Genomic DNA, 115,638 nt, shown 5'->3' on the forward strand with positions numbered 1-115,638 from the left:
CTTGACATTAGTAAATGGGTCAATTTCCATGTGGATATCACAACTACTAGCCACTGAAATAGGAGAAATGGATGTTGGATAAAACACCATTTCTATCAGTTCAAATATAGAATATCCACAAGAGGCAGCTGCATCTCCACTTTTGTGGGGCCTGGAGAATTCCTATGCGGACTGACTAACCTAGGTATATTATGTGAGGTACGACATAGTAATTTACGAAAGGGGGGCTTAAGAATACACTTTAAGACATAGTTCAAAAAAGATTTGATTATAAACGAGAGTGCTAACTTTTTGAGGGACTACAATAATTCAATCGCAAATCTATCAATTTGGACAGGCAAGTGATTGAGTGGAAAACAGAGAGTAAATATATGAGACATATACTATATAGTACACTCCTTTAAAACAAACACAAAAAGGAGTAGTAAAGCTAGAAAAGCCCTGATGGTGTGCAGGAACTTCACAGGTAAGAATTGGGTTTATATTCATCACGTAAAGAACAGTGATCTTGAGCATTTGAATGGGTCTGCACACTAGAATTATTGAGATATAAAGACTGGTATATTTATGATGGGGGACATGAAAATATACCAAGTTGACGCACTAGAAAGTAAAAAACTTTGCTCATAATGTTTATAGACGGAGTCACTAGGGATAAGCCGAAATCTCTCCTAGAAAGAGATCAAAGAGGAAGAGTTATGCATTGCATAAAAGTGACTAGTAAGAAAATACCAAATATAAAATGAAAAGACATGTTATCTGATGGTTCCAATACCATAGACAGAGCAGAAATAGATGTGTAAGTACCCAGAATCAAACAGTAGGTATATCGCAATTAGAAATATATGCAATCAATTTGGAGAAAAATGAATCCGAACAGGAGATTATCATCTTGTCTGATAGCCGAGAAGCTCCGCGTTCCAATGTTATAAGATCCAACCTAGTTTGATAATGTCTGAACAAATTAAATGAGCTGCACAAGAAGAGTAAAGAGGCAAATGAAAAAGCAGATAGATTTGTTAAAGTAGGAACGGACCTTTTAACTCTTCTCTGGAATCGCCTACAGTACATAACACACTGAAAAGGATGTACGTGAAAAAATTAACTCAGTTACTTGAGTAATCTACAGGGGCTAAGAAGATCTACTGAATGTAACAACATCAGTAAAAACAATCTATGTCCTTCGTATGCGACCGTGAAAAATTAGACTGCAAGCTTCAAAAGAGGTAAATTTTTCATTGAAGATGATGACCGACCGGGAAGGCGGCCAGTTTCTGTGTCAGTCCCCGAAAATATGGATGCATATTTGATCAGACCGTCGAATTGGGCTAAAACGGATATCTGAAGCACTGAATATTTCATACGAACGCGTTCATCATATAGTTCACGTCAATTTGGACATGAGAAAAATTGCTGCAAAATGGATCCCCAAATGTTTGAATGTTGATCAAAAACGTGCAAGGGTTACTATCGATGACACTTGGATACATTTCTACGATCTAGAAACAAAGCAACAATCTATGGAATGGCGACACTCTGGTTCTCCAAGACCTAAGAAGTTTCGTGTCCAAAAATCTGTTGGAAAAGTTCTTGCTTCAGTTTTTTTGGATTGCCATGGAGTAATCATGACAGATTTTTTGGATAAGGGTAGAACAATTATTAGAGATGACTATTCGATATTACTGACCACTCTACGGGAAAAAATTGAAGAGAAAAAATGCGAAAAGCTATCCAAAGGTGTTTTGTTTTTGTAGGACAATGCCCCTGCACACAAATCTCATGTTAACATGCAAAAAAATTCGTGATTTAGGATTTGAATTGCTAGAACACCCCCCTTATTCGCCAGATTTGGCTCATTAATCTCTTTCATCAACTGAAAAAAGTTTGAAAGGTCGTAAATTTTCTTCCAAGGAGGTAATAAAAGCTGTGGAGGTCTGGTTTGGAGAGCAAGAAGAAACATTTTTTTAAAGGTCTAGAGACGTTGCAGGTTCGCTGTAATAAATGTATCCAATTAAGAGGAAAATATGTTAAGTAATAAAGTATTTCGACATTAAAATTTTGTTTGATTCTATAGTAGGCTAATAATTTTTCAATATATCCTCTACAGGAGAACGTTAGCTGTCATTTCTGCGATAGTTATAACACTTCTTGCCTTGTTTCTAGACGCCAGCAATCCTAATATACCAGATGATAGTATTTAATTGCAAGAAGGTGATGCACCCAACTTTGTGTACGCGATGTTCTCGAATTTTTAAAGCAATGTTTCTCTGCGAGGAGTATTTATAGGAGATCAACAGAGTGGATCCCAAGATCTCTACAACTTACACCTCCATATTTTTCCAATAAAGTACTTCAAAATCAAAAGGCTATGTAGATGAGAAAATCTAGAGAAAATACAAGACACAATCAGAGACTGCAGGAAGGAATATGGATTCGATTTAGCTGAAAAGTATTGTGAATTGAATAATTGTTGCAGTTCGTTTGTTATAAAATTATTTTCTGTATCAAAGATTACAACAACATTTGAAAATTAAGAATGTTTTCACGCTATTTATGAAATTGGCATTTGAAATTAAAAATTGGCCTATTCCAGGATTCTCAATATCAAATTAATTGTTGGCCAAATTGGAAATTTCATAACTAATGATTTAGATCGTCAGGTTAAGAGCTTTCGAGAAAAGTGAAAAAGACAAGAAACTATGACTATGTGGGCAAATTCTTCTTACTACATAAATTATTTCCCCTGAAAAAACTTATTAACATTAACAACTATAATCGTTGGTGAATAATGAAGAAAGCAATTGTTTCTTTTTGTTATCAAATATTCAGTTTTAAACAAACAGAATTTATCAATGAACACCATCAACAACCATAATATATCTCAACCTTACTGATAAACCTAACGCCTGTATTTGGCACGCCCGGTAATACAGAATTATCAAGAACCAAAAGAATCTGGTATTGGTTTCTGGTGTCGGCGCGTTAGACCTAAGAGCAGAGCGTGTCTGTTGAATTTTAAACTTGTTGTAGAGAGGTTCGTTATTTGTGTTGGACTGAAATGGTGTGAGATCGATGGTGTGGTTTACTGAGGATATATTATAATTTAAAAATTCATATTGAGAAGTAAGTTTCTTGCATAAATATTTGTCTATAATTTAATTCATAATTTCAATAAATTAAAAGTTATTCAGTGAATTTTGTTGTGTGATTAGGGCTGTTTTGTAAATAAAAATTTATAACTAAAAATTTCCTATCTCAACTTAAATACCGTCAATTTGATACAAAATATCAATTTTTCCTGCAGTACATACAAGTCAAGAAATTTGCATCTATTATAATCATTGTCGAAATATTTATTTTAAAGTAATATCTATTGAAAGTCAGCATAGATTTCAAACAATTACAAAATATCTTTTTTTGTTTCCTAAACGATTCAGATCTTTTTGTCCGATAATATTTATACATTATTGAATAAATATTCATTATATTTTAATATGCTGAAGAAAAGAGAATAGAAAAATATTGAGGTATATAAATAATAGTAATTTTGAATATACCACGAAAAGTGATATATTCAAAATAGTAATTTTGAATATACCACGAAAAGTGTTATATGGTAAAATATATGAGGTGGATGCTATAATAAAGTAAAGAAAAAAATACCTGCAACATCATCAGTTTATTATTTAATAAAAATGAAAAGCATAACGTAGGAAATTTATTTTCCCCCCTATTGATTCTGGAAATATTCTCATGAAAACAGGCAATTCAAGTTATATTCTCATTACATAACATAGCATCTTAAAGCAAAGATATTTCAATAAATAAGGTAAGGGTAGCGATTTCACTCCCTTACAATGAGAAGAAATGTTGAAAAAAAAGTTTTCGATTACTGAAAATTCACAATAAAACATGAAAACTATTTTATTCACCACCTTGTAGGGGTGATATTTCTGAACAAGTTGAGCTGAATAAATTTTATCGTAGAAAATATAAGATCACAATTTGACGCGGTCAATCACCTGTTGTCGCAGTAACTACTGGTAATATTTTCTCGAAAATTTAAATACCGAATTTTTATTTCAGTTAAAATATTTTGAGTGGTCTAAGACATTGAGTCTTCACTAATTTCAATTGTTTTGAAATTGTCAACAGTTACAGTATAAAAAAATGTATTTGATACAAAAAAAGTTATGTCAAAAATTACCATAATTTGTTTGAAAAAATTCGGAGGCCTTCTAAATTTTTGAAAATTCACGTGAGGTGCTTGAAAACTGGCGTCGAATTTCGGCCATCTCGACCATTGTAAGACTACTACCACAAACCACCTATTTTATAGACGTTTCACACAGACGATTCAAGGTTGAATCTTCATCAAAGTTTGACACAAAACGGGATAATTTAATGTTGGTATAGATTGTACAATTTCTCTTGATGATTCATTATCGTTTTTTGTGTCCCGTGTATGGTGTTAGTTGTTAATTACAATGTGTGTAATGTGTTTGTTCATAAGGACTTTTTAATAGATCGCTGCTGGCTATAAACAATACTAAATTAAAGCCAAGGGATTTATTATGAAGTTCAAGTAATGAAATTTAATAAAATTAGGTCTAATAAGTCAATAAATAACATTTAATTAGCTTTTTTGTAAGCAATATTATATTTATTTTTTATTATATTTTCTTGCAAGTTTCATTTTCAACTTATTAATACCACGTTTTGTTCAAGTTATTAGTATAATCAAAGGATTTTATATAATTATATAAATCCGATTTGTCTACTTACCATTTGAGGAAGTGCTCTTACAATAACTTCAATATTTTCATCTGATGAACTTCGAAATTCATTTTATTTATAATATTTACTAAAATTTTCATCTCTTGTATCACTGAATCTTGAAAATATACCATTTTGCGAAATATTATAAACAAAACCATGAATTGAAAAGTTCATTATTTCTGAGCTAGCAGTATTTAAATTTCTCGCCATTAATAGAATTTAAATTTGCCAGTCTTCTATAAAAGATGTCATACTTGTAGTTAATGGTCTGACCCTCAGTCGACGCCAATTTTGCTGAAACAAATCTTACCTTATCATGATTCATCTCAATAGAAGTAATCTGTATATAGTACTCGTGACAGATAAAGAAGAAATGCCCGTAAACCAGAAATATAGAGGTTTAGAATAAGCGTCAACATGCGTAAACATACTAATGCCATAAGCTGCCATTTGGATCTTACTTGCGGCGGAAAATTTGTAAATACGGTGATATATAGGCTTTAAACATTACTTTTAAACTTAAGTATTCTATATTTAACATTCAACCATCAAAAATTTCTTGACTCACTTTTGTTTCGGTCACCTTATTAGATCTTGATGAGACGGATGCTTGTTACAATAACAAGAATCGTATTTGGAATCGATTCCATTTTTATTTTGTTCCCTATCTCATAATTTGGTTATGTTAGGTTAGGCTGTTATGGCAGCTTTTGATATTTCGTAGAACATACTCTTATTCAATTACCCAATGGATAATCTATTCAAACAGAATTTAGGTGCTTATTAAGTACAAGATATTCCTGTCAAGAAGAATTTTATATTTCAATTTTCAAAAATTTCTTGAATGGCTTTTGTTTCGATCACTTTACTAGCAGTGGTGGATCTTGATGAGACGGGTGCTTGTTCCAATAACAATAATCTTATTTAAAATCGATTCCATTTTTATTTTGTTTCTTAACTCATAATTTGGTTAGGTTGATTTGCCAGCTTCAGATATTCAAACAGGATTTAAGTGTTTATTAAGTGCAAGAGATAAGATTTGACCTTAAAACAAAGTACCACTCTCATCAAGATCCACCACTTTAAGTAAGGTGATCGAAACGTTATACAAGTAATGTTCCATTTCATATGAGTTTTTCTTAGTTTTAATCCGAAATGGAGACCCCCTACTTCTTGAAAGTAATCGAGTTGTTCAATATATGCCCAGGGTAATAGATGGCCTTCCAGATCCTGGAAAAATTCAAAACTCACAATACAATTTCTGAGAATTTTAATCTTACGGCATGGATTTAATATTGCAAATACTTTTTGAATCGAATCGTAGGGTGGTTCTTTTAACATCCCAAAATGTGTTGAAGGTCCATCATAGAAGAAACAGTAACTGACACGTTGTACGTAATGTTGGCTTTTTCTTTTGCATTGAATGATTGTATAAAATGATAAGCTATTGAACCTTTTAATGCTATTACACGTTTTCACTGCATATGACAACGTTTTCACTGAGAAAAAAATGACAACTACAGTGTTCTTTAACTGACACTTATAAACTTAAACTGCGTAATCTGTTAAGTTGGAATTTCTGGAACCGTTGGCGATATTCATACTGAATATACTGTTTACACCACCACTACACCAACATTATCGATTACACTGGCCCGTTTCGATAACCAAAGTTATCGTCTTCAGAGACTGAACAACACAAGTGTGTTGTAATTAGAGTCTTCAGAGTCTATAAGTTTTACAGAGTGTAATCCTACCTCTCCCATGCCCATTATTTAAGATTTATCTTTATCACCAGATATTTGTCATCAACAGCTTCGTTTATGAATTTATTGAGTTGTTCTGGCGTAAAATATTCTGCTTTTTATCCTTTTAAGTTAACTCTTAATTGTTCCAAAAATAATTTTCGCATCATCTAAATATATATATATATATTTAATAATATAAGTAAGTAAATAGTGTAATTATATTAATAGATTACAGTTTAAATTGATAATAATTTCCGAGTAATTGATTTAGAAAGCTCTAGAGATTATTAAAATGAGCGAAAATTATATGGTAGATGATTGATTTACTAGAAAACTGCAATTCAAACATTAACCATTGAAAATATTAATTTTGTAGGTAATATTACGTTATTATGAATAAGATGATAAATTGAGTAAAAGATAAATATTAATAAAAATACAGATAAAAAGAAATAAACATTCGCAAATGCCATGAAATGAAAAATCATTAATGATTCTTTGAGAAGTATTGACAATCAAAAAAGTGAAAAAAATATTATCAATAACAATTCATTGTTATCACTTTCATAATCAAATATCTTCATCATCGGTATCGTCAGTGCTAAGGTTTATAATTATTTGATCCATAATTACATCTATTTCATATTTTAGAGAATTGAGTTTTCCATTTTAGTGTTGAAAAAGTGCTTTTTTGTAGCGCAAGGGGACAAAAGCTTGATTTTCAAGGAAAGTGTTGTTATGTTTATGTTTAATGAACATAAAATTGAACGACATTACGGTATTAAACATAAACAGACATGAAACCAATACGTCGGTGTGTGCCGCGAGAAAACAGTAGCTAAATTACAAGGTGAAATTGACGGACTATTTAACAAAACAAAAAATGTTAATGATTCTATTGTGCGAACTAGATATAGTTCAACCATTTTATAATGGAGACTTTGTTAACAAGTGAAAGAATTGGGCCTGGAAATGAAAAGTATATATGAATCTGTGAGTTTATCAAGTATGACAACGATACGAAGAGTAGATTTAGGAAACGATCTTATGAAGCAAGTAAAATCGACAGCTGGTCACTTTGGAATATTTTTCATTGCCACATATGAAAATAAAGACGTAGTTGATACTGTGCTATTGCTATTATTGAGCCGTGGTATAAATAATAGTTTTGAAATAACGGAAGAACTTGTTACAATGAATAGTATTGAAACCGCTACTACGGGTGCAGATTTATTAGAAAAATATCCGAGATTTTTGATCCGTACTTTGACTGGAATAAATTAATGGTCATAACTACATAATGGATTAGAATTCAGATTTAGGCAAAAAGTACTAGAATCTAATTAATCATTGCCGTTGAATATACTCGTACATTGCATCATTCATCAATCACAGAACATTCAAAGAACTTCTTATAGAAATAGAACAGTTGACGCACTTTTCGACGATCATTTTCCTAAAGAAAAAAAATTCCAGGACGCTGCAATTACTCAGCAAAAAATTTCAAAGACAGATTTACAGAATTTCACCGTAATAAAAATGAAATCTGCTTGTTCTAAAATCGTTTGTCAGTGGACGTTTCTACGGCACCAGAGATTTACAGCTAGAATTAATAAAATTACAATACCAAACGCAGATCTCTTTCGCAGGAAATCTTTACTAGATTATTATGCAGTGCTAGACTAGACTAGAATTTGAGGAAATAGAATAAAAATGACGACGGCATTTATAAGTACACATATTTGCGAACAAACATTTTCTACTTTAAAAACAGCTCAACCAGCAGCATTCCATGTTAAGGATAAACGTTACCTAAACAAATATAAAAAAATTATTTTCTAAAAAGCAGCATCAGATTCCACATTAATAAATCATGAGTATAGATTTTGTTTTTTTCTTTCAATTTTAACCCAAATTTATTATTTCGTTTATTTGAAGTATCAAAAATCTTTTGATTGTATTCAATTTAAAAGTTGATTAAAAATAACTAGATATTTTAAGGATCCCATAATAAATATTAAAACTTTACAAAAAACTTACAAATATTTTGAAAGAAAAACAGAATAAGCAAGAAATATTCATGAATTCATTGAAAATGTTGCGTTTATCAAATTGAAGATGCCCATAAAATAATATAAAGAATCCGGCCCGCGAGATGATATGTAATGTTGAATACGGCCCGCTCACAAAGAAAGGTTGGGCACCACTGGTATAGAGTTAGTTGTGAATAATGTCTTCAGTATGAATATTACCAATAGTTCCAGAAATTCCCACTTAAATCGAATTTCATGACATTATACATAATAAATATCATTTCAACTTTCGGTCTACTAGCATAAAGTTAATATTTAAAATAGAGGGAGGGAGCTATAGAAGCTTTTTCTAGTAGCATCCAACTGTTGATAGAGAGAAAGAGCATAAACAGGAAATGAAAAAGTTACCGATATGATCTGAGAAAACTTTACATGAGGAGAAGAAAAACTAAACTAGCAACAGTTGGTAACAATAAAAAAGTGCAGTGTTCTGGTCCTGGAAATATTTTAATGGATAAATATTGCGTGCTAATCGTCGGCGTTGCGTCCTCAACATGGATAACGTGTCGTTTCTATTTGACTTGTAACAATTTATTGTTGTCTTGTTTCATCATGATAACAGTGAAAAATTATGTTTCTCTGGCTTAAACATATGAAAGCTATGAGAAGAAAAACAATTTAGAGTATCCATAGAAAAACACAATTTTTCTTACAATGCTTCTACACACGGATGAAATTGTTACTATTTTCACGAAAATCAAGAATTTTAACTGCTTACAACCAACTTTATTATTATTATTATCATATATTATTACAATATTAATATATTATATATCTTATATATTAAAAAAATTGATGATTTCCATTCCGAGTCCGTTCAGGCGTTCTACCCAACCGATTTGCTTAATTTTTTTTTCAATGAAAGGTATTGATGCACAAATTAGCCATGAACCATCGGATTTGATCTAATTTTCACCATTCTCAAGTTATACTCAAATGCGATTTCCCCCTGTACATTACTTATGGGAGTTTTTCACATACACACGTTCTATCCTCAATATCTCAGGTTCTATTCAAGATAGAGACTTCGTTTTAATTTAAGAACACTCGCTGAAACACCTTCTTTCTTTTGAGTTTTTGAACACTTAAATCGGTTGAGTTGGAGAGGAGCTAGGCGCGGACATTCAATGTGCAGTTATGGATTTTTGTAGGTTTTTGGCAATTTTTCTACATTCAAAGATCTATATCTCAGGTTCTAATATACCTACAGAGTTCGTTCTTTTCTATTATAATGATTTCTGATACTTATTTAATGGATTTGATGCGAGCGAAGCCGCGGGTAAAAGCTAGTATTATTATAATAAATAAAAAAATAAACATTAAAACTACCAATAATCCACATGCTTTCATTGTATTGCTTTCATGGTTCTATTTTATGTTATACATACACTTTTAAACTATTTTTTTAAATTTTCTCAATACTTTCATCGCTTCCCACTCTCATATCAAATCAATTTTTGATTAAAATTTGCTATATTTTAAAAAAGTAATATTTGATGCAGGGCGACTCATATTTGAGTTGAGTTGACACTGTACTTATCTTTTTCTCATTTTCAAGTGACGCTTTTAACTCAATTATAGTGTAAAGGCACACGATAGAAGAATATATAAACAAATTAACCCAGTTTTTCATCAGATTCGTCTCCGCTGTTCTACTTTGGAAAATAACAAAGATAAACAATTTTGTATTGATATGAATAATGTATGTTGAAATTTAGAATGTATCTTTCGTTTAGCTTTAACATGGCACGGCTAAAACATTTGTGATAACTAGTACGCGTTTTCTTTTCAATTTCATTTGTATTTATCATACGTGCTTCTGTTGCAGGAAATAAATTTATGTAATGAGGTGGTGAACATTTAAAGGTAATATACTTCTAAATAAACTAAAGAATGTCGTATCGAAATACCTTGCAACCTCTATACTAGTTCCTTGGAATTTTCCCGTGATTAACAGAATGACATAAATCTTGTTCAGCCTGACCAAATTTACATATAATCAGATTATCTGCCATTTCTGTAGATATTGTAATTGTGACAGAAAATTTAATTTTTTCTCAAACAATTAAAGGGTACAATAATCAAAAGCAGTATCTATTTTTTAAAACTATGTATTTGTTAATTTGAGAAATATTTAAAAAGTAGCCAAATCTCTCTAAAAATTGAAAAAATAAGAACAAAAAATTATTTATCAACAAATTATAAACCTCCCTAAAGTATCAATAGACTGCACAGATTTCGGTTTTTTTTTGTTGAATAGGTGCTCATATGATAAAAAAGCTTTGTTTCAATTTCTACTATGGAACGTTAATTAGTCACGAAATATTTCCATGTTATACTTTCCAAGAGCTGTACACATTCAAATTAAGATTAAGGCTGATGGAACTGTTTTGATCCTGCAATATGTGATTCAAGTCATGACTCACCATTTTGTTATACCCTGATAGTTGAGGTTTGTCTCTTCCCTAAATTTGAAGGAAACTTGTTTTGATTGGAAAAAATAACTACATTAATAATGAATTATTTTGTATTACTTACGATAGGTACTTTCGCAATTTTTAAATTAATTGAACAAGGAATTTTGCCTTGCTTATGTACAATAGTTTATACATGATGTGTCATATCATTAAATACAAACTAAATAAATAAATAAAAGCAATTAAGTACTTACTCCTAAACTTATGTAAGTTAACTATAACAAATAAGAAATAAAACAAAAACGTTAGAAAGTTAATAAATACAATCTTTATTGTATAAATATGGCTTCATGATTAATGTACATTTACAGTTCCTTTTATATCAAGAGCTGTCAATTAATTCATGTATCTTGGTCTATTCCATATATAACTTTTTAGATCAGTCTTGAATCTTTTTTATATATTTTTTCATATTATCGGGTAAGTTTTTATATAAAATGGTGCCTGAGTACAAATAACTTCTCGTTCCATGTTTGTGTTGTATGTGTGTAATGGGTGTAACATACTTTTATTTTTTTCTAGTTTCATAGCTATGTGTTCGACCCTGTAATTTACCTCTATTTGAGTAATATCTTAAGTTGATGTGTATAATAAATTTGTCAGATATCTAATACTAACGCTTCGGTGAAAAGTTTATCAATGGGATACCTATGATGCTTGTTCAGAAGTAATTATAGTGTTTTGAAACACCTCCCGAGCCTATGATTCCATAACTTGCATGTGATTGCACTAAACTCCGATAAACCATAAATTCCTTTTTTTTATTCAAGAACTCAACAATTTTATAATTTCATAGGATGCTTCTAAATTTTTTTGTTACGTAGTCCTCATCAGATTTTCATCTGAAAGAACGATTTAACATTATTCCCAAATATCTAATTGTTTTTTTGAAATTCAACGAGAATAATCTGTTTTCTAATAATCTCGATTTTCCAGATAATTTTCGAAAAATCTATAGGCTGAACACGATTTCCTAAGGTTTCTTGTGGAATGGAAGATTTACGGTGTCGAATGCCTCTTCCAAATCAAGAAATATCCCTATTACCTATTTATGCATTCGTAAATAGTGTAGTGCATGTTGAGTTGACTTATGATTTCTAAATGCAAATTGAGAGTTTGAAAGTAAATTACGTTTTTCCAAGAATTTGTTCACACGTTCACATGTAATCTCCTTCAAGAACAATACAATCATTCCAACGCTTCTCTAACTTCTCGATGCCATGTTTGTAGAAGGATTAGTCTTTTGCCTAAGAATTGGCTTCAGTTTCAACAATTACTTTTACATTTGAGCTCAATTTCGTACCGGCGAATTTTTTTTTAAATCAGCCAATAGCCAGTATTCATTGGGAGCCAGATCTGGACTATACGGTTGATAAGGATGCCAGTCGAATACTGACACCATAACCTTCCCTTCAGATGAGGATCGCTTTGATTTGATTCCTTATTGAAGTGATGGATCCATGTTTCCTCTATTGTTACATATCGACACAAAAAATCTGATTTATTACGTGTAATTACGGCCATACACTGCTCTGAATAATGAACACGTTGTTGTTTTTGATCGACTGTAAATAATCGTGGCACCCACTTGGAAAAACGCTTTTTTCTCATAGTCGAATGTTCATGTATAATTGTGAAAACACTGACTTGGGATATCTTTATGGCCTCAGCTATCCCACACAATTTCAATTACGATCAGATATAACTCATTTGTGGACTTTTCTGATGTTTTCTGGAGTAACCACCTCATTTGAACGACCAAAGCGTCCACCATGATCGGTGTCTGTACGACTACGTTTAAATGCATCAAATGGTTCTTTCCAATGGATCAGAGTCCATATAAAACTTTTGAAGCCATTCCTGAGCTTGTACAGTATTTTTTTTCCATCATGAACCAATAAAAAATTAACAGACGAAATTGTTTTGAATACATTGTTTTAAAATAACAAAAGTAGCTTCACTTAAATGGCAATCACTGACTTATAGAAATTTCATGAAATTTTACACATAGTCTTTTGAAAGTTGGTACGTAATAAATGTCATATGGATTGGACAAAGGAAGCGCCATCTGTGTGTCAGTCACACGACTTATTGAGTGATATACTACGTAGTCGAATAATAGTATGGTGTATAATAATCTTAGGGTAGGTACGAAGTTTGTTCTGAATCATTGCCAACATCTTTGATTGCATCGTAAACTTATATCAATTTTCAGTTAACTTTCCTTTGTTTTAGTGTAAGGTTTCTTCACATCCTCGCATTGTAGGATGCGATACATGTTAAAACATTGAATTAAAGTTATGTTAAATTCCTATAATAATAGCATTTTCTCGTTGATTTTCATGCTCTCGTCTTGGGCATTCAAACATATCAAAAATAACCCTTCGACATTGGATACGTACACGTCAACACCAAGTCAAGTCTAGTTGGAAACTGTCACATACGAAGCAGTTTCTAAGATTATTCTTCTACCTTCCCTGTTTCATAAGCTTGATATCTCAAGTAATCAACTACTATATGATTTGTAATGTAAAAGTTTGCATGTATATAATTCCTTCATTCAATAAACATAACAGGTACTCAAGCTTCTGGTAAATATGCAAGATGATCTGATATAGAATTCATGGACCTGGTTCATGTACTTAGTGTGATTCGTTCCAGTAAAATTAAATATGGTGAAATGTAGCGTATACACTAGATTGCGATTTAAACTCATTCACGAAAAGATTCTGTTGAATCAGGCTGTTGTATCGTAACATTTTCAAAAGAATAATTTTTAGTATTATCAAACGATCTTAATAATATTTATAATTTTATAGCAGTAAATATATAATTACGTTTTGCAATTCTAATTATTTTTGACATTTTTGCATGGATAATCGCTTTCTGAATAAATAATTACCATAAAAAATACTCGAGGATATCACGATATGCTAATTTATATAATATTTTTCGCCATATTGTCTAAATATTATTAAGTGTATAATTAATTTGATTGAAGCATTCCAAATATAATTCACAAACGACAATTAAAAAATGCGACTCAAAACCACTTACTATTTGTAAATTTCTGTTGAAACGAAACAAATTTTTGAAAAAAATTATTACGTGCAATAAGAGGTGGATGACGTAATACATTACTGTAGGAAAGAGATTCTTACTAAAGAAGCTTCACAAATAGTTGCAAAGCCCGTGTTGACGTTTAGGGTATGGAAATGGTGGGAGAATACTGTTTTCCATGAGCTGTTCAAACTATTTTTCTTGATATGTTGAATTGTCCAAAAAAGGAGGGTAAAGTTTGTAACATTTCCACGGTAATTGAACTGCAAAAATCGAAAATTGTATGTCATGTTTATATTGTTGACAAAACTTTGAGGTGGGATGTTATTGTTGCCAAACATGAAAAAATATCATATTTTAATAATTAATGGCATGTTATTGAGTAAGAGTAGACAAAAAATGTTAGTCTCAAAAAAACATTTCAGGCTTCACGTTAAACAAGCCGTGGGAACAAAGACTTTCTTGCAATTTTTGCTTACGAGCAACCAATGAAAATTTGCAAAAAAAGTTACTGGAAAACAACAATTCATCAAACTAAGATAGATGAAAATCATTATATGCTTTTGATTGAAAACGGTGGAACAATGATCGATGATAAAACCCCTATAAGCTCTGATTTGTTAACTGCATTAATCACCATTTGTATGACCTCAAAATACAATAATTGAGCTATTTATTGTAATTCTTCTTCTAATCCTGTACTATTCCAATTTAATATACTGGATTCGAGTTCTCAATTAATCCAGGAAATATTATTTTTTCTACGATGTTAAGATTATGTCCATTGCTCCAGGTATGGTTTGAAAGACAGTTGGAATGAACAGTAATCTGGATAACTTCTCGTAAGTTGGCTTCAGATTTTGTCAAATTGGTGATATTTAGCTTCTTGTTATCAATCTCAATATTCTGCGAAGCTAAACGTATCCATTTACTGAAATGGTTAATACCTATTAGACAATTATCTGTCTCCTTACTTCACGTCTTCTTTAGAAGACACGCTGAACGCTTATATTGTTATTCCTTGTTCAATGTTGACCATTTAGATGCAATACCCTATACAGCTTTAGTGAAAATTATAGATATTTGGTAGAGCCAGAGATTAATTGCCATTATTACTATTGTAACAAATACTGTTGGAACTTTCGAAAAACTGAAAACCGAAATATTTATATAACGTCGTCTGGGCAAATCAACTAAATTACAATTGTTAATCAAAATATTGGCTTTCATTCAACAATTGCAATTGTTTTTTCCTGTGGAATTGTGCTTTTTACCTAAAATGTGGAAAACAGAATCCATGCAATTATTAAAAAACATATTAAATATATGGTTCCGATGCATTTGTGCCCCCCCCCCCAACTGTATTTTCTCAACAACTGATGCGATTGAAGTAGACGATTAGAAAAAAATGATTAGAATTGATTGAGGCATTTTCATTTATCACGATAGAATTTATCTAATTAATAGAATATGTTATTGATAACCGTTCAAAATTTATCATGTCTTGAACATATTAGTAAACATTTACTTTAGTAAGCTGCAATATCAGCTATGTATTTGTATTAATAATAAAAAACAAAATATGACTCCCATTGATAATAGCTATTACACTATATGAATGTTTTTGAGAATGAATTATATTATATTATATTAGTTATAAGGATATTAAGGATTCTTAGAGATAAAAATGGATAGAATTTTTAATTGTTGAAGTTGAGTCATTTTCACTTTAAAAACCCATTTATTGGGACGAATCGGTCTCCGGTTCAACATCCTTTTTCTTTCATTATATTGTAATACCTGTCCTGTGTAAATTTTCCACTATCTCCAACCTTTTTTCCTTCTTGATGCCATTGCAACATAGCTTTTGTTACTACTACTAATTCTTGCGTCTGTACAAGTCGCAGTTCAGTTTATTTTTTTCAGGTATTCTTTTATTCTTAACATTTCTTCATACATTTTCATGATCGTGATTGTTTCTATAGCATACGAGGATGTATTTATATCTAATAAGCCTAGACCAGTTCCATGCATAAACAAAATATTGCGTTACCATAGCAACGAACAATAACTTATTAGAAGTGTCAGTGTAAAGTTTGCATTAAAAAAGTAAACCAGAGTTACGCAATAAATTAAAAAAAGGATGTTCACCGAAATTGTGAAAGTCGAAAAATTGGAGTATCGAGTCATCATCAAGTAACCTGTATTTAAAAGGGTTAAGAGGGAAGCAGATTTACGAAAATATGCTTAATACCATTGGTTAGGTTAGGTCCTTCGTATACGACCGTGAAAAATTGAACTGCAAGCTTCAAAAGAGATAAATTTTCCATTGAAGATGATGACCGATCGGGAAGGCCAGTTTCTGTGTCAGGCTCCGCAAATATCGATGCAGTTCATGACATGATTTTATCAGTACGTCAAATTGGGCTACAACGGATATATGAAGCACTGAATATTTCATACGAACGCGTTCATCATATAGTGCATGTCAATTTGGCATGAGAAAAATTGCTGCAAATTGGATCCCCAAATGTTTGAATGTTGATCAAAACCGTACAAGGATAGAAGCATCGCGTTCGATCTGTGCTCGATTTGAAAACGATCTAGACTTTTTAAACCGAATTCTTACTATGGATGAGACTTGAGTACATTTCTACGATCCAGAAACAAAGCAACAATCGATGGAATGGCGACACCCTGGTTCTCTAAGACCTAAGAAGTTTCGTGTCCAAAAATCTGCTGGAAAAGTTATTGCTTCAGTTTTTTGGGATTACCATGGAGTAATCATGATTGATTTTTTAAATAAAGGCAAAACAATAACTGGAGATTACTATTCGACCTTACCGACCACTCTACGGGAAAAAATTGAAGATAAAAGACGCGAAAAGCTATCCAAAGGTGTTTTGTTATTGCAGGACATCGCCCCTGCACACAAATCTCATGTTACCATGCAAAAAATTCGTGATTTAGGATTTGAATTACTAGAACACCCCCTTATTCACTAGATTTGGCTCCGTCCGACTATCATCTATTTCCTCAACTGAAAAAAAAGTTAATAGGTCGTAAACTTTCTTCCAAGGAGGAGGTAATAAAAGCTGTGGAGGTCTGGTTTGCAGAGCAAGCTGCAATAAATGGATCCAATTAAGAGGAGAATATGTTGAGTAGTAAAATATTTTGACATGGAAATTTTTTTTTGGTTCTGTAGTAGGCTAAGAATTTTTCAATATATCCTCGTACACTCCAAATATAGAATCACCCCTATTAGTGAAAATTTATTCGTCCCAATCGTCACAGTTCTGCAACAACCTCTTACAAACATTGATAACTGAAATCTACGGGTCGTGTTAATGTTAAGCACTTTATTTATGGAATTCTCCGTCACCAATTCATGATTTCATATTGGGATTTAACTTCTGCATCATAGGAATGCTGATATTCATTTTCAAATAAACTATACTAAGAGCCTAAGAGACTTTGCGTTGGCTAGGCGTTGGAACGCGAGCACGGACGTTTGAGTTTATAAATCACAGTTCGTAATCTGTTTAATTTATGTTGAATGCGAATAAGGGCGCCAACGTGGGCGCCAGCTTAAAAGTTTATAAATTGACCTTTAAGATGGGTTTATAAACTTTTACGTTCGCATTAGCGCTGACGTCTCGCTGGCGTTGGCTAGGCGTTGGTACGCGAGCGGGGGCGCTTCTGTTGATAACGGTCGTCAATTTATAAACTTTTAGGCTCGCGTTCGCGCTGGAGCCCTCGTTCGCGTTCAATATAAATTAAACAGATTACGAACTGTGATTTATAAACTCAAACGCCTGCACTTGCGTTTCAACGCCTAGTCAATGTAGACATAACGCCAACGAGAGTTCAGCGCAAGTACGAACGTAGAGTTTATAAATCCAACTTAAATCACACACAAAATTATGAATTGACCTTTGGAATTAGCTTGCTGTTCCACTCAAGCCGAAAACAAATATTTTGAAATTAAGAGAATTGAAAATTAAAAATCCCTCGGTGTATGATGAATATTCCTAAGCCAGTATAAGTAAAAATAATAACCTGGCCTGTATATAATCCTGAAAAAATTCCTATTTAATGCTTCATCTACAAGATAAGAAAAATAATTCTCACAAACTCTTCTTTTAATACATCGTTGTAAATGATTAAGAAAACTCCTGACTTAATTAGTCATTTTTTATATTGAACAATTACACAAGTTTTTTTGATTTGATTTGATTACTTATCATTATTTAGTTGTGTTGATATTGCAGTGTCTTAGACAACATAATATTTGGGTTGTAATAAAGACATGAATCACATATGTTGCCCGTTTCATTACTACATTACTATTACACACATTGTATAAGTGGTTGGGGGCATTATCATCATCAATTAGTAATTTTCGTAAAGATCGTAAAAAATTGTTTTATTTTTTATGTAGTTTTAAAATAATTCTATTTGTTCCAGATCTACAAAAATTGAATTATGAATCTTATATCTGTGATATTCACCATATTTGTTCAATTCTGTGTATGCGAAATCCATAGAGGAGGTATACTTTATCCCAAAAACACCGAAACTAGACAAGTCGTTCCTTTAGATGGTTTATGGTATTTCATAGCACCCAATACTACAAATCCGTTTATAGGATTTGAAAATCATTGGTACAAAAGAAGTCTTAAAGAGGTAAAAATAAATACTAAAATTAATATAACAACCCAAAATTTTTACTTGTAATAAATAAAACAGAAAAATATTATACTCTATTATCTTGAAGGAAGATCAAATTCATTGTAATTCGTCATTATCATGACAAGAAGATTTTTATTAAATTAAATCTGGATTAATTTTAACTTAACAATCTTTGAAAACACTAATGACAGAAGATGTTGCATACTTTTTTCAAACATACAACGTGGGTTAATGCCTTGTCAATTTAATACATTTAATTTGTTTAACATTGTAAAAACATGTTAATAACAAGAATTACAATCCATCTCACAATTTCGCCGCTTTTTCAGCCCAATTGCTATGACTTAATGGTCCAACTGTTTACCGACCACAATATTTTTCCATATTCAAAGTATAAAATACTTTTTGTTCAATATTGTGTCTTTTTGACATAGATGATAATATTTTCTACAGTTTATAACAAATAAGCTGAGTAGGTCCCTTACAACTGCAAGTAATCACTTCCACTTATTTTAGCTTCAAATTGAAGTCACTCTTTTAGGAATCTAAGATTTTCATGACTTCCTTTGAATATTCAAAAAACATCGGATCCAGAACTGCTATCATTTCAGCTCACTCAGTTTGCTGGCAATATGTCTGCATCGAGAATTTGTCTCGGAGATTACATATTCATTCATGTAAGTGAATCCAAAATACAGAAAAGAATCTATTTCCAACTTTGCATTTCTTGCGTTTTCTGTTACTGCTACCGGTAATTTTATGAAAATATTATGTGAGCGAGTTTTACACTGTTTAGGAGGAATTGTTTCCACAGTATATCTCTACTAATTATTGGTATTTCAGTCTTAACAATCTGATCCATTTAGCCCATATTGAAAACAGGAAACCCAAAAAATGAGCTGTGATTACAGTCATCCTACTAAATACGGTCCACAAGATTTTTACTTCCATCGTTAATACGAGATTAAAAAGTATACGGAATCATTTTGGAGAATGACAATATGGATTTAGGCCCGGAAGATCAGCAATAAATGCTATTTATATTTTAAATCAAATTATAGAAAAAATGTCACATTCTATTGAAAGACATACTACTAAAAGATATGTAAAAATTGCAGGTCCCAAAAAAATTAATAGCGGTCACCAGAATGATGACCACAAAGTATAAATTACATGTAATTACGAGGGAAGCCGAAACTGAGGGATACTTTCTTGAAGATTGTGCAGGAAGTTAGTAAAAAGGGACTAGAACTAAATGGAGGGAAGACCAAGTATATGGACTTGAAAATAAAAGAAAACATAAGGTGCCATACAAAAGGTTATAGCGATAGGATATTTTAAATCCTTTAGAGTAAACAACCATAATGAATGAGGAGAGTAAATTATTCAAAGAAACCAAGCAGGCTACCGAGCATATCAAAAATTCCGGCATCTAATGCTATGCAAAAAATCAGTAAACGTACTGAAATGAAAATATACAGAACAGCAATAAGGTCAACAGTAACCTATGGAAACGATAAATCTAACAAAAGCTGATGAAGAAAAATTTCGAAAAAAAAGTGATAAGAAGAATATATGGGCCAAAAAAGTTAGATGAAGGACAATATAGAATCCTTATGAACGTTTAAACTACAGAAATAGTAAATTAAGAGATATACGATGGTTGGGATACATAAAACGAGTGGAAAATGTAAAAAAAGTAACAGAATGAAAGCTGTTAGGACACCGGCTTAAAGAAAGACCCAAAAGCCAATAGAAAAGTCAAGTATCAATTGATCTGAACAAAGTGAAAGTCTGCATATGGTGGAGTAATACCCTGGATACGAAAACATGATAAACATAGCGGAAAAAGTGAAAACATGCAATGAAGCTCGGTATAAAAATATTAAAATGGTTAGAACGTGGATTCATTCACCACAAGAAATGGAGAGCTTTTGATTGAGCGGTTACGATTTCTATTGGAATATACAACCAATTATATATTATAAGTAATCAGTTTTGAGTTCAATTTTTCATCTCAGCTGTTTTCATTTTTATAATAATAATAGTGATAATATATAATTAGAACAAACTGATTAATTAGGTACTTACCAAGGTAGTCATATCCCCTTGTCTTAATATCACCTTATTCCACGTATTTCTTGATCAATTTCGGGATCGCATGGTCTTGTTTCAACATAGTTCTCTGCACCAGATTTTTCTGATTTTTCAAAATCATCATTCCAATTCGTTTTCGAATACAATCTATTGGAAATAAGAATTGCTAGTAGTATTCTTCCTGTTTCCAATCTGTGTGATGAGTTTCCTGTTGCATCAGCTACTGTATTTAATAAATACCATCTTAAAATAGCAACAATACATACCAAGATACCTCAAGAAAATCGTTATCTTCGCAAGGAGTCTGCGTAAACAACTGTTCTAATTGCAGTGTTAATATTACTATATACAAATAAGACAATGTTAGTTATATTATTAAAACTTGGTGAATAAAGCAAGTTAATGTTTAATATGCAGAATTTTATAATAAGACTGTGTGTTTTTATTCTGCACACAGTCCGATGATTACCGATGTCTATCTACATTTCCACGGAATGGCTAATTATTTTATCCGCAGTTAGATTGCTTTGCCAAATGACATTTTAAATTTGACTTTTGATCTGTTGTGCGAGTGGCTTTTTCTGTAAACTGAAAAATAAATACTAACTGAGTTTTACCGTGGTTGTCGGAAAAATAGCGTATACGAGTACATTTGTTGAAAATTCGATTTCACACTTGTTTGCTTAAACAACTCGTCAACGGCTTGTGACTAAATTTTGTGTGAAATCTTCTGTTTTCAAAACTTGTTATACAATATTCTATTATACGCATGCTCTGTTATTAATTCAATTTTTATTCATGTGAACTTGAATTAAAAATATCACTTTTAATGTTAGTCATAAAACGCCTTCAACAAATAATGTTTCGTTTTTTGCTTGTAGCTGGTGTAGTGTATTTTTAAATTTGAAAAAAAAAGATCCTCAAAGAAAAGTGAATTTACTAAAAACTATTTGAATTCCCGGGATTGAACCACCATTATTTATAGTTTAAATTTAATGCTGAAAATAAGCTCATGCGCGTTATTGTTGAAAAATGATTGTTAATTAAAAACTATCGTGGAACTATATTAAAAATTAAATTAATATGAATAATTTGTTCACAATTACTTTTTTTCGAAATCGGTAGTCAAACATGATTTTATTGCCGATTGATTATCGATAGTAATCGGCATTGAAATCTCTTTTTAGTGCTTAGACACTGAACTGTCATCCGATTCCTGTTCGATAGCAGTCAACTAGCTTAACATTACGAATAATTCAATATTAAGAATAACAAGAAATAAGATTTGTATGCTAATTTTTAAAAAATAATCATATTATTCAGCTGTGTAACTCGGCACTCATAACCTATTCTGCTCGCCTCAATTCCAAATATTTTACGTTTCCTATGAAATTTTATAAATAATGAAATATTCCAACTGTTTATAAATAATCAATAAACAGATCGACGAAAAACAATTTTCAATAAATGCCTTTTATTGACATAAGGTGATTTATCGAGGAGAAAATTATTTATTGTGATTTTTCTTATTAACTATAAGCAAAGTATTTATACTTTTGAAACTTTTACGACACAATCTTGTTTTATATGTAAATAACAAGGGGTTCTCGTAGCAAACCACAATTATTTAAATAATCTTTTAGTTTAGAATCTTCTTCTTCTTCTTGTAGTAGGACGAGGTCCTGTCAGGTCTGTCATCTGCCCTCTTGTGACGCCGATGTTCAGCTATCGTACCAGCGTTTTGGGGGCTACCGTCTTGTGTCTGGTTTCTGTGTACTCCCAGTTCTCTTAAGGTATCTGTGTTGGGTATTCTATCGTGGAGTGTGGTACCCTTTATTGTTCGTAATATCTTCATCTCTGCTGTTCTCATTTTTCTCATTGTTTGTGTTGTGTCTGCCCTTGTTTCTGCGGCATAGGTTAGTATGGGTCTGATACAGGTCTTGTAGATTCGCGTCTTACTTTCTAAGCTCATATATTTATTTCTCCATATAATGTCCTGTAAATATCCCGATATTCTAGTTGCTTTCTTGATCTGCTTATCTACCTCGTCCGTTATGTTTCTGCTGCTCGTTGTTTCTACGCCCAAGTAGTTGAAAGTCATTACTTGCTCTATAATGCGCTCATTTACTACCAACTTGCATCTTATTGGGTCTTTGGATATTACCATGCTTTGTGTTTTCTCGCATAAGATTTGCATGTTAAGTCTCTGTGCCGTCAGGTTAAATTTATGAAGGAGGCGTAGTAGATCGTCTTCATTTTCAGCTATAAGTATAGCGTCATCTGCGTAGCAAAGGATTCTCAGGCGACGGTTATTCATTTCGAATCCTGAATTAACTTCGTTAGTTTAGAATGATGAAGAAAAAGAAAAGTTTACTAATTAACAATCGTCAAGTTTGTTTATAAATTCAAGAAAAACTTCAACGGGAATAGATTCTCTAAAGTTTATATCAAACGATAATTTTTGAAAAAAATTTATTTAAAGTACATTAACTTTGGCAAATTTAGATTGAGACAAGGTAGCCTGGTCTGGTCTTCTGGTATCTGGTATCTGGTCTTCACCACATTTGTTAACTACGGCATCATGTATTTGTTTCCAATAAATAGTACATTTCCCATCATCCTTTCTAACCGCCAGTACTTATTATTGGAAATCTTTTGGAAGTTCAGATTCTACTTCAGATTGTATACAACATGTAGATATTTTTATCGAGAGTTTCCTTATTGGTGCTAACTATAGCGTATTCTATAGGGCATCGAATCTCCCTCATTTTGACCTTGATATAGCTGACAAAATCTCAAGGATATAGAGTGCAATTATTTTGGTCTTCAAAACCAACAGAATGTAGTTATGAGCAAGGAGTAATTTCACACTTACCATGACTACTGATACCTTTGTGTCTTATGAAATAGTGGACGTTGTTTTGCTTTTAGGAAAATTTGCTTTTATTAATGAAAGTTATTTATAGATACTATTAATTGCCCAAAATCAATCGATTCATTAATAAATAAATTAATAGGAGTGAATAAAATTGTTTCGCCAAGTTATTTATATTAGTGATGGTCTTTATAACGTTTTATGTTTTAGGTTGATTATTTTGAACTACATTTAATGCCAGTACCTGCTAGCTATAATGATATAACGACTGATAAAAAAATTAGAGATCACGTAGGGTTAGTATGGTACGATAGATCCTTTTTTGTTCCTACAAGTTGGCAATCTGAACGAGTGTGGCTAAGATTTGGTTCAATATCATATGCTGCGCAAGTGGTAAGTACAATTTTTTTGTTTGAAATATTAAAGTTTCCGGGAAAACTATACGAGGTGTAGCAATTGAGTTTCGAAATTTACAAATAAAAACAAGCAAATACTCATAATTCTATTATCACAATGATCTCAATGTTGCTCCAACGAGTCGAAGTATCATTAGTTATCGTCTGTGGTTAATCCGAGTATAATCATAGTTATGGCTCCTTTGACCTCCTTCACGCTCCAATGATGAGCTATTTTTAGGTGTTATTTCCTGTTATGAAATAAAAAAAATCGTTAGAGGCAATATCAGGACTATGGGGTGGGTGTGGTATTGATGAAATGCCTTTTTTTGCAAAACAACTCTTGCAAAATCAATGCGGAATGAGCCGGTGTGTTAAAGAGTGCACTACTCCCTGAAAGCGGATCAGTGCGGTATTGGTAAGATTTAGCACATATATCATACAATATTCCGGCTGATGTTCGATCCTTAGTTAAACTCGTCGCAAATATATTGCCAGTCTAACAATATTGTGCTTGAACGAAAATGTTTGAAACAGTTTGTAATTGCACTGTGTTTGGAAGAAAGAGATGATCAAATCGTAGAACTTGAATGGACTATACCAGAAAACGGAGATTTTGGGTAAAATCAGTTTAGAAAACAAGATCTGCGGTCTTACCGTATTTACTAGACGACAAGATAACATTTTTTCAGTAAGACGGTTTGGAGACTACTAGAAAATGAAAACGCCGCTTCAAACTAACTACAATCTACTCCTCAGACACTCGACCGACTTTATGATCGGAGTCGGGTGGGAAGCATGTATGATATTTGGCTACTAGGGCTCTGTTACACTACGATGGCTATTGACGACGAAAATGAGCCATTCGAGTAACAAAAAACAGCCACAACCACAGAGGCTGTTCTCAACTATACGGTAGCTGGCCACCTGCGCCGTGACTGCTCCGCGCTGTGGAAGTCTACTGTTTAAAATTTGGTTAGATCACAACCACGTCACCAGAGACGTAGCTAGTGCCAGCGTAGTGTAACAGGACCTCCACCTTCCATCTAGCCTTTAGCACAAAGAAAACTTGAGTTTTCGGCCGCTGCAAGATACTACCATAGATTTGTCCAAACACTGTGTGGTCGGCAGGATTATATTGACGACAAATGCCGTCGTGGATAGTGAGGAAGACGATCAACATGGTCTTCATTCGTGATTTAAAAATCTTCGCTTTTTGAACGTTCCTCTACGATTTCCACCATCTACTGACGGTTTTTGTGTTGATATTCAATTCAGCGGACATCGCATCGTTAATCGACGGTCAAACTTCTCCACGTAGATCGTTTTCAAATGATTAATCCTTTTATGAACCGCTTGGCTTATTGTAACTCGTGTGTTTTTGATCGTACACTTATCTTTATAAACCAATTGAATTTTGCAATGGAAGTTTTTATGAAAAAATGCAGGCGTGTGGTTAGTTTTATCTCGCGAGGACTTGATTTTTGGTTTTAATTGACACACTTCATAGAGTGTTATAATATATTAGGGTGTCAACAATAGTTTACTTATGCGAGATTTAGTACAATCAAAAGCAAATATGCAGCACCACTAAATGCGAGAAGGGCTACAAATTATATAACATATGTAAGAAAATGATTTGGAATGTGATTTGGTCCATCTCAGTTTCCTTCCAGAAATATAATCAAAATATAATAAAAAAATGAGTTATTAATAAAAACATTACTTTCTATAACCTTTGGCTTTAATATAATGGCTGTATTTACATTATTGTTTTCATTTCAATAATTAGCTTTATTTATTTATTTCTTTTACATCAAATTTGTGCTTGACAACACCATTTTCTTAGAGGTTTTGCTTCGAGGTTTTCCCTCCTATCTCTTCTAAAAATAAATAGATAGCCTAGAGTTTATAGGATATTACGCCCTCGAATGCAAAAGATAAAATAATTTGCTCGGATGTAATATTTATCTATTGATAACATAGACGAAGGCAATAACAGATTTCGTACTGCGTTGCTACACGTTTAAAAATTGGAACATCTAATTTAAAATAAACAGAAAGTTATGTATGTTATTGATATAATTCTTAAATAATATTATGCTATATCGTATAACCTATAACGGAGCTTTTGTAATGTATTTTCGGGCTAATCAATGATGGTTGACAATATTCTTTGTATTAAAACATCCAAACTACTTTGAAGTGAACTTGAACTTGAATACTGAAAAATCCTATTGTAAGAAAGTTTATAATTTTCTATAAGTATGGTCACATCGAAAAAAGCAAAGTACGTGATTTGATACCTTAATAGAACTCAAATTTCCAAGGGAATCAATCATGTATGATATGGGTCCCTATTAGGATACAATAAACCTTGAATTTAAGTAGCTAAAATTATGATTCTTCACAGTCACATTAATATAAGACAAAAATCTGGTAATTCGAGAGGATATGTTAATGAAGGAGAAAAATAAGGAAGACTTTTGTGTCCTTCTACTATATGACTAATAATGGTTCCCACCAGAGGTGCGTTTTACATTCCAGAGATTGTATCTCTGGGTTACATTCGGGCAATGCTTTTAAATTTCAATAATTATTATGTCAAAACAGTTTTGTCGCCCTGGATATAAACATGAAAGTACTTAATGTGCTTTAGGTGATATTTGCACAAGGAAGATCATATCTTTCTCTTATCTTCATTCAATTTCGAAAAATAAAACGCGAATGTTTTTGAATGCGTAAAATTCATTTCTTGAACAAATTGCTATTTCAGTTATGCAACAAAGGTAGCTCATAAATAAACTAAGTGTATCATTTTCCTACCTCAGACTTCTTTATTTTCTTATTCTCTTCTTATTTTATAATATTCCTTGTTTTCTTTCCAATATTATTCACTAAGTTTGTATTTAATTATAAACAAATATCCTCCAATGCATCGGCTTTGTTGAAACAATTTTTATAATTCTATCAATTTCCACTTTTTCTTCCCAACACTACATGTGGTATATTGTAGACATGGGGTTGGATGTTTAAGACACTATATCATTTGTCAAGGTGATGAAAAAGGCGACAATTCCTGTCTGACCTACGTAGATAACGCATGGTGTACTTATTTGTGTTAATAATAAATTCATTATTGAGTATATTTTTATCATTATTCAAGTGTACCTTCGAATCACAGTGGAAACATTACCCAGAAGCCAGTGTAAAAGTACAGTGAAAATTTATCTATATTGAGGCTAGAATAAATAAATTATGTATTTAATTGGGGCAATAGAAAGCTTCAATCCTAAAAGCGACATCTGGACACTCTACCAAGACCAACTAGAAGAATTCTTCCTAATAAATGACATTGCTGGTGGTACAGAAGGCGCACCGGACAAAAAAGTAGCAGCATTTCTTAGACTTATTAGGAAAGATACCCCTTCAAAACCCAACCAGAAGACGTATGACCAATTATGTGCACTCTTGAAAATGCAATTCTCACCTACAACGTGTATTTTTAAAGAAAGAATAGACTACTACGAAGCAAAACAGGACCAACATAAAACAGTTAATGCAAGATAAAAGATATGTTGTGTGAAGAAAAACAGGATGTTAAATTGGACTATTACAGTTGACATTTAGCAATGAAACAGCACTACAGAACGATGTTAAGGAAGATAATGAAATGAACAGTAAATCCAATATTTATGTCAAACTGCAGAAGACAAAATTCACAAAAGACATATTGACTTGTTATCTAGGAAGGGAGAAAATGTGGTGTGCTATAGACATGAAGTTGGGTGTTTTAGATACAATATGTCATTTGTCAGGATGTTGAAAAAGGCGACAATTACTGTTCGACCTACGGAGATTACGTATGGTGTACTTACTTGTCTTAGTAATTAATTAATTCATTATTAAGTATATTTTGATCATTATTCAAGTGTAGAACATAATAACTGTTGGTCAGTGCAGATCGTTCACACTAGGCCGATAATTTTTAAAATTTGCATACAAAGCTGACTCGAGAGAGGACTCGAAAGTATCCCGATTTTGAAACAAAACAAAAATAAGGTGTTGCCTCAATGTATCTGATTTGTCACCACTTTATCCTGAAAAATTAATATCACAAATCACTCATTTTTTGATACAATTTTCTGAAAAATTAGTTTAAGTCCTCCATTTTCGCTTGAACAATGACAGGACTAGTAGTTGTTAATTTTTATATCCTCCCATTTGTCCATTTAGGTTGTTCCAGTGAATTTATAAAAGCTTATCAATCAACTAATGGTGAAAGCGTTCAATACTTTTTTTCTATCTATAATGAAATCTGTATTTAGCTCTAGTATAAAACTAAAATAAAATGAATGTTACTTTTTGGGGCCATGTTATATTAATACCGTACTAACAACGTGTCAGTAGTAAGTACACTCAATTTTTAGGGACAAAGACCTAAAAAATTTGGTTTTTGGTGCATAAAAATTATCAATAATTATTGATTAAAATATATTTTATAAAATTGCAAAAGTTTCACGAAAATATCTAAACAAACGATTAGTTTGGACTTTTGTATTTTATCTCTGATTGTTTCATCTTGTTATTTTTAATTATTTTTAGTGGGTAAACGGACAACTAGTGATGAGTCATGAAATAGGTCATCTTCCTTTCGTTGCCGAAATAACTGATGTCGTCAAATTCGGAAAAGAAAACTTAGTTACTGTGGCATGCGATAACACTTTGTTATCTGATACTGTACCTCAAGGAAAAGTTGAAGAACTGATTAGGTAGAGTCTAGATTTTCTTACTACTTATATATTTTCCACATTTTATGAAACCTGAAATATAATCATTTGGTAGAGAATAATTTGTGAGACGTTTAGAACAATGAAGTGCTCTGAATAAAATATAAATTTATTTAGGTGCAGTACTCAATAATTCAATGGAAAAACAATAATGCAGTAAATATGATTTCTAGTTATGTCGGCAAGTAAAATTACTGCAGGTAAAAGATTGTGTAATTCCAAAAAAATGTATCTTTGTCGGTAGATCGGAAGTTATGAAGCTCTAGAATTGATCAATCGTTGGTGTGGATAAAAGAGACCTCCTTCTTGAGTTATATCGTTATGAACTTTGCGCGTTATTTTCCATTTTGTGTCATTGGCTATCAGAAACAGTTGCTTGGAGTAATAAGTGTTAGCAAAACAGAAGAATGTCTCAAAGAAAGATGTCATGGATCTCCGTTAATTCACTATTAGTAAATCATTAGTTTAAAGTGGACCACTACAACCTAAAAAACGAAAAACCAAGTTTGGAAAATATACCTCTCGCATACAAGAAGAGACTTCATCCAGATATTCGTTTTGATGGAATAAATCATTGACCTGTGAGGAACAAATCATCACAAAGATGTAAATAAGAGTTTTGTTCGTCTAGATCTAGAATTTTTTGTTAAAATTGTAATGTCCATCTTTGTCGATCGTCAGCAAATATATCAAATTTTGTCACGTAAAATAAATTTATTATCATCCTACTATCGATTTTACTTTTAAACCCTTGTTGTTCACATTTGTCGACCTGACATTTACAAAAAAACCAATTAATTTTTGCAAAACCCTTATGCTTATGTTTAATTACCCTAATAAAAGTACACTATACCAGAAAAACTCTTGTTCTCACAATTTCTTAAGGGATAATAGCCATTCTATCGATTGTGGCTTTGTTTCTCATCTCATCCATAGTAACAATTCGGTTTAAGAAGTCTACATCGTTTTCAAATCGAGCACACATCGAACGCGATGCCTCTACCCTTGAACGCTTTTGGTCAACATTGAAACATTTGGGGATCCATTTTGCAACAACTTTTTCATGTCCAAATTGACGTCAACTGTATGATGAACGCGTTCGTATGAAATAATCAGTGCTTCAAATATCCGTTTTAGCCCAATTCGACGGTCTGATAAAATCATGTCATGTCGCATACGAAGGACATTGATCACCAAGGGTATTAAGCATATCTTCGTAAAGCTGCTTACTTCTTAACCCTTTTAAATACAGGTACTTGATGACATCTTTTTTCTTTTAATTTATTGCGTAACTCTGGTTTACTTTTTTGACGTCAAACTTTACACTGACACCTCTAATAAGTTATTGTTCGTTGCTATGGTAACGCAATATTTTGTTTATGCAACGAAATGGCCTAGGCTAACTAGATATTTATATATCCTCGTATATGTGTTTCTGGGGTATAATACGAGGATTGGGCCAAAGATTTCAGTTCGGTTAGAAAATGTTACATTACAGACGAAATAACTGAATGTATTGACAATAAATAGCACTAAAATATCGTAACATACTAATTTATCACGATTGTGTACAATATGGCCTTCACGGTGCAAAAGAATGACAACACAACATAGTTGACAATATTACACTAGATCACAGACTGATCGCGTAAACTTAAATAGTTTAGGTGTATCAAGTATTACGATAATATTCTGATCATATTATTCAGTTATGAAATTTGTTCAAATGTGAATCAGTTTATGATCCGTTTTTGCAATCATTTGAGCAAGGGAATACTACTAACTGTAAAGACAAACTACGTCTAACGCCATTACTCATAAACTACCTACTTTATATCGATTATTTTATCTCATTGTTTATTAAGCTTATAATGGCTTATAATAAAGTTATGTATTATTCTATGAATACTCTATGTCAAAATAATTGATTTTTTCACAATTATTTTTTAGTGGTCGACTAGATCAAACATACACCTTCGACTTTTTTAATTACGCTGGAATAGATAGACCCGTTTATTTATATACAACTCCCAAGATTTACATCGACGACATCACTGTAGCAACTGTCGCTATCACCGAAACGGAAGGTATGTTTTTCACTCAAATGTTGAAGATAGTACTAAACAATTCCATATGTCACATCGACAAATTAGTTGATTTCTATACTATATAATATAAGATAAAAATATAATAACAATAAGGAGAATTTTCGCTCAGCAAATTGAGATTGACTTTAATTTTCTTTGTCTGTGATATCTTCTAGATGGTTGAAAATGACAGCTGTAGGAATTAAAATACATCTTTATAAATAGAGCGTTATTTTGTGTTTGTCGATTAAGCTACAATGCTATCACCATACAGAAAGCTTACGATCATATCTGGCACACCGAACTTGTTATAAAGCTTCTGAGTATCCGCCTACCATATCCAATAATAAAACTAATATATTCATATCTTACTGACTGACTATAAGTATCAGAATCATTTACTACTTATCTCAACCATCTACCTCCCTGATTCTTCTCTCTCTCTCTCTCTCTTCCTAATTCTGGAACATTTATACTTTTTCTGGTATAAAGTATGTTGGAGTTTTGTCATTATGTCAGTTCCTTCTTTCACAGCAGTTTCCATTCTCTTCTATCTTATGTGTTGTTCAATTTTATGTTATCTAATTCCTCGATTTTCCCTTGCTATTTTAATTTTTTCTGTCCACTTCCTCCTCGGTCTTTCTTTCTTTTTTCTGTTCGTGCTTCATATATCATTCTTAGTAATTTTTTTCGTTTACCTTGTGTTAGTGTCGTGCCAAGGTATTTGAGGCTTTTGACTTGGTCTTATTTTATCCTATGTGTCTTCTCCATTCAGCTTATTATCGTCGACATCCAGTTCTTTTTTCGTTATTTTCATATTCATTATCATTGTATAATTTTCAGTTAGAGTTCAGGGTTTTCTCATCTTCTGCCATTATTATCATGTCATCTGCATATAATATTGCCAACTCTGACATAGTTTTTCGTCTGTTTGTATAAAGCCTTCACTCTGTTCACTAGTTTTTCTTCTATACCTATGTTTTCTAGGCGTTCCCATATGTCATCCCTAAATACTCTCTCGAATGCTTTTTCAATATCTATAAAACAAAGGTGTATCTCTCGTTCTCCTTTTATTTCTTTTTCAGTTATTTGTGTGATTATGTTTTGTTCTAAATCCTTGTTGTGAGTCTTCTTTGGTTCTTTCTAGATCGTCTCCCAGTCTTTTTTCTATTATTCTCTTATATATCTTGCTGACTGTATTTCGTAATGTGATTCCTCTATAATTGTTACAGATTCTTGTATATTGCTCCAATTATACCCATTTTCCAATCTTTTGGCGCTTCTCCTGTTTCTTATATTTTCTTCAGTATTATTTTTAGTGTCTTTATTTTTTTTCTGTTTGTCTTTGGATCATGTCTGTCTGTTTGGTCTACTCCTGGCACCTTCTCTAGCTTCAGTTTCTGTATTACCTGTTGTATTTCTTTTGAACTTATTTCATATTTTTTTGTTTGTGTTTATGTTAATCCTACTTGTCCTGTGGTCATTTTTTTGTCTCATTCTTTTCCATTACTTCTCAAAGAACTGTCTTCACCTTTCCATGATATCATCTTCGTTTGTTATTATATCCCCTTTTTTATCTTGTTGTTGTTGATGAGTGAGTTCTTATTATGCTATGAAACCAAAGAATACATTTTGATTTTCCTTGTAGGCGTTAGTCATCTTCCCTCCAAATTCTCACCTTGGCTTCTGTTTTTGTTCTTTAACTAATCTCTTAACTTCTATCCTACGCTATAGCAGGGAGACGCGCACGCATCAAGCGAGTGTCATATGAAAAGTCACCATTCCAAAAATCACTTTAATCCAAGGAATGCAGAGGAAAATTTTTGCCTGTATCAGGGCTCTTTAAATATACCATCTCCCACTTAAAAATGACCTTATTTCTAACATTTAGACAACACGTTTCTTTCTCTATTTCTATCAATATAAAAAACCTAGAGACAAATATCGGTAGGGTAAGTACGTTTACTCAGATTGACTTGCAATTTCATTGTTTTTGGTAGACTGAATATCTATAAAATAACTTGATCAATGAGTTATTTCATACCCCAAAGTCTTACAAGTTTTCCCATAGCTTATGAAGGAAGTTGTCTCCATCATTATCAGTTTTATGATTAAGGAATTCTAAACCCAGTAAATATTAATTTTTTGATTAATTTTTCTAATTTCGAATGGTGTTTCGGGTTGAGGACTGAAAACAAAATTGTGCAAGAGTTTTTTTTAAAATTTCAACGTTTCGATCTTTTATTTGATCTTTATCAAGGCTAAAAATACGAGTATATGATACATTATAACTCAACCATAGATGAAGATAATTTTTATATTAAAGATTGTAATAAAAACATTTTTTATAGCATTGTTGGAATACAATATCAGCATTCTAGGCAACTCATCACAAAGTTGTCGCGTTACTGTTTTGGATAAAAATAAGAAACAAGTAGCATCTAGTCAAGACCTTAACGCTAATGGGGTGATAAAAGTTGACAATCCGATATTATGGTGGCCATATTTGATGGACAGTAACCCTGGATATCAGTATACGTTTCAGGTGAGTGATAGCAATAATTGTCTCATGATAAAAATGGTATCAAACAGATTACAACATTCGTAATCATGTCAACCTTTGGTATAACTTTCTAGAAAAGTTATAGTATAAAGTCGCCACCAAACGTGAATAATTGAGGTTCCCATAAAACGCTATCTATCTATATATGTAGCAGTTTTATAAATGACTAATTATGTTGTTCATCTATCTTCCATATGTGCCTGTTGTATATCTGAACGTCCCCAATCCTCTTTCTTTGAAAAAGTGTTTCTCATATCTTAGATCTGTTCTTTTTTTATTTCGTCCATCATATAATTTGTCGTCTTTTAACGAAGAAAATTTAGATCTATTTATTTTAGTTGCAACGTTTTTAAAATACTTTCAGCTAGAATATGTCAAAGGTTGCTTGTTTCATTTATTTATGTTTCGACCGTATGTTTTAGATAGAAATATTTGACGAAAATTCCAAGTTAATAGATCATTATCCCATCACAATAGGGATTAGAACACTAACTTGGACCAATACATCTTTATTGATTAACAACAAACCATTATATCTACATGGTTTTGGAAGACATGAGGATTCTGATATTCGTGGCAAAGGATTAGATCTTCCATTAGTTATAAGAGATCATAATCTAATTAAATGGGTTGGAGCTAATGTATACAGGACTTCCCATTATCCTTATGCAGAAGAGATAATGGATGTTGCTGATGAACTAGGGATCATGATCATAGATGAATGTCCTAGTGTCAATACCGAGTGAGTTATATTTCAAAGGATATTTTAGTTTTACTTTGAAACAATGGTTGAAATTCTTTATTAAGATTTTAACTTATATATTTAGTACACACATTATCATATTTTCAAATGTTCAATTGAAAAATAATATGGCTACCAAATTACAAAACTCTTTTCGTTCCTTTTGAAAATACATATCAGTAATATTTAATGCGCTGGGAATCATTTTTAAATTGTTTTTAAAATTAATTTATACAAGAAATCGATAGAATATCAGTATTTACTAGTGCGATCCATGAATTCTCCACCTAGGATAGAAAGAAAAGTGATAAATGAAAAAAGCTGTGCTTACTTCTCAATATATTTCACCTTTGTTTTCATATACTTCCATTTACATCTAACTCAAGCTCCTATGCCATTATAAAAATATGATGCGTATTTAGAATTAAGATGTTCGTACACCATCTGTTTAATTGCATCTCGTCGCTGAAAACTGGTAAAAATGCATTCAGCATGTTATCAAAGAGGAAGAAAAAATGTGGGAATTAGACAACATTTTTGATCAAACTGTAGAACCGTTCATGATTAAATTATAGATTTCATCCACTAGTTCCTCGGAATAAAATACATATATTGCAAATATGTACATACCTATATACATATATGTTACAGAAAATATTTGTAGCCTGTTGTATATAGTATAGTAATGTGTAGTTTAGTATATTTTGTATGTTTATTTTTCATACTTACATATACTCGTATTCGTAAACAATTAAATAAAAATAACTGCATATATTAAAAAGCAATAATAATATTTTATTACTTACGAAAAACCCATTGCAACGGCTATGATGGTAAGGGTCTTCTTACTTTTGGGGAGATTCAGAGGTTTGTGTGAGAGTATTAAAATAGAGAGAGAAATAAATATTTTGGAAAGAGAACCATTCGGATTAACTAGGTAACCGCTTACATTTTAGTACGGTCAATTATGGGAAAAATATATCTCTGTTCAGTTACTTCTTTAAATATTCCAAATTTTGGACGTAAAGTTCTCCTGTGTCTTTGGGTATCACAAATAACACAAATACTAAACCTCGTTACATATACCGATTGTCAGAAGGTTCAATGCAAAATATTTAATAGGCATGATTTTCATTTTTTAATATTCTCTATTCATTTTATTGATATATGTATTTCTCCTAAAACAAGTTTCAGCGATTTACATAACTTTTGTGTATCCTAAACATTTATATTTCTCATTCTGTTAATTTGCATAAAAAATAAATAAATATTTTTTTTTTTAGAATATTTACAGATACATTATTAGCCAAACATAAAATTTCTTTAACAGAATTAATTAAAAGAGACAAAAATCGCCCGAGTGTTATTATTTGGAGTGCTGCCAATGAGCCAAGGACTGCACAACCAGCGGCAAAAAATTATTTTAAGTGAGTGATAATTTAACTAGAAAAACCGTTACTTAATCTCTGTTCTTTCCTCTACTGATACAATTAATTATTATTATAAATCATAGGAGGGAATCCAGCATTATGTACATTTCTAAAGCTAAAATATATTAAGAAATAATATCCTAAAAGGCATGAATTGTGAACTTGAGTATTCCAAACATGATATAAACGGTTTCGATTGCAGATATACTGTAAACGATTACAGAGTAATTTTGGAGGGCAAGTGAAAATTAATACGTCCAATTTTTTCAATTTTCCTTAGTACAAAAAAGTGTTCTTATTATTATTCGGTTCAACTGAATCCATTTAATTGTACATAATGCAATATGAAACAAAATATTGTGCGATAAATACCAATTATTCTCCAAAACTACCCTATTCAATTTACCGAAAAATTTATCTTCCCTTATTATTAAGTGGAAAAAAGTGTCTTTTAATGAGCTTGTCAATATTCATCTCATGTGCAATTCGATTTTTCTATCGCTATATTATGAGTCTCGACAAGTGTTCTGAATTTCTCGATCAATGTTTGGATTAAATGCTTTCATCTGTTGTATCAAGTTTTTCACTTTGAATTGCTTCGTCTTGGTTAATAATATGCTGTTTTAAAGACAATTTAACATGGTTTACTGTGTGTATGAATTTATCAGCAAAGTTTATCGTTTATATACGTAGTAACTGTTTATATTCTCGATAGTATTCAAGTGTGTTAGTTTAAAGCAAACTACATCACAAAAAGCCGCCCAAGTTATTGCTTCAATCGAAAATGGACGGGATCCTTTCATAGGTAACCTGGAACAGACAGATGCAGATTTACAGCTTTACCGCTTTATTGTGTCAACAACAAGAAATCTTCACCTTAATGTCGTTAAAATGCAAAGACAGCTCCGTGAGGTACTTTTCACTGACTATTAGTCAGTGGAAAGCAACGAAGATTTTAGGAAAATAACCTGATCCTTAAAACATCTGCGATTGGTCTAAAACTTACTCCAACTTATGGGTAAGCACGCTTGTGTTTCGCATAGGTTCATCTGAATTAGACGTGGGAGTTATGGGAATCTCTCAAATGAGACCAGAATATGCCTACGGTAGTGACCGAAGAAGGAAAGTGCACGGAAGACTAAGAGAGTGATTTGCTGATTGCTGCTTTGGAGAGCGGAGTGCTTACGGAGGAGGTTCCTGCATGATCTGGGGTGCAGTTTCTATAGAAGCACGAACCGACCCTGTGTTCATTCGTAGCGGCGACCGTGTTCACGGCTTAGGTAACGGCTGATAGATATATCGAGGAGATTTTAGCAATTCATGTGGTACTTTACGTCGATTACATTGGAGACGAATTTACCTTTATCCATGATAATGTAAGGCCGCACACTGCCAGAATCATGCAAGATTACATTGCAGAAGTCGGTTTTCGGGTTATAGAGCAAGTAGCAAGTATACAGTCCTGACTTAAATCTGATAGAAAACATTTATCGAATTAGCTGAAAAGAAGATTCAATCTAGATTTCCTATCCCAAACCCAATCCCAGAATTTATTGTCGCAGTAGAAGAAGAGTGGCTTAACATCCCATAAGAAACAATAGCTAACTTGATTAAATCTATGCCTAATAGTATGAGAGCATTATTAGGGCAAGAGGAGGTCATACCTATTATTAAGAAATCAAGTGTCAAGTTATAAATTGTCATTAATCCTATTTATGTTAATAATAAGAAAACTTAATTTGCTTAATGCATTAATTTCACTATGTTAAACATAGGAAGTCGAAAACATTTTTCATAATGGTAATAATATAATATATCATTGGAAAGATCAAGTTAAATAAGTACTGTTACCAAATGCCCATACGAAGAAGTCAGTATTGATGAAAGTTCTGCGACTACTCCTGATGTCTTTTTCTTTCCCATGTTCAACTTGTGTTTTTGTTCCCACACTTTCGACCATAATACATTTTTTTGAGATACCCATTTGATTGCAACTTAGAGCTTTTTAAATGTAACATCTTGAAGGATTAGATGAAGGCTTATTCCAACCTGCTAATATGGACCGTTCTTGGAAGAGTTTAAATGATATTTTCTGAGCAATCTCCCGCTATGCACGGTTCTGGTAACAGTACTTGCTATCAACCAAGTATTGAAAAGACCATCCCGGAGACGATACCTAACAGAATCGTCACCGTACCAAGAACGGTTTTTTGATGGATTGGAACAAACCTATATAAATAAATTTTTGTTTTGATTTAAGTTATTGCAGAATGTATTATCATAACAATAGTTGTGTACTTTTACCGCTGCTTTGTATAAAGTGTGAACAGTATTTCTTCTATTGTTTTAGACAAATAATAGAGCACATCAAAACATTGGATAATTCTAGGCCGACTACAATTGTTGAATCACAAAGTGCAGGTGTGGTTGAGTCGGTAAGTATTATTTTACATGTTTCATACTAGCTTGATATGTGTCTATGTTATTCTGTCTTTATAATAATTTACATGATTCACTTTTTTCCGCGATGCTCTAACCTTTTTAACTTAAATAGGCCTTTACGTATGCGATAACGTGCTCGTCAGATGACAATCTGATCCTGTAAAGAGGAAACAGGACAAGGTCGCTGATGATATAAATGAACTTTATTTCTTTTCACATGCAATCACTTATTGGCAATTTCTCGCTTTACCTTTTCAAATCTCTTGTTATTGTTTCATCCTTTTGATGGTAGTCGATAAACGCAATCCTAAGACTGGTGTATTTGCATTTTGTACCGTTAGCAATCTGAAAGTATGATTCATAAATATAAAATGCATTTTGTAGCTTCTCTTGGAGATACTAAATCGATGTTATATGTTGTTTTTAAAAAATTTCAAAATTCGGTAGTGGTTGAGAGAATTTGATCAAAATCACAAGGTATGACATTATAGTGATTTAACTAATCTTTGCATTGATCTATACCTATATACAAGTTTAAATGAAATTTTGTATGGGAAAAATTACATTTTGATCAATTTAATTAATGCCCAAAATTTATTTCGTTTCCGCACATCTACAGCTACTCAGAGATCAAATGTAAAAACCCAAGCTCACTACACGCTTCCTGTGAGGATATATCGCTGCTACAGACAGATGGACTAATACGGTCGATATCACTTCCTGGATGGATAATTTGTAAAGCCTAATAAATGTTTTAGGGAACTGGCGCAATGATTATTCATAGGATCGGTATAAAATTTTGTGTCATCTGGAAAGAAAATTATTTTGAACCAAACACTGGGTCACACCGCTTTATATATTATGTCAATTTTTAATATACCATTGACTTGGATTTCATAGGTTCGACTTTCTAAAAATTATTCCTAGGTTAATCCAAACACTTCGGTGTTCTAATTTGTTGAGAAGCGTATTATGACAGATTTTATTAAACGTCTTCTCAAAATTCAGATAATCTGGTTCGTTTAACAGAAATATCTCTTTGATTATGAACATACCTTAGTTTCTAATTTACTTTGTGTAGAATTGAATGAATTATTGCAAAACAAAAATTGTGTATGATATGACATTGGAAAATTAGCTAAACTAATATATTTCGTTTAAAAATATAGGTTTAAATATAGTCCTCCAAATTTTATAAATATATTGAAAAATTATTACAACCATTGTTATAATAGCTTAACACCCCTAATGGGGCTGCGCTGCAAACATGCTTTATAGATCCTCTTGTTGGGGTGGATCAGTCTACACCTTGTCGCTTATTTCCCGTCACAACTTTTTTGTTCCTGTCTTTTCCTACCAGTTATAACTCCCACTCTGTATCCTGATCTCCCATCCCTTTTAATAATTTGGTGTAGGCCTGTCGCATCTTTTCCTACCACTGGGATCCTATTACATCAACCAGTTTTGAGATTTTAGATATAAATTTTTCTGGTTAGAGATCAAAATTTTATTAAAGCAATTATTTTTTAATTTTTTTAATGAAATGTTATAAACTTGATAGGGAGTAATAAAGATTTCTTTTCTAGTCACGTTATGTGGATATTATAAGTTTCAACAGATACAACGGTTGGTACCATTACGAAGGTGACTTGGACGTGATTACTTACTATGTGATAAAAGAAGCTCAGGCTTGGCACGATAGATTCCAAAAACCAGTTATTATGCAAGAATACGGTGCAGATACTCTAGAAGGCTTACATTTTGTGAGTAGATTATTTTTTAAAAAACAGAAGTATACATTTTTTCAGATTTTTAAGTATTTAAAACATCGGCATAAACCAGCAATGTAGCTGAAGCTGTTCCTAAGCAATATCCTGTGAGTTTATTTGCATCCACTAGTTTTATAAGTAGCAGTTTCTCTAGGTACATTGTTTATTCAGTAGACTGCCAGTATCATACCAAGTAGTAGAGCATACTGTGAGCTCTGCTGAACCTTCAGATTAATCACAAAAGTATTAGTATTTATACTAATAAAACAATACCCAGTTAAATACAGTTCATATGCCATATGCATCATGCATACTCTGATTAGTACTTTACGCCAAGAATGAAAGGGTTACTGGTTGAAAAGTGAGAAATAATAAAACGGGTAGTCAAAAAACTGCCTTTACAGCAGACATACAACCGTTAACTGAAATTTCAGTATCGTTTCTACACATTAAAAATTTTAGTAGAACCATCACTAAGGGTGTGCTTATAAAATTTTTGGTGGTATACGAAGGAAAAGTTTTTTTATGTCCTTTTTTTTTGTTATTAAATGGAAGAGGGGTATTATATTTTGAAATTATTTGTTGATTTCGTATCAGTTAGTCACAACTAAGTTTTCTCTTGCAACTTCTCCGTTTCTTTTGTGCTTTGATTGCTGAAAATACATAAATATTTTGCTTATCGTATGTTTCCAAGTCCCAAACAGAGTTAACATCTTAAATTTCTACGTGCTATTGCTTTGGTTTTAAATCTAGTCTCAAAGTTTACTTTTCCCCATCTGCTAAATGTTGGATTTTCGGTAGACACAATGGGACCTCTTATATTTTTCTTTTATGCTATTGTCTAGAGGAAATCTATTTTCTGTTATCTCATTCTTTTTAATAGTTTGACCTTGTTGAATCTTCCAAAAAGAATAAACCACAATGAAGAGAAAAGGCTCATTGCGAAATAAAGCTGTTAATCTCTCAATATACTTCAAACTTTCAAAATACTAATATCGAAATAACGTACATACCAAATACACCTTCCACAATATTTCACAATAAGTCGCTGATTTGGTTAATTTTTGCACAAAATAATCTTTAAAAGATCTACCGCGAATAAAAATTTCAACGAAACAGGTTTGAGTAACATAACTTTACCTTTCTCTGTTTTGGCTAAAATGAACCAGTTTCACTTAAAAGGTAATATTTATCCCTTAATAAATCATATGTTTATGTGTCACGTCTGCCTGTCGAGTAGGTCTTACAAAAAGTGCTCTAGGTTGGGTTATGCTGGACAGTTCGGAAGAGTACTTGCCATGGTAGCATAGATCAGATCAGTGACCTTTCTTCTATTCTGCAAAATGTCCCAAGTTTCTGGTCAACTCTGGATCGTCTACAAGTCGATTTGCTTTTTTCTGTATTGAGTCGAGCATTCTCAGAGTATGTTTGGAAGCCAAGCTTCAAATAATTATGCCAGGACACGTTGTTCTCAACCTCAACACCCAACAAGTGAATTTGCGGTGATGGAGATATTTTATGTCCAGACAGGATCAAATCTTGAGCGCAGTTCCGGCCTTTTTGTAAAAACAGCAGCCTGTCTCTTTGCTGTATTACCTTCACAATCAGCTATCCTACATGTTTTCAGGATCGATATAGATGGTGGCGATCTGTTGATGCCTTAGATGTTAACCAAGATTATTGGAGCGGCTGATTTGAACGACGACACCATTGTGCCATCGTTGGCGAAGCTATAAATGGGGTTTGAAGTTGTCTCTAGTATATCGTTGATGTACAGAACGAAAGAAGGTGACATGATGCGTCCCTGGGGAGTGCCAGCGTTGACCTTAAACCGTTTTGAGTGTGTCCATCGACAGTGACCTTGAAAAATCGGTCTTTGAGAAAGCTTCTAAGCCAGTAAATAAATGTTATAAGAGACATTTGCTGGTTAATAACTTTCTCCATGACTCACAATGTCTGGGTCTAAAGCAGCTGAGAAATTTTCTAATCTGCAGACACTTCTTTTATATTATGGAATAAAAAGAGTTTGCATAGTTGATTTTTTAGTTCAGTTGCGTATTTCTTCAATATGATTTGTGGTATTTCATCGGGGCCAGTCGCTTTATAAATGTAGTCTATTCTATTTCTGGCATCGATGTACCAACAAGCAAACATGCGACCCAATAAATAATCTATTTTGCGGTCATTGCGATTGACCCATATTCTCCAGTCAACCGTGGAATTTTTGACTTACAAAAGCCTTCGCTGATCGCTTTTATTACAGACCAGAGAGATGTTGATCCATTTGGGTAATTGAGAAGTTTGTTTTTCACTCTCTCATTATATCGTTCTATCTTCTATCGTATCTATGGACTGCTTGCAGCTATTTCCCCGGACAACAAAGTTTTACCGATTTTCAGCACTAAGATATCATTTGCGATAAGCAGCATTTTTGTTTTTGACTGCTCTAGTAAAGTTTTTAACAAACCATGGATTGTTGTCTGCAAATCCCTTGAAGGAGTAGGGAATATAGGCTTCCATACCTACTAAACCTACTAAGATTACTTCCGAAATCCTTCAGATGCTTCCATTTGGCCGATCCATAATGCCAAACTTTACATGGGAACTTCAGGTGGATCTTGAGTTTGAATTTTCAATTCATACGTTGCTGTAAGTAGTTTGTGATCTGATGTGATCTCATGTTGAGTTAGTCCGTGATTGTTGACAAAATCTACAGGCTCCCGCCCCGAACCGTAAGTTTTTTTGAAAAAATTCAACTAGCTAACGTGATGACTATTAAAGTCACCAGCGATAACAATATCTATGTTTGGATGCAGTTTGATTGCAGGTAATCGATTTTATCGACAGTAGTATTGCTTGGAGGTCTATATAAAAAAAAACAGAAGAATTTTGTTGTTTTTCGAGTTATTCTTTTAAACCACATAACATCGATTTCTGAAGAGTCAATATTCTCTTCCGCTAGCATGAATATTCAAGCTGAACCTTGAATGTTGTTGAGTTCACCTTTGTTTCTGCTAGAGCTTTCTTCGACTTGAGATGTTGGTGTACAGTTTATATTCGTCTTTAGACTTCGTATAATGCAGAAAGCTACCTTGAAATTTTTTGTGCCTGATAGATTCTAAAGTTCAACCCTTACCCATAGATACGAACGGAAGACTATTTTAACGGAATATTTTGTTTTAGACAGTGCCATAATGATATTTTTATTTTTTTCTGTTTTATCCACCCTGGTAGCCAGTCACATGGGCAGTAAACTTGAAACACCAAAATCACGTCATCTAGATCCGATGCGTTGGTATCTTACCAGATATAATCTGATATATGTAATATTTGGTTGCTACGTAAATGCCACAAATTGTGGCTTATGTCCCATATTGCCCCGAGCTATCCAATTGAAGGAAAAATCGTAGTTATATATACAAGGGGCTGTGTCGGGGATAATTCAATAATAAAAGCATTTATTATACTCCAGGATGAATTATTAATATGATATTAAATAATTTTGAATAATTAGAAACAAAATTTACTTGGGGTTTTTTAAAATGAATGTTGATATAGTGAGACCCTTTTTTTAATAACAACAAACATTACTCTGAAATGATATAGTTTCCCGTTCTATCATCGGAAGTAGAAGCAGTTAAATTGATCAAAGGAAATTGTAATTTTGATGTTATTTCAGTTGCCCACTTTTATATGGTCAGAAGAATATCAGGTGAAGTTAATGTCCGAGCATTTTAAAGCGTTCGACTATTTGAGAAAGCAGAGTTTTTTTATTGGAGAATTCCTCTGGAATTTTGCCGACTTTAAAACTGCACAGAGTAAGTAAAGTAGAAGCCAAAGTGAAGTTTATATCATGATTGTAAATATTTGCAGCTTTGTCAGTTTTTTTTGCATAATGTGCCTATTATAATAATTTTTCGTCGGTAGTTCAATAGGCTCAAATATGCAATAGTATAGTAGAATATGAATAACATTATGTCTATATTACTTTGTCATATTATAAACAAATAATTTTTGGTTGGTTCATTTCCAAAATCCACCAAAAAAAACTTGTGGTTTTATTTTTGTGTTTGTTTTTTTTTGCCAACTTCTATTTTTTAGCACTTTTTGATCAACCTGTATTCGAATGGTTTTATAAAATAACATGCTGGGCTACATCTTTAGATACAATTGAAGACTGAGAAACAACATGCAACAGTTCATTTTGAACAACACATGACTATCATGTAATCGGAACTTTACGTAGTGACTTATTGTGATATCAAGTCCAGTTAGAAAATTATTTTCTAATTTTTGCACCAACTAATATTTAAATCGTTTGTACAAATTTGCTTCTTTCATTAGCCTAAAATAATTATCAAAATGAACTCGAAGGAGAGATAAGAAAGTTGACTTCTTGATCTTCTTCTATTTTTAGACTTCGTGTTCTTAGTTGCCTCGAGATTGAGCTTTGTGCTTATTTGATACTCTAAAATCTAAGTCTCTATGCCTTCAGGTGTTCGGACAACAAAAGATCTTGGAAAAGGGCCTACTTTAATAACTGAAGAAGAAGAATTGAATTAGTAGTCTTTTTATAAAGAACATTATCACTAACAGCTATGTTAAGAAATGACATGTTATCATGATAATCTTTCATTTTACTCACTTTTTCCTTTTGGACATTCAAATATTTGACAAAGTCAATGATTTCTGGTTCCAAAACTGACTCAGAGATTGGTTCGTTAGGTTAGGTAATTTCATTCTTCATTCTCGTGACATGAGCAATTGTAAAGGAGAACAGCATAATATAAGCTTTGTTAAGTACATTTTTCACTGTGGCAACATTCTTTCAACAAGACCATTACTACTAGGATAATTTGAGTTGAATAATTTGACTAATGTCCCATGACTGCATAAAACTCTTGAAATGCCTTCTACTAAACGGCGGACGTTCCATGACGAGCAACTATGGATTTGAGACTTGTGATGACTTCACTAGCGTTGGTAGAACGAATTAGAATTATTTCGAAATTGTGTGAAACATAATCTTCAAACAGCAAATATGTAAATTTATTTTAATATAAAAAATCTATTCCAAGCTTGTTCCATGATAACAAGACTATCTCATGAGAAATTATTGGTTCTTGTGAATTATTTGATTTAAATTTAAGACAAGTAACACACTGTTAAACTTTATTTTTAATATCATCACTAATATTTGGCCAAAACACAATAACGCGTGTCTCCCTGTCAACGCTTAAATGACCTTCGTGGACTAAATCTAAAATGTGACTACGCATACTATTATTAGGAATAACCATTGTTTTCAAAAACTAAACCATAAATCGAATTGCAAATAATGTCGGAAATTATAAAGAGGTTTAACCCTTTAATAAGAGGAATAGTGTCTGAGCTGGTTTGAAGGAAGTCATATAACAATTTTTTACAAGTCGATATCGACTAAGTTGGAATTTCTGGAACCGTTGGCGATATCCATACTGAATATACTGTTTACATTACCACTACACCAACACTAATAATTACACTGTCTGACTTTCAATCCTCTTTACACGAGAGGATTGGAAGGAATATTTAGCTTAGTGGGCTTAATATTGGTTTATAAATCCAACAACGTATTAAAACAATTGTTGGTCAATCCTAAGGATAAAATACCAAATTTGGACCCAACAGCTAATAGAAACGTTTTTAGAGAGAAAGAGATGCGAAAATATTAGAAAATGTAGAACAGCTCGGGAATAGTGAACTAGAATTATCATCTTTGAAGGTCATTTGTTTCTGAAATTATTTTTAGTCAATATGACAAGCATATGGGATATTAAATAATAATAATAATAATGAGTAGATAATTAATCTCGATATTCATCTTCATTTCATGAAATGTTATCAATACGCATATAGGTACTTGTTATTTTGTTGTCAAATCATACTTATGTTTCAAGATTTATAGTCTTAAACTTTTCAAAATTGCAAACCAAAATTATCAATACTATTTTCAGTAAAGCAGACGGCCATTTTCAAATTTTTTTCTTTTTTTAGCTTACACCAGAGTTGGTGGTAATAAAAAAGGTATTTTCACCAGAAATAGACAGCCAAAGCTGAGTGCTTATCATTTAAGAAGAAGATATTGGCAATTAGCGAGCGAATATAATTCGAATGTGACGTTACCAGAAGATCTACAACAACCTTACGTTTTCCAATCATCTACTAGCCATATTGAACTGTGATTGTAAATTTAATTGTAGAGATATTGTAAATTAAAGATATGCTAGAGTAATATAGAATTATTAATGCCAAAAGCAGAGCTTGGACCTATAGCAAAGAAGATTATCATGTATAAACACATTTAAAGAACTCGCCAAGACTGGTAAGGAGTTCTGTTCTAGGATACCTACTGCGAATAGAAGTCTATGGCCATATTCTCATGGGCAACTTTTTGAAGACAAAGTTTGTAGTTAATGTGTCACTGTCGTTATCAGTCGCCGAAAACAAAATAAAATATGGAAATTTCGCATCTGTGTCATTTGTTTCGTTCAATATTTAATTATATTCAATTTTTTATTGGTAATAATTCAAAGTACCCTGTTAAAACTATTTAATATGCTTCTGTTGACAAGAAACTGTTCCTATTGTTTCTTCTATTATGAGTCTAACGACGTTTTTTTTATTGTGATTTGTACCATTTGCTAATGCAAATAGCGTAACATTTTTCACAGAACGAAACAAATGCTGCATTTTACAATTTTGAATTTTATATTGTGTTACACAAAGTAACTCTTTATCTGTGCTCAAATAAATTTTATAGGATTAACAAACCAACATTTTAGCTGTACTTGAAATAAGTTCACCAGTTTCCAAAGATGTCATTATGGCAGAATAAACACTGTGACTCAATAATTGGGCAGCTAATTTAACCTTCATTTTTTCGAAAGAATTCGGATTGATGTGCTTATCAGTCAGTTTCAATAAGGCCTTTCCTGTTTTGCTCCTTTTATCAAGATCATAAACTTTTCGAATGTCAGAAAAACATATGAACTGCCCATTAAATATGAAACTATTGTTCAAGAAATTGTTTCTAACGCATTTCAACAGATGGGGAGCATAAAAAATAGCATAATATTTTTTCTCATTATGAAAAAAATAAGGTTAGCTTTTGTTAACCCCCAAATACTTTATGAGTTTCTGATTGGTAGCTGATAAATCACATACTACGCCTATAGTGTCTAGTTTTGTCTCACTAAATTTTTCCAATGCCTTGATAAGTATTCACCATAAAGAATCATATGACACCCCAACATTCGATACAAGGTAGACAATAGGAACTTTCCAATTGCTATAGATTCCTCTGATCATGTGAACTAGAGCTTCACTGGCAGGGAAAGGCTTTCTTCCAAACTCGCCCAGATCTTCGAAACCCTCAATTAAATCTGTTTTCATGTTGTACTCAAGATTTCTCTTAATAGACATTTCGTCGAACATCAAAATACATTTCTTCTCGTAAGGTACCATTGTATCCGCCTTTAAAGTAAGGTGCATAAAATTTTTTTTATTGAATCCAGGTTTGCAACGGAAATTGGCAACCCATGATTTCACCGTTGATATTGCTGGCAAAATAAAACCTTTTTGTCGTAATTATCTGTAGGTCATTTATAAAATAATGTCAGGGCAGTTTTCTTTTCAGATAGTAACCATGAGGATTTCATCTTATGTCGTAATTGCATAATCACAAGAGATTTTGTAAAATTCGTGAGAGTTCCTTCTGCATACAAAACGTTCGCAGAGAGTTGCGTTTTCATAATGCTTTTTTTTTGTAGCTCTCAATTGAGTATTCAGGTTATTGCCTTTTTCCTAGCATTGGTTAGTTCCTTTCTGAACCGTTCATTTTCTTCTTGCAATGACAGCCTCCTACCTCCAATTCCCATAGAACAAGATAGAAGGTTCTGTAACTCTTTCAACCACTCTTTATCTTCATGGTTACTGATAGAACTATCTGTTATGTCAATGTTTCTGGAATGAATCGGGGCAATAAAATCACTATTTGAATATGTTTGTGCATGTGAGGAAACATTCAATTGGATTATTTGTTCATACAAATTTTCCCTATCCGATTCACTTTCTGAACCTTCATAATTTTTGTAGCGGAATGGTACAACAGTAGTAGGCAATCTTTTAGATTGACTAATATTTTCACTGGAATGTTTGCTGCAGATCAGCTTATTTCTTAGTGATTTCTGGCTTAGGTTTGCCAAAACAGCATTATCTGAAATAAGGAACATCAATGTTAACATACATATTTATTGTAATGGTTATGGTAAAGTATTTTTTTATGTTTAAAAACTTGAATTTATTTCATTTCAATAACGGGCATAAATGGAATAACGACTAGTAGAACCCTTATTTGGAATTTCCCTAATTGTATCTTATATCATCGTCGGAATGACAGCTTCTGCATTGAGCCAGTCTTTTTTCATAATAACTTTCATAACTTATTATATAATATAAGCGATATAAGCAATATTAATAACTATCTCATTGCGATTCACATTCACGCCAATACACAGGCGCATCCCAAGACTGAATGCAAACAGCACTGAATTAACTGAAACGGATCGTGTGAAAACATCAGCAAAACGGACAATTTGACTGAGACTGAAATTGAACTGAGAAGTGTTATGACCGTGTAAAAGGATTTTCATTAATGATTGTTTTATTTGAAAAAAAGTGAAAGAGAAGTGATCGTTTGCCATTTGTCCATAATTAACTCAATGTTTTCAAATTTTTTTTTAATTTGAATTTTTGAAAGATAGATAAAATTGACGTGTAGACTTTTCTTTATCAAAATATGATACTGACACTGACAATTTGCTTATTTATATTGATCTATAGATCACCTTCATCATGAATATCAAAATAATAATAAAATCAAACTAGAACTATGTTTTAATAAGAAAAATTAATTTTTCCTTAGTCCTTACGTCTCAAATCTATAGCAATAGTCAATTAAATTATTTGTAGTTTTATTAGAATTTACAAAATTATATAACTAGTGCCTTGTCATAATTGTGACGCAGTCCACATAGGGCAGACATCGTATTATATAGAAAATAGACTAAGAGGTCATCAAGATTTAGAAACATAAACATATCAAAAGGACTAAGATATAAGAAATTAAAGAAATATAAATTTATTTACCTTGGATCTTGCAGATACTCTTGTATGTTTGTAATTTATTGTTTTAGCTGCCAAATTATTTGTGGTCGGAAGAATTTCAAGTTAAATTGATGTCTGAATTTTTTAAAACATTTGATCAATTGAGGAAAGAGGATTGGTTCATATGGAATTTTTCAGATTTTAAAACAGAAAATGGTATGTGAATATATTCTTATATTATAATTGGGTGGTTCACATTACACTTTTGCTACTATGGTTATATTGTTAGTTTTCACCACATCCTGGAAGTGCCTCTTACATTAAATGATTTGTTAATGGTTATCTGATCTCAAGCGAGGGCTTGTGGATATCCTCACACGTCTCACATTTCTATCGATATGGTACAATTGAAGGAATTAGTCTACATCATTATACCCCAGATATAGTCGTAACAATTCATCTAAGGAACGTGATCTCAACAAAGCAAAAACCTATTTTTGACCCACGGTCATATGTACAACAATTTGGGATTATGAAAGGTGTACGTTTTATAAATTTCGCGCATTACTTTCTTATATTTACTTTATGTCAACCATGTATCCTTCTCTTTTTAGAAAAATTTACATCTCCCATTTCAGTAATTGTGACCCAGTATATGCTACTTGATATAGAGCAAGATTTGTTGGGCTATATGATTGAAGCACTATTGTAAATGTAACTTTTTTGTCTTCTATGGTAAATCAAACCTTCTTGTTGGTGATTTTTGTTTTTTTATTTTTAATTTTGATGCTCTGCCATTCACACGAGACAGCAAACGATTTGTCTTACTTTTGACAGACTTGATGCAACGCCAAGAGCCTTGGATAATGTAAAATAAAATATGCAACCTTTTGTCCCTGCAAGATATTATATGCTTCATATCTAGCTACTTTATTGAATTTTTAAATTTTATCTACGTAGGAAATTCACTGATGATGGGTCATATTTTCCTTCAATTTATAAATAAGACCTTTCGTGTAAACTAATATTTTTTATTCAAAAGTCTTAATACTGTTAATTTCATTTAGTTATTAATTCTGAATTCATTTTGCTTTTTTAGATATAAGAAGAGTGGGAGGAAACAAAAAAGGAATTTTCACAAGACAGCGTCAACCTAAAAATAGTGCACATTTCTTGAGGAAAAGGTATTGGTCCCTTGCCAACAAATTAAATAATGTTGACCTGCCGACAGATCTTGATGATTATGTTATTGCTTACAACTGAATAAATACTACTGCTTCTAGATTTTTGTTATGTGTTTCATTTTTTCCAGATTTTTTGTTTTCATCTTTTTAAAAATAAACTAAACTTACATAAAATTGAAATCACAAAAAATCAATCCTGGTAATAGTAAAATACGAAAATACCTGGTTATTTCAATATTTTCATACTGTAAATTGTTAGGTTTTTTTCACATAGTAAATAATAATGATAAAATATATTCCATACATATGGACCGCATTTAAATTTATCCTGTTATATACAAATAGTAATAAACTTTTTTGAACTGAAGTAACATTTCAATACCAACGATAGTTGAAATCTATTCGCTCGAAATTATTCCTCGGCAGTTGCATCTAAAACTTTTTTTACTGTTTTTTTTTTAAATTTTTGCATTTTCAAGGAAAAGTCGAATAACCAAAGACATCTTTTCAACAATAAAAAGTTACAAGAAATCAAGAGTTGGCTATGAACTCTAACCATGAAATTTGTAAATGGACAATTCAGTTCTTCTAGTAATTGAAATGTTATAATTTTTTTAAATTAGTGGTAAATTTTCTTCTAAGTAACAAGTTGGTACGTTATTGGTGTAAGGTTTGTGGAAGAAAACTCTAGAAGAAGAGTGAAAGAATATAGGAGATAATTCCTTAGTCACATGTAATTTACTTCATCCATATCATGCTCAAAAAGTACTAAAGTTGTTACCTCAAGACTTGGTTCAGCGAGTGAATTTTCGTCCATTTATTTTCACTGTATATAATTTTGCAAATCAAACTTTGATACTCAAATAATTTTGATTTAGTGTTTAATATAAAAGCAGAACAAAGTGCGTAATATCATAACTAGTGTTAGTGTTAATTGTAATAATTGTAATTCAACTCAGTAAAACTGTTAGTGTTGAGACATTCATAGTAATTAAGAGTAGAATTAAATTATTATTCTTGTGTATACGCAATAGATATTTCGTATTCCAAAGTTTACTTGGTAGACTCTCTCTATTTCACGTAGAAATTGGTCGTGCGTTTCTTTTGTGATTTTTTTTTAAATTATTCTTATGCATGTTTGTTATTATTATCATTAAAACAGTCATTTGAGGTCTCTGTATCAGATTTAATTTTCTCTAAACTTCATTTTACAAAGCAACATACTTTATAGAAATTCTATTATGCAACAAATTTACATAAGAATGTTTTTGGAGGAATGTTTGATATCAATTTTCAAAAAATATTGATATCATCGACAAATTGATTTCCGACGCCCGTAATTTTCCTACAAGATATACAGCGATATCGCGCTGTCACGTGCCAGTATTTGAAAAGCAGTGATAATATTTATTGATCCTCATTTTAAATATAGGAAGATTAGATTGGATGTTTCAATTTTTTTGTATTGGTATGAGAAAATTCATAAACACAATCATTTTAATTTATGTATTGTTTAATAATCTCTACCTTATTCCAAATAAACAGCTCATATCAAGTGAATATGTTACCTTATTTTTATGAGGTTTTATGAGAGCGATCACCACAATATAACATCATATATCAGTGAGAGAACATTTCAACATAACAACAAAATCGGTTTTCTTCCTAAAATTGGTTGAAACATAAATTTATTGCAACTCTTGCACTACATTTATTTTGACATTTCCATGAACAAAAATGATGTAAGCATATATTACGAGGACTCAATAATAACCGGAATAGCATTGACGTGGGTGAAATTTTTTAATACGCATTTCTTCCGCGAGACGAAAGATAGCGCAATTAATTACTAATTCAATACGTCTGTGATGACAACGTGGATTGTTCTGTTATTCTATAGAGATTCGCAAGAGTTACTTAGTTTTTTTTCCTATTTTATGGTGTTAAGTTTAAGTGAACAACGTGCAGCTATGAAATTTTGTTTTATACTTTGTAAAACTCAAATGTGCGAGTGATTTGCGCTGATTAAAAGAGAAGATTGATGAGAAACCTTCTTGTGAACGCCTATCGTCAATCCGAATCTACCTAGACATTCAAGAAATTTGAGTGTTGTGCTCGCAATAACGTCGAGTAACAATTGATAAACTGTCAACGGATAGTGAGTTATATTGGAGCTCTAAGCATAGAGATTGAGAGATTGGGTTAACACATGTCTCACTTTGAAACAAATAGCTTGTAACTGATCATCAGTATAAGCCTAAATCAAAGCAACAGTCAAGTCGGAAGATGCAATCGTTGAAAATATGTCGTCAAGTCTAATCCAAGCAATTCGCTTTTTATGCCAAGGGTGTAGTTCATGCAGTTTGTTTTCCAAGTTCAAAGCATCAATCAAACCTTTCGTATGGAAATGTTAATATAACATAACTCAATAAGTCGTGTAACTAACACACAGATGGCGCTACCTTTGTCGGAATCGATGTTTATGAAGTACAAGCTTTCAAAAGACTATGTGTAAAATCTCGATCAGTAAGAAAAAAATTACAGCCATTTGAGTGGAGCTATATTTGTCATTTTCAAAACAATTTCGTGTGTTTACAATTTATAATTGTTTCTTGATTAAAAAAAATAGAGTACAAGCTCAGCAATGGCTTAAAAGTATTATCCGGACTCTGATCCATCGAAACGAACCATTGGTTTGCTGAACTTGGTTGTACAGGCACTCCAGAAAACATCGTAAAAGTCGACAGCTTGGTTATATCTAATCGTAAATGGAAATTGCGTGAGATAGCTAATGCCTTAAAGATATCAGAAGGGAGTGTGTTTATGCATGAACATTTGACCATGATAAAGCTTTTTTCAAAATGGGTGTCGCGTTTACTCACAGTCGATCAACAACAACAAAGCATTTGATGATTCAAAGCGCTGTTTGACCACGAATTAAATCAGATTTTTTCGTCGATTTTTGACAATGGATGAAACATGGATCCATCACTTCTGTCCGTAATCAAAACTATCATCACCTGAGTGCATTGCAGCCGGTGAACTGGTGAACCACAATTAAAGCATCCAAAGGCACAACAGTCAACTGGGACTTCAGTACTTTGGGATGCAAATGGAATATTATTCATCGATTATATCCAAAAAAGAGAGACAATTACTAGCGAATACTACGTAGGTTGGTGGATTGTTTGAATCCAAAAATCAAGGAGAAACGGCCTCATCTGTCCAGAAAAATCCACTGTTTCACCAAAACAATACATAAGACAATGCACTCATTCACGATTAAATGGCTACCAGTAAGAAATTCAGTTTAAATGAAGAAGCAATTGCTGAAACTGTTGCCTATTCTGAGGCAAAAGACAAATCTTTCTACAAGCACGGCATCGAGAAGTTATAATGATTCCTCTTGAAGGATATTAGATATATTAATAAAATCGATTTTAAGCAAAAAAATGTTTTTTTCTTTGTTACTCGCACAATATATTGAGTTATATGTTATATGAAAATTGTGCAACAGTGTTCGTCAAAAAATACCTAATACCTAAACTGCTTTTTCTTCATGACTATTATTATTAATTAGTAGGATATAGAAGTATTATTAAGTGATAAGGTTACTACCTTATCTCTGTGAACTTAACTACATTCAACTAATTTAAGATTAAATTGTTGATGTTGCGAGAAACAATACAATATTGAAACTTGAAGAAGTTAATTATTATGAGAATGTTTTTGGAAGTTGCCCTCTGACTGCCATTCCCCCATCTTATCTTATTTTACTTACGGATAAAACTCCATTTTTTTAGTGTATATACATATATATTTATATCAAATTTGATTTTATATGACACTTGTTCCCAAAATACAAAGATTATTAATTATTTCATGTACACTACCGTTTTAAAAGATTTTGCCTACCCCAATATCCATTCATTAAATTTTAAAATAATACACAGCGTCTTGCAAACTAAAAATACTAGTGTCCGTTATTTGTTCACTTTATACGCGTGCATGTTTATATTTTGTCGGTGAGTGTGACAAGATGAAACTTGCAAGTAGCCCTGTGGAACGCAAGAACTTTCTGTGATTTATACTTTTTGTACCAAGACATCTTTTTTTAAAGTTCGCATACGAATTGTATGGTGTATGGTGTAAGTTTAAAATTGATAAAACCAGGAAATTATCTGTTGAAACTCGTGCATTAGTCTTCACAGTCTAGGCAAAAGTAACCTCATCATTGCCGCCGAGATACAAGTACCTCGACGTACCGTGAAAAAATATGCATCTACTAGGAGCTTTGACGATAGAAAACGTTCATGACGGCCCCGAAAAACGACAACCGCTAAAGATAAATGTATTGTATTGATCAGTAAACGTGATCGACAATTCACGGGCCCAGATCAATTAATCAAAGGATCTGCCTTTGTAAACTTCTACAGTGAAAAGGAGATTGGGAGAAATTGACCTTTTTGAAAGGATGGCAGTGAAGAAACCTCTTTTAAGACATCAAAATAAAGTTGTGAGGTTACAGTGGGCTAAAAAACATATATCGGACGCAAGAAAAGTGAAAGTAAGTTTTATGGAGTAGGTCTGAGCTTAGATTTTTTAGTACTTAGAGAACAGTGTTTGGTCAGTGATCGTTTGAGGATGCTCTGGAGGAGGAACGACTGGTTTAAGTTAAGTTAAGAGATTTTGATACAAAAAAGCTATAAAAATATTAAATGAACATGTAGTGCAATCTGGTAGCGCCTGATCGGCAGAAAATGTATCTTCCATTATGACAATGATCCGAAGCTTTCCTCGAAGCTGTATCTGAGAGAAATGGAAAGGAAAAATGTACTGAAAGGAATATCACAGTCTTCCCAGCTCAACTCGATTGAGTTGTGGGACAAATTAGACAGGGAAGTCAGAGAGCAGTGTCCTACTTCCACTTCACATATTTGGAATAATCGAAAGGAACCAAATAGACGACGATTATTTGTCGTTAAAATTGTTACAGAGAATGCTAAAATTGTGCACTGATGGCAAGAGCAAAAGGAGGTTACATCGATGATCGAAAATTCAAATATGTAACAGTTACAGATTGTAGTTTTAGTGTATTATAAGCGATTGTATTTGTTTTTATTTGTTGTCTATCAGGCAAAATATAGGGCGGGCAAAAACATTTGACCGGTAGTGTATATATAAGTAAGATCCGAACGCAATTAATATGTACAATACTAATTTTATGTAAATTAATAAGATTGACAGTTTACTATTTTTTCCCTTGAGTAATTTTTTGTTTCCCGCCACAAAGGTATGAAATTGTTGGTTAATTACTTACGATTTGCTCCTTCACATTCAATGATTCCAGACTTTTTTAGGTGATTCTTCTAAAATCTAGTGAAAAATCTGATAGAAAACTATCATTACCTACTTTTTTGCATTACAGACTTGTTTATAAATCTTGCCATGAAAATTGTCAATCATACATTTAAAAAAAAAACGACTTTGCTTAGACTACCGGCAACATTGTAATGAAATTTTTCCACGTGAATAAGATCCCAACGATGGAATGGATAGATGTTAAAAATTAACCAGTATATCTTGATTTTCTCCATGTGTGCCATAGAAAGCTGTCATTTATTGCCGTATAACTCAACAATATTCAATATTTTGAAACCTTTTTATTTGTGAAATTAACTACTGTTGATCAAAATGTACTTAAATGTTGAATATTCATGTTCTCAATCTTACCAAGTAAAGATACTTTGAAGCCATTTTTAAGATACTGAAAATGTATGACCAAAAATATTATTGCTAGAAGGCAAATAACAACAAGAATCATTAATAAAGAGAATACTACATATAAAAATAATTGTAATAGTAATACGTACGTGGTATTCGACGGATATAAGATTCTTTTTCTTTATGTTATTTCCTAAACAAATTTTTTTTCACTCACTGTAACAATAGTCCAGGGTTTGTATGATTTTGAAGCTTCCGGCGCTCCACTATATGTTTACTCCCATAATGCACATTAGTGATGTATTGAGAAGTCACAAGTCAAAGGGTATTACATTAATAAAAAATTGTTGACGTGTACGTGGAGATAATAGAAGATTTATTTCTAAACGAACTAATTCTTTATTTTTTAGGATCGATAGAGCTCCATCGCACTTCGAAAGGTCTCGTAATTGGTTGAGATGCAGAAGCTGCTTGGTCATGCAATTTGAGTCCTTTGAACTACACAGTTTGGTCATATCTGAAGAAAAAATCAATGCTACAGAGGTAGATTCATATCAAAAATGGGAAGACAGAATTTAACTTTTATGACCACATAGTTAATATCCAACCGGGTAAAAGATTAATGGATTTTCTTTTCTAGAAAAATGATAGATTTTGTATTCGTGAAAATATTTCGAAATCTACCTCTAATTGAATTTTATTTCATGTTGTTAGTTTTAGTTTATTTTTTTGTAGTTGATAACTTTCTCATCACTTTATAGCACCATCGGTTTTTTACTTCATCATTTTCAAATCAAAATATGCCCAAAATGGTATTCAATTTTACCACGAGGGCCTTTTTATTGTAGAATTGAAGGATGTTTGAATTCTCTTGAAATTTAAATCGATAAATCTAGCACTCTATAAGTATAAATATATAAATACATAAAAAATATCCATGGGATGTAATAGCTTCCAAGACATTTTCGTATATAATTTCATTACAGTGTTGCCAGGAGCCTCAGCGAAATTGTAAAAAATGTGTAAAAATTCTTTTTCTTCCACGCCTTTTTTAATATTTCACTAAGCAAACCCCAATTATTTCTCAATTTTCCACCAAAATGATTACAAACTAACAAGTGGGATACATTTTCAATGACATACATACATTTTGCAGATAGTTTGTGAATTTCTTACAGTTATGGAATTTGATATAAGTGTTTTGTTGATTTCGATGAATAAGTTTATTATTGTTGATTAAAGATAATGAGCATTAGATTTGTTGCTATATTACGTGATAAAGATACTTAATAACGAGGCTATAATAGGGTACAAGTCAGGGTACAATTTTTGTAAGTATTTTTCTGAACACTTAGTTAATTTATCAACATCATCAATTTCATTTAATTACATATTCAGTTATACGAGTACTAATTCACATAATATGATAATTATGTTCATAAGAAAGGTAACTGGAGATATACATTTCTAAAAAAGTAATAAAATACAATTTGTTTCATTTCCCTTTAATTTTAAGATGCGCAAGCAAATTCAATATTTTTAATATAATATCTGAGAATAATGTAAATATATCTATTTTTTAATCATTCTTTCAAAACTTGATAACAAAGTTATGATGTATTAGGCAAATGGATATTAAAATTATTTTTCTTTAATGAAAATACTAATTTGCACATGCTAATTATTTTATAATCTGTAGAAGGATGAAACAAAATTTATTTGTATCTCAAAACGGCTCGAGAAAAGCCGCGAATCACAGCTTTTGGTTTCTATAAAAGTACTAGATAAAAAGATCAAGTTTTTGATATTTTTGAAAAAGTAGTTAAACCAATTTTGAAAGTATCCCTCTATCTCAAGTGCCTAGCACTCTTAAAGGGTTGACGTACTTAATAGAAAGTCAGTCTACTGACTGTGACCTTAAAGACTTGTATGAAGCGATTTTAGATATGGTTGGAATCTATAGATCTATAAAAAGTTGTACGTTTTAAACTTGACAATTGAGTTTATTAGTTACTCAAAAACAAACATGAGCAATGAAATCTTTTCATAATATTACTACAGAATGGATTTAGCGAACATAAAATAAAATAAGTTGTTTTGATATTTTGATATTTTCACTTATAAATTTACTCCGAAAATTGAATGCGACACTAAGAAAAAGATTTAAATCTCGTTGGGGTTTAAGATCCTCAAGAACTGATTAGTGATCTACCTGACCTCGGATTATAGTTTTCAAAAAGCCTTTCATGTAGTTTTCTATGTCCCCTGTGAAGTATTTCTAATATACATTTAATTTGTATAAATTATTTTTTCAACTAAAAAGTAGATAAACATTCAAAAGATCTTATCTTATCAAACAAAAATCTATATAAATCTGAAATGTGAGAGAGCGGTGCACTCATTATTAATCTGAAAGATGAAATCGATTGTGTCGATAGTACCAATATTTATTCTAATATTTCTATCATATGTTAATGGTGGAATTCTTTATCCAAAAGTATCGAAAACAAGGGAGCTGCAATCTTTGGATGGACTCTGGTTATTTTCTTTAAATACCAATGGAAGTTTTAGTGAAAGTACTGGATTATCGGTAAGTAATCAATATTTTGCTTTTTAACATAAAAACCCAAGCGTTAAAGTAAGAGGGAAATAAGTAAATGAAGAAAAGATAAATGAAAAATAAAACTCTTTCCACCATTCCATTCCACGCTATAAACTTAAAATATATTTCAAAGAATAAGAAATAAAAATGATATTAATCAGCTACATCATGGTCGGTATAAAAGCATTAGTTTTCAGCGTCATCAGCGAAGATCTCAACTATTAGTGTGTATTATGAGTTTTGACAAATGCCTACAACTATTTTATCAATGAAAATATCCTTAGAAGTAATCAACAAAAATGCCACGACATGCTACTTATCTGAAAAATATGCCAATATGTACAGTGTAGCTCCAAGCTGCATAACAAAGCAAACATAAGTTTCTTTTTAATGCGACACCTTGTATATTTCCTTATTTGTAAAAGATTTTTCCTATAAGGTTTTATCAAATGAAACATGACATTTGAAAAGATATAAGTTTTTTATATCGAAATCCTAATGAAATAATGTGATAGATTCCTGGATCACTTCGAACGAGACAAGGGATACATATAAACACTAAATAACTTTTACCACCAAAGGAAAGTAATATGATGACCTGCTTACATTTAATGAAATAACTATCATACCCACACGACATCAGTCAAAACTGAGTACCATACTTAATTACATCATAAATTTACTCAGTTGAGATATTTGATTCAGTACTTTGAGCGTTGAGCATTAATAAAATGCATCACACATAGTTTAAATTTCCTACTAAATTAGCTGACATGCCCAATTTATAATAGAAGCTAGAAAGTTAATTTATTTTTGAGACAGTCGTTCTAAAAACATTTTTTTTTTCAATTCCCATGACACGACTCCTATTATCACAAAGCATATAAGGATGGTCCCATAAGTACTTGGCCCAATAAAAAAAAAAACACAAAAATTTTATAGATAATACATTTTTTAACGTAATCTTCTTCTAGTTCCATAAAATTTTCCCTGCGATATTCAATAAGTTTATAATAAGAATCGTCAAGCTCCTAAAAATAGCCATTAACTGCCGACATCACCTCTTCATTGTTAGAAAATCTTTGATCGCCAAGCCTGGAAACAGAAAATAATCAGGCAAATAAGGCAAATTAATTCATCATCATCCCAAAAAACCTGACGCCATGACCTTGCCTGCAGATGGAACGATCATTGCTTTCTTTGGATCTGGTTCTCCCTTTTCAGTCTATTGTTTTGATTGTTCTTTTGTTTCGGGTGTGAGGTGATGGACCCACATGTCATCCATGGTTATGAAACGGCGCCAAATGTCGGCTTTATTTCTGTGAAACATTGCCAAACACTTGATGGAAACATCTTCACGAGTGAACGCAGCACCCATCTTGCACACAGCTATCTCAAGTTCGAATTTTCGATGTACCGCACTTTTTGAAATGCCTACTATATCTACTAACTCGCGCACTTTCAGTCAACGATCATCCAGTACTAATTTGTGGATTTTCTTCAACATTTCTGGAGTCATCACCTCATATGGTCGACCACTGCGATGCTGGTGTTTACAGACGCTACCCAATATTTTACTGTTGATAACGAAGGAGCAGTCTCACCCAGAGTAGAATCTAGTGCAACTTTTATATTGGTTCGACTAACGCTTTTGAAATAAAAGTATTGTATCACATAAGGATGACCAATTTTTTCCACAAATTCACCAAATAAATGGCTGCCAAATAAATATTAAACAACGTGGTGTCTTCAAATTTGAAACATTTGTTGTAAGGGTTGTGTACTTTCTAATACAGTGGTATTTTTCAAGCTACTACTGCCATGTCTAGGTCAGGCCAGGTAATTCAGGGGCTAGGGGCCATCCTCGTACTTCAAATCTCAATCAATCTAAATAATGGAATTCCATTGGTTCGGAGACCATAATTTTTATTCATTCCTCATCTCAGTATATTTTATTTCTGAATCTTTGTCACATTCTTTTTTGCCTATAATCACCTCTCTTATTTCTTCAGATACAGCTTTACCACGTTTCATTTTAATATGAGTGACTAGCAACATCAATGTATCGTAATCAAATTGAAATAGTCTTCTTAGTAACATCAGATGTTATTTGTTTTACAAATCCTATGTTCACAATCTCCCACAAGCCGATAAACAAATAATTCAAATTAAGTTGCCTCATCTATTTTATTTTGATAAATATTAACCAATTTGTCAATAAGACGGTTGGAACAAAGAAAAAAAATAAAAAAAGTCGTGGCAGTCTCGATGCACGAGACTATAGCGCATTTTTTATCGTTGGCAATCAGTAAATATTGGCAAAAATCTCAATTTATAAAAAAAATGTTCCAGGAAAAAAGAAATAAGTAATATATCAACTATTTCATGTATTTAAGAATTTTGTTCTCATTATTTCTTAACAATTCCTATAGTAATTGGCATATGAAAAAAAAATGATTCATTAATAAAAATTTCGTAAGCACTCAATTTTGCAAAGGCTTTGTTATAACTTCTCATAAAATACTAAATCGATGTTATATATTGCTTCCAAAAAATTGTCAAATTCGGTGGTTGTTGAGAGATCTACATTAAAATTTCCACAAAATATGATATAATCGTGATTTAACAAATTTTCATGTTGATCTATAGCAAGTTTAAATGGAATTTTATATGGAAAAAATCACATTTCAGTGAATAATAATGCCTGAAATTTCTTTCGTTTCGGCCCATCTACAGTTATATAGGAATTGAATGCAAAGAACCCGAGCTGGCTACATGCTTCCTATAAGACGATATAGCTGCTACAGACGGAGGGACAAAAATCACCAGTAATAGAGAATTTTTCAAAAAATTCGCTTTGAAATGAACTTACAAGTATCATGTTTTGGAGAGTTGTCCAAATTGACCAAGGCGTAACCTGTAAGTGTATTGGTTACGGTATGAGTCTTATCCCAAATACTCTTTTGTGCATAGTTTCAGTACAAAATATGAGCTTTTAGTTATTATCACAATAAACTAAGTGATCTATTGAATATATGGAGCTGTTCACAACTGTCGATCTCCACATTATTCTTCTCTTTTACTTGTGTTGCGGACTATAAGAACCACTGGAAAAATGTGCGAAAATTCCTTTCAATTTAAAAGATCTTCGTTGTGACCGATCATTAGTTGTCAACTGAAGCAGCATTTATTTATGAGACAAGCTATAATAAAAGATATGCAAATCCCTCCAATGAATAGCAGAAAAATCGGAAAATTCCGATCGTATTGAACCGTAAGGTTACCCCATGAAATGACCGGCATGCAATGAGATGCATTTGTAATTGGGTGCAAATAACTGTTTATAGAGTTTCAATAGGGAGATCACAGTGCTATCAAGCACATCATTAAAAGTGACAATAGGTTATTACATTTTTTTTATTTGCCAACTAAATCACGTAACAAAGAGTGATTTGAAGATGAAGATCAGGTTATACAAGTGAAACAATCACGTTAATCGGAAAAAACATGATCATGTCTTCTTTCCAAACAGCAGGTTTGTTGGCCATTGTTATGCTATTTGAATGAAAAACAGTTCGCTGTCATTCTAAAGTATGTTTTCCAACGTTATTTATAGCATTGAAAAATCTGAGACCAAGATCCCCTATGCGTTTGTGGTATCTTCATATCGACAATCCTCTAACGTATCGTGTCTATCTAACGCAACAGACTTTTCGAGAATCTGAGTATTGGACCTTCTATCTATTAGTCCTAACTTGTCACTATGGGATTTTATATTTTTTTGTTTGTATAATCAATTTTGAAGGTTGAGGTATTAAAACCATCCTTAGTGTTCACATTTCAAAATCATTCACAATCTTATAAGGTGCTACAGAATGGTGTGCATCATCAAAGTTTCATTTTTTAAATATAATTTATTGCATATTTGCAATCAGCTGACTCCCGCATTACAATAATATAGGGTTGTGATACGAGGATGTATCGATATTTAGTTAACCTAGACCAGTTCCAAGCCTAAACAAAATATTGCGTAACCATAGCAACGAACAATAACTTATTAGAAGTGTCAGTGTAAAGTTTGACGTCAAAAAAGTAAACCAGAGTTACGAAATAAATTAAAAGAAATAAGACGTCCACCGAAATTGTGAAAATCGAAAAATTGGAATATGGAGCCATCATCAACAAGTACCTGTATTTAAAAGGGTTAAGAGGTAAGAAGATATGCTTTATACCCTTGGTGATCAATGTCATTCGTAAGCGACATGACATGATTTTATCAGACCGTCGAAATGGGCTAAAACGGATATCTGAAGCACTGAATATTTCATACGAACGCGTTCATTATATAGCTCACGTTAATTTAGAAATGAAAAAGTTGTGGCAAAATGGATCCCCAAATGTTTGAATGTTGACCAAAAGCGTTCAAGGGTAGAAGCATCGCGTTCAATCTATGCTCGGTTTTAAAATGATGTAGACTTCTTAAACCGAATTGTTACTATGGATGAGACTTGGGTACATTTCTACGATCCAGAAACAAGGCAACAATCGATGTAATGGCGACACAGTTTTTTGGGTTTGCCATGGAGTAATCATGATTGATTTTTTGTATAAGGGAAAAACAGTAACTGAAGATTACTATTCTGACCACTCTACAGGAAAAAATTAAAGAGAAAAGACGCGGAAAACTATCTAAAGGTGTTTTGTTTTTGCAGGACAACGCCTCTGCAGACAAATCTCATGCAAAACATTCGTGATTTAGGGTTTGAATTACTAGATTTGGCTTCGTCCGACTATCATCTCTTCTCTCAACTGAAAAAAAGTTTAATAGGTCGTAAACTTTCCTCCAACGAGGAGGTAATACAAGCTGTGGAGGTCTGGTTTGCAGAGCAAGAAGAAACATCTAGAGACGTTACAGGTTGGCTGTAATAAATGTATACAATTGAGAGGAGTATATGTTGAGTATTAAAATATTTTGACATTGAAATTTTGTTTGGTTCTATGGTGGGCTAAGAATTTTTCAATATATCCCCGTATGTTCTACGAGATATATAAAAATTTTTAACCAATTTTCTACAAGAAATCGTTCAATACAATGTAAAAAAATTCAAGAATGAAGATCTGTTGCGGCCAAAGTATTCGAATAGTAGTATAATTTCTAGAAAATTATTTATTTCATTGATATTCCTTGAATCTGATACAGAGTGATTCAAAACACTAAAACCTTATTTTCTCGGTTTTTTTTAAATTTTTAAATATGAGTATCAAAAAGTAGATACTACCAAGTACCAACATACTTCTTTCCTAACGAGCATTCTCTATATCGAAAATTATTAATTCTTCAGATATTTTGATTTTTCTGTGTAAAACAATGATTTTATATCTATATGTAATCATTTAACAATTAATTGGAAGTTGACAATGGTAATTGAAAGAGTTCCTCACTTTACTTCTATAGAAACATTCCGAAATTCATTACGTATTCTCTTCATCATGTTATCCCTTGTTGTTGGAGGTATTTTGTACTTTTCATTCCGAATGTGATCCCAGAAAAATGATTTCATTTTATTGAAATCTGGTGACCTAGGTGGCAGCTGTACTGTACCATTTCTTCCGATTCATCTTCCAGGAAATAGTTCATTCAGTTCACCATCAATTAATCGATTAGCGTGAGCAGGCGTACTACCATGCAAAAACCGCATCCTATGACGTGTACAAACTGGGACTTCTTCCAATCAAAGAGGTAATTGGTTTACTAAAATCTAAATACTTCTCAGCATTTAAATGTTACTCAAAAAATATGATCCTCCTACTTATTCACCAAAAATACTAATGAATTGTGAAATGATTAGATATTTAGGGTGATTCATTCGAAAAAACCGAGAAAATAATTTATCAATATTTTGATTCAATCAATATTTAGAAAATAAATAATTTTGTAGAATTTTTACTTCTATTCAAAGGCTTTGGCCCCAACAGATCGTCATTCTTGAATTTCTCTTATATTCTACTTGGTTTATTGGTTATTAGTTTTTAAATACCCTGTAGAATCCAACCCAACCCAATAGTATTGTAATGAGGAAATCAAGCTTATTCCAAATATGCAATAAAATACATAAATTCATTTTAAAAAATGTAACTTTCATATAGCGCAGCATTCGAAAACGCCCTGTAATATTGTGATTAATTGATATATCAAATGACTGAGAAGGTACTGAACTTTATCACACTAATCAATCGCTCTATATAGAAATATATATATTTTTTAATAAAATCGAGTTGTTTATTGATATAAGTCTAAAATCAAAATCGTTTATTGAAAGAAATAAATATAGATAAAAAACAGTAAATAACTACACAGTTATCGTCTTGTTTATTATGAATGAATTCAATAGAAATATTGAGAGTTTTGTTCAAAAATTTGGATTATTTTTCACAGGGAACGAAGACTGATAAAGACATTCATTTAATGCCAGTGCCAGCAAGCTTTAACGATATCCCAACTACTTTAGAGGTGCGTGATCATTTGGGACCAGTTGTCTATGAAAGAGAATTTCTAGTACCTGCTAATTGGAAAGAAAATAAAAGAGTTTGGTTACGATTTGGATCGGTTTGCTACTCAGCACAAGTTGTGAGTATAAATATACGACCAATAGACTAGTAAAAATATTTTGTCGCTTAAAACTCGTATCTACTAGCTCCCATTTACACGACGACCTTATGCTTAAGTAGATACAAAGCTTAATTTGTAAAATGAGGTACTTAATTTCAAACTGTTGCAATTTGTCTAATTTCACTTTGATTGTCAGACGTGCAAATCGAGAACGGAGACCGCATTATAAGTGGATGAGATAAGTAGAATGGTATGTAAATTCATTCCGAGCGGAAAGTCGTTATTGTCAGTGAAAAATACTATATATAACATTTTTAAAATTCATAACGAAAAGTTGGGATGGATTAGTTTTCCTTTGCTCTACAGGGTGTTTCAACAAAAGGTGATCCCTTCTTGAGGATAAAATATTTGGGGTTTGATGGGTAAAAAATTTTCATAACGCCATCCATCAAGATAAAGGGTGTTGAAGAAAAAAAATACACATAACTACGTACATACATACATAACTTTTTCAATATTATATTTATTAAGCAGAATTTCAAATGAACTTAAATATCATTTAATTTTACACCAAAAAGGTACTCTTGATATAACTCGATACTGTGTACAGATTTAGACATTTCGAAATACTTTGATTTGAAAATTATGAAGTAATAACCAATGCTTGTATAAAGTACATATTGATAAAGTTATCGATTATGTGTCACGTAAATGAGACCCCATCGATAAAACGGATGTATTTAAAAAAATTGGGTTTGATGGTTTCCGTTTCTTATAACGTTTCACAAAAATCCAGTTTAAGCAGTATAAAAACTTGTTTTTCCAAGTTAAAAAAGTATGGGTACTGAGCTATAAGAGGCCTTAGTATGAAACAAACTACAATTTGATGATTATGTACTGCGGTTCTGGGACTTAAACTCTTGTTTGTTTTATAATAAAGCCTCCAATTGCTCAGAGCTCATACTTATTTAACTTTGAAAAAAGATCCTATACTGATTAGACTGGATTATTGTGAAACCTTACAAGAAACGAAAGCCATCAGTCCCATTTTTTAAAATGTATCCGTTTTATCGATGGCGTCTCAGTAACACGCCAAAAAATAATAATAATAATTAATAACTTTATTAATACTTATCAACATCAGTTATTACTTTATAATTTTCAAATCAAAATATTCCGAAAACGGTACATATTAACGAGTTTTAACAAAAGTACCTTTTTGGAGTAAAATGAAATGATGTTTAAGTTGACTTGAAATTTTGCTTAATCTATGTAATATTGAAAAAGTTTTTATCTATCCTAGAAGCAGGATAACTTTTTTGGAAACACTCTGTGTAAGTGTACAGATATCAAAGTTTTTTGGATCGATATTAATTTACATATAATTATAATTTTATGAAATCTAGAAAGTTATAGCTGAAGTTATAATTGAAGGAGCAAAAATACTGTGAAACTGAAAAATAACAAAAGATTTTGTCGCCTTCAGGAAAGTCCTATTGTTATAACAATTGATTTTTATTGTAATAGAGTATAATGTTGAAGATTCTTTATTGCTTTGCCCACAACTCGCTAATTGATATTTATATTCCATTTAACGATAACATCCAACAAATAAAGCAACTGTAGATTATAAAATACTCATTTTCTTTCTTTGTGACTTGTTCAATAGAATTTTTCCATACAATATTTTCAAATTCCGATAACATGAAGTATGTTTTCACTATTACACTTAACGCGAGTTAACAATTATATTACTTAATTCTGTTTTCCAAATATTTACGAGGATGTATTGATATCTAGTTAGCCTAAAACAGTTCCATGTATAAACAAAATATTTCGTTACCATAGCAACGAACAATAACTTATTAGAAGTGTCAGTGTAAAGTTTTGACGTCGAAAAAATAAAAGAAAAAAGATGTCCACCTAAATTGTGAAAATTTTTTTCCTTTTTTTGTGAGAATCTTTTTTGTTCTTAATTTTCATAAATGTTACTAACATATCTTTTTTAAAACTGCTATAGAGAATTCTATTTAATATTATGGAATCATCCGATGTTTTATCTAAAACTTATATTTGATAATTTCTAGTTTATTCATACAAAATCATATTCCTTGCTTTTGGTCTGTATTTATCTCGACATTTCCGACAAATCGTGAATTTCAAATTGCAACAACTACACTGATCCCGAATTTTATTTTAATATTTCAATACTATTCAGTACATTAATGGTGAACTGGTGACAACTCATTCAATTGGTCATTTACCATTCGCTATTGAAATAACATCGTACCTTAATGATGAAGAGAATGTTTTGAGAGTAATTGTTGATACTACACTTGATAAAAGCAGTATTCCACAAGGTTCTATTTCCCATTTACCCAAGTGAGTATTTTTAATATAATTTTTGTGATTTGTATTAATTTTATTTTTTTTTTTAATTCCATTTATTATAACCGAATTCTTCATCACATCAAAAACATTGAAAACCAGTGGTCTGATTCATGCTAATAAGATACACTAAATTTTTTTTGTTAAAGTGTAGCAAGCTTGTTCGATTAATTAAAGTACTATTTTAGTGGGAGGAGGTATCTATCATATACGTTCGATTTCTTCAACTATGGTGGTATTGATCGACCTGTCATTTTATACACAACACCACTCACCTATATCGACGATATTGATATAACAACTACCGTTCAAGGATCAACAGGTAATTGTATATCTGAATGAAGTAATGAATCTTATTAATAATTATATGATAACAAATCGAGTAACTTTCTCCTCCATAATTCTTGCACATAGAGATAGTATAGATAAATCGAACAATGTTTCTAAACAAAGTAAATATGAAACACTTCAATTATATTCTTATACAATGGTTATCATTCAAATTGTAGAGCAGCGAATATTTTTCATTTTATATTGTCACTGATTTTCGAAGCTTTAAATTACAATAACTTTGTTATAAAACTTAATATTGTTGTTGGAATTTCAGGAAGGATAGGTACCAATTGTCATGATATTTAGCCTAAGCAGCAACTAAAGGCCGATTCGTAACTTTCCGTTTGCCGTTACCTTTCGCGGGGAAAGTTTGCCGTTTGATGTTCGTAGCAAATTCTACACTCTATTTATAAACTTGACGTTGCTGCCGTTAACCTAAGCGTTTTTGACGTGTATATTGCTTTTTTATTTTTGTGATATTGTTGTGTTATCGTTTGTAATCCAGTGTTTATTGAATATGTAAAATAGCAAAGGAAAAAGACCACCATAAACAAACAAACTGAAAGAGAAATAACCCCAAAATCACGCTCTAGCGTCATTCGTCAAAATAACGTGACAAACGGAAACGGATGTGAGTGGCTCTTTTCTTTTGCTACGAAAGTTGCTACGAACGACCGACGAGAACGGATAAAATTCGTATTGAGTCACCAACGGCAGACCTATCAGCAAATGGCATTTGTGAAGGGTCTTCTGCATTTCAATGTTTTTAATTTTGTAACAGCAAACGTAAATGGCAACGGCAAACGGAAAGTCGCGTTTATAAATCGGCCTTTAATTAGTACTCAATATCAATTTGTGCTACAACAGCCTCTGCTATGTCGTTGTCCGCACTCGAGCTTTTTTCAAAATATTCCCTTTGAATGTAGGTATATTGATTAGAAATTTTTCTTCGAGATTTCAGTATAGATATAATCAAATTTAAACTTAATACTTGATTAAGTCAGTCAAAATATATTCGTCAGACCATACATGCGGTCAATATTCTGCGATGAAATTTTGGTATTTTGAAACCCAGTTATAGCGATCTTTCTTTTTCTCCTGGATTTACATCTCCTGAAACAAGCTTTCTAAAATCTTTTACGAGTAGTTTAAGTAAAAATTATTGACCACTTGGCAGTGATCTGAATATCTTTTTCTGTATGCCATGACCTAAAGCGTAAGCTTGCATGGTTTTCGCTAGTAGCAGGAGAAATAGGCAAATTTTATACTTCTATTAAAGGCATGGGTTAGAAGAGGTCGTGAGTAAAGTCGAATATAGAGACGGATGACTGTCATGACTCACATCATTTCACCCTCCACTCTTACCCTTCTTTATTTTGATGAGAGGTGTAAGTATATTCTTGTTGACTTCCAACTTATTTGAATAAATTCAATGTATGCTTTAAGACGTCATTACATTATACTGATGTAATACGGTTTGGATTTTAATTAATAAACAAAGCCCTATATTTGATTATTGATTATTTAAGACTTCAAGAGTTTACTTTTTCATTACTGCGTTTTCTGTATAAATGAAGTTTACGAGCGTCTGGCTTAAGGTAATGTTTTCGTTTAAAAAATAAAATCAACGAATATCATAGATCAAACACATACCATAAAAACCTAATACTATCGCTCTCCAAAATTATGCTCAATTCTCAGTTCTAGAAAACTTCATCAACCGCTACGTGCCAGATCTGGAGAACACTGTGGTTGCGCAGCAATCCAAAGTTCATTTTAAGTTGTGATGCTGGAAAAAATCAAACTTTATTCAACTTTTAGATAATCAAAATGTTTTATCGTAGGTATTGTGTCATATGAAATAAAAATTGAAGGAGATAATATTCCAGTTACTTACGAAGTGACAGTATTAGATAGGGATAAGAAAGAAGTAGCAAAAAATAGCGGAAGTAGTGGTGACATAAAAATAGCAAATGCGAACTTATGGTGGCCGTATCTAATGCATGATGATCCTGGTTACCTTTATACGCTCAAGGTGTGTATCCATATTTATAATTCATTCTATAAATGTAATGTCATATAAAATTTCTAGTTGTTACAAGTTTCCCAAGTTTAATATAAAATAAGTTTGTTGACCATATACACAAAGCACCAAAATTCACAGATAATTCTAATAATTTAAAAAACATAATTCCAGCCGTTATGAATACATTTGTGTTTCTCAAGATTGTTTTTAGAACTATACCCATTCTTTTCTTTCACGAGAAATATATTCCAATAAGATTAAGTGACATCAAAAAAGTGACAAAAACCGATATTTTCACACAATTCGTTCAATGTATGGCCTGCCATGATCATGTTTTACTTTTGTGCCTATGTCCTGTATTCGTCGCTGAATATTATTCTTCCCGAATCTTCATTTTCCAAAAAACATATCCCCTAGCAAAATCTATGTTTTCTTTGCTCTGTGGTTGATAATGGGATTGGTGTACGAATCAGATGACAAGTATTATCCGAATATTATTTATTATTATTATTATAATGTTATAAAAATGCAAAAATGCGTTTTGTAGAAAAGTACTGGTAACAAAGTATTGTCTCAGTGCATGAAGTACCAAAACTTTTTGAGTTACTCCCAGGGACATAAATTTGAAGGTTTATTGTGCCCTCGACTATTTACCTTTCGGCAAACATCACCTCTGGCCAAAATTTATCGAGACCGCTGTCAAACGAACCCACTCAACCAAAGTCGTCCAAAAGCAGAAATACAGTACCTTATTTCCCTGTCTCAAGGAAAATATAACATCATTTGTTCACAATTGGGGGAGCCACTCCGTTTTTGTCCGTCGATATCAGTTGAAGAATATGTCATGTTTTTTGTTTGAATCTTTTTGTCTGTTTGTATACAGTGCGGTCGTAAAGTATGAAATAAATTCAATAATTTCTAATCCAAGAGATATTTTCAAAAACCCTCGGACACGTCAATTTTATTTTTCGACGAGGATTTTTTTGAAGAAAAAATTAATATACAGGGTGTTCTCAAAAAAGCTGGGCAGGTAGCAACTTTGTTTTTTTAAATAGACACCCCCAATTTTTTTTACATTTTCGGATTCCTTGTAAAATTCTAAGCATTTTTCATGTAACACTCCCTATACCTAACTTTAACCGTTTTGAAATTAGAGCGTGTTAAAAAAAATTCGCCTCGATATTACATTTAAGTCAAAGTAGGCCATGAGCAGCTGCAAACAAGAGAAAAATTTATACGAAATTAATAGAATCCACGGGTTTTCAGGTAACATTTTTTAAAAATTACAATTTTTACACGACATTTTAACTCTAATACCTAGTTTACATAATTTGATTTTAACAAATGTTGAAAATGTCTTCCATTTGTTAACCAGCAATAACCTAACCGATTAATAAATTCATTCTGGACACTATTAATGACTTGTGGTGTGATACGTCGCATTTCTTGAGTAATACGATTTTTTAATTCTTCCATATCTGCAGGTTTTGTTTTAAAAACTTTTCCTTTTATGTAACCCCACAGAAAAAAGTCTAAAGGGGTTAAGTCCGGGAACCTTGGAGCCCATTCGATCGCCCCCCTTCTTCCAATCCACCTATTCGGCAAAATTTGATCTAAATATTCGCGAACTTGTGCATGGTAATGTGGCGGGGCGCCATCCTGTTGGAACCAAATGTTTACATTAGGTAAATCCTTTCCCGGATATAACGTTGCTAGAGCTGGTAGAACATCGTTATGTAAAAGCTGCAAATACCTTTCACCAGTTAAACTTTCTTCAATGAAAAAGGGCCCTACAATACTGTTTCCTACAATACCCACCCATACGTTAATTTTTTCTCTATAGTGAGTATGGCCTTCGCGCATCCAATGCGGATTTACGTCCGACCAATAACGGCAGTTTTGCGTGTTTACTTCTCCATTTAAATTAAACGTAGCCTCGTCCGAAAACACAATATTTTTCACAAAGTTTTCATTCTCAAGGCACATAGCTTATAAACGTTCGCAGAACTCGAGACGTCTGTCATAATCGTCTTCATAAAGTTCTTGAAGGACTTGCATTTTGTAAGGGTGGTATTTGCTTTTATGTAATGTTTTGATCACTGCTGTTTTACTAACATTTAATTCTGAGGCCAGTTCTTTAGTTGTAACATGCGGCCGTTCTTGGACACTTAATAAAACATCCAATTGTGTTTCTTCTGAGACAGATGGTCTACCAGACTTTGGAGCATCTCTTACATGACCAATTTCTCGAAATTTTTTTTCAATCTTACTTACTGTTGATTGCGAAATTGGAGTCCGATCGGGATATTTTTGGTTAAATAACTCGCGTACTTCCTGTTGCGTTCTGGTTCTATTCCCATAGCCAATCATGATTAAAACTTCTATCCTTTGCGTCTCAGTAAGCCGCATCTTGATAATAAAATTAATTATAAAAATGTTTTTTCAAAAAGAAAAAACTATTGCGACCATGCAAAAAGATACTTTGATAGATATTTAGAAATCGAAGAACACTTTAGGCAATATCGAATTAAAAGCAAAATGAAATAAAGTGCTGTTTTGTGTCAAAAAGTCATAGCCTACTTATAATTTAATAGTAAATTGTTTATTCCTCTAATTTCAAAACAGTTAAAGTTAGGTATAGGAAGTGTTACATAAAAAATGCTTAGAATTTTACAAGGAATCCGAAAATGTAAAAAAAATTGGGGGTGTCTATTTAAAAAAACAAAGTTGCTACCTGCCCAGCTTTTTTGAGAACCCCCTGTATATTAATTTTTTCTTCAAAAAAATCCTCGTCAAAAAATAAAATTGACGTGTCCGAGGGTTTTTGAAAATATCTCTTGGATTAGAAATTATTGAATTTATTCCATACTTTACGACCGCACTGTATTGTGTAGATTTAGTAATTAGGTAATTTCCCTCGGTGTTTCTTTGTCTAAATCATCTATAGTAGTCGTTAATGTATGTCTTCTAATATGGCCGTCTTCTGGTTAAGTTCTTACCATCTTGAGGATGGTGAAAGTCTTGCGTTCTATGTCAGTTTTTCACTATTTCGTTAGATGTGTTATTTTATCGTCCTAATATAAGTGCGCTAGTTTTTTTAGTTAGTCAACGGCTCTTATACCCGCGTTTAATTAGCTTGACTTGTTTATGTCATTTGTGGAGATATAATGTCCTATTGTCTCGAGATTTTTTTCACTTCAATTGTTATTCATTGTTTGTCATTTAAAAGTTTTTAAAGCGTATATCGTTTAGTATATTGTCGCTGTTATGCTAGTTTGTTAATGAGAACTACTATGTAAATGTACTCAATGCTCAAATAATAATTAGGACCAGATTATTTGAAACCTGTAACAGATTTTCCTCCACTATGATTATAATTTTTTTATTTGTTCTAAGGTTGAATTGATTGGAAAAGATAACACTCCAATAGATTCCTATTCAGAGAATTTCGGTATAAGACAATTGGCTTGGAACAGTAACACTTTCACCATAAACGATAAGCCCATATACTTTAGAGGATTTGGAAGGCATGAAGATTCGGATATCCGTGGGAAAGGTTTGGATCTACCATTAGTGATAAGAGATCACAACTTAATCAGATGGATTGGGGCAAATGCTTACAGAACTTCTCATTATCCTTATGCCGAAGAAATCATGGATATGGCAGATAGATTGGGAATAATGATTTTGGACGAAGTACCCGCCGTTAATACAGAGTAAGTTTCTTAATGTTTTACTATGTGGGTTTTCAGATTTACATAAAGTGCTTGATTCATAGCAATAAGAAGCAAATAAGAAGAAATGCTCAATAAACACAAAGTAGATTTTATATTCGATATATTCCAAGTTTTTCCAATATAAACGAACGAATTATGTCTGTGCTTGTATATGGTTGGATTGATTGAGCCGGTCTATTTAACACACTTATATTGGCTTGATATGTAGATGTGTGCTTTGTGACATTAACCAACATGTGCTCTACTTGATTCCATAATTCCGATGATCTGGAATAGAAATCAAACTCAGATCTTTTGGTTACGCTCTAGAAGGTTTACCAGTTAAGTTATCCTAGAGACACGTACCGCAATAATATTTCAGTCACCTACATAAGAGACCCACCGAGAAACATTACCATCCATCTTACCTTAGAGGCCCATTTCAAACTTATCAAGAAAATGGGCACAGAGCAGAAACATGGAAAAGGAAGTTCTACTCATTGAAAAATTTTATTAATCGAAAGATTAATTCGAATAGTTCCAGTACCGGCAACGATACTCATATTTATTTATTACAAAACGCAAAGTTAGCTTAAAAATGTCATACACAGCACCCTATGTTTTCATAATAGTGACATGAAATCAGTATTTTTATTTTTATTCCGAGGCATTTGTTTTAACTTTCCATATTCCAGCTCTCCTTCAGAGTTTATTTTAGCTCCCTGCACTCGTGAGAGAACGCATTTAAAAGGGTATTTGGACAAGCTCACACGATTATTATTTTAAAACTGGCCACACTGGGTTTAAATCAAGATTCTGTGGAATTACTAATAAATATAATGTTATTTTCAATGCTATAGTTGTTTTCCTAACACGTCATGAAAGTGGCATCCTCATGCTCAGGAAACATTATTATATTAGCAGCGATTAAGAATTATTAACATTATTAAGAAACTCGTTGTTGCTCGTGTAATGGTTGGGAGGAATTTGGATTTCATATATCAACGTGTATTTCAGGCTTTTCTCCAGCTCTTTCTCTGTGAGGCTATGAAATTGTTTTCTTTCTTGGTTTTTAGCATTAATTTTAACTGTATTCAGCTCAAATTTGAACAGTAAGAATGGTAGCAGTGAAATTTATAAGGATATCTCTAAATACTCCTTTTTGACACGGGAAATAATTATTTTACATCGCCCTGTATAATATATTAAAAGAGAAAGTATTTTCCTCTCGTGGTGGTCAGCTAACTCCTGACTCAAGGCCGTCTGCTCTTTCGCTCACCTTTGACTCAAGTTCGTTGGCTGTTTCGCTCAAGTGCCTTCTCACACTGCAAACACCATGGCCACATAGAGAAAGTTTATCGTAAATAAGTACGAACTAAGTGTAGAAGGGGGGGAGAAAGTGCTGTCTCTTTGCTTTTAAAATTTCATAGGTTTTATATAAACATTTTTGTTAGAAATCGAATATATCTCAGTGATGTGATAGATGGCATTAGACCGTGTTTTGAATCAGGGTGGATCTTCTAAAGTTTCATCTGTGTTGCCTTTTCTTACTATTTAAAATTCATTGCCGATTTTTTCAGGAATTACAACGATGAGTTACTTGAGAACCACAAAAGATCGTTGACGGAATTGTACCACAGAGATAAAAATCGACCAAGCGTTGTAGTTTGGTCTATCGCAAACGAGCCCAGAACCCAAGTAACAGAATCTGAAGATTATTATCGGTATGTGCCACTTGTATTTGTTCTTCAAGTTTATAATATTAACTATTCATTTTTAGACATATTTCTGCTCATATCAAATCATTTGATAAAAGTAGACCAATAACTATTGCTAATTTATATGGATACGATGTGGACCACGCCGTAAGTAAACTAAAGTATAGAAACTGCTTAACGTGTAATTAATGAAATGGGTCTTTAACATTTAGGGACAATTTTTGGATATCATTGCGGTTAATAAATATGCTGCCTGGTACGAATATCCTGGACAGTTAGATGTTATTACTTCAACGGTTATTTCCCAACTAAAAGGTTGGCACAGCAAACATAATAAACCCATTTTTATGACAGAGTATGGCGCTGATACTTTAGAAGGTTATCACATGGTAAGATTAATTTTTTTTATTATCATTTGAAATTTTTCCCAAAAAAAATCAGAATCTTTTATATTTATAGTTGTTTAACCTTATTTTATAGTGAGAAGTTAAAATATGTCTTAGATTGGTTAGCTTTCTTTCTGCTGAATCACGAAATCGTTGAAACAATTATTTCCACAAACTCATTGATAAGTCCGTGAAAAGTTGTGAATGATTCTGTAGAGAATCTAAAAACTTTTAAAAGAAATATAACTGATCACCACTGGAAGTGCAATTTATGGGAATATTTGAAACAATTTACAGAAAGAACAAATATATGAAGCAGCAATCACCACTAAAAAAAGTAAGGAGAACCACCAACGTTTAAGTTTGACTTATCAAAGACTGAGAAAAAATTCAGAAAAAGCTCATCAAATAGTAGTTGAGGTGTACCATTGTACTGTAAAATAGTTTCAAACTTAAAGGATATACGGATATAAAAGACGCAGCATTTGTTTCGTCGAATAATAATAAACTTAAGGTTTAGTTTTACAAAAACCTTTACATAAGAAACCTACAAGACGGGCTTGAGTGTTAGCGTATTAAGATTAGAACTAGTATCAAAAGATCTAAGCACTGTATCATACTGAACGTTCTTTAGTTTTTTATTTGTTTCAGTTGCCAACATATATGTGGTCGGAAGAGTTCCAAGTTAAACTTATGTCTGAATATTTTAAGGCATTCGATCAAGCGAGGAATGAGGGTTGGTTCATTGGAGAGATGATTTGGAATTTTGCTGATTTTAAAACGGCAAATGGTACGTTAATTAACAAATACATTTGAACTTATGTTATTATCGTTAAAACATGAGAAAATATGTATTAAAATATATGAAAATGGAAATTTTGACTAAAACTTTTATGCACACAGTTTAAATTGATTCAATTTTTATACTCGTTACTATATGCCAACAATCTTTCACGTTTCAACTACCACTAGACGAAAATTTCAATTAATTCCCACAACAATTGTAACATTCACCTAAAGGATCGCTCAACGTTATATATAACGGAATTGTTCTTGATCGTGACGCGCCTTTCCGTCCAAATGACGTTGATGTAACACAGCGAGCTGTCCTCTTTTTGCTACTCTACCCAATTAAATCCCTAGACAGCTCTCTAAGTAGATCACACTGCTATCGCCACGAGGACCATCCAACTTACGATAGTAACACGAAAAATTCTTGAAACCATAAACCGAATCAACCACTGCTGTACATCATGGCCGCGGAGAATAATCAAGCAGAACTATTCAAAAAACAAGAAAATACTAGAACATAGTGAACAGCTGAAGGAGGCCAAGGAACTGATAGAGCTCAATGAAAACCATCCAGGCTAGAATCGAAGAGCAAGCTCCACCTGCTTACCCCAATCATGCTTCACGCATAAACATCGTATAGATATCCCGCCAAAAGTAATCTCAAAAAACTTTTATTCCAGTAGAGCATTAGGCAAGCATTTAACGCGTCTTGGCACATCAAGAGCCAGCAGATCTACCATGACTACGCCAGACAGCCAATGCCAAGAAAATGCTTGACTACTACCATAAAAAAGAAGTAAGAAGAGAAACGTATTAATTCGAAAACACACTAAGCGAGAACGTCAAAAAAAAGGTTATAGTGTAGAGCGAATAAACAAACCCATCAGATGAGTTGAGAAGTTGAGAGAGAGGTGCATTCTGGAAGTGGTGGATTTGAACTAGTGTGTGAGCTTTCCTCAAACCGTAGCGCCAATTTAAATAATGGCAACGAAACAAGTAAATGTTTACACTCCCGAAACTGAGTTGAATAATGAATTAACTTTTAATCCAGTCTCTACAAAACAATGATTCCAAGCTGCACGTGTCCACTAAGCCGTTATATTGTAAACCTACAGCGCCCGATGGAATGGAAAATCAAGTTATGGTTGAGAGCGAGTAGAATTTAATCAAATAAATCTTATTCTCTTCAATACAGGAAATATGACAGTATGGTTATCAATACTTGGTATTTGGAAGAGTCGTAGTTAAAGACTGCATTTTTCTGTTAGGCTCTCATGTTTAAAAAAATAAAATATAAAGAATGAAAACATTAAAATTATTCGTTTAATTGCGCTAAAAGATACACTAGTTTTTTCTTTGATAGTAATATATAGTCTGATAGTCTCTGAAAGTAAATGTAAATTTGGAAATATTACTTCCTTTTTTTTTCTATACAAGATGTAATTAAAAATACGATGAATGAATCTTTTTAGCAGCAATTACTGCTTTATATGATTCAGTTAACGATGGAAAACTATTACAGACCTAAGTAAAGAAAAGATCAGACAATTAAGACAATGATTTTGTTAACATCTTGTCCAAGTGCCGTGTCAAAAGTTGGTTGTTGCCTACTGAAAATCTTCTATTTCTGTCTGTCCCTTTTCTGACAGAAAAAATGAAACGTCTCGACACGTCTTCTGGATATTAAACGGTCCATGACAAAGCAGCTGAAAATCGTTGTGAAAAAAGCTTCCTATCAGGTATTCAATAGTAGTTCAAGTGTATTGCTACTCAAAAGCAATACTTTGAAGGATATTCCTTAATTCCTTAAGTTCACAATACATTGCATTTTTTATCGCATTTCGTATACACGAAAATTAGTCAAAAATATTTATTTATAAATTCATTTTGTATTTTAAGATATTAGAAGAGTGGGAGGAAACAAAAAAGGAATTTTCACAAGACAACGTCAACCGAAAAACAGTGCACATTTCTTAAGGAAGAGGTATTGGTCCCTTGCTAACAAGTTAAATAATGTTGACATGCCGACAGATCTTGATGAATATGTGATTGAATAAAACTGTTAAAATTCATTGAAAATAGTATTTTTTCCTAGTTAAAAACAAATTGTCCTACTAATGCATTTCCGTTTGCATCCTTCTCTAGATTTTTTATATAAAGATATGGAGGGTAAGAAGCGTAATCTTTACGGAACAACCAACAGTGTCTCTTAAACGTACCTAATCAAGATGGCGTTACTGTACCAGAGAACCAATGATATAAACAACTGCCGTTGTAGGTAGTAAAACAAATACTATTATTCATGGTTTCTAATGATTATAATGAATAAATACATTCACAAACTACTTTAGTTATGAAAATATTTGATACTATTTTAGTACTTGCTTTCAGCAAACTTCACTTCATTTTAAACGACTAAGCTCTCCACTACAAGAGCATGACCTCTATCATTCTATTTGTGGTCATTTTTTTACTCAAACAGCTATATGAGAGCATCGCAATTACCTCTACCCTCCATAGAAGAATACAAATAGCCTTTAAATACATAGATCATTTATGTCTTTACGTATCGAGTAGTCGGTTCGTCAGAACAGTTGACCAATGAAGGAGACTTTTAAACTTCAAGCTAATGTTTTATTTTTTAATATATATTTTTTAAACTAATTTATTTGAATAAAAAATTTAACCATGAAGTTGTCGTTAATTTCAACTAACTTGTCCAGGGCCGGATTAAGATATATAAGGCCCGGGGCTAAAATAATGACGGGACCTCCTTAAGGAATTCGAAAACCCGGAAAAATTCACAAAATAATATTAATACGTTAGATTTGTTGTATCAACACATCAAAAAATACAGAATGATTTCCAAATGATGGGGCCCTCTTGGACCTGGGGCCCGGGGCTATAGCCCCTCCAAACCCCTAGCTTAATCCGGCCCTGAACTTGTCTCAATAATATAAATCGCGATACCTTCTATCACAACCGAGCCATTTTTTTCGTAAATGGTGAGAGCCAGAATATGTTAATATAGATAATAATAAATATTGAGGCGGCTTAACCAATTTTTCAGACAGAACTCATTCGTGAGCTCTTTTTTTCTTAGCCTAGATCAGTTCCATGCATAAACAAAATATTGCGTTACCATAGCAACGAACAATAACTTATTAGAAGTGTCAGTGTAAAGTTCGACGTTAAAAAAGTAAACCAGAGTTACGCAATAAATTGAAAGATGAAAGATATGCACTCAACTTGTGAAAATCGAAAAAATGGAGTATCGAGGTGTGGAGGTCTGGTTTTCAGAGCAAGAAGAAACATTTTTTTAAGGTCTAAAGACGTAGCAGGTTCGCTGTAATAAATGTATCCAATTAAGAGGGAAATATGTTGGGTAATAAAATATTTTGACATTGAAATTTTGTTTGGTCCTATAGTAGACTAAGAATTTTTCAATATACCCTTGTGTATCAAAACTTGTCAGCAAATTAACATAACATTTACCTATAATTGTTTTTCATTTTCTAAATAATAAGTGAACATAACATTAGTTAGTGGCCGGTAAAACGATTTTTGGGTTCTTGGGAGTACGTTGTTCGGATAAAATCTATTGTTTCGATTGTATCGTAATAATATAATTTCATCTACCATAATATATAGACGGAAAAAAATCCCTTGGTTTAGGTTTGAATTTTTAACGCGAGCAAGGTTTTGATCAACAATAATAACTCGTAACACCCATCTTGCAAGTTTTTCATATCATCCTTGAATTGTAAAAACGTGCCAAGTAACATTTTTGTCTAAACGGGGGAGGGTGTGCAAAAATTTACTTAAATAAAAGTTTTCTACAACTTGTAAAAAGGGATAACTGCAAACTGAATATTTGAAAAAATAGGTCGGTTGCCATGATATTGTTTTGTGTTACAGTTCCTCCGACTATTCTACACCAGTTGAATAAAGCGATTCGTGCTTAGTGGCGTACTACTTGATGTGCCTCAAACATTCTATATTACCAAAACTTGTATTAACCACTTATAAAACTGATAACCTATCAATTGTCAACAAATTTCCAAGCTTTCAACACCACTCTATTTTACTGACGAGATTGTCTCGGTCAATGATTTCGTACACTATCTCACCCAACGTTCACCATTTGCAAGTTTCTAACCAAATGAGTTGTTATAATCTTCTAGTCGTTAACAATATATATCCTGATTAGGTTTTGCATATCGTCCACATACTGAATTTGGCTCGGCTGGACTAGCCTAGTTTCATATCTTCTCGTTAAAACCAACCCCTGTGTGCTATGGGCGTTAATCTTGAATCATGGTCCAGAATCAAAGCGACAGACTTATCAGTGAATTTTTTTCTTTAACTATGAAGGTATTACGTACCAGGACAATTTCTCATCAAGGTCGCGCAATCACTAAATACCGTCCAAATTGAGTGTTATAGGTTTAATTCTACTTAAATGTAGTATGGAATGATTTGTTTTATGCTTATAAAACGACTAATATTCCAAGTGGAATGGCTTACTAGGCGTTTTGAGTGTAAACATTTATATTGACAAATGGCAAAACAGAAAAAATAAAGGAAAAGTTTTAAAAAGTTATGTTACAATTTGTAAGTCATTGAATTTTTTTAGTGGAATGTTTAACTGGTTTATATGGAAGTAAAATCAAAATATCTTCGGCGGCGATAATAAAATATTTCACAAGAATGCTTAAAAATACTAATAATAGGTATCCCATACCGCATCAAATAATTAATAAATAATATATATAATAAATAATTGTAAATTGTAGATTATCATGCTTGCAACCTACCTCAACGCTATTTTATGGAAATTGTCTACATCTTAATTTTATTGTTTTACCATCCTTGATTTTGTTAGACGTTTAGCTAAATAGGAATACCTATTTGGGAAGAAACTAGAGTAGCACCATCTTATATTTAGTTCTTCTTCTTCTTCCTGCTGTATATAGGCATCATTGCCTGTTTTTCTTCACGTCATTGCCTCTGCTCAGTCACCTGGGAGGTTGTCACTCCATCTTTTCCTAGGTCTTCCAATGCTTCTTTGTCCTGCTGGTGGTTTGTCCATTGATATTTTCACAATTCGTTCTTCCGTTATGCGGTCAATGTGCTCATTCCATTTTATCTTTCTATCCAGTACCTAGTCATTGATATTATCTATCCCGCATGTTCGTCTTATGTTTTCACTCCTTTCTCTATCCAGTAGTGTTCTTCCCGCTATTCTTCGAACTATTTTCATTTCTGTAGTCTCCAATATCCGTTTCGTTTTAGAGGTCTCAGGTCGGGTCTCTGCTGCATAGGATAATATAGGTCTGATTGCGGTCTTGTAAATGCGGGCTTTTGCTTCAGTTCGAATGTATTTATTTCGCCAGATTGTGTCATTTAAGTATGCTGCTGCTCTTGAGGCTCTCGTAGCTTGGTTTCTTACTTCCGTCTCCACGTCCCCGTGTCCAGATATTTCGATTCCCAGATATTTAAATTTCATTTACTGGTATATTATTTTGTTATCCATCACAAGCTTACATCTGATCGGTGTCTTGGAAGTAACCATTGATTTTGTCTTTGCCGCTGATATTATCATATTGAATTTTTTTGCTGTTTTGTTAAATTGGTACAGTAGCCTTTGCAGATCGTCCTCATTCTCCGCCAACAGTACCGCATATTTACTTATATAAAGAAACAAAACATCATATTCAGATCTTTATTGATATGTAAACATTGGGTATAAACAAAACTATGAAACTATTTATTCCAAAAACATTATATATTTAAATTATCACAACGTTAATATTAAACGTCTTTAGACGTGCAGTCTATTTCTTACATAAATACTAATTTATATTAAATATATACCGAATTTGAAACAAAGTGTATTGGATTCACACGTAATTAAAATAACAATTTTATTTTACAAAATTGACGCGTAATGCAAAAAAAAAATGATATATATCTTTAAAAGCTCTCATATTTTGAACAACCATTAACGAATACAGTTATATTGACACCAAATCAAACTACATTATGGGACAGACCCTGTATAATGATAATCTAATCATATGGAAACATCATAACTAGGTTCAATAAGATTTTTTCTCTTCAAATTTTTATTGTATAAGATGTATGGGAGAGAAAGGAATTAGTTATATATATGATGTGGTCCGACATATTGAGGTGTCCATAATTTCCATTTTTATATTTCTCCCTTAAAATACCATATTTCAAACGACAGATGTCAAATTTTGAGTTCATTTCCTCCAATATTTTGTTTGTTACACATTTCCATATTAAACCTTTTTTTATCAATAAAAAAGGAATTGATCAAGCTTTGTTTCTAAACAGGAAAAATAACATTGAATTAAACTACACTATTTTCATAAAAATTTGAAATTAAAAAAGCTTGTATTCATATGGGTGCTGCGATTCCTTGCCATAGAAAAAACCAGGACACAGCTAAAACATCATATGAAAGGATTGGACACGACAATATACGTCCGAATCAAGCAAAAACGTAACAATCGACTGGCAAGATTAAGACCTCATTTTGGGTTCGCTCATCGAATTTCAATGTATTGAAGATTATAAGAAAATTACCCCATCTGCAAAAGAAAACAAATTCTTCTTCATCAATGCACCTAGTGAATAAAAACGATGGTGAAATTCAATTCAATTAATTGAATATCTGCATGTACCATATCATTCAGATCTGGCTCCTTGCAACTACTAGCTGAAAAAAATTCGCCAGTGTAAGAAATATCAATCAAATGAGAAAGTGGAATTTTAAGGGAGGGGACAAAAGAGTAATTGCTATATAAAAATGGCAAGAGGGGCTGAAAGGGCGTTGGACTGAGTGTATCACTCTCGAACGAAACAATCTCGATGAATGAACCAGAATTTAGTTAAAAAACTTTTTTTTTGTTTACTAGACCGAGGACTGAAAAATATTAGTTTCAATTACCCGTATATTGAAACTGTTTTACATATTCTACGGTTTATTTTCCGTGATATTTAACTCTAATTGAGCCCATATTTATTATAGTTATTTTGTTTTTGGTTAACACTGCTTACTTAAGATACTGAAGATTTAACATGAGTAGTAACATCTAGTAATCAGTCTGGCACTTTCTGTTCGTTTGATTATAAGTATTCATAGTGTCATTTATATTTTCTCCTATAGCTAAACTGGCAGTGCAAATGAACTTTATAAAATAAAATAAAAGATAGAAGTCTGTGTAGTCCGAAAATACATAAATGAAATATACAACAAAACTGCATATAATAGATTAATTAACAAACTGATCTATATACTGAGCACACTTTTTACACTACCCCTACACCAACACTAAAATTACACTGTCCGACGCGCATTTCAATAACCAAGTTATCGTCTTCAGAGACTGAAGGTAAACTAGTTTACCTTCAGGTAAGTAAACTGGTTTACCTTCAGTCTCTGAATATGATAACTTGGTTATCTAAACACGCGGCGTACAGAGTAATTGTGAGTAATGTAAAAAGTGTTTTCAATATGGAGATTAGCAACAATTCAAAAAATTCCCACTTAGTTTGATCTAAGGTCTGCCAATCATGCAGCAAGACAACGTGCAATGCAATATATCTCCGTAAAAGTATCCACAGAGTAAACAGCTCAGATGATTTATTCATGCAAGATCTGTCAATTGCAAATTTATCTGCTTCATGGCTTTTTTAATATGCGCAAGTTGCAATTGTACTTAAAAAGTGATTTGTTACCTTTAATTTAACAATCAATGAAATGTCTGACCTGCTGAATGATTTTAATGTTTATTATAAAATAAAATTTTTCTGTTTCTGATTTTGTCTTTACTCTTAATTTTGAGGGTTTGGCACTTTGGAACGTGACACGGAAGAGAAAAAGGTGGCTTTTGTTAATGACAGGCATGATATAATTACTTGGCATTTTTTGAACGGCATCTCAATCCATATCAAACTTTTTATTTTTTCGCTTTGTTCATGATCGACGTAAGCGACCTTTTCTTTCTACCTGTGTTCTGCTCACTACCTAAGCTACCTAAGCTACCTAAGTAGTACCTATACTGTCATGACAATGCAAAAATCTTGTGCCAAAGTTAAAATAGGTGGAAAATTAAGTGATCCTCTTGGGCATATTCTTTCAGGTACATTATTTATAATACTATTGCACGTAGGAATCAATCAAATAAATCAAAGAAGTACTATATACAATAAATCGACCCAGATTTGTGCATAATATGCAGATGATATTATAATAATATTCATAAATAAAGACTGAGAGAACTTTTCAGATATATAAAGAAAATGTGAAGAGCTCGGTTTAGTTAATAACGAATCTAAAACTGTATTTATGAAGATATCGCCATCAGAAGATTCTAGGAGAGTGGATGATTCAATAATAGTTCGAAAACTTTTAAAAGTGTAAATAGATTTGAATATCTCGGAGCAAATGTGATCACACAAGCCAAACCAAGAACTGCCATACTAGGAAAAAATACAAAGTGGTAATAGAGCTTATTTTCCGAACCTGAACCTCCTGATAAACAAACTAATACTGAAACAAGAAGAACGAAGATAATAATTTACGGGACTCTAATAAGACCAATCTTAGCTTATGATTATTCTTTTGCACTAACCAAAAAAAAGCTCAACAAAAAAGTTCGTTTCTAATTAGCAACCCAAAATAAATGTGAAAAGACTGTGAAGGTCTACAGAATGTTACTGCTAATACTTGCTGTAAACGTTACTTTATTACCAGATTCATATCTGTCAATATACTCATGTTATATTTGCAAATAATTGGTATCTCAGATTAACTGGCATTAGAATAAATATACTAACATTTAAATACGCAGGGTGACTAAAAAATAACGAAACAAATATTAATCTCTTTAGTAGAAAATACGAGGGCCATTCAGAAAGTGAGACTCGTTTACGTCTAGCACTGCTAGGCGTCTACTTGTCATTTGGTATTGATGTCCGTATGCTTTGCATCTCAGTCAGCACCTACCATTACACTGCCCGCTTTTTATATTCAAATTGTGAATGAAAGAATAAATGTGCAGTCTTTGTTTTTTGTTGGCAACCTATTGAAATTTCTCGAGAAGGGTGTGAGTTTGAGTAACAACCTAATAAATGTAGGTTATAATCGGATATGGGGCATTCAGTTAAAACAACGACCACGATAGAGAGAAAAGTAGATGACGGACATTGTAACTCAACAATAGTCGAAAAGCTTATAAAAAGATTCAATATTTTACAAAGAAGAAACTATCTACCCGTACAACGCTTTGAAAACATCAAGGAGTTAAAGGTGTATGTAACTGAGTGGTTAAGAAATGAACCTACCAAACCTGCATAAGCACTGTGATTCATTACTCAGGACACGTCAATTGTCAATTGTGAGGTAGAATTAACAGTCCATGGAGAAGGAATAGACAAACAAACCAAGAAAATATTCGCAGACCTTGGCCTAAGGAAGTTTATGTATGTCTTCTGGAATAAATAAAGTGTGCTTGTAATTTATTTTCTCAAACTTGGCGATAGAAAAAACTGCCTGTTAGAGAAAGCTATTTAATACAAGGATCAAAGAAAGTTGACATTCAAAATTTTGTTTTATGGTGTCAGTGTTTGACCATACAGTGAACCACACTCAAAGCAGCTCAACTCATTGAAATAAAAGGTTTTCTCTCATGTACACTATAATTTTCGAAACCATGATTATGTGTAAAAGCAAAACTTCAATCCTCTTTCAGATGTGGATGAACTTTATTTTTCTAATTCCAAAACATCTATCTTTCTGAATAGTCCTCGTAGTAATAGTGATGTTTTAATTATAAATTATGTTTTGCACGTCTTTTGATGATATCAAGGTTTTTAAAAAGACTTAGACCCTAATATTGGCCCACATGATTTGACTATAATTGATAATAATTCGAAAATGATGCTTGAGGAAACTTTCACAAAAAAACATTTCACTTTATTACTCAACATTTCAGTTTTGGATCACACAGTATACTTGACATAATTATTAGTGTTTCCCAATGTGAAATATGTCTAGAACGGTAAATATCTGGAATTATAGGCTCTGTTTCAAATAATCGATTATGCTTCAAGGTGAAATTTGAATTTAAACAGTCTCGTTATTTATGGCCACACCTTATAATATACACAATTCTTATTATAATTATCATAAAATATAAAAAAATAGGAAACATATATATAGCAAAAATATCAGACTTTTTATGAGTTTTCTTCAACTTCCGTTTTATCTTCCACAACTTTGAGACAGGCATCAGCAAATTCTACAAAAATTGGTTCCTGCATAGCTTTTTGCATAACTTCTTCAGCATTATCTGACTTATCAATGGCCACTAATAAATTTCTCAAATGACTATTTGTTAACAAATTATTCACTTCTTCATTTGAATCTGGAAAATAAATGTAAATTAATACACTCCTTTTGAAACAATATTTAAAAAATATTGTGTTAGGGGTCGTTCAAATATAATGTAACTCAATTTGTGAAGATTTTTTTAAACCTCCACTACCCATTTTGGCCAGGAACCAGCGGTAAAATACGTTAAAATTGTGAAATTTTGTTAACTTTCATTTTTATGAAAATTTGGATTTAAGCTCTACTTCCCCCCTTACTCAAATCTCACCTATGCCAAAGGGTGCTTTTTCTTTTTTAGGGGCGAAAACTACCCCTCATTGTAAAACATTTAAATATCTTCGATTCTGTATAATTGTGTAATCTCAAGACATTTAAGCTCTAGTTACCCTCTTCTACGAGATCTTTCCCGTGCCGAACCGGGCTTTTTATATTTTGGGGGTATAAACTAGCTCTTATTGCAAAAATTTAATATCTCAGGTTCTATGCATGTTTCGGGTAAAATGACGTTTAAATGTATTTTTCGTAAATATGTTGACTTTCTCAAACACGTTTATGATCAATCAGATTCAGGCAACATTATACATGAATTGTGAATAAAAATTGTGTTAATATTTTTCAATGATGATTTATTTTGATTTAAGGGTATATTTCAAATAAGGTTTTATATGGAATAGACCTAGAATAAAAAGTGAAAAAATAATAACATTTATAGTCATAATTGAGTAAAATAGCAATACTTGCACCCTACAGTAACATATATGAGATATAAAGGGTATTTTCACTTGACACACTATATTTATACAAAATAAATAATGTGTTCCTTACTCAATAGTTTTAGTTTATCTTCAGGAACTGTTGATTCAGTCATAGTTTCAATTTTTCTCCTCTTCACTATTAAATTAGCCATTTCTTCTTCTTCGTCTCTTTGAAGAACATCACATTTATTTTGTCTGTGTATTTTGCAGCAAGGCACTGAACAACTGAAAAGGATCTTGATACAGAAATTCAAACAAAAACAAGCAGTGGATACAATAACAATTAAATGATCAACTTATTTGGAAAGAGAAGTTGAAGGATACTAAACTATAAACACTTATAATAAATTTAGATCACTATCCATTCATCGATTTTCAATTTTTCTTTGAACATATGGCTTATTTAAATATCTTTTTAATAGAAATAATCAATAAAACCAGCAAAAGATATAAGAATAAAAACACAAAGAGTTAATAAAAACATTCATTAATATCATATGTACATAAAAGTGTAAAAATCAACAAATATTAAGAAAGAATGCAATTAAGACAGTGAATAGGCAACCAAGTTGATATATCGATATATAACAGAAAAAATCAAACATGATATGAAACAGTCACTAAGATAATAAAGCAAGATTAATATTTATAGTAATAAGTATAAAATAAGAATTTTGAAATCTAAAAAGAAAGTAAAATGAAACAAATGTAGGCAAAAAAGACTCCAAAGAAATACAAGCTCAAAGAAATTAACTGGAATCCCAAAAACAAGGATGTCATGAGAAAATTGAAGTACAGAGGAGTATAAAAAGGATAAAAATAGAGAAAAAATCGAATAAAAACAGTTAATGTAACAAACTGATTTGATACCACTTAAGACCAAAGGGATGACTGAAGTTAAGGTGGGAAGTAGAATCCGACTTCAAAAAAAAAAGAAGTAAAGAAACTGGAATGAAGTAAAAAAGATGGTAGACAATGTAGTGTAAACCACTAGTATAAACAGATTAATAAGTTCATAATGAACTTTTAATCTACAATGGGGTAGAAGCGACGAAGAAAAAAAACTGTACTATTTGCAGAACACCTTGGAAAAGTGTTTCATCCCAACAACGACGTATATATTCCTGAAATAGAAAGAAAATTATCCGAAATTCCTCCAAACGTGTCAGCAATTAAAGTAAAGGACCACCAAAGCACCAACAGTAAAGGAAGTTCAACAGGAACAATCGATTGCATGAATCTCAAAAAAGTTCCTGGCATATACAAAAGAAAGGTATAATGCTGCTGCCTGCCTGTCTCTTCATACCTTCCAAAAAGCTTACTGCCAATACTGTCTCCTGTCGAAGGTTTTTGAAAGGTTAATATGACAAATAATAAACTCAAATCCAAGCACCTAAGAACGAATACCACTATACCAATTTGGATTGGAGAAGAAACATTCAACTATACAACATATCTACAGGCTAAACAACACAATAAATCAAGCACTAGAAGAAAACAATTAATTAGTTAATTAGTTGGGGTTAAGTACAAGGTATTCTACATGTAGGATAAGTAATTGAAACGAATATGAAACAGGAAGAAAAAACTGTGTGTTTAAATTATACTTGTGTATAAGCTGCCTGTTTCATTCTCTTCTTGCAAATAAAGGAGAACTTAAAAAAATTGAATATTATCAGCAGAAAGGAAATTTGATTCGATGAAACATGTGCCGGATAAGGAAACGTATTTTGTATTAAAAACGTGGTTGCTGTTTATAGGATATTTAATGACCAAATCTTCGTCGGAAAAATTTGAATAAGTATATTGAAAAGTTCACAACTAAGAGCTATGAAGTGCATTTTCTACTTACTAAAATATCATACAGGTTGGGCATTTGTATCTTGCTTCTTTAGAGCAAATTTCACAAGTTTTATTCATTGTCGTGACAGTAAAATAATACACTAAAAACACTAATATAATTTCACTTTTAAAACACCTAGGAACATTTCAATTAGACACTTAGAGAATTAAGATATTAATATTACAAATAAAAACAAGTTAATACATTTTTGTTTTAATTCTCTGTCAAATAGTTGTAGAAATGAAAATCGAATGTCAATGAACTTATGAGGCACACGACATCTAGTATATATTTAGATTAACTTAAACTACGTTGCTCATTAAAATTACGTATAGACAACTGTACTCATTATTAGTGCATATAAAGTTTATTACAGTAGATGGCACCAGTACCTAATTTTATGAATAAAAATATGTTTCTTACTCGAGGTAGGGTGGAATTGAAAACATTTTCAATTTTCAAAAAGACCTTTCTTTTTAAAATCAGTGATCTTTTTAAATAGTATCATTTACATTGTTCATTGGCAATCATTATCCTGGTTCGAAATATAAATTCAACATAATTATTTCTGTATTTGAGAGTTAGAGGAATCTAAGTTAAAAATAAGCAATTTCACGGAAAACTACAAAACCTTTAAAACTGACCTTCCGCTCAGAAGTCCTAGCACAAATATATAACAATGTGAACTGTGGTCTATTTTGAAAATATCATTTACATTCTACTCCATTATAAAAATTACGACTTCCTTTAAGAATTGGAAAAGTTTGGGTATACGTTATTGTGGCTCATAATTCTTATCTTAAATTTGTGTCAAAATTTTTTATAACAAAACATTTTGTTCGAAAATCGTTAGACCAAAGTTTTCAATTTTTATGGATGAAAAATATAGCAAGATTTTCTTCAGCTTGTGAATGTTTTTTATTCAGAAAATTACCCATGATTATGTACCTTATTGGTGGTTGAAGTCAACATATTTGAAATCGTCTTCAAAACTGAATTTTGGAGCAGGACTATTATACTTTTTTTCCGTAGTTTCTTCCTTAGCCTTAAATTTCCTATTTGGGATTGACTTTAGTTATATCCATGTTCCAGCTTTGCCACTGAAGCTCAACCATACAGTTAGTCTATTGGTTACACTTCCATTTAACCGCTGAACGAAGGCAAACTGCCATTTCATAGCGTACACCACGTTTTATTTTTAGGGTTGCTATAGATGGTGTGTTTAAAGTCCGGAAATAGAAGCTTTGTGAGTTTTTCAGGTCGAGAAGACTTGGAGTTACGCTTTTGTGGCTTTATACAATAACAGGTCTTTAGTTCTTATAATAACTATTATATTCTAAAATTTCCTTTCTCGAGGACTTACGCCATTATGACTTTATAGGATTAAAAAAATGAACAAGAATCAGTGAAAAGCAAAAATTGACGGAAATTGTACACTTACATTTCTCTAGCTCTGAGATACAGATATTAAGTTCAAACTGTAAAAATTAATACCATATACCAGTCTTATATAAACTAGATCCTTGAGAAAAGCAATTAAAAATGAAGTTTAATGAACTTAATGATACATGACAAAGGTTTTTTTAGATTTTTTCAAAAAGTAGAGACTCAGTAGTTTTTCAACTTTTATACAAAAGTACTGAAATAAAGTGATGAACTGACTTTTTATCCAAATAGACTTGAAATTTATTGATATCTCCCTTGAGAAACCATATATCGCTGAAGACGGTTCCTTCTAATCCTCACAGGAGCCCGGATATGGAAACATCCGTTAGCTGCTCGTTTAAAAGCGTTTGAATGTTTCCTAATGTCCAAACACTACGTGCCTTGAGATGAGTTTTTAATCGTGGGAAAAGTAAAATGACTCAAGTCAAAGACTGATTCATTGCAATTTCTTTGTGAAAAAGCGCACTATCATAATGCAAGATTCTACCAGAGTTCACTTTCGATCTCAGAAGACGAATTGCGCATCAGACAGTGTAATTGTAAGGATACAGTATGAATACGAGTATCAGCAACGTTTCCACTAATTCCAACTTTATTGATTTTTATTTTGATCTGCAAGACCGTTTTTCCAAGTCTAAAGAACATTGCGCTAAATGTATTGATTTAATGTTTGGTCTTGATGCATAAACTCTTTGTGGATGATGATTCTCTGGCTACATTAAGAAACGAAAACGCATGTGATCTTTGACTTTCTCATTTTGATTTTTTGAGTGTTGGTTGTTATTTCAAAATTCCACACTCGCTACCTGTGACGACACGTGTCAAAGTATGCGGCACTTTTACCTCCTGAAGTCATTTTGTTGCGAAAGATTCGGCCATTGCTCCCTTTCGGTTTCATCCTTCATTCAAAACTCTTTCTAATACATATAGTTAGGAAAATTACACGACAATAAGAAGTGTCATTTTCTAGGGAGTATACTGGTCTTTGAATTTTATTTGATTCCTTAGTGATTGGGATCAGTTTCATCCTGCATTCCCACTTCATCGTGGGAGTCTAATTATTGATAGCTGCTTGAGTATCTGAATGAATGATTATGTTACATTTATAATAGTTAGTTTCTAGTATATTTAATTTGCAATTATTTTTGCCTGTAATACATTTGGATAGGAGCCTTAGCGTGATATATTTCAGAGTAGTCTAGTGCAAATACGGATCTATTAATAACAATGTACTTATATATAGGGTGGGATATTATAAAATATGGTCCATTCATGTGGTCTTCTACGTAAATAATAATTATTGTGGTCGTTCATGATGTAACACCAAAAATAATAAGTATTTGGTGCAATCCCCGAATAGGCACTCCAGCACAAACTCCTTTGTTCATTTTTGAGTCATTTATGAACTATTTAGAAGTATGTTTTTTGATTTTTTGGAAATATAGGCGATGTTTTGTATTCAAAATCATAATTTTTGCATGAGTTACTTTTTTCCGCGTTTCATAATTTTTAATACTCTCGTTGCCTTTCCTACAGAATGGCCTAGACTGATTCGTACATAACCAAACGAAAGGTGTGAGATTTCCATGCTCTAGCTAAATACGCTCTCATAACTACAAGTTCTGGTCTCACAATTATGTTATACATTCATATTAATATATTAGAGTTACAGCCCTTGATCTTACGAGATAGGTACACTTCTGTACTGCTTCCTAAACCTTTGTTAATTTGTCCAATTTGCATAAAACTTAGACACTCTAGTTACTTCTCATTATTCGGGAAATTACAACCTTTGCACATGAATTTCCAAAAAAAATAATCTTTTGAAAGTTCATCAAAACACGCATTTGTCTCTACCAATACCCCTCAATTTGTCCCGAATCGATTTCAATGGACCATTTTTTCATGTTTGTGATTATGGTGAATGAGGCAACCACTCTTAACGCAGTTCGGCTGGGTTTTCAGTCACATTAGTGGAAGAATGGGGCAGGTACATTTTCGTGATGGGACAAAACTCTTTTCTTTAACAGAAACTGACTCACAAATCATTCTAGGAAACGAAGCATTTTCAAGATAATATTCACGTATTTCTTTCTTGGTTCTTAATGTCAAATAACATTCGAATTACTTTTTTCTCCATAATTACCCTAGAAAAGAAACAGTTTTCTTAAGGGCGAGTTATCCATTTTCGTACCCAGTCTAACGTAAGAACCGCGCGGGAAATTTAATAGCAATGGACCGGTCTACGGGAGAACAACGCGCGTTCTGTGTTGAAAATTTTCATACGATCGTTTGAGACAATATTAATCAGTATCCAAGTGAAACATTCAATTAAATCATGGGTTAAAAACGTCGAAGCAACCGACACGACTACTAATAAAAACAAATAGAGTGGCCACGGAACACTAGAAGCGAAGAGGCACTATAGCAAGTAAACGATTCTATGCAACACGGTTCAAGGTTACGTCATACCCTGAACAACTCCGAAGTTTGACTAAAAACTGCATTCTTTTGAGATAGAGTCAGTGCAAGAATTGAAAGAAAATAAAGATAATTTTGATAAAGAGCGTGATAAGATTTGTTATGAAACAATTTATCTCGGGCAGAGGAGATTTTATGGCATCCCCGCAACCCAAGCCTATCTCTAACTGATTCCTTGACTTGTCTACGTGAATATATCACGAAAAATATTTCAATTGAAGGAAAAAATTTATAAAGGAATGGGTAACATTCAAGACGCCACATGACGAAGAGTTTTCGAAAATATGAAGACCAGGTTTCAGGAATGCAAGAGGCGAAATGGCACGGTATGATTTTCAAGAAACAATGTTCTTTGTTTTACATAAACATTAGTTTGAAAACAATATGTTTTCTTTTTATGATGGCTACTTCAAACATGAGAGTTAGCACTGATATATCTTTAGCATTCATGTAAATTTTCGACAGATCACTGCAGCAAAAGTCTTGTCAACATTTGCATTCTTTCGTCAAATCGCTCTCGTATAACTAGTAGTTGGTTTTGAGAAAGGAAGTATTTGGTTCATGTTTTCAAAATATTACTTATCTGTATATGTATCACAATTTGCGAACAATGAGTTAGGTTTGAATTTGATTTTATATCAATAAATTTATGGTTCAATTTAATCAATAAATAATACAATTGTTACTTGTAAATATATTCTTTATAAATAATGGACAACGTAGATGTTGTGATCAATGTTTCATTTTATGATGAGTAGATGATGCTATCGGTACATCAAGCCAATCTCTTCTTGCTTTTCCACATTGTAGTTCTCTTTTTTCCATTAACTCACGAATAAATTTGGAGGATTCTTTAGGTATTCGAACTCGAGTAGGATCATCGAAATTAACGTAGAATAGTCCATAACGAATTCTAAAAAAATTATTTATGTTATTCAAATACCAAAACAGAAAAAAAATAACGATAAATAAGGTATTTCCTAACTAGTTGCACCTACGCACTAGAAAGTAGTTTTCATTATTTTATTTTATAAAAATGAAACATTAATTGATTAATAAATATAAAATAAAACAAATTGTCAGCCCTGAAACTTATTCTATTTCAATGCTGTGAAAAATGAGTTCAGACAGTTGGAAAAAACAGACTAACAGTAGAAATATATTTATATATTTATAATGATTCAAGTTTTTATTATTATTCACTTTCTTATTAGATTCTGTTAACAGGATATTATTGCCTCAACTCAGCATACCTATCCTGTTTTTCTTCTTTCCCCGTTTAATTTTACACATTTATTCAAAATAAACAGTACTAGCTTTTACCCGCGGCTTTGCTCGCATCGAATCCATTAAATAATTATCAGAAATCATTATAATAGAAAAGAACGAACTATGTAAAAACCTACAAAAATCCATAACTCCACATTGAATGTCCGCGCCTAGCTCCTCTCAAACTCAACCGATTTAAATGTTCAAAAACTCAAAAGAAAGAAGGTGTTTCAGCGAGTGTTCTTAAACCAAAACGAACTCTGTAGCTATACTAGAACCTGAGATATAGATCTTTGAATGTAGAAAAATTGCCAAAAACTACAAAAATCCATAACTCCATATTGAATGTCCGCGCCTAGCTCCTTTCCAACTCCAAACGAAGTCTCTATCTTAAATAGAACCTGAGATATTGAGGATAGAATGTGTGTATGTGAAAAACTCCCATAAGTAATGTACAGGGGGTAACAGTAATCGCATGTGAGTATAACTTGAGAATGGTGAAAATTAGATGAAATCCGATGGTTGATGGCTGTGCATCAACACCTTTCATTGAAAAAAAATTAAGCAAATCGGTTGGGTAGAACGCCTGAACGGACTCGGAATGGAAATCATCAATTTGTTTAATATATAAGATGATTTTCGGAAACTATGATCTTGGATCACCTATCAATTGATTACAGATTCTTCACAGAACGCGATGTTTTGTGTTTATCAGTGTTTTCGAACGTCGCGATCTGTTTTCCATGGAAATGTTAAATTTAAAATCTTTTATTTCTTTTCCTTTGTTGATAAATGAACTTATCTAAGTAAATCCGCTATCAAATGTGAAACTTTAAGTCATTCCTGACATTGGGAAACGTCTAATTTTTCTTAACCTTCATATATCAAGTATGAAAGGTAGTTATGTAAAAACTTTTCGTAACTGTTTAAGTTTCAAAGAATTATTTATAAAATATTGTAAAAACTAACAATTATTTTATTATTTGAGCTTGAAATTAACTCATTTCTTTAATTCAATAGTATTTTAAGATTTATAAACATTGAAAACAACATTACTAAATAGACAGTTATTTAAAGTCCATTTTCTGGGTGAAAATTCTTATGAACTTCTTGTCTTAAGCTAGTTTGAACCTGTGATATCTACATGTACGCCAGGAGCTTGGCCAAGAGTGTTTCCTGAAATTTTTCTCTTATTTTCTAATGAACTCTCAACATAGCCTTCGGCTGCACTGTTGGATTTCCGTCCTCCGTGCTGCTTTATTTTCAGAATGTCCGCTCCTCAGACAGCTAGGCGAGACATTAACGAGTGTCTGAAACAATATCCTGCGAATCCTTTAACGTTAACATTAACAACCTGGGTGTACCAGGTACTGAACAAGATTTTAGCAGTGACCACAAATTCACAAATAACGTGTGTTTTGCTTTCTGGAATTGTAATTTTAGAAAAGGTGCCTTCATCAAATTTGTCTCCTTCTCGTTCAGCCTTCCTTCAGGCTCCCGCAATACCTATTATCATTGCGACCTAAGGAACAGATATAGGTATTTAATAATAAATAATAAACATATCGTAAATTAAGTCGGGCAAATAGAAATATTTAGGCTTCAGCATCTTTTGTATGTCTTTCTACATTCTCTTTCGTCAAAATCTGCTATTTTGTTGCATGGTGTCCCTCTGATCTCGTCAGCCAAGCCAAAAGCATAGGGTACTTCTTTTAAATTGAAAATTAAGTTTATTTTGTTTTCAATTGATTCTTTTTTATTTGTTCCTACGTAATATGCTTCGAATTATTTTCAAAAATATTTTTTGCATTACTTTATTATAACTCTGTATAACAAAATTTACAATTATATATAAAGAAATAATGAAGTATTACTCACTTATCACTTGAAGACCATTCGATACTATCCAATAAACTCCAAAATATAATTGCATCAACTGAAACACCGTTATCGATAGCGTCGAAGATTTTGCACAGGAAATCCTACGGAACGTGAAAATTTTAATACTAATATCTAAAATACTCGCTATTGCCATAAAACCAATGACACTACTATCGACTGCATTACTAGTGAGAGTGGTGTTTTGCAACGCAGTTGAATTGAATTAGCTGATACACGGACAAGCGGGCGTAAGAAAGCCCATCCTTCTAAGCATTCACCCCTTGATTAATCCGCGAATGGATGCCAACAAGGACATTCCGCTATCCCCTGTCATTTCAGCAGGTCCTCATCCTCGATCGCGTCGCAGTTTCGCACTTAGACTCTTTCTTTTCCCCTGAGTTCTATGGAACATTTTGGAGGTTTTATCTTTGGTTCAGAGTTAGCCTGTTGGCTATACACTCTTGTCTTCTTGTTTGTCTGGACGTCTTAATGTGTGTGTGTGTGTTTTCGCTGCCTCGAGTAAACCCTTCCCAACCTTCTTCGGCAAGAAAGATTTCTTGTATGATTATCTGATAAAGCTTATTGTAATGGCTATTTATGTCTTTCATAACAAATCTAGTTATATTCATCATCATTGCCAAATACTTGTAATGAAAGAACTTATCGTACTTTATCCTTACTCTAGAATATAAATCATGAACATATTTAGTCACAAATATATAAGTTTTCCTTCGCAAAACGTCAAGTAATGGACTCTTCTAAGACAACTAAAACGACAAAATCAGACTTGTTCAGCCGATGACTCAAAGAGCAGTGACGTGTGGGCACTACGAAGTCTGGCAAAGGAAAATCTTTATGGCATCACTGGCTTTGAAACATGGGTCTTTCACTAGACTCGAGAGTTGATAATAGCTTTACCGATCCACTGTACGCTAATTGTAATTTCTTTCTCTCTATTCAAGTGAACCAGTAGGATGTCTTGCGTGTGTTATATCTACTATAACTGGCTTTCATGTACCCTGTCATTGGACCTTCAAGAGTCTTCACTCGTCTTTATTTAGCTGCAGTTTTTCCACAACACAGCCTTGGGATTTGTCTCACCGATGACGGTTTCCTTGTCTGTTTTTACCTTTCCCACAGATTAAGGGGATCATTAATCCGCGACTAAGGGATTCTTATTTCAGGTTGGGGTCCTGTAAGCGGGTTAGTGCTCCAAGCTTAGCTGTATCCAGGGATCCAAAAGAGCTCTATCGTCCTTCTGCCAGCCAATATTATGGCATTAAAAAATCTCATAATGCGAACCAGTTATTACGGATATTATAAGTAGGAAAATTTAATTAGAAAATTTTTAAACAGTATAATTACTGGTTATTTTAGATTTTAGGATCACTTGAGTGATCTTAGTACTAGCCGTGTAGGTGAAAAATATGAGACAGAGGTGTATTATCAGTCGCATGAAAATATCAAAAATATATTCCCACTAAACATCGTTTCAGGAAAATAATATTGAGTCCTATATTGAATCAATATCAAAAAAGAAATTGATACGCTGCTTGCGCTAGGACTGAGATTGTTGAAGGCTGTAATTCTTCTACTGATATCGTAGCTGAGTAATTTCATTTTTAGTTTGTTAGACTATAATAAACAAATTGTTCAAATAGACAAATATTTCCGAACAGTCATATGATTATGAATTACAGTTTCAATCTAGAATTATTCAAAATAATACTGGGTGTACATAAGTAATTGAACATATCAAATATTTTTTTCCATTCTTCATGAAAAGTCAGATTTAATTTACCTTTGTTTCTTCGCACATGATAAGTTGAAGCAGCAACTTATCTGTCGAAACTGCCGAAACAGAAGTTGTTTCGAAATATACGTGTGAGAATCGAGGAGAGAAGGACATATCGGAACATGGCTAGTGACTAAATTGACTAATCATGACCGTGAGCACTATACGAAGAAAGTTCAGGAGTGTGGTTTGAGCTGCGGTAAGAAGATATGGAGGAAGATAAAGACCAGTAGCCACGCGTGACCAATTTAGACAGATTGGAGTACCTAGTTTTTCGCACGAACTTTACGACCTAAGAAGCTATGAAGAATTACAAGAGTTTAGAAGCTCACAATGTCCTCACCTCTAACTTGTATTTCCTTATCGTGTAAAAGTGCTGCCTGGGAGCGTGTGATAGTGTTTGGCAAGGTTTGCATTTCACTGGTTGTTGTTTCAGTCATTCCTTAAAAGAATTGAAAGACAAAGGTATGGTGTTATGATCGCCCTGGTTTGTTTACGAAAAAAGCATCAACAATATGGCCGACGTCAAGTATCTAACCGCTATATGGCGCTCGCATCATAGGAAGAAAAATGCTACCCGCATGACTCGTGAATCCCAAGAATGTAGATAATCATTCTGCTAATTATTCTTTATTACTTTTCAGTAAACAAATACACACAGGTTTCGGGACAGAGCGATAAAAGTATAATAGCCATTGTTGTCATCATACTTCAGCAGATGCGGATATTACAATATATGGAATGCTGGGAGTTTTCTTAAAAAGACGCAAGACATTTTTTTCCATAAATTTTTTATTTATCAACATAAATACTTCTCGGAAACTATGATTGGGTTAACCCAATATCCAATTACCCATCTGTTTGGAAACGAGCACGGATCACGTTCATTATTGTTCGGAAACTGATCGAGTTATTCGGGTCGTAGTCTACCCTGGTAGACCAATGGATAAATGCGATCAGTTCACGGGTTGTTAAACCTTTAGATTCTATTATACAACTAAATAAATATCACGGAACGATTAACGCATAAAAAAGTAATGAAAATCAAAATTTCTCGTAGATTATGTTTTAAATTTACACTTTCCGAATATTGAGCGCTACGAAATTGTTATCCAAATCTGGTTTTAGGTTAGGATCCACAATCAGTTGATAAATGATTACGTGACCTCAGATTATAGTTTGCGAAAAACCCTACAGTCTCCGTATATACATTTGGTACAGTGATGTTTTAGCCTTCTTAAACTTTCCAAATAGTAATTACCCTCTTTTCTCTCAAAATAAGCGTTTATATATGCAATAACCTCCCCGTCTGATGAAAATACCTCTCATGCAAGTGAAACTTTAAAGTTGAGAAACAGGACAAAGTCGCTGAGGGCCAGATCTGGTGAATATGGTGGGTGGTCAGCTTGTGCTGATTGAAAAACTATTTGTTGTCATTCATATGCAGCTGATCTTTGGTTACTTCTTCATTTATATTATCAAACAATACACTCTCTTTTTGTCGGTAGATAGTCGATAATCACAATACCATGACCAACTGAAACTGACACTTTTCTGGCTAACAGAATAATCTTTACCTTTTTCTAAGAAGATTCGCCCTTTGCAATCCACATTCTTGACTTTTTTTTCATTTTAGTAGTGAAGTGGTGGATCCAGGTTTCACGTACGGTTTTGAAATAGCATAAAAAATCTGGCCCATTTTGCTTAAACCGTGTTAATAAGCTCGGAGAAAAATGCATTCTATTACTCTTTTGGTTCAAAGCAAAAATGGCAGCCTACGTGCGGACATTTTATGCATATATTATTCTGCAGTCACTATATGGCAAATATGCTCTTTTTAAATTCTCATAGGCCTCTTCTGTATCTCTAACCTTAATCCGAAAATAGTCTAGTACAATTTGGTGACCTTTTTTGTTGAGTCCAACTGATTGGGTGACCTTTTAATTCAACTGTCCAGAATTTTACGGTCATAAATAGTGGTTTAGTGCCTCGCTACACAGTGTCCAACTTCTCTTTCATTTACGTAAGCGTATTGTCTTTCACAACAACTTATATCATTCTTAAAAAGAAACACAATACATATGCGCAAATATATTTCCCAACTTATATTGATAAATGCTGACATCTTCAGGTTGAGTTCGAAAACAACCCCTATACAGCAGAATACGTTTCAAGATTGAAGTAATCAAATGTTAACAATCAAATTAATCAAATTCCTCCCATTTTGCCTGAAACGAAGTTCAAAATGGGTGAAATTTAGTATCTCCCAACGTATGAGATCAATCATCTTACTTCCAGGTCGTGAGAAAATATTAATTAGGTGCTCGATTTCTAACTTACTGCATAATAGTCGGATCGCACAGTATCGTTTATATTGTTGTCAGAGTCAAGTAATCCAAATCCTATTTCAGTCATTATAACATCGTTTGGACCATATTGTTCTTCGAACCATTTTAAAACATTGTAAATCCCTTGCGGAATCGCCTGAAATGAACAGAATAACTAAATAGCAATTTTAAGCACCCATTTTTTTAAATCCATTATCAAATTAGATTGTATACGGAATTTTTGAGAAGTTGTGAGCAAATCATTCATTAAATCGACGGACAATGCAAAGATGGTAGATTCCTTTAGAACCCCCCTTATTATTCGATAAATATTGCACAATTTCAAGTTAGTTAACGATTAAATATATTTTGATTGATCGACAAGAGCTAAATAGTAATTGAAATAAAAGACGGTCGTGGATGTCAAATATAACTTCATCCCTACACTTACCACACTTCATTCAACCCACCCTGTTGGTTGGTCTGTTTGGATGAAATTCTCTAATCAAATTTTCACTTCTATTCAACTCATTGACACGAAATTCTGCATACTTTCTCGCTGTCTTCACAATACACGATTCAAGAGAATATATTTCATAATATTGCCTAGAATTAACTTGATTTCTATACAAAACAGAATGTTGAGGAACTTCTAAATCAATCTTAAAGATTTTACTAATATATGACGCCATAAGAAACGAAGAATATTAATAATTCCACGAGAATGTGGTATAACTGATTTCTATTGAGAAAATGAAAATGATAGAAAAAACTATTTATATTAATAGTATTAATTTGATTTTTATTCACTGTTCAATGTTAAATAATTTTTATCGTAAACTTTGGTAGAATTGTTCTTTAAGAATGATTTGAGTAATCGATACTAATGATGACATAACATCATTTAACTAATTTTCAAACACCCATTTGTTGCGTTAAAAATGAATTACGTATTCATATGCAAATTTGAATTCACCACCTGGACATCAGACTCGACTTGTCTAAACTATCTGTCCAATTTATTAAATATCCTGTCTAAATTGCTCACCAATATTATTGCTAATAGTTTGACAAAGAAGCTACACCAATTTTCATTAAGTTCAACTTACTACTAGATGTAATAGCCACAAATAGTAAATGATCACCAAAATTAAAACCGCATTTTAATGTGAAATTATAATCGTAACAAATCATTGGTCCTTGTGAAACTAGTAATAATCATTTTAAAATTCTTCAGGAGAATCAGTATTCTGTAATAATCTACTGCGCAATTAATTCTTTCATAATTTTGGCTGGTCGTTCTCTTCTGCGTTTCATTCCAATCGGAATAGCTCTTGCCTATAAAGATGGTTGGACATGCTTAAGCCGAATTGCCAATCTAACGAGATGATTGGATATAATCTTTGAGAAACGTGTGGCAATTGCATGTGCCGTATAACCAATTTGCTTTTTCTCGGGGCATCATTAATTCTCACTCGCTAAAATGTTTTTTCCATTCGCCAAAGGTCTCCTATAACGTTTCATAATTTTTACACTCAAAATCTGACACAGCTGGAATCCAGTATGAACAAATTAGCTCAGTGTTTATCTTTAATGGCACCTGCTTCGACAGTTTTGCCCATTGATAACTTTCTGTCCGCGTCTTTATAGATACTGCTGGCATTTGAGTAAACCGTCTTTCAGTATTAATTATGTATTCATTAGACCAGTCCTTGAGTATTTCAGAAGCAATTACTAAGAAGGATTACGAAGACGAGGCGTGCCACCATCTTTTATTGTTTTATTGTTGAGCATTATTTGAAGCACGAGTCCCCAGCGATGCCAGAGAGGTATTAAAATCATTTTCGGCTCTCCATTTGTCCAAAAATGTCTCAAATATATCCTGAGTTGAAAAACATTGTAAAGCATCAACATTACTTCTCTTTGCGACTTTTTTTTTCACACTTGCTCAACTTTTGTTTGCATCTTCTTTTTCGCATGCGGCCGTACAGGTGAAAACTGCTTCTTAAATACTTCGTAGTTAACATGAACCGGAAGTTGTGATCAAAATCATATTTCCAAATTTCATTAGCCAAAGCAAAAACTTTGTGATCGTCATCAGGTATTTAAGAGTTTTCTTCTAACCATAATTCAAGCTCTCCCAAGTTTATTACTGCTGGCCCGTACTTTTTTAATAATTTTTTGTAATTGTTTAACTGTAACTTAATCAGCTGAACTAATCCATTAATTTTACTTTAGTTCTTTATAGATTCAGATTTCAAACGCAGTTCGAATAGTTTTTCTTTTGCCTAATTTAGCCTAGTTGACTGCCAGTCACAATGTTCATAATCGTGTTATGGTTCAGTACGGAATAATAATATCGCAACATTTAATTTAAGTCCGAATCTTCCTTTTGTTACAACGATAGTAACGTTTTTGTCTTCGGTCATATGAATTTTTTCTATCGACAAGATATCGTCATTTTTGATGAATTCTTCTGCGCTCCTCATAGTCGTAAATTTTCTTTCGAAAACCTCCGTAATTTTATCATCGTCTTCAACTAATTCCGTTGAAGAACTCACCAGCGGAACACAAGAACTCGATCCCGCTGAGTTTTCATTCGCCATTACAGAGAAGAAACAAAACACACCTAATAAACGTAAGTGCTCGCACGTAACTGACTGAATGTCCGCGCGAGCGCGAGCGCGAGCGAGGCGCTTGCAATGGGGTGCCGCGGGAGGGGCTTGTAAGCTTAATATAACATTACTATACTTAATTTGGTAATGTGCCAACATTTTGTGGCAATGAATGAGGTTCATCTAGGCAGAAATAGCGCATTAATTTGCTTGCTAAGATTTGGTGATAATTTACTAAATTCGAATACAATTTGAAGTGCAGGCTTGACTAAAGCAGCTAGGATTATTGTAATTTTAAACTTTTTTTTTGGGTGTTAAGTATATTTTTTGGTAAAAGTGTTTAGAGTACCGAAGTATTTTTGGCGGTTATTATATTTAAACACCTTTCATTAGCAGCAGAAAAAATTGAGCATCATAGGTTATATTCAAACGCTATCAGCCCTCATCAAATAAAGTACAGAATATAACTCTTCCTTGTGCTTTATATTCGTGAAATATTAGAACGTCTTCAGTAAAATTGAATCTAGGACAACAAGGCTCGAGAATAGGATCTATAATGAACCTAAAAGTAAAATTAGAAGTCAACAATATCGGTGGATGGCATACAAATTGAAAAGTCTTGAAGAACTACAATTGTTTCAATCATACGAAGAGAATCCTCGAAATGACAATAGTGTTTGTATTTCCCTAAAATTCCATGACTTTTATTAAATTCTCATTTTAGCCAGATCTGACAAGCAGAGTTTATAATTTGCGTTGAAAACGGTTGAGAAGCCAGATTCGTTTTCCAGTTTGTAGAGTAAACATATGACAATTTTATACTTTGTACAATTCTAATCTTTGGTAATAATATAATGAATCAGTCAGCTCGTTTCGTTTCAATAACTACTTAGGATCAAGAGGCTCAAAATAGATGAACATAAAAATTTATTCGTCCAGAAGTGAACGACAAGTGACTAGAAGAATAGGAATACTTACGGCATCAAGAGTAACTTCAGTCCTTACGTCCGCATTGTAACTAATAACACTTTCTGCAGCTTCTATAGTATCTTTGACAATTGATGTATAATAATGATTAACTCCCAGAAAATCGTAGGTCCCATTAATATATTCGATTTCTTCTTGCGTAAACTGTGGAAGTCTGGATTTGGACAGATTTTCCATTTTGCTCCTGAGTTGTATTCTTTGTTTCACTACTTCAGGCCAATCGCCTTTAAATATAGGTTGATAGTACATACCGCACTGTAATAAAAACATTTCTAAATTTTTGGGGTTTCAAGACTTTTTTACATGTTTTCTTGATAAATCGTCTTTATTTAAAATGTCTTTTTATAGAAAATCAGTTTCAAAAAACTAAATTTTCTGTTAAAAAAGATCTAGAATCAAAACAATTTTCAAAAAATTAAAATTATTCTATAGATAAATGCATATCGAATTTTTTCTACAGCTTTATTATCCACACTACCGAGTATAAAATTATTTCCAATTTTTCTCAGCTGTTCTCTCAATTTCTGTGTATATAGTTAATTAGCTTAATACAATTATTTTAATCATAGAAACTATTTTATGTTGTTTGGATAGGAATATGAGGAAAAGGGTTCCTCGCCCAAATTCCTAAATACCTTTATCATGATATTGATCCTGTGGTTATCTACTGTCTACTATAATTTGTTTTTTTTTAGTACAGTATAGTATTCTTACTGTGATATTAAATTTTATGCTCGAAATAACATAAATGCTGTTATTGCATCACATTTCTATAGTGTTCAACGAGTATTTCAGCGTTACGTTGAAAATGGTCTAGATACCCGAAAAGTTGGTTCAGGATCAGGAAGTAATACAAGAGATAACCACTTTCTCATTATTAGCACGACGTTTTCTATTCGAAAACATGAGCAAAAAGTGAGAAATGTTGATAGTGAAAGCAGACTTCATCCAATTCGATTGACATCTCGGCCAGTGAGCCGAGCCCCTTTCCAAGAAAATCGGAGTACAAGTTGGAATTTTGCTCGCGAACGCTTGCCATGCACAATAGAGGATTATAATCGCATATTATTTTTCGATGCTTGTCTCACACTTTTCGAGAGACATATGAAAGTATATCTTTTGAAGCTCGTTATACTCCATTCAAAATAGAATGATGAGTAAGCATTCTTTTTGGCATGATAATGTCTCACACTACTTGGGTGGTTACTGTTTTCCTTGACAAGGTACATATCACACAATTTGTTGGATCTGCTGCCAGAATTGATTTGACTCCGATAGAAAATGTTTAGAATGAAACTGGGGACATTTACGGATACATGTGCTGACTCTCAGAAATTATTGAGATGTTCGTGACATATTGATATAGGAACACTATTCATTATGGATTTTATAATTATAAATCTTCACAACCAGTCAAAACAAATAGGTGAATTTTCAAGAAGAATAACACCAATAACATGAATTGGAATTGACCATTAAATTTTCGTATTTCATTTGAATATGAAATAATTATTGTAAAATTTATGAAATAGCTAGTACTAGTGACAGTGAAAATAATATAAAAACACAGTAACTCCACCAGATACATCAAAAAAAAAACAAATGAGACAGAGCATCAAAGAAAATACGTTAACATTGGTGCACACAGTAACAGAGATCTAAGATTTGGATACTTCAGCTTGAAAGGTCTCAAATACTGAACATAACCTAAACAATTGATAAATACTAAATTGAATCTAAATAAATGATAATTGATGTGAAACGACAACTTGATTATTAAGAATCTTACAGTCTTGTAGAATCATATGAATCTATTATTTGAGGATTAAATACAGTATCGATGTCCATTATTTTGTTGTTATATGAATTTCACCCATTAATCCTTGCTTTGTAATTAATTTATTGTTTTTATTTCGATTGCCATATTTTTTCCCGTCTATTATCAATCATCTTGTTGAATGACGAAACCACTCTGAACTTTCTATCAATTCTGTTCCAAGTCCTTCCCTCATTATTCCACTTTTTATTTTGACTTTTCTTGTAACCCTTTTTAATATTTCAGCTCTCTGTTTTGATATCATGTACTTGAGAAAACTCGCTTTCTCATCAGCAGAGGAAGATGTTTTAGAAAGCATCGCCGTGGATGCTTCCGCACATGGTAGTACGGATATCGAGCTGCAACAGGATCTCAAGCTTACCAAATAACACTATTGGACAAACATTGGCAAGAGCACTGTAGTAAAAGTTAGCGACGCCAAACTTGTATAAAACACTTGTTTGGATCTTAATAATAACTTCATTATTTTCTAATTTTCAGTTTAGTTTGCTTTTAGAGTTTTTCAATTGTTAAAACTATTTTTCATTTACTTATATATCGACATGCACAAATTATCATTACCTGAAACTGCATCTGCCTATTTGCTGCTTCTCTATCTTCTATCGAGTTGCTATATGGTGTTATCCATTCACATTCTGGGGATATTGACATTTTTGCTGAAAAGTAATCAATAAAAATTAGTTGGATCCTTTCTAAAAATTGAAATAAACTATTTGAATGATATTATATGCGTTTTTCTTTCGAAATGGAGTACCAATGCTTTTAGAAACTAGCGGCTGAAATGAGTTGCTCCTATATATCAATATCTTATTTCGGCATTGAGCAAATGAATACAAAATATCAGAAGAGTTCGGCATATTTATCAAAAAGAAGGAAGACTCGTTAGTTATATAATTGTTTAATTGAGGAAAATTATCTAGAAATAACTCGAAATTTTCGATCAGAATTAGTCGAAGGGTTGAAATGAGCAGATGGATGACTTGTAAAGTTTTGACAAGAGTGGAAAGTTTCTAGTGTTGATTAATTAAAAATATTTTTTAAGTGGAAAAATAATTTAAAAATCTGAGAAAAAGAAAATGATTTGTAATAGGCAATTTTACAAGTGGAGTGTCGCGATTGCTTGAAGATAAAAAGTGGGGTCAACGGCCGCCCTCCTCGGGCCTGCATACGTGGCCATTAGGAGGGAGGCTGGTGTATTTAAATTGATGTCCATATTGATCAATACATTTACGGCAACGTTTCTCAACGGAGAGGCAGGTCCGACGAAGCATGTCAAGGTATCCGCGAAGAGTTTCAAATTCTTCTTTAATAGCAGTTAGGAAGTCGGGAGTTACGTGGTCCTCTTGCAGAAAAGCGGTCGTTGAGAAGGTCCCACAGAAAAAAATCACATGTTCACATGGCGGTGCGGGCTACTTAACGAATCTTCGTCTGCCTATCCATTCTCCAAAATGAACGTCAAGATACTCCTGTACACATAACTCATTGTGCGACAAAACTGCATCTTGCATTAAATAACGGTTGTTCGCGGGTGTTGGGTAGTCATTCCAGTACATGCAGTTATACCATTCAGCTTGAAGGTTTCTCTATCCGACCACAAAATGAAATGATGAAACTGCCGATCATCCTGACTGCATCCGAGATAACACTCTCAAAATCAAAATCAAGTTTGTGATCGAAATCATCCTCATAAAGTGTGTGGAGGAGACGTGGATGGCATGCGTTTCAGAATTCTTCGTAAAAAACGATGGAATATAACCGCACTACAGATTGGTTCGGATGCTCAAATAACACCAGCGTCACTGTTTCCATATATTCGTTAGTTATTACACATATCGGTTGTCCAGAACGCGGCGCGTCGGTAACAGAGTCCATTGTTAAGAATTTCTGGTACGTTTCCCACATTGTTAAACGATTTGGTAGCGGCTAGTTCGAAAATTGTTGTTGAAATTTGATAAACATAGTTTCGTAAATCGCGTTCTCACGCAGATATTACATAAGTGAGTTTCTTGAAGCGTGAACGTGAATGGTTATTAATTTTGAAAACGCGTCTATATGACCACACAGACACAACCTTTCTATAATCAACAAAAGCCGACAAAAGCTTTGTAGGCTACTGTCGTTTTAGTCTATTTAGTTGTGACAAAAATACCAGATTATAGCAGTTTCTCAAATTCTTATAGTAATTTTTATTCGTGCTTTAATAAAAATTTAATAAAATTTCCATTAAGTATTAGTTCAAATAAATATCTATTTATAATCGGTTAATTTGTGGATTGTCCACTGCTGATTATGAAACAATATATCGTCAATATTTTTTAAATGAGTGCTATTAAAAATATCTGAGCCTCTAAAAGGTAAATAAGGATATAGATGAACTTATCTCAATCGTAGATATCGCCCATTCCCATTGAGGTCTCAAATATGGTGATAAAAATCCTACGGATGAGGCTATAAAAGATCATTTTAGTGACTGAACCGAACATTTTCACTTACCTGTATAATCTGGAAACTCTGCCTTGTACATGTGATAAACAGCAGCGTGTGCTTTAATTGTTGTATATGCACATAAGTAATCATCTATTCCATCTCTGCTTATACTGGGCGCGTTAACCCCAACGCCATATCCTAAGCGACATAAAAGTCTGGGTTCATTTAATGTAATCCAAATTCCAACTTTTGGTAAACTTTTAATAACAATTCGAGCATAGTCAACAAAATAAGGAACTACTTCCGGGTTAGTCCAATGATAACCCTTTTCGAAAAGATGTTGTGGTAAATCCCAGTGGTACAGAGTTGCAACTGGAGTTAAGTTGTATTTCAGCATTTCTTCTATAACGCTCCGATAATGATCAATACCTTTCTGATTGATTTCGTTAGGATTGCCATTTGGTAAAATTCTATAAAGAAATTTGATTGAAATATGTTCAATAATACAGACCTGTAGAAATGTAGCTCTCATTGTTTAAATAATTCACTTCTATTGCAAAATTTCTAGTTATCACATTTTCAATATCTAAACATCACCTAATCACCATTAACCATTAACGAAACGCCAATGGGGACAAAAAATCGGTACATTTTTAGATAGCTTGGCAGATAAAATTTTGATTAAGAATGTTCTCGTAAATTGGTTATCAAATGTCTCAAGTATAAAAATTACGTCTCTTTTAGAAGTTTAGTTTCAAGTATCGAAAATATAATGAGAATAGCCAAAGAAAAAATTTAAGATACCATTCGAGGAATTGAAGCAGGAAACAGTTTGAAAGAAAATCAGGATCAGGCATAAAAGCAAAAAAAAACCCAAAGATATGCTTTAGTTAAAGCGGCTCACGGAAACTGGGAGTCAGTTTGCAAAAATGGAAAATCGATCAGAAATATATGTTTGTGTCAGAGTTCCTGAGAAGCAACAAATGGAACAAAAATCAAAACTTAGAAGTTTCAATGACAACGAGTTTTATCCCGCTAAAGGTTTGGAAATCATTATCGACGATGAGTCACATTTTATTTTTGACAGTCAAATGGCGAGTAATAAGACTTATTATTATCATGAAGGCGAGGATGTAAATTTAGTGTATTTCAGAAGAAGAAAAAGTTCAACTCGAAATTGTTGGTATGGTTGGTGATATCTTCTGATGGTCGTTATTTAGCACACCTCTGCCCTCTTGGAAATTCTGTAACCGCCGAAATATATGAAGAAGAATGTGTTGGATCTAGATTAATGCAGCACATACAAAAAAAAGTACTCTGAAAGAAATTTTGTGTTTTGACCAGATATGGCAACTGCTCATTATGCAAAGGACGTTGTGGGAGCTTTTGCAGAGATGCATATTCCGTTTAATGAGAAGTCTAGGAACAATCCTATTGTGCTTCAACTGAGGGCAATTGAACGTTTTGACGAAATTGGAACCGAAACGTATATTCTGAAGGTTGGGAAGCAATTACACATGAAGAATTTAAAAAGAGAATCTTGAGCAAACTCCCACAAACGCAAGATTCACTTTTTCAATATTTATAGCAATTAAAAACGAAAATTAGGAAAGCAACCCGAGTATTTAATTATAGTGTAATAGCACATTGTTTCATAGAGTAAAGTGTAAATAATTAAAGTTAAAAAAATCGTAGGTACGGACTTTTTCTTCCCACGCGGATTTTACGATTCTTAAATTCATGCCAAAACATACTTGAACAATGCCCACTATTTGCTATCCGCGAGGAATGTATCAACAGTTTTTTTTTAGAATTAGAGGGGTTTTTTATTGTTGTCTCTAGATCAGTTAATTTACGCAAATGACAAGATTTTTCTCTCTGCGAGATGTTACTCCACGCTCCATACAGCGGTAGAGGCTGGTGGAAATATACTGGAAAACACTTGTATCATTTACCTTAAAATCCAGATTTATTACCTTGTGATTCTCATATGTTTGAATATATCAGAGAAGCATTTGTAGTAATAACAATTGTGGGCAATTGGCTAGTTAATTAGGTCCAACTATATTTTACGATAACAGACAGTATGTTCAGATTTGTTCATTGATTAGTTTGAGTATTGTGAGGAGTATGATTCATGGAAATAATAAAGTTGTCCATAGCTTCATGTACAGAAATAATACACAGTTTTATTTCATGAACGATAATACGGTATTATTATAGACATGAGATAAATGTTTAATGAAACATTTAATCATTCATTCAATTAAATGTGTAACAAATATAGGTGTTAGCATATTTTTCAAATCCATATGTATACGTATAGATCAGTTTATTAAAGTATATCTAAAATTATACCACCGTGATAATCACCGGAGTGGAAAATTTTTACGTAAAATTTATGGTAATTAAACAATATTCACTGCACGAACAAATAATCATTTCTCACAGACTAATTTAAATTTGTTAAAATTTCCATGTACTCAACATGTATACCAAAAACTATGTACAATACAATAAAAATAAATAAATTTAAAATAAAAACAATTATGAATGAAAAATGAGTGAAATATGGTGGATATAAAAGACAACGAACTGAATATAATTACGGAAAAAGATAAAGTACTAGAAAGGACGGAATATTTTCAGGAAAATAAAAATGAAGATATTGAGGATGAGACGATAGAAATAAGCAGTAATAAGGTTTTCAAAAACGAAAGAAGTAGTAAAAGCAATAAGAACAAGAGATAGGAAAAGCTGCTGTATTGATGAAATATATGAAAGAAAAGGGAATGAATAAACTAACAGAATTACTTAACAAGATAATGCAACAGGAAAAAATACCAGAATATTGGAACTTAGGAATTAAACTTATACAGACTTCCGAGAATAGTCCTAGAAAACAACCCGCCCGGCTCAAGGTGTCACGGGAGACCACCTAAAAGGTGGAAAGATAGTTGGCAATCCACCTCTCAGGAGAGGAGAAGATGCAGAGGCAGCTTCAGAATTAACAGATCTACAGATCTCCAAGAAGTAGAACAACAAGAAGAAGGAATTATACTACCTATATATAAAAGTTGGGACAAAAGAAGTTGCAGAAGCTCCGATAATAATCCGAAGAATGGGGAAAAATAAGAAATAACATTGAAGTCACTTTAGAGGACTCAAAGTGTGGCTATAGAAGTGGAAAAAACGGAAACAACTTAATATTTACAATTAGACAATCGAGTAATGAGAGATTAATAAATTAAGATAAATAAATTCATTTGGAGAAAGCCTTTGACCAAATTAAGGTTGAAGATATGGGTATGTAGATAACGTGAAAACCGGAATATAGACCTGAAGACAATAGTAATGATTGAAGCAATGTACAAGCGAGCGAAAAACATAGAATCGAGGGAATTTACCACAATGATAGATGTTAAATAATGATGTATACTAAGTAAACTACTTTTTTTAATAGTAATAGATGAAAAAATAAAAAAAGCAATGAGATAAAAATATTCAATATAGAGACTTGGAGATTGGAATCAACGAATATCAACGGATGAATTGGTATTAATTAATAGCGAAATCGGAAATATAGAAATATTAAAAATGGAAATGATGATAGCAAAAGCAAAAGCAAAACATTATACTCAAATACAAGGAAAACAAACTGAACAAGTCAAAAGATATAGGTAAATATCTAGGTGCACTAATACGAAGTTGGTAAATTATTTAAAGCAATGGAAGAGTCATTGAGTCAAAATCAAATAATTTGTATGAACTCAATGGAAATGACTTTCCACGGAAAATATAGAGAAATGGATAGGAAAATATATACGCAATAGCCGATTGATCGATATAATCATGACTTTCTTAATGATTTATCTTTAATTTAGATAAGTTTATTGAATATTTCAATAATCAAGGTAAATCATTAAGAAAAACAAAAAAAGAAGAAAAAATTATAACGATGACTTACCTTGGCCACGAAATGGAAAATCTGAACATCGTAAGTCCAAGATTCGCAGCTAAATGAATATCTTCTTTATATTTATGATAAGAGTCGCAAGCAATATCGCCATTTGTAAGAGAAGAACTACCTTTTCCACTGTGAAAATAGTAGTCCCATATACTTTCACCTTTTCCATCCTCAATCCACGCTCCTTCTATTTGATAAGCGGATGTTGATGCCCCAAACGGAAAACTCTTTGGAATTAACTTATTTTCTGATTTTGTTACTGGTACAGTTCTGAAATATATAGAGTATAAATGCAAACCTGATAATTTGTCGATCTTATTTAAATCTTTATACCAGTACTAAATTATTAAATTTAGTAGTCATTAGTATGTTTGTCTATTTGGACAGAACTTTCTATTCACCTCTTCACTTTTTTTCCAGCTATTCGCATACTTTCTCACTTTTGATGATATCACATATATCAATAAAAAATGATATAATCAATAACATCGCACACAATAATAGAAATTTTAAATGAATTAACTTGATTTTCCAACTTTTATAAAGATTTTTTGTATTTATATAAGCCATTGAACGATGTTGATGACAAAGTTAATGTATATCGTGAAGATACAGGTTCATAAATATATAGAAAAGACTGAAACTTCCTAATATTTATCTGAAAAAATGTATAATAACGTATAATGTGTAAAGTTGAAATTAAAATACACAAAATTTAAACTTTCTTTTGTCACACGAAAACTTATACCAAATTTTGAATGTACTATGGTCAACAAACTATAATATATCAACAGAAAAACACATTTCTTCGTGACATATATTTTTATGAAAAGTATAAAAATCACAAAATATTCCTTAATATAAAAGACATCGCTTTGATTTTCGGGAATGCTCAGCTTCTGGTAGATCCCCTAAGTCTCCAAAAGTAATCTTCAAGCATTCCTGGACTTTTTTCCCTTTATGGCGCTTTTATATTCTGATGAAATCTTTCGCCTATTTCGTCACTCACAGCACCCAAATTCTCGGAGAAGAAATCCAGATAAGAGTGCAGGATAAATATTTTTAAACACATATTACATCCCAAAGCTTTGTATCAAATTATAAACTCATTGTTTAAGTCTTTGTAATTTTCCGTTTTATGATTTCCTACGAAATTTTAGACAATATTCACTAAAAATTTCCAGGCGACTTTTTTCATTCAACTTCCCTTCAAAGTTTGTATCCTTCAATAGTGGACCAACAAATATTCCCTCTAATTTTTTCCTTGCTGAATTTGGGCAATTTTTCTTTTAGTTATAAGAATCCATTGCCATCTTTAGGCATCAGGATTCTGTGTTATCTGTAAATATTTACAGAATAAACGAAGGTTTTCTAAAAAGTTTCTGACCATCCCAGACTTTATTATCAAAGTTTTTGCATAGACCCATAACTACAAACGAAATTTGGATCAACCACTTCAATCCTGAATTCTGATTTCTTAATAATTTTAATTGAAATTTATTAAACAAATTTTTGGGAATAAAGTAACGATATGACCTATTATAATGCTGAAATAGTAGACTCAAAAAATGAGGTTATTCGAGAGGATTATTACGGGGTAAATTTATGGTCTAGCTAGAGCAGTAAAAAGAGAAATGAGAAGACTAAAAACGTATGACATTGTGCAAATAGATAATGAGAAACACATTAAAAAGTACGAACACATTTTTTGAAATGATTACATAAAGAAAAATAACCGAATGATACTAATTCTAGTCAGAGCAAGGTAAAACCCAGAACAAATAGAGAGACCAGGCAAATACAGATTCCAACAGTTTAACAAGTATGTAATTGCAAGAGTCAAAGCTATTTTAAAAGTTTTTTAAAAGCGAATTTATATAATTAAAAAGAACAACGAAATATATCAATAATCTGGGTAACCAGTGTGAATTTATACAATATATACAAAAATAAAAACAGAGTTGATAAAGTTGTTGTTACACTGGGATATTTAAAATAACTTACGTTATAACTGCAAATATAAAAAAGGGCCTTAGCAGGAACATTTTGACTGTAATTTAAATGTTTGTACCTTAATATCTATCCCATATATATATATATATATATATATATATATATATATATATATATATATATATATATATATATATATATATATACATAAATATTTTGATATAATTTATGTGATGAGATAGCCCAGGTAAATATTGTACGAATATTTTTTCCATTAGTTTTTTTATAAACCCAAAAACTGTGTTGAAGTTCACTTATATTTGTATTATTTCCTAATAGATAGCTTAAAAATAATCTTTTCATCTTCTGGGTTGTCTTATTCTTTCCTGTTAATTTCCTATCTAAATCTGAGGGTGGATGCTTGTTTTTTTCCACACGTTAATATGCTCATTCCATTGCCGCCAGTCTCATTCCATTAAATCGTACCTAGTACAATCCACCTCTACTATTTATATGTGTTACGATGGGGTGGTATCTTCATCTCTTTTCTTTTTATCTCACTTCCATAGATTTAGTGGAAATCTCCGATTATTCTTTTCTCTATTTAAGGGTAGCATCATACACTTTTTTTCTATGTTGACGATCTAGTTGGGCTTGTTCTTTTCAGAATTACCAGAAAAGGGAAATTCTTAGACGACTTATTATAACAAAAAATGACGTGAGATAGTGAATTTATTTGCTAGTGTTGTCTCAGGTTTGCACACCCTCTGATAGGTGGCCCCCTCTTACTGTTTTTTTGTCCGCTAGTTGTGGTTCGGACGTTTTCTCGGCTTTAGATGCTGAGGTGAATCTTTCACTCTTGGAATTTTCTTTTGGAGGTATTCTCCATGATTTATACCTTTGTTCAAGCTCTTAGTAAATCCGCTGGTGTCTGATATATCAATGAGCATCCACTTTCAGCTTT

General features: G+C 32.4%; 4 protein-coding genes across 5 annotated transcripts in view; 2 read left to right on the forward strand and 2 right to left on the reverse strand.

Moving 5' to 3' along the window:
- Positions 1-2,931: 2,931 nt before the first annotated feature.
- On the forward strand, positions 2,932-46,313 carry LOC130445241 (beta-glucuronidase-like). 2 transcript variants are annotated; one of them, XM_056780795.1, is made up of 13 exons: positions 3,008-3,123; positions 10,449-10,486; positions 18,625-18,843; positions 24,032-24,214; positions 28,822-28,988; positions 30,957-31,093; positions 33,445-33,638; positions 34,079-34,398; positions 35,682-35,825; positions 38,179-38,263; positions 39,857-40,033; positions 43,719-43,857; positions 46,076-46,313. In XM_056780795.1, exons 3-13 carry the CDS (start codon positions 18,643-18,645, stop codon positions 46,261-46,263), a joined length of 1,935 nt encoding a protein of 644 aa, XP_056636773.1. In that variant the 5' UTR covers positions 3,008-3,123; positions 10,449-10,486; positions 18,625-18,642; the 3' UTR covers positions 46,264-46,313. The 2 variants fall into 2 exon arrangements, with proteins under 2 accessions (XP_056636772.1, XP_056636773.1); XM_056780794.1 differs by lacking the exon at positions 10,449-10,486 and having other exon boundaries at positions 2,932-3,123.
- A 12,175-nt stretch (positions 46,314-58,488) lies between these two features.
- On the forward strand, positions 58,489-78,737 carry LOC130445764 (beta-glucuronidase-like). Its single transcript, XM_056781615.1, has 11 exons — positions 58,489-58,684; positions 65,133-65,324; positions 67,525-67,688; positions 67,883-68,016; positions 69,872-70,062; positions 73,450-73,769; positions 75,350-75,493; positions 75,550-75,634; positions 75,700-75,876; positions 76,525-76,663; positions 78,565-78,737. The coding sequence occupies exons 1-11, from the start codon at positions 58,511-58,513 to the stop codon at positions 78,720-78,722; spliced, it is 1,878 nt and encodes a 625-aa protein (XP_056637593.1). The 5' UTR covers positions 58,489-58,510; the 3' UTR covers positions 78,723-78,737.
- A 3,639-nt stretch (positions 78,738-82,376) lies between these two features.
- Positions 82,377-89,945, reverse strand: LOC130445745 (zinc finger HIT domain-containing protein 3). The gene is made up of 3 exons (XM_056781588.1): positions 89,699-89,945; positions 87,917-88,071; positions 82,377-87,125 (listed from the first exon to the last, which is right to left on the reverse strand). Exons 1-3 carry the CDS (start codon positions 89,764-89,766, stop codon positions 86,938-86,940), a joined length of 411 nt encoding a protein of 136 aa, XP_056637566.1. The 5' UTR covers positions 89,767-89,945; the 3' UTR covers positions 82,377-86,937.
- Positions 89,946-100,542: 10,597 nt separating this feature from the next.
- The window catches only part of LOC130445186 (myrosinase 1-like), a 19,474-nt gene continuing 4,378 nt past the window's right edge, over positions 100,543-115,638 (reverse strand). The window contains exons 2-7 of the mRNA XM_056780725.1: positions 112,722-112,991; positions 108,821-109,224; positions 106,889-106,983; positions 104,482-104,745; positions 100,902-101,045; positions 100,543-100,620 (exon numbers count right to left, since the gene is read on the reverse strand). Of these exons, the coding sequence (XP_056636703.1) occupies positions 100,543-100,620; positions 100,902-101,045; positions 104,482-104,745; positions 106,889-106,983; positions 108,821-109,224; positions 112,722-112,991 (1,255 nt within the window). The remainder of the gene's footprint in view (positions 100,621-100,901; positions 101,046-104,481; positions 104,746-106,888; positions 106,984-108,820; positions 109,225-112,721; positions 112,992-115,638) is intronic.

Source organism: Diorhabda sublineata, chromosome 6 (genome assembly GCF_026230105.1).
Source record: "Diorhabda sublineata isolate icDioSubl1.1 chromosome 6, icDioSubl1.1, whole genome shotgun sequence".
NCBI lineage: Eukaryota > Metazoa > Arthropoda > Insecta > Coleoptera > Chrysomelidae > Diorhabda > Diorhabda sublineata.

What these genes read in the sequence shown, in the direction of transcription:
- LOC130445764 (XM_056781615.1), top strand. Translation starts at nt 58,511, where the DNA reads ATGAAATCGATTGTGTCGATAGTACCAATATTTATTCTAATATTTCTA. An exon ending in TTTGCTACTCAGCACAAGTT is followed by an intron (nt 65,325 to 67,524) that starts GTGAGTATAAAT and finishes AATACTATTCAG; the next exon opens with TACATTAATGGTGAACTGGT. An exon ending in GAATCTGAAGATTATTATCG is followed by an intron (nt 75,494 to 75,549) that starts GTATGTGCCACT and finishes ATTCATTTTTAG; the next exon opens with ACATATTTCTGCTCATATCA.
- LOC130445745 (XM_056781588.1), bottom strand. Translation starts at nt 89,766, where the DNA reads ATGAATAAAACTTGTGAAATTTGCTCTAAAGAAGCAAGATACAAATGC. An exon ending in CCAACCTGTATGATATTTTA is followed by an intron (nt 88,072 to 89,698) that starts GTAAGTAGAAAA and finishes GATCCTTTTCAG; the next exon opens with TTGTTCAGTGCCTTGCTGCA. An exon ending in AGATAAACTAAAACTATTGA is followed by an intron (nt 87,126 to 87,916) that starts GTAAGGAACACA and finishes TTTATTTTCCAG; the next exon opens with ATTCAAATGAAGAAGTGAAT.
- LOC130445241 (XM_056780794.1), top strand. Translation starts at nt 18,643, where the DNA reads ATGAATCTTATATCTGTGATATTCACCATATTTGTTCAATTCTGTGTA. An exon ending in TGTCCTAGTGTCAATACCGA is followed by an intron (nt 34,399 to 35,681) that starts GTGAGTTATATT and finishes TTTTTTTTTTAG; the next exon opens with AATATTTACAGATACATTAT. An exon ending in GTGCAGGTGTGGTTGAGTCG is followed by an intron (nt 38,264 to 39,856) that starts GTAAGTATTATT and finishes TTTCTTTTCTAG; the next exon opens with TCACGTTATGTGGATATTAT.